Source organism: Cnephaeus nilssonii (genome assembly GCF_951640355.1).
Source record: "Cnephaeus nilssonii genome assembly, chromosome: 2".
In the NCBI taxonomy this organism is placed as follows: domain Eukaryota; kingdom Metazoa; phylum Chordata; class Mammalia; order Chiroptera; family Vespertilionidae; genus Cnephaeus; species Cnephaeus nilssonii.
This window is the reverse complement of record NC_137073.1, coordinates 44,953,773-45,097,951: the sequence shown is the minus strand read 5'-3', so window position 1 is coordinate 45,097,951 and position 144,179 is coordinate 44,953,773. Positions and strand designations below refer to the sequence as shown.

General features: G+C 40.3%; 1 protein-coding gene and 2 pseudogenes across 5 annotated transcripts; 1 reads left to right on the top strand and 2 right to left on the bottom strand.

The window, feature by feature from the left end:
- Positions 1–41,198: 41,198 nt before the first annotated feature.
- On the bottom strand, positions 41,199–134,231 carry DTWD2 (DTW domain containing 2). Of its 3 annotated transcripts, none has more exons than XM_079760084.1 (6): positions 134,148–134,231; positions 101,450–101,540; positions 91,064–91,158; positions 88,039–88,231; positions 49,837–49,965; positions 41,199–43,778 (listed from the first exon to the last, which is right to left on the bottom strand). In XM_079760084.1, exons 1-6 carry the CDS (start codon positions 134,150–134,152, stop codon positions 43,608–43,610), a joined length of 684 nt encoding a protein of 227 aa, XP_079616210.1. In that variant the 5' UTR covers positions 134,153–134,231; the 3' UTR covers positions 41,199–43,607. The 3 variants fall into 3 exon arrangements, with proteins under 3 accessions (XP_079616210.1, XP_079616208.1, XP_079616209.1); XM_079760082.1 differs by lacking the exon at positions 134,148–134,231 and adding an exon at positions 123,439–123,673; XM_079760083.1 differs by lacking the exons at positions 49,837–49,965; positions 134,148–134,231 and adding an exon at positions 123,439–123,673.
- LOC307109823 (neurofilament light polypeptide-like) lies at positions 62,515–66,012 on the bottom strand (annotated as a pseudogene). Its single transcript has 2 exons — positions 65,989–66,012; positions 62,515–63,812 (listed from the first exon to the last, which is right to left on the bottom strand). The product of its transcript is annotated as a neurofilament light polypeptide-like (transcript).
- Positions 92,438–93,314, top strand: LOC307092722 (large ribosomal subunit protein uL18-like; annotated as a pseudogene). The gene has a single exon. The product of its transcript is annotated as a large ribosomal subunit protein uL18-like (transcript).
- Positions 134,232–144,179: the final 9,948 nt, after the last annotated feature.

The window sequence follows — 144,179 nt, the reverse complement described above, 5'->3', positions numbered from 1 at the left end:
TAAGGAGCCTCTGGGACAACTTCAAGCATTCCAACATTCACATTATGGGGGTGCCAGAAGAAGAGAGAGAGTGAGATATTGAAAACCAATTTGAAGAAATAATGACAGAAAACTTCCCCCAGCTGGTGAAGGAAATAGAGTTAGAAGTCCAGGAAGCACAGAGAACTCCAAACAAAAGGAACTGAAAGAGGACCACAGCAAGACACATCATAATTTAAATGCCAAGGGCTAAAGACAAAGAGAGAATCTTAAAAGCAGCAAGAGAAAAGCAGTTTGTTACCTACAAGGGAGTGCCCATACAACTGTTAGCTGATTTCTCAAAAGAAATTATGCTGGCCAGAGGGATTGGCAAGAAAAAGTAAAAGTGATGAATAGCACAGACCTACAACCAAGATTACTCTACCCAACAAAGCTATCATTTAGAATTGAAGGTCAGATAAAGAGCTTCACAGACAAGAAAAAGCTAAAGGAATTCATCACCACTAAAGCAGTATTATATGAAATATTGAAGGTCATTCTTTAAGATGAGGAAGAAGAAAAAGATCAAAATATGAACAAAATGGCAACAAATACATATCTATCAACAATTGAATCTAAAAATCAAAGGAATAAGAAATGTAATGAACAGAATAAACTGGTGAATAAAATAGAATCAGGGGCATGGAAATGGAACAGACTGATGATTCTCAGAGGGAAGGTGAGTGGAGAGGCAGGAAGAGATTAAACTAATCTTATATGTATATATGCATTACCTATGGACACAGATAATAGGGTGGCCAAGGCTTGGGGCAGGGCGGGAACAAGGTGGAGAGGGGGTATGGTGAGCAAAAAAAAAAAGGGACATCTGTAATAATCTCAACAATAAAGATTAAAATATCCTATATAATAAAAGCCTAATATGCTAAGTGTACTGTCATCCAGTTGGCCGTTCAACCAATCAAAGCATAATATGCTAATGATATGCTAAGGCCTCTCAACTGCTTGCTATGATGTGCACTGACCACCAGGGGGCAGACAGTTGACCAGTCGACCAGTCGCTATGACGTGCATTGACCACCAGGGGGCAGGTGCTCCGACCGGTAGGTTAGCTTGCTGCTGGGGTCCAGCAGATCAAAACTGAGTGAGACAGGCCAGACACGTCCTGGAGCCTTCCCGCGGTCCCGCTCCAGCTGGCCAACCTCCCATGTCCCTCCCTGGCCTCGATTGTGCACCAGTGGGGTCCCTTGGCCTGGCCTGCGCCCTCTCGCAATCTGGGCTGAGGGACCCCCCTGAGTGCACAAATTTTGTGCACCAGGCCTCTAGTATATATAAAATAACAATAAAAATAAAAGCACATGAAATGTTTTGAGGTTATGAAACACTATATATTTTTACTAGATGCCCGGTGCACGAATTCATGCACCAGTAGGATTCCTCAGCCTGGCCTGTGTGATCGGGCTGAAACTGGCTCTCTGACATACCCCGAGGGGTCCCAGATTGCGAGAAGGTGCATGCCAGGCCGAGGGACCCCACTGGTTCATGATCGGAGCCAGGGAGGGACGCAGGAGGTTGGCCACCTGGGGAGGGAGGGCTCAAGGGCATGTCCGGCCCATCTGACTCAGTCCCACAGAAGGGCTCAAGGGCATGTCTGGCCCATCTGACTCAGTCCCGATTGGCCAGACCCCAACAGCAAGCTAACCTACAGGTCGGAGCGCCTGCCCCCTGGTGGTCAGTTTATGTCATAGTGACTGGTCAACCAGTCGACTGTCTGCCCCCTGGTGGTCAGTGCACATCATAGAGAGCAGTTGAGAGGCCTTAGCATATCATTAACATATTATGCTTTGATTGGTTGAACAGACAACTGGACGACCAGACACTGGGCATATTAGACTTTTATTATATAGGATTATATAGGATATATAGTTATATATAGACATATATGTATCTTGTCTTGTTATATATGTACTAGAGGTCTGGTGCATGAGATCCGTGCATAGGGAGTGGGGGGTCCCTCAGCCTGGCCTGTGCCCTCTTGCAGTCCAGGACCCCTTGGGGGGTATCTGCTTCCTGGCTTAGGCCCAATTCCCCCAGGGAGTGGGCCTAAGCCAGCAGTCGGACATCCTTAGTGCTGCTATGGAGGTTGGAGAGGCTGCCACCACTGCCACTGTGCTCACCAGCTGTGAGCCTGGCTTCTGGCTGAGCAGCGCTCCTCCTGTGGGAGTGCACTGACCACCAGGGGGCATCTCCTGCATTGAGCATCTGCACCCTGGTGGTCAGTGTGCGTCATAGTGACCAGTCGTTCCATCGTTTGCTCAATTTACATATTACACTTTCATTATATAGCATAGTTACAGTTATAATTGCTGCATATAAGTATGTATATGCACACACTATATAGTATCTATCTATATAAAACCCTAATATGCAAATCAACCTAACGGCGGAATGGCCTATGAAATGACCAGTCAGCAGGGGGTGGGACCAGTGAGCGGGCGGCACCAGGCCAGCCAAGGTGGGTGCCAGCAAGCAGAGGGAAGTGACCAGTGGCGACAGCAGGCGGTGCCAGCCCTTCACGCAAGGTGGGTGCCAGAGGGGGCCCCCCAATTGCCCCGCCAGTCACCCTAATGATCAGTCCTGATCACCAGTCAGGCCTAGGGACCCTACCCTATATATTGAGAACAGTCTCTTAGGTTTAAACATTAAAACCTGGCAAGGCTACTCTAACACTGAAAAAAAGGATGATGCAGTGATGACATGCATGGACTCTGGCTTGCACATTTTGTGGTCAGCCCCGATTCTGACACTTACAACTGTGTGACAAAGCCAATTACTTAACTTCTCTCTGCTTCAGTTTTTCCACCCATAAGATGGGGAAAATGGTATTACTGCCTCAGAAGGATTATGTTATGTACTACTTTTTATAATCAGGGCAAAAAAATGTAGCTGCCCATACAACAGCAAGATGCCTTTCACCTGTATGAAAAGTATTGTCACTGGTACATGCAGCGTCCCAGATTGCGAGAGGGATGTCCGACTGCCAGTTTAGGCCCAACATCCCCCGAGGAGTCCCAGATTGCGAGAGGGCGCAGGCCAGGCTGAGGGACCCCTCCAGGCACAAGTTTCATGCACCGGGCCTCTAGTATAGTTATACAAACACACATACATACACACAATGTGACAAAAACAAAATCTGTAGGTTCTAATTGAATTTTGCATATATTATGCCAAGAGAAAACATCCTGATTTCTCAGGGGAAGACAAAATAACCAAAAAATGAGGGAGCTGTTTGCTGTAGCTTTGAGTCAATGGCTACGTTGAATCCAAAATTCTGGAAACATTTTGAACGCCTACTCTGTGCAATCAGTCTATGTCAGATCATTTATATCCGGAGATACCCACATCCAGGGTAAACTCAACACCTCTCTTTAGAACAGCAGTGCCACAGACGAACATGTCACATGCTTTAGCAGCTAATTTTTTTTACTGTCCAGGCATAGACTAAAATGCCCTTTTATGGCAATGTGCAGAGTCAGCCTGTAAACCTTAGACTCTCCTACATATTGTTAGTCCTCAAACTCAGCTCTTAGTCCCAAGGCAAAACGCCTTAACCCAGAGTCACCTCCTCCCAACCAATGGGAGATCCTCATTTCTAGCCTTTCTTGCTCCACAAATTCCTTGAACACTCTCCCTGACTTGGCCCTGTTCACCTCTGGACATATTAAATAATGGCTTCCCAGATCTCCCCTTTTTCAGCCCTAATTTCCTATTTTCCATTATCCAAAATGGCCAGGGACCCTAAACCTTGCCCTACATCTTAACACTTTTTGGTGATTTTATGTTTTATTATAACACCTAATTGTCTACTCCTCAGGCCCCTCCCCTCAGAGCCACCTGCTGACACCAACACTCCAAATCCACCGATCCATCTCCACAGGAGCTGCCAAGTCATCCTCCCTCTGAACAGTCACTGACCTACATTAAAGCCAATACACAGATAATCCCTCTCAGCCTACCAGCGGAAAGTGTCCTCAGTCTGCACACATTTCAGGAAGTGTTCTGCAACAGGAAAAATTTCAAAGGCCAACAGAAATGAATCTCTCTCCTTGGAGACTGTCACCAACCCCACGTTCACCATGGTCCTTAGCCTCAGGAAAGTAAAAAATTCATTCACATGTTGCTATTTTAATGTCTTTACCTTTTGTCAGTGTGCTGCTCTGTTTATAAGCTGCTAAATGTTTAGGATCAGATATCCGCTCCTCAAATCTGCTACTTTTGGCACAGTTTTCAGTAATACCTATGGGTACTGTTTTAGACAATTGCAGGAATTCTCTATGTAAGCTTACAAAGGGCCATTCTCTTAAAAGGCCCTGGATTGCACTCTCTCATTTGGTACATTGTCACAAGTACAGACAGATTCGCCTCTCTCTATGTTTAATGTAGCCATGAAACAAAAGTATGTTGTGTCCCTTCATGCTGAGACTCCTACTAAATCACTCTCTAGTATATTATACTTATTAATGGATTGTGTTTATTGTCTGTCCACCAGCTAGAAGGTAAGCATCAATGAGCACAAGGATTTGTCTTTGCTCTCTGACTAATCCCAGTAGCCTGCAACAGTTCCTGGCACAAAGTATAAGTTCAACTTATTTATTAAATGTATTAATTAATTACTATCCTGCTATAAAAGTTTAAATGCTTTGGCAGTTGGCATGCTGAAACAAGATATACATTTTCAGTGGAGGAATACCTTTTGGGCTTTGAGTGAAAATGAAAAGGAAATCGTGAACATTCCATCCATTCATAATGGTATGAACTACCCCATGAGGGGTAAGAAACATAATATTTCTTTGTGTTCCAAAATGAATCAAATCTGGCTCAATAATCCCCAAAAACAAGTTTTTGAGAAATCCAATAAAAGTCATCTTCTTGGATTACCTCTCCCTTCCACTCTTTCAAACAAGAAATACAGAACCATGAGCTTCAGAAAAATGGGACAAGGGGCTACTCTTCTATTTTGGTCACCCATGTTTTTAATCTATGTTAAAGAAAATGGCTCCACCCATAGATCTCTCTCCATCTCATGTTCAGCCATGGGGAACCTCACTAAAGCTCCCAAGACTTGAGCATCTAGTGCCCCATCTACATGGGCACCCACACAACCATCTCCATGGCGGATTCCTGCATCCACAAAGGCATTGCTTGTCGGTGAGATCAGATCTCCACTACTAAATGAAACTATAAATCCCAGTTTATTTTCCAGCCCTCAAGTATCCATCTAATACCCCAGAATTCCTTTCATTTTACCTTAAATCCTTCCCCTTCTCATCTATCTCTCATAATGTTGTTTCGTGGTTTGTCCTTATAGATGGATAGACCCCAGGCCTTAGGAACACAGGAAAACCTGGTCTGTTGTTTTCAGGGAAGAAATAAAATTCAGGCTTTGGGACATTCCTATAGTGGTGGAGTGACGGGTGGGGGGGGGGGCGGTTCAGCTAGGATTGTGACATAAACCCAAACAACAATGACCTTAAAAAGACAAAATTTTATTTTACCTCCCTTAAAAGAAGTTCTGAGATAGTCCCCATAGATATGAAGGCTTCTACCCTAATGCTTCACCAGCGATGGCATGCCATCCATGACCTAAGGTGACTGCCCATATTTAACCATGTGGGAGAGGGTAAATGGTGCATGTCAGATGTCTTTTAAGATTCCCCAGAGCTGCCATAATCTTTCATTGCATCTCATTGGCCAGTACATAGTCATACAGTCAGACTCATTATGCAAGAAGCTGGAAAATGTAGCCTTTATCCCATATGGCCAGATTGGATACAGAGAGGACAACCAGCAGTTTATGCTGCAGAGGGCGAGCATTCATTCTGCTCTTTCATGATGAACTGGCAGCAGTGAAAAACAGAGCTCAGAGTTTTCTCAATAGATCACCAAGCTTATTGAAATATTAATAAATAATTCCTTTATTCTTCAGGTTTAAGAGCCACTAAAGTCTCAACTGCCACTTGCCCCTCACTTTGAATCAAGGTTAAAGGGAAAGAGACAAAGTCATTTGTCATCAGAACCTTCTTCTCAGAACTTCTTTTGTGATTTGACTTGGTCTCAGATAAATGAATAGATAGTCACAAGATATGCAATACTGAAAGAAAGGGGTGCAAGACAAGCAAAATCTAAAATCAAGGCTAATTTCAATTCTATTAAGGTTAGAAATGAGGCATTAAAGTAATAAAGTAGGTGCTATTATCCAGTCCCCACCTCCAATCCCACCAAATTATAAATGTGAAGATTTAGCATTATTATTTTATAGTCCCAGAATCTTCTGTATAGCCAGCACTCAATGGATCTCTATTGCACTGAGTCGGAAATGGATACTGAACAACACATGCATCAGACCTTAGTGAAAAGAATCCCTGGCCATTTTGGCTCAGTGGTTAGAGTGACAGAAAAGAGCACAGCACCTAAGGTCGGCAGGCCTAGGTTCTATAACCGTCTTCACTAGTTATTACTTATTTGACCTCTATCTCCCCATGTACAAAATGGGGAGTATAACTCTGCCCCTTCCCTCCTGCTCTGGGTTATAATAACAAATGAATATTAATTGCAAAATGCTGTCCATACTATCATTTTTATATTGTTCTTACTACCAGTAAGTAATTCAGATCAAGAAATATCTGCAACTTGAGGAATAATAAAAACAAAAAGACATAAAGGATGAAGAGCCATATTCTAAGGCATTGGATGACCTCTCAGTAAAGCTTCCCATAGTAATAAAGATGACAACCAGAAGCAGAAACCACAAATCACCCAGGAAATGACCTTCGAGGAAGCATCTAGACTCCCTCTGCCTTCGCTCAGGGCCTCTGACTGGGGTCATGTCCTTCTCCTGCAACTCCAGTGATCTTGATAAAGACAATGAGCGGAAATGTGCTCAGACATCCTTGAAAGGCCCAGGAGTCATCAGGAAATAAGCACTCTGTCTTAAGAGGATGTTCCAACCACTGTTCAAATTGACCACACACATCCCCATGTTGAATGTTCTTTGGAATCTCAGTGTGGTTGGAATTAAAATTCAGATCCTATCACCTATTTCTTACCTTAGGAACTCAGTAAGTTCTATAACTTTTAAATCAATTGTTAGAAATGTTGTACTCAGTTTGTAGCACACTTATGACCAAGTATCTAGGTATATATTTGGGTAAAGCATTACCTTGATTTTATCTTCTTAATTTATTTTTCTCTTTTTTCCAATTTTCTCCTTTATTGTCATATATTACTGGGTAATATATTTTAGCCACTTTATTCTTGTGGAGTGAGGAAAGATACAAATAATAAGTCAACAATAAAACCAAAGTATCATTGGGAGTTACTTTAATTTATTTACTTTTTCTAATTTGTTGTTGTTATTGTTGTTGTTAATCCTCACCTGAGGATATTTTTCCATTGATTTTTAGAGATGGTGGAAGGAAGGGAGAGAGACAGAAAGAGAGAATCATGAGAGAGAAACATCAATTGGTTGCCTCCCACAAGTCAAGGCCAGGTATTGAGCCTGACCGGAATCTAACCTGGGACCCTTCAGTCCACAGGCTGAAGCTCTATCCACTGAGCCAAACCAGTTAGGGAAGAAGTTACTTTAATTTAAAAATATAGCTTTCCATCTGGCCACAGCCATAGGTAAACTAAGATGGGCACTTACAGGTACATCCAGAACCTATGAAGGAAGAAGCAGTCAGATGTAATGCGCTTCCTTCTCAGGGTGCACTGCTGGGATACAAGGCCAAGCAATGTTATGTCATATATTGGGTCTGTGTGTTGTTGAAGAGTAAGCTGGACACCATGATGGGGCTCTGACAGTCCTGAATTCTTACTGGGTTGGTGAAGATTCCACGTATAAATTCTTTGAGATTATACTCATTGATCCTTTCCATAAAGCTATCACACAAAATCCTGAAACCCAATAGATCACCAAACCAGTCTACAAGCACAGGGAGATGTGAGGGCTGACATCTGCAGGCCACAAGAGCCGTGGCCCTGGGAAGGGCCACAAGTTCCACCACACTATTGGTGGTTCTTGCCGTGCAGCTTGGAGAAGGCGCAATACTCTTCAGCTCCACCGTTAACCACTAATATAAGAAATGTTTGTAAAATTCTTACCTAATAAACAATCTAGGACAGTAAAAATAAAATAAATAAATAAAAATATAATGACTATTATAGATGTAGCTATGTTAGTCTTGTATAGAAATAGATATAGATACATACATACATAGATATAGATAGATAGATAGATAGATAGATAGATAGATAGATAGCAATGTTTGCAGACTATTATGAAGGAAACAAGGAATGTAAAACCTAGTTGAGTTTGTACTCTGATAAATAGGTAGTAAGAATTTAGCATTTGTAGAAAAGAAAGACATATTTACCTACTTATTGGTTTAAAGTTTTTCATAAAACTAAAATATTTTTATTCATTTCCTTTAAACTATAAGCAAGAAAAATTATATTCCAAGGTAATTTTGTAAAATGGTGAATTTGAGGAAATAGAAAGAATTTTCATTTCTTACAGTAAGTTTGTCACTATTATTAAAACTAGGGGAAATATTTAAAATAGTCTCAAAACAACTACTTTTAGGAAAACAAGTACTTTTTTTAAGTTTATACTTTCCATCACCATTTATCCCCTCTATACCATTAGGAAAACAAGTACTTTAACTTAAGCTTCTTAAATGGCAAAAAGTATTTATTTTCCGTGTACTTCACACTAAATAATATCAGTGCTTTCTTGACTTTGATTTTAAAATACCTAAAAGAGTATAAAGATGGCATAATGATTAAAACTATAGACACAAATCTCTACTTAACCTTCTTCTTCCTGTGTGACCACATGAAAGACCCTAATCATGCTTTACCTCTAGGTTGTATGAGGATTCAATGAGTTACCATGTGGGAAATGCTTAGAACAGTGCATGGTATACAGAAAGCAGTAGTTGCTGCTTGCTATTATTATTGTTATTGTCATCCTCATTATTGTCATTTGTCATCATCTCCATCATCTGAAATATGTATAAACTGTCTTTGCTGGTATTTCTCCCAAGTGCCACCAGAAACTCAACATGCCCCAGGTAAATTATTTAGTTTAAGTGATAATGACTGAAGTGGAATAAAATAAAATAAAAATAAAATAAATAAAAATATAATGACTATTATAGATGTAGCTGTTAGTGAGTATAGAAATCAACATCCTATCTGCATTATCAAAGAGGCAAGGCATGCCTTCTTTTGTATTCAAAAGACTGAAGGACATATGTAAAACTTTAGGCAATAAAAAAAAATAATAGTAAATAAATAAAACAAAAGGCTGAAGGAAAGAACTAATGATCCCAAGTTCATATGAAGGAGTCTGACTGGCCTATGAGCCAGGGTGCCCTTAGAAGCGGGAGAGAAACCCACTTCCTAACCTGTTTCACACTCTCAGCACCAGTGACACAAAAAGGCTTTTTGGCTAAGCCTTCCCTGAGTACAGCTCAAGTCTCTGCGCACTAAGGTGGTTTTCAGGAACCTTCCATCCAACTTCTAAATGCCAAAGTGTTCTCTGCAATGAAGCCCTGTCCAGTCCCTCGGGAATCATCCATCAGTCTTCACTCCTTCTGGGCCTGTTGGCAATTCAAAAGCAAAAAACAAACGAAAATCAGCATTAGACAAACCACAGTCCTTGACTCCTCAGTTCTGCCACTCGATAACCAACGGCTTTTTCGAGTTCCTCACACTTTCTTAGCCCATTTCCTTAGCTGAAAAGTGGAGGAGATTAATTGGAGACTTGTTCACACCTGTGCAGTGACAAAGCACCTGGGTTACCTTGCTCTGATGGTCCTGAGCAGAAATCTCCCACTTCACACTCTCTTCTGCTACAGGACCCCAATCGAACTGAAAATCCTCGTATATCACCCAGAATCCACATTTCACAATGACAGCCATGAATATATTCCCAGTATTATCAAGAGTCAAATGTTTCTGATATCAATTCTCTTGCTGTTCCTTCCAGGAGTCTGAATTCCTTCAGCTTATAGCAGAGGGCTGTAGAGGAATATAAGGGAAAAGCAGGTAATTTCCCCAACCTTAATTGTTGAGCATGAGTACTTTTTGAACTTGAATGGTACACCCTGCTGAAACACAGGCTAACACATTTTATCTGTATATAGTTAACTTAGGAAGGCTAATTAGAAGCAGGCCATTATAAAGGATATAATTTATATATGAAAAAAATCTATTCACATAATGTCCTGGGAAAGGAAAGGGTGGACATCAGTAACAGAGGCAAAGATTACTAACTGTGCCATCAGCTTCCTTTCATCTCCATGGGTAATGTTACAATGGCTTGCTTTTCTGTTTCCTCTGCTGAATGTAAATGCAGTTTAATAAGCACATTGAGTGTCTACTCTATGAAAGGCCATGGAAATTCAAAAACGGGTACGTTATGCTCTCAGCCTTCAAGGGGCTTCTGGTCCAGGTTAACAGATGTAATAAAAGGAATTTGATTTAGGATGACAGGAAAGTTCTTGAGTTGGATAGTGGTAGTGGCTGCACAACAGTGTGAATATAATTAATGTCACTGAACTGTACACTTAAAAATAGCTAAGATAGTTAATTTTATGGTATGTATATTTTACCACACACACACACACACACACACACACACACACACAAAAGAAAAGAAATAGAGATTCTCTCCTCCCCTTCTGGCAGAGGTAGAATAAATCAAAATAAATCCACTGGCACCAACATGATTGCTTGAGCAAGAGCAGAGCATGAAGTCGGTGTGCGGGGCTTTCCTCTTAAAAAGCTGTCAGGCCCAGGCAGTTGGCAAAGACTCAGATGTGTCGCAGCACCATCGTGGGTCCTGTGTTGTTCCTGGAGGGCAAAGTCAAAGTCATACCAGCAGGGAAATGTCCTTTCTGGGAGATGTACATGACTACATTATCTCAGGGAAAATTAGTGATTTTAAAAACTATGTTCCCTTTATAGGTGACCCAGCAAAGCAGCAGCTGGGCTCCTGCTCACTAGAGAAACAGGGCCCCATCAAACAAGGCCCCCACGTGTGGTTGACTGGTCTGTTATCACAATTTTGAAATTCTTTTTTTTTTTAATATTTATTGTTGAAAGTATTACAGATGTCCCCTTTTTCCTCAGTTGACCCCTTCTAGTCCACCCCCACCCCCACCCCAGGCCTTCACCACCCTATTGTCTGTGTCCATGGGTTATGCATATATGCATACAAGTTCCAAGAGGTATCACCTTATTCTAGGCTCAGGAAATGAGGCAGGTCACCAGTCATCCAGAGCCCGTGTGAAAGGCAGTAAAGAAGGGCAATGCTCAAGAACACAGAGTCTAAGACATTTCTCATATTGTACCGAACTGTACAAAAGAAACCCAGGGAGAGAATTCAATTATGGAAAGGAGTAGAGTCATCCTATCAGACTAAGAGACCCAACAATGGGGTTTCATGAGAATGTGTGTGTCTGTGCGTGTGTGTATGTGGCACAGGTCATAAGCTTGAAATGCCTTCCCTTGAGGATTACAAGACAACTTCTGAGTTCACTAGAACTTTGACCTCTATAAAATCTTTCTTACACTACTCAAATAGAACTAGAGTCATAGAAGCATCAAACAGACTGTCCAACCTATGAGGGAAGGCGGGGGAGAGTGGAGTGGGTAGAGACCCACCAAAGGACTTGTATGCATGCATATGAGCATAACCAATGGACACAGACAGTAGGGGGGTGAGGGCATGTGTTGGGGGGTGGGGGCAGCCAGGAGAGGTCAATGGGGGGAAAAAGAGACTTATGTAATACTTTAAACAAAAAAAATTTTTTTAAAAAAGCTTTATCTATTGATATTAGAGTGAGTCATGAGGGTCTAGTGGCAGCTGATGGGACAAGGACTGGAACAGACAGCTTGGCTTTGTCCCTTTCATTCTGAGCGCCAGTGGAGAAAAGCATTGGTACCAAGCTCTCTATCACCTCTCACCCTGGGCTTGCAGGAGGCTTTCTGAAGTAACAGTCTCCCACAATGTAGGAAGCACCCAAGAAGCCCCAAACTTGACCCATAAGAAAACCAAAGGGCCCAAAGACGCCCAGTGTTGTGTTGCAAAATAGATTACCGTATTTTGTATGTCATTATGAGATAAATATTATCTCCTTCTCTACTGTTTGAAATTTTTATCATGGATATATAAAACTGACTTATTGAGGACTGTCAACTCATTAAAATATAAACCTGATATTTTTTGCCAGTAACTATTCCTAGATGTTTTATATAAGTAATGCTTTCCTTAATATCATCTTGACCCAATTCCATAAGCTTTCAGACATTCTGACTTATATAAACAATATCCTTTCATTTTCCAAGACTCAGCACCATTTATTTTAAAAACTTCAGTATTATATTTGATTCAAATCTCTTCTCTCTACCCTTCCCCACCCCAAGCACAGGTTACAGTTTGACTGGACTGACCTGAAATGGAGGGGATGGGGACATATGGTCTGATTTTTTGCTTCTCTCCTCTACCCTTCCTCTACCCACTGCTGCTTCCTTCCCTGTCAGGGTAGAACTAAATACCAGATACAAACAAAAAATACCAGTCACAGTCCTGCTTGTGGTAGATGGTAATTGCTGTTCTTACACTCTGTATGGCTAGAGTGTACAGATGGTGGCTCCAACACAATCCACTGGTAAAAAGTTCACTCCTGCCCTGGCCAGTGTGGCTCAGTTGATTGGAATGTCATCCCATACACCAAAAGGCCAGTCAGGGGATATTATCTAAGTTGCAGGTTTGATCCCTGGTTGGGGTGTGTGTGGGAGGCAACCGATTGATGTTTCTCTCTCACATCAATGTTTCTCTCTTCTCTTCTTTTTCTCCCTCTCTCTCTCTTCCCCCCCACTCCTCTCTCCCTCTCCCTTCCTCTCTCTCTAAAATCAATGAAAACATATCTTTGGGTGAGGATTTTAAAAATAAAAATAAAACAATTTTAAAAAGCTCACTTCCCCCATCTGATTATCCCCAGTTCTCTGGCAAAGCAACCAAAAATAAAAATGAAAATTACAGTAACCTGCCCTGGCCAGTGTGGCTCAGTTGGTTGAAATGTTGTCTCATGCACCAAAAGGTCACAAGTTCAATTCAATTCCCAGTCAGATCACATGCCCAGGTTGTGGGTTCGATCCTCAGTTAGATACAACTAATCAATGTTTCTCTCTCCTCTCTCTCTCTCTCTCTCTCTCTCTCTCTCTCTCTCTCTCTCTCTCTCTCCCTATCTATCTCTCTCTCTCTCTCCTTCCCTCTCCCTTCCTCTTCCTCCAAAATATCAATAAAAACATCTTTTTAAAAAGTTTTTAAAATGACAGTCACCCTTTTCATAGGTTTACCTTTTTTTTCTAAACAGGAATTCTTTTGGGATCTCCACTTGGCCTTCAGCAAAGAAAGCATGTCCTCCACAGACACGTGATTGGGGGGGGAAGCCTTTCTTCTTGTGTTGACTGTGTGGAGGGAAGGTGGTTGGTGTAGAGCTTGTTTCAGAATTTGTTTCTATATTTCACCTGAGGGGAGATAGCTGAACCACCTGTTGGCTTTGCTCTCAACCAATAATGTGGGATTTAGCATCCTCCTGAGACAATTTGGAGCTTGTGTCACTGCCTATTGTATTACCTTTATTATAAATAAACTAATAATAATATATGACCTGTGCAGTAATATCAGAGTTATACATAGATGACATTTTCTAACACGGGGGAGGGGCACTTCACCGAGCCCATAAGAGGAAGGGTCAAGGACAGTATGCTAGAGGAGAGAAGGTCTTACCTGGGTCATAACTGGAAAGCAGAAGTAATCCTGCTGGAAATGCAGAGATGGATCAAGATTTCTCAACCTTAGCAGGCCTGACATTTAGGCCAGATAATTCCTTGTTGTGGGAGGCTGTTCATGCATCCCTGGCCTCTACCAACTAGATAAAAGTAGCACCCCTCCCCAAAGTATGACAACCAAAAATATCTTTAGACATTGGAAACCATCTCTCCGAGAGGCACAATCACTTCTGGTTGAAAATCACTGAAGCAGACTCTTATAGGTAGAGGGGAAATCATGACCAAAAGTTCAAGGTATGAAAGAGCATGACATTTCTAAAAACTACAAGTAGTTCTATGTTACCGAAGTATAAAGAGCAATGCAGGGAGTGGTGGGCGGTGGGAATGGAGAAGCGTGGGAGCGGGAATGAGAACTGTTACAGCATGCAGAGGTAAAGGAATGTCACCCCTCTGGTAATGATGAATCTCAGAATGAGAATGACATATGGGATTTCAGTTCCAGACAGATGGTAAAAGGACAGAAGAAGAAGAAGACTTTAGGCAGTCGGATCACACAGGAGCTATGTCAGAAGTCAAGACATCAGATGATGAAAAGCACCTGTAGGAGGAGCAGCAGGGGGTTCAGGAACAGGTTGGAATGTATGCAGGAAGCCTGGATGGGTGGCAGTGCAGCAGATGATAAGAGCATACAGAAGGATAGGCGATCACATTCCATGACTGAGAAGAACAAAGAAATTTTGCATGTGTTGAATTGTGGATGTCTTCTTTCTGCTCTTGTTGGTTAATTTAAGATCTTAGCCTATACCAGTGGTCGGCAAACTGCGGCTCTGTTGACTAATGAGTTTGCCGACCACTGGGATAGGGGCTTAATCACAAGGAACAACAACAGCCTGTAATTATTGGAATTGAGAGTCTAGGTCAGTGGTCGGCAAACTCATTAGCCAACAGAGCGGCAAACCTCGGCTCACGAGCTGCAGTTTGCCGACCACTGGCCTACACAAATCTATTTCATCTTGACAGTTTCCTGGTTTTTCCAAAGAGGAAATGTTTGAGATGACAAGTAACTAGAATGCTTGTATTTTGATCCTTACATCTTAGGTAACTTGTCTAACACACAAAGCATCACAAACAACACAGTCATGCTTTGTCCATATGTTAGACTACCTCATTTCAAATACCACTCTGACATGACTCCAACATTGAACCAATTAGCAGTGAAAAGTTGTCATAGTTTTGATATTATCTCTGGCAAACTACTAGAAAGAAAACATGAGAGAGGCCAAGGTACTATAAAGAGAAGAAGAGAGCTCCTAACAAAGAATTTGATACAAATGACTTTGTCCCAGGTTGGTACTTTACCTTAGAAGTGACTATGCCTACAACTTTGAACTCCAATGAAAACACTTCTAAAAAGAGAAAACTACATAGTAATAGTATGTATGCAAAACCAAAGCAATGTTTGTTGTAGAATTGATGAACAAACATCATAAGCATCAGCATTGTTAATGTAATATATGGAGTGAATTTTTAAAATATATTTTTATTGACTTCAGAGGGGAAGGGAGAGAGAAAGAGAGATAGAAACATAAATGGTGAGAGAGAATCATTGATAGGCTGCCTTCTGTACACCCCTTACTGGGAATTGAGCCCAAAACGCAGGCATGTGCCCTGACCGGGATTCGAACCTTGACCTCCTGATTCATAGGTCAATGCTCAACCACTGAGCCATGCCGGCCAGGCCTGAAGTCAATTTTTTAAAAAGATTTGGCTCCTAAATCAATTTTTCATGGTAAGCAACCTAGGAAGTTAAGATCCCCTTATTAGCCTCTTTTTTTGTTCTTCTCAGTGGCCCAGATCATTTAAACAGAAAAGCAGCAGCTGAACTACACAAAAAGCTCCTGAGAAGCAGTAGCTAAGGGAGGGCAGGAAACCAGGAAAATTCAGCTCTAGTGACATAAATCTTAATGCAAATTCAAAGTCTGGCGTATGTGACTACAACAGTGCCCCCAAATGACACAGAAAGGCATTTGCCTGATCTCTTAAGTATATATTTTGCACATTATTGTTACAAGAATGTAAAAAGGATTCTATTTCCTGCTTGATATATTCTTTCCTAATGTCTTGCAGATTTGGAGCATCTCCAAAAAATACATAATAATGTGAGAGGAGGAAGGAGGAGGGGTGAAAGGGGAAGAAAGGTTAAGAGCAGTTTGCACCTCTCTATGCCCCACACTTGTTTAATGGGCTATAATCAGTACCACTACTGATTTGGTTTTAGCAATGGTGTCAATACTAGGACAGCTGATTTCCTGAATGAATGTTATGAAGGGGAAGGAGAAGGGTGTAATCTACTAGGAATCCCTTGGTTAATGGCATCTGCATTTCTTTCTTGGTTGCCCAATGCAGACTGCTTCACTTCTCTAAGTAGCATCATAGTCGTCATCAGTCCAGTGCGAATAACGCAGCCAGCACTATTCTGTGAGTAGAGGCTATAGCTGATGCCTACTTTGACTGCTTTAGAAATACCTCGAGCAGTGCCACTCAAAGATAGCCCACAGACCAGTAGCATCAACATCATCCAGAAGTCTGTAAAATGTTCTGAATGACAAACTCCACCCTAGATTTGCTGAATGAGTCAAAATCTGCATTTTAACAACGTATTCAAGTGAAGTGCATGGCTTCATGCCCTCTAAGTAGCACTGCCCTAAAACCATGCTGCTGATTTAACAACCTGCTAGTCCTAGTCAACTACTAGGTAAGTACAGACTTTGGCCATAAGCACTTAAAACTTTCATAGTCATTTGACATTGTACTCAAATCTAAGCATATGAACAGTGAACATATGTCTTTCAAGAGCAGTGGACAAATGTGGGGGTTCAGCACTTGTGTGGGGAATGACATGTGGCACAAGCTTCTACCAGTCATGGGCAAGCGAGTCCCACATCATCCTCATGGGTTTTAAAAAAGAAAAGAAAGACTAGTACTTCGTCACAGAGTCTGAAAATCACTACCCTAGAACAAGGGCCAGGAAACCTTTTCTGTTAAGATAGCTAATATCTGAAGCTATATAGGTCATAAAGTCTCTGTAGCAACTACCTGACTGTCATTATAAAGCAAAAGCAGCAAAGGTGATGTGTAAGCAAATGAGCATGCTGTGTTCCAATAAAACTTTGTTTACTTACAAAAACAGGGGATGGCCAGATTCGGCCCGCAGGCTGTCCTGTGCCAGCTCCTATTTTAAAGGATGACTATTGGCCAAATATGATGCCACCAAGAGATTATGCTGAATCCACTTGACCCAATACAACCCTCACTTCTGAAAATTGAAGAGGACAAGGAACAAATGGCCTCTGTCTCCTACTTTTGTCAGTGATTTCCCTACTTGCAGTGGCCACAGAAACAGAAACTGCTCCTGCCCTTTTGTTCTAATAACAGTGTGAAATCTGTGAGGGCAAGGCCAAACACATCTGGACAATCCTCAGCTACCTCCCTAGCAAAACAAGACATTCAAAAGGGAATGTCCACATCAGAAAGGGAAAAGCTAAGTCTCCTTCCTATAGTTCAGGGATCTCCAAACAGTGGCCCATTGGTGAATGGCATCTCCCAAATCCAGCCTGCCACCTGTTTTTGTAAATAAAGTTTTATTGGAATAAAGCCATGCCCACTCAATTACATATTGTCTATGCTGCTTTAAGCTACAACGGCAGAGTGGAGCAGCTGCAGCTGAGACCTTACAACCCACAAAGCCTAAAATATTTCCTATTTGGATCTTTACAGGAAAATCTGCAGCCTCTGCTGGAGTTGTTCCCATGACTGGCAGCCCCTTGCTGCAGGGATAAGAGGACAGGCTTCTATGTCGCCAGCAATAGGACTGATGTCAACTACTTTGTCTGGAAAAATCTTCCTCCGCTGAGCAAGTGCTCACAGTCAAGGAGGCTTCTTCCTGAGTTTCTCCCAAGTTTCTTGGTGGCTTTCAAGTTCCTTTTAAGTTAGTTCTTATACCATTAAAATATACAGACAGAGTTACTTATTCATGAGGCTGTCTATTGGTCATGTAAAGGCCGCATTAACTTGGTGCCTTTACTAAAGAGAATATTATGAGCAAAAATTTGACAGGATGGACAATAACAACCTTGCATCTAGATCCCCGGAACACTCCCTAAATGGGAAAACAGTTGCTAAACAAATGGGTTCTCTTAGTTCCCAGAGAATTGGGGACTGTTTTTGTCAAAACTTCAAAGAACAGAAAGCATCATAAATACATGGAGCAAACTTCAACAAACAAAACCTTCCGGCCTTTGAATTCACTGCAAGTAACTCCCCTAACACGGCAGGAAAGTGGGCTGCGGTGGTGTGGGTAAAAGCAGAAATGCACACAAAAGCCTCTGTGTAACTCGGTGTTAACAAAACACAGTTGTTTCACTTTTGGCCAGTTGGAAAGAGGCAAGTGCTGCAGCAGTTACCAAATGGTCTGCAGCCGCACTTTATAAATACTGCTAGTGCCACCCTCTGGTCATCTGTTTCCATTGCATGCCACTAGTCACATGCTGGCCTCATTTTTCCCAGGCAAGTGAATAATGCCTATTGTAGAATCTTGGACTCCTAAGAAAAGAGATCTGCAGGAGTCTCTACATGTCTTTACATATTACAAGATCCCCGACCAAGTTGCCTTTGGATTGACTTTTAATGCTGCAAATGCATCTTTGAGACTATAGTTTAGCCACATTGCAAAGACCAGGATCACCTCTAATACTACTTTTTGGCTCCAAAAGCTTGGGAATTATCTGTCAGCAAGAGGAATATGACTGTACTACTAAGCTTCCACTCACAGCTCCCTCCATGCCCCCAAAATAGCCAGGCAAAGGGCTGTCGTTGGAGAAGGCAAGAGGTACATTACTATTTTGAGTCACTCCCCCTGATAAAGAGGAAAGGAACTCTTAGGTTTGGGACCAGGCTTCTTTAGCCAGGCTGCCATGCTCCCCATGAGAGTATTTTAGGGGTCAAAAACTGGTTGGAAAAGTAGTTGCTCTTCTGTTTTGTAAGTCTTGCTGCAGAAATTAAATTAAGTAAATAGGGAAAGCACACAGAACCTGCTGGGAAAAGCCCACCTACACAACCACGAGAATAGAACCGGCCCTGCTCCGCACAGACGGGAGCGCTCTGCCTTTCCGGCCTTCTTCCCCGTCACACTCTGGATACGGAACAGGGCAGGATCCGGCTTAGAGGCTTCTCGGAGGAGGATCAGGAAAGGAAGGCTTAAAGCGTGACAGAGGGTGAGGCCCAGTGGGACAGGCACAAGGGCCTGCAGGGAAAGTCAGAGTTTTGCTGTCTCTCCCTTGACAGAGATATGGGCCTTGGCCTGCCTGTGCTAAATCCTTTGGCTTCTGATTTGAAAAACATTTGGCTTCCTGCAAAGTAAAAACTATTAGAGGCTTTTTCTTAATCCATCTTGCACATCCTCAGAGTTGACGTCAATAAGCCACAGAGGGAGTTTCCACCAGTCCTCCGTGGGCCGAGGACTGATGGCAAAGACACGGGGCCCATGCGCCCCAGCATCCTCAGGGGGGCGGGGGAGGAAGGATGTTCACAGGGATCTTCTGGGCACTGTCAGGAAGAGAGAGAAACACATCCCTCTGAGTAAAAAAGGCATTTGTCTCCAAGAAAAATGGTCCTGCTGGGGGGAAATGTCAAACTTAATGAAGCTAACCAATAGTAAAGGAAACAAGCTATCTCTTCAGAATGTTAGAAAAACAGTGTATTTAGAAGATGTTATGATTTACAATTACAGCTGCCATTTATTGATGGACATTGTTCTTTAACCAGGCATTTATGCCCCTGTTTTACAGATGATGAAACCAAGGTTCAAGAAAGTTCAGTCACGTTACCAAGGTCAACAGGGTGTAGGTAGAAATAAACCCAGCTCTGTCTCCAAGCCTGTGTTCTGTGTACTCTGCCCCTGCTTCCATGATTACAGATGTTGGTTTGCTCTCACGAAATACAGCCTGCACATGAGCACATATTTCTGAAAACGAAGACCTGAGACATGGATTTCCACAATGGGGTCGACAATCTGCAAAAGCTTTCCTATGGAAAACTCAGCTGAAATGGACCAGGGGTTCTGGGCTGGCTTCCGCCATAGCTCTTCTGCAGCCAGAGCCACGGCAGCTGTTCCAACTCTTGCCAAGTCAGCAGCCTAAATGTACTGCCCATCTCAGTCCCACACAGTTCATTGCACTTATCATCTTTTGTCCCCTTTGAGGGTGAGAAATGGGGCTATGATTTATAGCAGGTAGATGTTTTATACTGAGCCCTGACTGGGAGTTTCACCAGCTACAGGCTCCTACAGCCAATACCAACAGGACACCAAAGGACCAGGAAAGATAAGAAACATCTCCACGGTAACCAGAGAAGAACCAGACAAGGACAGCTTCTCTACACCGACTTCCTGGAGGCCCCCTCGCTGATACCCACATGGCACCTTAGAGAGCAGGAAGTGGAAGGCAAATCTTTGAAAGAGCAGAATTATCTCCTTTTGGGTAAGAAGTTCAAATCTTGAATTTGAATAAATATTTTGTCTGAAAGACACTGAGCTAACCTAGCAGAGACTATTTAAAAACAAAAGAGACCAATTTACCAAGAACTCTTGTAGATTTGGTTTTCTTGCTCCCAAGTGGAATATGGGATTGAGGACAAGATGAGATCACTTATGGAAAATAAAGCATACCATTTCTTTTTCACATTTAAGGTGTAATGTATAAATATTGCTCCATGTGTGCTGTGTGTGTAAACTTTATATCAAATAGGCTGATTTTTTTTTGACATGGTGAAGATGTGCGAGGATTTCAGGAAGGCATTTTTCACAAAGGTTCCACAGTATCCTTGCAGACAAGATGGAGAAATGTGGGCTGGATGATAAAACACTTATGTGAACTCTCATGCCGCCTATATTTTGTTCCTTTTGGGACACCAAATTTCCAAGGAGATATTGACAAAGTGAATTTTCCTTTAAGAAAATGACTAGGCCCTAACCAGTTTGGCTCAGTGGATAGAGCATCGGCCTTCGGACTGAAAGGTCCCAGGTTCGATTCTGGTCAAGGGGCATGTACCTGGTTGCGGGCACTTCCCCAGTAGGGGGCGTGCAGGAGGCAGCTGATCGATGTTTCTCTCTCATCGATGTTTCTAACTCTCTCTCCCTCTCCCTTCCTCTCTGTAAAAAATTAATAAAATATTTTTAAAAAGAAAAAAGAAAGAAAATGAGTAGAATGACAAATAATTTGGTAATCCTATCCTAGCAGGGATGGAATATTTTATTTTAGAAAAATGAAGACTCCAGGTGAAGCGGGGATGGGGGTCAGCATCTGTGATTGAGTAGAGTGAGTACTCTTTTGGTGGCAACCAAAGTTCAAATCATGAATCTTCCTTTACTACAAAATGCCTTGTGTCACCCCCATGCACTTGCCATGCTCTGTACCATAACTCCATTGTTTGCAACAGTATCTACAGGGCAGGCGGGCAATGCAGGGCACCAGGAGACAGAGCCAGAGCTAGAGAGAAAGGGAGAGCAAAACTAGGAAGCCTGGGAGAATAATCAGCAGCCCCAGGGAGGTGTTTACATTTACAAAGTAAGTCCATATTCTAGATATGGCATTTCTGGAGCAATTGCAGATGCAAGGCAACAGGGTTCTGTCACAAAGAAGCAGAGGGAATGTGGCTTCAGAATAGTCAAATGCGGTGGAGGTGGCAGGAGGACCAAATCTCGGGTAGGGCTGTAGCCAAGGAAAGTCCTTCCAATACTGGTGGGGAGCTTTGCAAATAGGGTGGAACCCTGGATGTGGACCTGGCATGAACACAGCTGGAAAGCAATCCCCTGCCAGCCTGGGTATGAAGGAGAGTTTCTTACAAGCTCTACTGAAGGAGCAAGACATGGAGAAAACCCAGAAAGAAAGGAATTTGTCTGCCCCAGAGGAGGTACTGAAAGTCACCCCTTCTTAGACCTACTGGACCACAGCCTGAAATTCTACTTTAGGATGATCATTCCTTTGACTTAAATGTAAGTGGTCCTTAAGTGTTTCTTACCAAAATGCCAGCATCCTTGGGAGAAATAATATACTAAGCATTACATTACATCAATACTTTAATGAGGCTTAATTCCAGTAGCGGTACTCATTTCCAGTAGTGGCAGCTAACTGGGACCCAGACTCCAAGATTAGGAATCTACTTTGTTTAGTTTAGATGATTGGTTGCGAGCCCTAAAGCAGGGCTGATGCACTGCCTGGGGCTGGAGGGCCTTGCCAGGCAGAGCAGGGAGGAACCCGACTGCCTGCCCATGGCCTGAGGGCCCTGCATATCTGGAGGTACAGCAGGTGGAGAATGAGGCTCAGAAATCAGGAGAAGGGCAACAAAGCGCCCCTGAGGCAAACCTCATCCACATCATAGTTCAGCTGAGGGCCAGGCCAACCTATGGCTGCTTTATTTCACATCTCTGCCAACAGCAAAGTAAGCATATGTTCATTCCATAAGTTTCTCCAATCATTTGAAAAAATTATTCTGAAAAGAAGAGCTGAACAAAAACCACTTGTTCAAAAAGGATGACATCATCAAGATTAGATTGTCTGATCTAAGGTCCTTCAAACTAAAAATGAGACATTTGCCTTGTGAAATGCAAAGACCTCATCGCTCCTCACCTTTTCCTTGATGCCCAGAACCCAGAAAATAAGAGGGAGAGGAGAGACACCCAAGAAGTCAAACGGAACCCTCCACAGTCTGTGCTTTAAACACATTCATGTGGATGGTGTGTGAGCCATCTCAGTTGTCCTCATCTTAGAAACAGAAAGTAAGAGGGAAGGTGGGAAAACTCCTAAAAGCAGGTACACTGATTGTTGAAGAAGTGACAGTTATTAGAAATAGAGAAATAACATAAAACTAAGAAAGCTTAACAACCTGGGTCATCTGCACAGAGGGAAAGACTACTAGTTGCCTTAAAATTTTGAGGACATTGGAATGTTAAACTTCACAATTAAGGCAGAGTTATTTAAAATAGGGGGAGGAGGAATGGAATTAAATGACTTTAGGAATGCTTACCTCCAATTAAGCTTCACAACCTTATTAGCTACATTCTACATTGGTGTCCTTCTAGTAACTAAAATTATTTAACACCTTAAGTGCATCCCTAGGCATAACAGAGTTAATTAACATTGAAAAGGCACTAAATTCTCAAGTCTTGGACTGATGAGAGGCACGTAATTATTGGTAAGATGCTGTACTAGGGGGGGAAATGTAGAAAAGATTAGTATGTCACAAAAATTCAGATGTGAGTGGGACTCCAGTCTCTCTCAAAAACCTTGAAGACAGATAATTTATTATAGAAATAACATAATTTGTATTAGATTCCACATGGATTAGAGATTCACCAAGCTGACCTATCCCCACAGTCCCTCACTTCTGAAACCAGAGGTGGGGGTGAGAGTATGGAGGCTCCTAACTAAATCAGGTGGTCAGACCATCAGGTAAGAATCTTCTCATCCCAATTCACTTGCTTAACTCTCACTCTGACTTGGGTACATACCTATTGGTACTACTCCTATAGAGAGTAATCTACCATCCATTTAAAAAGAGCTCACCCACCCCACCCACTATGTTCACATCAAAAAGACACACTAGCTGATGGAGCGCCATTGTGAGAGGTTCACTGAGAATCCAAGATCTGAAAGGGGAGGAGGCAGAATATAAAGTGCATTTCCCACCTAGTCCACTCCATCTCAGCAAACCTTTTTAGAAAAGCTTATATGCAAAGAACATGAAATATTAGTTTCATATGAGTCAGCAGGGAAATTTGACAATCAAGTACTGAGAGCAGTACATTTTATGGACCCAGGTAGGGCTTTTACAAAATATTATTTCTTTTTCTAATAAACTATTTAAGAAGACAAGAAAACTATGTTTTTAAGTAAGATAAATTTTGGTACGTGTGGTAGACATTTATCATTGCCTTTCCAGCTTCCAGTAAGCCTCCTTATGCCCTTAATCTTCATTTGAGACCTTGTCCCTTGCTCTCTCTCAATCCACTGGACGTTCAGGGTTCCACAGGCCCCAGGGGACGTCAATGACCCAGGCCTAAGTCAACCAGTGCATAGTATTTCCCTACCTCACAGTCAAGGTTCAGAGCAAGCATGGGGTCCAAATCAGTTCAATCAGAGTGAATCCCATAAGCTGTGTAGGACCAACTGGAAACGATGCTGAGGGTAAAGCTGACCATGGAGGGAAGACAATCTAGAGGAGCAGAAACGAGAGACGGAAAGAAATGGAGTCTTGGTGATATCATCCTCAAACAGCCCTACTTACACCTTTCACTTTTGATATGCATTAAATTCTTTTCCTCTTGCATCTGTGTTGGTTTTCTGTTAGCTACCACTAAAATCAATGATTGTAATGATTTCAGATGAGATGCTACTATATGGAAACAAATATTTATACAGCCAATATAATTATGCATCAGTTACTTTCCACTTTTATCTCTAGATCCTTTATGCTAAACCTCAGGAATTATGAATTCTTTCTGAACATATTGATACTGTTAATAACCTGGTTATTATTTAACAGGAAAGGAGTAAGGGAAAACTAGATAATACACGCATGCCATTTATAGAGCTTTGCAAGGAAGCTGCAGTTTAACACTCTCCAAGTCTATTATTCCCCACAAATCAATGGGGTTAAGGTCTGGACAAAGGCAGTTTAGACACATGCCCAGTAACATCTGGGTAACGTGGAAAGGAGAGTACCTTTCAGTCACACTTGGAAGCAAGTCAGTGGCCAGAATAGGTGTGGCCACTGCAAGCTCGGGAAGATTTGATATTTCAGCTCCTGAACGTGAGAGTTTCCTCTCTTGTGCCCTTGCCCTCTTGGCCCTCTTGCTCTCTTGGGACCCAGGACCCACACAATGGACTGATGGACTGAATTTAGCCTGATGCTCCATGGGACTCAACTCCACCATGGAAAGGAAACTCTGGACACTGGCCCGTACTACTTTGGGTTCTGCTGGAGCCCCAGCTACATATTTTCCAGGACTGGTTTAAGGACAATAGTAAAACTTTGCAACCCAAGGAATATAATTCCATGCCAATAAAAACCATTCATTCTCCTGTTCAAGTCTTAGAAAATTCCTTCTCTGAAGATATTGCAAGAGCCACCCCACTCCCACTAGCAACGGAGGAATCCCCCAACCCAACCCTCCAGCAACAAAATAACTCCTAGTTTTTGCAGCTATGATCTAAAGCATGTAGGAATATGTCTCCTTGACTTCTTATAACCCTAAAATCAGGATTCTTTTTTTCTCACTGAATTTTTCTTAAGTTTTTTTTCAGTAACATTTTTCTTAAATTTTCCTTAACTTTTTTTCACTGAGCTCTACTATAAAACATTCCTTCTAGAATAAAAAACTTTCCCTGAAAATTGCAATAACTAAAAACAGTGGGTTTTAAATAGTAGATTCATAAATTATTCTTAGGGATGTATCACAAGGGGAGTTGGCCTATATAACATTAAGTTGTGTATAAAATATATAAAGATAATTGAAAATGTGAGTAGGGCCCCAATTCAAAACAAGGAAAAAAAACCAAAAACCCAATTGAAACAGTCAAGTGAATTTCAGACATGTGAGTCTGAAAACAAAGGGTTACTCTAAATTGATCACGTATTAAGTTGCCAGCTTCAAACCCAAGTCATGCCGCATCAACCTCAGAGCCCGTGTGGACAATGGGCAAGGTTAGCCTAATTCCCCTTGGTTCAGCCCACGTTGGCTCTGTCTCTCAATACAGCAGTGTTTTGTTTTGTATGGTTCCTTATTGAGGTGCTGACCTCACACTCTGCTCCCCAGAGGTATGGACAGTAGCTGGAGCTGAGGAAATGTCATGCAGCAGTTTTGTGCAAAAGAAAATTAAGAAATGTGCACGATACATGTGGAGCCATTGTTCCTATCTAAGCTTATTAGCTGTTTTCCTGGGAGAGCACAAAAGAGTTCCCATCACGTGAGGGGAAACCTGAGGGGCCTCCTGGACGACCCGTCACTGCAGGCCTCATTTCATTCCAAGGGAGTTCAGTGGAGGCCTATTGAAAGGAGGTCACAGGTATTTACCTTTCTTCCCTGTCTCTCAATTTGTTTTATAAAGAAGAGAACATGCCAATGCTCTCCTCATTCTTGAGCCCTCAATGCATTCATCCTGCAGATTTTTTTTATGGAAGGGTAGACTTTTATTTAAAACAACAAAAGAAAATGTTATTGGAATAGACTTAAGCTTTAGCCACAGATAAACTGATTTCTTACTTTAGGTACACTGGGTTACATCCACCCAGTCTTGTCATTTTAAAAAAATTTATTGGGGTGACACTGGTTAATAAAATGATATAGGTTTCAGGTGTATAATTCTAATACATCATCTGAATATTGTATTGTGTGCTCACCACCCAAAGGCAAGTCTCCGTCCATCACCATTTATCCCTAGTCTTATCATTTCTTACAAGTCAGAACAGAGTGGTGGTGGCATTTGTGGCCTAACATGTCCTTAAATATCACCCACGTCTAATAATACTGCAACAACATTCACATAAAGAATTGTACAAGGGGATACAATTTCCTCAGCTCCAGCTACTGTCCATACCTCTGGGGAGCAGAGTGTGAGGTCAGCACTTCAATGAGGAACCATACAAAACGAAACACTGCAGTATTGAGAGACAGAGAAGATGGAATAATAGTTTACAAATGCCATTATTTGGTTATTAGGCTAATGTATGTAAAAGTAAGGTCTGAATAACCCAAAAGAGTAGATGTCTCAAAATTTATCTTGAAAATATGGTTAAATATGTATGGTAATTAACCTCAAATCATGTGTATGTTTTCATTCATAAATATTAATTAAATGCATATTTTATGCCAGGCACTGTGCTGGGTGCTAAGAGTACACATAAATGAAAAGGAATATCTGCCTTCAAAGGTTTCTCCCTATAGTAAGGAAAACAAGAAGATACACATGGTTCTATAAAGTTTAAATTATATAGAATATGAAGGAAAATAAACATATATTAAAGTGCAAGTGTGAACAGAATGGGTCACATGGCTAACTTCCAAGATGCTTCTCAGAACAGCCTGCCTTGGTAAATTTCCACTTACCTGGCCTGGTCTGCTCACTGAAGAACTAAGAAATCTGACTGTCAGCGTGTTGAGCATAAATCTGTCTCTGGGACATTAACATATATTAACTGAATTTACCAACACAAATGCATAATCAGGAATTTTAATTCTAATTAACTAGTTTAGAATGAAATTTTTATTATCTGCCTCCCAAAAAAAGTTTATAAAAACAAACTCCTCCCTTGCTTCAGCTGTTAAAACCTACTTTGAAAAAGAAAAGAAACTTACATTTCCTTGAGAATTATGGACAGAGGGCTTAAGATGACACAGCCAGCTCATTCTGCTTCCAAAAACAGATCTACATACACATTCTCAGTTATTCTCACAAGAATGTTTAGATGAGTATAGAGAACTTAGTTGAATGCAACACATTTGATGACTGCAGGCTGTGAAAGCACAAAGAATCTATCTCCACACTACTGAAACCGGCTGGGGATACCTGAATAGTTAAGGTAACAGTCACCCTACTCCTGGCCAAGCAATGGCATGCTTTCCCAGTGACCAACCTACACTCATATTAACTTATCTTTTTAAAGTTTTAATGTATCTAATTTTAATGATGCACATATTTTTCTGACTGCAGACAAGTTAAGGACAAAATTAAAATTACCTGTAATCATCTCCTAGCTTTTAGAATGCATTTTCTCTCCACTCTTTACTACAGTTTCATAGATGGATAGATGGATGGATGGATGGATGGATGGATGGATGGATGGATGGATGGATGGATGGATAATCATATACATATGTGTATATGTATCCTATGGTAAGCTGACATGTTTCATATCAGCATGGTGTCATACTCAAAGATATTTCAGTGCAGCATCTAGAATAATTGAAAAGTAATTTAACGTCTTCAATAGTCTTTTGCAAAAAAAAAAAAAAAAGACAAAGCAGAAATATATTTAACAATAATTCTTTTAAACCCTTTTATTTTATTTCGTCTCTCAATGCTGCAAGTCTATAATTCTCTCCCACCTCCAAAAATTATTTACCTCCTTCAAAACTCACTCATTCTTTTGAAATGAGCAAGCTTTCTTGCTCTTTCCATTTTCTTCTTGGTCCTTTCCCAGTGTAAATCTGACTCTCACCCCATCAGCATCAGCACTGTTCAGCTTCTATTTCCCCATTTATCTGTAAGCAGAATGAGCCCAGTGCCAAGCACACTGTGATATCTGAACACACAAACATATCCACACTCATGAACATCTGTACATATAGGGTTTTATAAAATTGAATTAATGCTCAGCATAACTTTGGGTCACATTTTACATTGTAAACAATTTCCCAAGTCAATAATTTCTTCCTATAGACTACTTCTTTTCTCTCTCTCTCTCTCTCTTAAGGTATTACATACATGTCCTCATCCCCCCATTGCCCTCCCACCCTCCACTCATGACCTCACCTCTCTGGTGTCTGTGTCCCTTGGTTAGGCTTATATGCATGCATACAAGTCCTTTGGTTGATCTCTCCCCCTTACCCCCACCCTCCCCTACCTTCCCTCTGAGGTCTGATTGATGCTTCTCTGTATAGACTACTTCTTATTGGTTGCATAATATTCCGTTACACAACTGTTCCATAATTTCATCATTTCCCAATTTGGATTTTTCCCTTTTCTCTACATAAATGAGGCATCCATAAACAACTTTGCACAAAATCATCTTTGATTATTCCCTTAGAATGATTTTCTAGAGGTGAAGTCACTGGAATTGACTGAATATGAACTTTTTAAAGTCTCAATACAGACTGCCGAATTGCTTTACAGAAAAATTACAATTTCAATGTCAATCCCACAGCATGTAAAAGCGGCCTTCTCCCTGAACCCTACTAGCACAGAGTATTGGGGATTTAGGACATTTATCTTTTCAAATTGGTATTTGAAAAAATTAATACCTTTAGTAAGGACTGACTTATGTATTAAATCTTACAGGTTATACAGTTAGTGTTTCCAAGGTGATCCTATGTCCTCTATTTCAAAATCGATGCCTTATTTTTGGAACAAGGTGAAGTATAAATGAATACATTCTCCAAGTTCTGCCTGAGCATCTCACTGTTGATTCCAAGAGGGATAATTTGAGACTATCCCATGCGCAATAGAAATGCATAAGAAAGCTCTGGGGAGGACACTAAAGGCCTTTTAAATGGAGAAAAATGATCAAAAGGAGTTCTGAACAAAAGTTATTTACAGTTAGACAATGGAGGTAAGTATACATGCTAGATTATTACATTAGTGGCCCCCAAAGAAGCATGGATCCTGGCATCCAGGCCCTCATATAGTCCTTTCCCACACTAACTCTGAGCTTGACATGACTTGCTTTGGCCAAGGGAATATTAGCAAATACGACACCATGGAGGCTTATAGCACCTGTCCATTAGGACTTGCCCACCAACATGTGAAGAAGCCCAGATGAAAGAGGACAAAGAGAGAATCGTCAATAATCCCTACGGTTCCAGTTGAGGCAACAAATACATGAGTAAGGCCAAATTTGACCCTTTATCTCAGTCAAACTGCAAGTCAGGAACAACCGTATGAGTGAGCTCAAGTGAGAACAAGGGGGAAAATGTGCAAATTTATGGTGCCTTCATCCATAAATCTAGAGTTTATGTAGCAATTGATAACTGATCCAACACATTCTAGGCATAAGAAATAACACTCATTCAACATTTATTGAGCATTCACAGTCCTGAAGGAATGACGCATGAGTGAATAAAAAAATAACTATATAGTGTGACAAGGGCTGTAATATTTGATAGGTAGTGGCACAAAGGAAGGAGTTCTCTACTTTGCTTTTCACATATAAGTGAAATCATATGGTACATATTTTTCTTTCACAGGAAAGAAAAACACATGAACTTTGTCTTGAAAAATGTCCAGGCAGACTAAGAAGAAAGATTCTAATAGGTAGAAGAAACAATGAGATGCAGAGATGAGAAATAAAACAAGATGTTCAGGGACCTGCATATGGCTTTATCCAGTAGGAGTACAAGTAGTTGGTAGAGAGAAGCAAAAGATGTTCTTCAGACTCAGGTGAGTTTTTTGTTGTTGTTCTTTTTCTAGTTCTATGTAATGCAAAGTTAGAGTGTTTATTTTAGATTTTTCTTGTTTCTTGAGGTAGGCCTGTAATGCTATTAATTTTAGGACTACTTTCACTGTGTCCCATAGATTTTTGGTTGTTGTGTTCTCATTTTCACCTGTTTCAAGGAATATTTTTTCTTCCTTGATCTCATTGTTAACCCACTCATTGTTTGGTAACATGTTATTTAGCTTCCATGTCTTTGTTTTTCAGTGTCTTTTTTTCTTGTAATTGATTTCTAGTTTCATACCATTATAATCATGCTTGATATGATTTCATTTTTCTTAAGTTTATTGAGACTTGTCTTGTAACCTAACATATGTTTTATCCTAGAAAAATGTTCTATGTGCATTTGAAAAGAATGTATATTTTGCCCCAGCTGGTTTGGCTCAGTGGATAGAGAGTTGGTCTGGGGACTGAAGGGTCCCGGATTCGATTCTGGTCAAGGGCACATGCCTGGGTTGCAGGCTCCATCCCCAGTAGGGGGCATGCAAGAGGCAGCCAATCAATGATTCTCTCTCATCATTGATGTTTCTCTCTATTCCTCTTCCTTCCTCTTTGAAATCAATAAAAATATATTTTTTTAAAAATGTATACTCTGCTTCTTTGGGGTGAAATGCTCTGAAAATATCAATTAAATCCATCTAATCTAGTTTGTCATTTAAGACTGTCAACAAAATCCCCACTGATATTCACAGCCAGAGGTTATGTGGATACCTCTTCCCAGCTCTGGTGCTCTGTACTAGGGAGCCTGGTTTTTCAGGGGGAAGCTTTACAGCTGAGATATTTCTCCAGAATCTCAGTCATTGCCTGTGGGAGCCAGGCTAGTCCTTTTCCATCTTCCTACCAGTCTTGATGTGGCTTCTTCTGTAAATCCTTGGTTGTAAGACTTCTCTTCAGCTAGTCTTCAGTTGGTTATTCAGGTTGACTGCTCTATGTTTTAGTTGTAATTCCAGTTTTGTCCTGGGAGGAGGTGCATATAACATCCACCTATTCTGCCACCATCTTGGATCTCAGTCACTAAGATTTTTGGTACAAAGAAACTGAGAGTAAAATAAAAGAGCATCAGTTAATCTTTGGCTGACAAAAGTAATTTATTTATTGAGTCTCAAACATGAAGGCAAATTTTTATACTAATAAGAATATGATGCAAAAAAAATTTTTAAATAGCCCTGGCCAGTGTTCTCAGTGGTTAGTGTCAGCCTATGCACTGAAGGGTTGCAAGTTTGCTTCCTGCACCCTGGTGGGGGGGAGTTTGGGAGGCAGCCAATCTATGTGTCTCTCTCACCTCTCTCTCTCTCTCTCTCTCTCTCTCTCTCTCTCTCTCTCTCTCTCTCTCTCTCTCTTTCTCTCTATCTCCCTCCTCCTCCTCCCCTCCCTTTCACTTTCTAAAAATCAATGGAAAAAAATAACCTCTGGTGAGGATTAACACCAAAAGAAAATTAAAGAGCCCTAGACGGTTTTAGGCCTGCGGACTAAAGGGTCCCAGGTTCGATTCCGGTCAAGAGCATATGCCAGAGTTGCAGGCTTGATCTCCAGTAGGGGGCATGCAGGAGGCAGCCGATCAATGATTCTCTCTCATTGATGTTTCTATCTCTCTCTCCCCCTCCTTTCCTCTCTGAAATCAATAAAAATATATTTAAAAATAAATAAAAGGACTTAGAAAAAGTCCTTTATTCTCTTTAAAAAATTAGAGAATAAAGTAAAGAAAAAATAAAATTTTAATTTGTAAATATCTACACTGGTGTTGGCTGTTCAACAATTTACTGTATGTGTAAAAGCTATAACTTATTTGTTCTTGGAAAATGTGTTAGGCACCAAGCTTTGCACATGGTCCTCCACACATACACACCCTAAGAACAATGGGCTCAGAATAGATGGAGCCCTTTTTAACCTCATCTGTTGTTGATATTTATAGAGGAGTCTCCCTCTTGCTCCAGATAAGGAATGACATACCATGCAACAAAATTAGCGAGGGTCAATAGAACAAGAGTCAGCAGTTAATTGATTGCAAAAGGAAAGCTTCAGTGAAAGGAGCCAGACCCCCTGTTTTCTCAGGATAATCAAATGCCTGACTCATGTAGACTCATAAAATTGACTTGTTTTTTTAAATTGATCTAGTTGACTGATGTTTGGATATTACATAAACCTTATGTGTCCTCAAGATAAGACTATACTGCACTATACTATTAAAGCCAGACATCTAATTATTTCATCCCACATGAAAACAGCTCAGGATGGATATCTTTCCCACTAAGACAAGGCCTTGTTTTGAAAGGGTCAAGGAGCTGTGTAAGCCTACTGAGAAACACCTTCTGTAAGTCATGCCAGTGAGACAATTCTTCTGCTATAAAAAGTAAAGAAGAAGTTATAACTACAAACGCATGATATATGTAACTATTACTCTGAATTCTGTTTTGCTTATTCAAAACTGACTCTAGTGTAGTATTTTATAACTTTATATCACATTTTAAATCTATAGAATATTAGCTAGAGGCAGGACTTTAGAATTTTAGTAGCCTAATTAATCACCCAAAAGAGAAACCTCATGTACAATATCGCTAGAGATTAGACATAAATGTGTATAATGAAAGGAAAGGAGAAAAATAATTATTCAAGTAAAAATAAAATCTCAAAGTAGCACAATTCATTTTTGAGCAATTCTAAGAAAACGCTCCTATAAATTGGAGCTAAATAGGATTCTTGAAATTTCCACCCAATGTCACCTTCTGGAAATGCATGTGATTAATCTAGTACATTTTGCTTTTGTGTGCATACAAAGCTATATAACTGAACTTTGTTAGATTTTGCTTTTGCAAAATTTTTAGTATTTATTATTTAATGAAACCTCAGTTTAACTTCCATATTTATATACAAATACTTTTCAAGATTTTAACTGTACATATGTAAAATGCCTAGTTGCTAAATGTATTTTATCCAGTATCTCTATCAGTAAATATTTTAGTGCAACTTCAAATATATATGTATAAATTATATGCATGTTTTCTTTACTATTATGTAAGTATAAGATATATCAATATAAATTTAATAAGATCATCTGCAAAAATAAAGAGTTCTATTCCACCCATTAAACATAGTGGATTATATATACACATTTACTACTACTCTCTTCGCAACCTGAAAAAAAAACTGACAGTAAAAGATTTACAGATGACAAAACTGACATCTTGCAAGTAATAGGGGTGAGGGTAGGGGACTGAGAGAAGTAAAGTGACTAGAAAGGTCCAACTCACAAATTCCTATCAGATTTCAGAAGGACTTGGAAACTAGAAACACTGCGTAGAAGTCTTAGTGGAAACATGAGGATTGATTGAAAAAACCCATCTGCACTCTATTTGGTTAAATGACTCCCCTCACTCCAACCTATACATTCTAGCAGAAGACAGTAAGCTTACTTTAGAAAGCTTTATATGGTAGAGCAAAGCACTTTACTGAAGGTGAGACATCCAGACCCCTTCCTTTATTCAGCAACCAGAATACTAGAAGTCAAGTTTACTCCATCCATGCATGAGACTGGAAATTCCTCTGAGGAAATGAAACTGCTAAAAGAATAGCTACACTATTTGGCTATTCCAGAGTTCAAAAGCATGTTCATTGCCTTACTACCCTATTCTGAAGCTCACCAACAGATAAGCCTCAAACCTACACATGCTAATTTCATTAAGCTTTTTAGTGTCTCATTCTTTAACATAAACAAAGAGCTAAGGATAAACAGAAATTTGCAGCAGGGCTACATAAGAAAAAACAAACAAACAAACAAACAAAAATAGAAACTAAAACTACCAGAGTAGAAATGGCACTCAGAAAAAAAAAAGAGCACAAATTTCAAAAATTAAAAAGGCAAACGAACTAAAAGAGCAATCTATAATCAGAGCTCTAAGAGAAGATATTATAACCATGAAACAAGAATAATGGGTTATAATCAAAGAAGAGTCGTAGAAAAAGGAAAACATGTTGGAAATAAAAATGTCAGCCAAAATTAAAATAATTCAACACAAAGACTGGAAGATAAAGATAACAAAATACAACAGAAAGTAGAACTAAAAAATAATGATATAGAAAATAGGAAAGAAATCAGAAAACAAAAATTAATGTGGACGTTCACATATATAATTAATGGGAGTTCCATAAAAAGAGAACAGAGAAAAGAAAGGGAACTAAAACAAATACAAGAAAAAAGTTTTCAAAACTGAAGGGGTATCCAGATTATAAGGAACCACCAAGTGTTCTGCACAATAAATGAAGACAGAGTAACAATAAGGCATAACAATAAGGCACATCATCCTAAAAGTTAGGATCACTGGAGGAAAAACGAGCATTTATCCAAGTTTCCAGAGAGAAACAAAGAAATAGGAATCAACATGGCATTAGATTTCTTGATAGCATCTCTGAAAGTTTAAAGTAGATGAAACAATGCATTATAAAGAAAAAAAATTGCCCTGGTTGGTTTGGCTCAGTGGATAGAGCATTGGCCTATGGACTGAAGGGTCCCGTGTTCCATTCAGGTCATGGACACACACCTTGGTTGCAGGCTCCTCCCTGGCCCTGGTTGGAGCGTGTGCAGGAGGCAACCAGTCAATGTGTCTCTCTCACATCGATGTTTCTCTCTGTCTCTCCCTCTCTCTTTTCCATTCTCTCTAAAAAGCAATAGAAAAATATCCTTGGGTGAGGATTTAAAAACTAATAATAATGAATATTTAAAAAAGAGAATAAATCTCATTTAAAAAAAGAAAAAAATTAACTATAATACTATCCTCATCAAAACTATCAATCAAGGCATTTTCAGACATGCAAGTTCTTCCACAGCTTCTCTCCCACATGTCTTTTTTTTTTTTTTTTACAGAGAGGAAAGGAGAGGGATAGAGAGTTAGAAACATCGATGAGAGAGAAACATCGATCAGCTGCCTCCTGCACACTCCCCACTGGGGATGTGCCCACAACCAAGGTACATGCCCTTGACTGGAATCAAACCCGGGACCCTTCAGTCTGCAGGCCGATGCTCTATCCGCTGAGCCAAACCGGTCAGGGCCCACATGCCTTTTATCAGAAGCCATTGAGAATGGGATCCACCAAAGTGAGGGAGAAAAGCAAGAAAAAGGAAGACATTAAATACAACAAAGTAGGAAACGAACAAAGAAAAGAGGCAAAGAGAATTCTAAAATGGTGAAGAAAAGCCAGAGGGAAATAGCTACACCTCATATCTAGAAGGCAACCAGTCCACTGCCTTAATAATGGAAACACTGAATATTAAACAAAATCTTTATGTAATCATACTGAGACAATGGTATTAAGGCAAGAGTATGAGTATAAGTAGAATATAGAACACAATCCTTATCTTTCATAATAGAAGTAAACAGATAATGTCTACAATAGAATAATCAAATAGAAATATAGGGGTAAATGGCAAAGGCAGTAGCCTTTGGGGAAAAGAAATGAGGGTAGTAATGGGTATAACTGAAAAATACTATTTTTCTGTTATAAACTTTTTTTAATTTTTAAGCTTTGTAAATGTATTTCATTCTTATAGAGAAAAATTAATAGTTGTAATTTTTTCTTTCTGGAAGTGAGAAGATTGTGGATTCTGAGGATGCACATTCCATTTTGGAAACCATTTTATACAACAAAATCTTACTTCAATAGCAAGGCTTCCTAGAAACTACGTAAGTGAGGAGGGAGTCACAGAAAAAAATGTAGAATTCAAAGAGAATGCTCTAGCCTTCTCAAATAATCCTTTAATGACATTTCATGTAGAACCCAGTAGTCTGCCCAGACTGTTAGTTCTAGGGATCCGGAAGCCCGGTTTCCTTTCCCTGTGCAAAGCAGAGATTCTGGTTTCACAATATTCATAAATACTCCACCTGGAGCACTAGTTAAAAATGTTGACTCTGTAGTCTGCACGACTATGGGTTTCTTTTTAGTGGAAAGTGTGGCATTGACACCCAGGAATCTGTATTTTCACAATTGCTACAGGTGATTTAATGTCATTGATGCCCAGATCTTTAGAAAGATCATCGGGCTGGCCAGTTGGCTCAGTGGTTGAGCGTCGACCTGTGAACCAGGAGGTCGCAGTTAGATTCCCAGTCAGGGCACTTGCCTGGATTTTGGGCTCAGTCCCCAGTGTGGGGCATGCAGGAGGCTACTGATCAATGATTCTCTGTCATCATTGATGTTTCTATCTCTCTACTCTCCCTCCCCCTTCCTTTCTAAAATCAGTAAAAATATATTAAAAAAAAAAAAAAAAAAGATCACCAGTGTGTTCTTCTTAAGGGTAGGGTTTGGCAAACTTTTTTTGTAAAGAGCCAAAGAGTTAATATTTTAGGCTCCACGAACCATACAGTCTCTATTGCAAATACTCATTTCCATTATTGTATGTAGTGTGAAAGCAGCAATAGACAATCTTACCTAATAATAGACAAACATGTAAAGTGACTGTACCTCCGCTATGCCACCAGCCAATCAGGAGTGATATGCAAATTAACCCAACAAAGATGGCGGTTAATTTGCATACACAGGCACCGAGTGACGGGGGCGGGTGGGACACTTGCGTCATCGCCATGGTGACAACGCAGGCACTCTGTCCCACCCCTGGTTTCTCAGGGCCTCTGGGCAGCGTGGGAAGGCAGGGCTGGAGCAGAAAGAGGTGGCTCCCGGAGCAGAAAGAGGCGGCTCTGGGGCCTGAGCGGAAAGGGGCTGGGCCGTAGTGGAAAGGCGGTGCCGGCAGCCAGGGAGAGGAAAGCCCATTCTAGCACGAATCTTCATGCATCAGGCTTCTAGTATGTAAATAAATGAATGTGGCTATATGCCAGTAAAAATGTAATTGTGGAAACTGAAATTTTGATTTTATACAATTTTTATGTTACTACTCCTCTTTTGATTACTTCCACTTAAAAATGTAAAAATCGCCCTAACCGGTTTGGCTCAGTGGATAGAGCATTGGCCTGCAGACTGAAAGCTCCCAGGTTCGATTCCAGTCAAGGGCATGTACCTTGGTTGCGGGCACATCCCCAGTAGGAGGTGTGCAGGAGGCAGCTGATCGATGTTTCTCTCTCATCGATGTTTCTAACTCTCTATCCCTCTCCCTTCCTCTTTGTAAAAAATCAATAAAATGTATTTTTTTAAAATGTAAAAATCATTCTTAATTGCAGGGTCTTGCAAAAATAAGTGGGAGGCCTGATTTGGCCCTCGACAGTAGTTTGCTGACCCTTGCTTCAGGGCATTGCACAACTACTGAGTAAGCAGCAACCCCAAGAGGAGTGCATGGGGAGAAGGACGCTCCAGAAACCAGACTTAGAAGATATCTGTGATTTGACATAAATCAGCCAAAGAAACTGAGCAAAATTGGTGCAGCAATTTAGGAGACTTGAACTCTTCCTCCTTTGAACTATCTTTTTGCCCCTCTTCTCTCCTGCTCCCTCCAGTTTGTAAACCAGTGAACACTTTTGTTTTTTTCTCAGTTATGTATGTTTGGTCTGTGTATTTTATCAGGAGCTCCAAAGATACAGTAAGGAAAACCCCCACACCTAGAAAGGTGATCCTAATATAGATCACAGGATATAGGATCCAGAGCACCCATTCTGCACAGAGAAAATCAGCATGAGTCAGCCTGCTCCAGGCTCCATCCATAGGATTTCCTTTGTATGATAGAATTGCTAATGTAACTGTCAACCTTAGGAGCTCCTCTTTGGCTAGTCCTGAGAGTTTCACCCTCTAACAAAAGTTCAGATGGAGCTGACCGCACTACTCTAATGCAATGACTAACCATTAGCTATTCCATCTCCAGCACTCAGCTGGAGACAGTCACAATACAAAGTCAAGGGGAGTAGTTGAGGAGTGAACAGTAAGGCTTAAATTTAGGCATAAAACCCTTCACCAATAAATTTAGCCTTTCCTTCAAAAGGCAACATTTTAAAATTCCACATATTGCAGGGACCAACGTTTCTCTTTGATCTTCCTGATTTTTGAGCAAATCAGTCTGAGAGCAGAATACTTGGTATTATGGTATAGATTTTTCATTATTTTCCTACTTAAAAGGAGTGGGAAGATCATAACTGACATGTTTGAGTTGCTGCCACAGAATCTGTTGCAGAATTCCTATCAGAATTTTTAAATCTGGCAATCAGGAGCCTGGCTTCTAATAAAATTTTCCAGATTATTTTTTCAAATGCAAGGGCAAGTAAGTTGAAGGAGGAGCAAGAAGTTGATGCAAGAACCATATCTTGTAAAATATTGCGATTTTGCATGGCTGATTGTGGGATCCTAGCAATAATGCATAATGAGAATTTGATTTGTGAATTAAGAAACTCAGATTTCAGATTTTGATCATCTGAGAAAATGTTTTGCAGAAAGAAGAGATTAGAGACCTATGAGCCATTTCTTACTTCACTTACTCTATGCAATCCTAAAATTTGGGGGTGGGGGGGATAGGTGGGAGGAGAGATTAACCAAAGAACTTATACGTATATATACATAACCCATGGACACAGACAATAGTGCAATGAAGGCCTGGGGAGAAGATGCAGGGTGGAGTGGGTCAATGGAGAACAAAAATAGGACATCTGTAATACATTCAACAATACATTTTTTTAAAAGAATATCTAAAAAAAAGTAGTTGTCAAATATATGATGTTCATTAATAAACCATTATTTTAGGATTCTTCATACATCACTCAATTTTCTTTTCCATATTAAAAGGATATATCTGAGGCCTCTTTATTCTATAAATTAATTTCAGAAACGTTTATCTATGTGTTTCTTCATAGATTTTTTGGCTATGTCTGCTTATTCACAAATATCTAGATAATTAGTGAAAAAGATCTTACCATTAGCCTTGAAAAGTATGTTCACTTCCATTGGTATATGTTATATATAGTTCTATACTTACAACCAGAAAGCAGTTTTTTCTTCCCTCATGTTTTGAGGAAACTCTGTATTCACCTCAAGTAATGCTGGTACAACTCCAGACAACAAGCACTCAAGCTCCTTCTGGCTCTATTTTAAAAGAGTTCATTTTGACAGTTCTAATTGTGACACACAGAAATGCCAGTCATGCAGCTGAACTTGCATTTCAAAGACTATCCTTCAGGACAGGATTTATTAAATATTAAATATGAGCATTAAGAATATCATACATTTTACATAGAATACTTTGGTCCCAACATTATTTCCTCACTGAAATCACTACTCAGTCCAATCCCTGGCCACTGTCTTACCTGAATTGTGGACTAGGCAAGGCATTTTCCTATAAAAATCAGCAAGTTAACTGGAGCAACCTCTCGGCAGGAAGGCGCTGTCAACATATATTACAATCCTTTTTTCTGAGTTATATTCAGATGATGATAAAGTGAAGTAAGTTAAGAAAGGAAAATTAATTTTCTTTATAAGAATCATCTAATGAAGCATTTATTCACTTCTGACAGGGATTCACCACATGTTGAGAGCAACATCCTGGGCTCAAGAGGAAAAATCAGATTCCATTCTTCATTCAAAAAAGAAGTGGATGTGACATGATTTCTAAAGTGGTAAATTAAGGAATTAGTGACTAGATCACAAGAATTGAGACAAATATTTTAATCAAACAAGTATATTTAAAATATTACTGTTGTATGCTTCCTTATAAAGATCCAGACAGGATTAAAGGATTTACTAAAGCCTACTGATGCCAACTCTGTGATTAAAAGTATCCTATTTTTTTTCTGGCAGACATTTAAACTACAAAAAGAGAATTAACTAAACAGTCAGGTTGTACAATTGGCTTTTTTTCCTTAAGAACATGATGTTTTTAGGAACAAGTATTTATTTGAAAATATCCTAACACTATCAAATTTTCCTATCTAGAATCCAAAATGTTGGAAAATCCAAGTAGCTAGATTTTTTCTTTTTTACTTACTAAAGACAATACCTGACCCCTACTAGGTGATAAACTTATATTTATTTAATGAATAATAAATAAAAAGGATTAGAATATGAAGAAAGTCAAGGTCTACATAGTATTTCTTTTTCCATCCTCTTCCTTTTAACCTTATCTTTATAGTATTTAAAATACCTGGTGCTGCCCTGGCTGGTGTGGCTCAGTTGGTTAGAGCATCATCCCATGCACCAAAAGGTTCAGTTCAATTCCTGGCCAGGACACATACCTAGAGTGTGAGTTCAATCCCCGGTGGGGTCACATATGGGAGGAAACGGATTGATGTTTTTATTATATATCGATGTTTCTCTCTCTCCTCATCCTCTCTCTAAAATCAGCAAAACATATCCTTGGATTAGCTTTTTTTTTAAAATGCCTGGTACTTCTTATAAAATGCAAGCAGTTGGGTCTTGCTTCACCCATCATCACTAATCATCAGGGAAATGCAGATCAAAACCACAAGATATTACCTCACACCTATCAGAATGGCTATCAAGAAGACAAGAGATTAAGTATTGTCAAGGTTGTTCAGAAAAGGGAACCCTTATACACTGTAGGTGGAATTGTAAAATGGGACAGCCATTAAGAAAAACAGCATAGCAGTTCCTCGAAAATCAATAAGGCATTATGTTAAGTCAGATAAAGACAAATTCCACATGACATCATTCATATTTGGAATCATAAAAACAAGTTAATAGATACAGAGAATGGTAGTTGCCACAGATGAAGTTTTTTTTTTTTTGGGGGGGGGGCGGTTAGGGGCAAAATGGGTGAAGAGAATCAAAAGGTAAAAACGTCCAGTTAGAACATAAATAAGTCATGGGGATATAATGTCCAGTTTGATGATTTTTCTATATATATAAAGAGCCAGGGTCCATAATGTCCAAAATGACCGAAGGCTCGACTGACCACCGGAAATCAATCCTGCAGTCAGTGGTGGACTGACTTCCGCCACGCCGACCCAGCACTGACTGCCATGGGGACTGTGATCAGACCCTGCTTTTCTCTCCGGGCCTGATTGCAGCACCCTCGACAGTCAGTGCTGGTTTGCTGAGGTCGCCAGGACTAACTTCCGCCACGCTGACCTAGCACTGATCAGACCCTGCTTTTCTCTACGGGCCTCTGTTCAGGCCTGATCGCAGCCCCCTCTGCCATGCTGCAGGTGCCTCAGTGACCCAGCACTGACTGCCGGGGCTGCAATCTGGCCCGGACAGAGGCTGGGAGAGAAAAGCAGGGTCTGATCACAGCCCCTGTGGCAGTCAGTGCTGGGTCGATGTGGCAGAAGTCAGTCCTGCAGTCAGTGAACATAAGGTCAATTAATATTAAGTGAACACAGGGTCAATTAATATCTCTTTGAGATGAGCTGAGAATATAAAGTACAGTGTAGAGCGATTACTTATATTATTTCACCTAAAACTCTTTTCAACTAAAATATTTTCCTTTATTTAAAATGTATCTTTATTGTTGAAAGTATTACAGATGTCCCTTTCTTTTAGTTTTTTTTTTTTTTCCTTTCCCATTGATCTCCTCCACCCTGCATCTGCCCCTTCCAGGCCTTCGCCAGACTATCGTCTGTGTCCAAGGGCTATTCCTATCTAATACATAGAAATCTAGAAAGATTTAGAGAAAATAAAATAAAAGATATGCCAGGTAAATATTAACAGAAGAGCTGAAGTTGCTGCATGAATACTGGATACGGGCTTGAAGCCAAAACACAACTCATGAGATAAAGTTAGTCATTGTAACATAACAAAAGGTTCTTTTCACTAAAGAGATAAGATGGTTCCCAATACTTATCCACATAATAGACAGTGTGGGGGTTCAGAATGAGCCTCATCAAGATGTGTCTCAGTGCTATGCAGAGTTTTGAGCTAAGGGCAATTTTAGCTTCAGGCTCAAGTAAAAATTCTGCCCCTCCCTTTAACTACCTAAAAAAAATTGAATTAGAGGCCTTGCCCATAATAAGACATTATCCTATATAATAAAAGGCTAATATGCAAATCGACCAAACAGCAGAACAACTGGTCGCTATGACACGCATTGACCACCAGGGGGCAGATGCTCAATGTAGGAGCTGTCCCCTGGTGGTCAGTGTGCTCCCACAGGGGGTGCACCGCTCAACCAGAAGCCAGGCTCATGGCTGGCTAGCGCAGCAGCAGTGGTGGGAGCCTCTCCCGCCTCCATGGCAGCACTAAGGATGTCCGACTGATGGCTCCTGGACTGCGAGAGGGTGCAGTCCAGGCTGAGGGACACCCCCCTCCGAGTGCACGAATTTCATGCACCAGGCCTCTAGTCTATATATATAAAAGCCTAATATGCAATGTGTCCCCTCGGGAATTTGATCACTTGCTATGATGTGCGCTAATCACCAGGGGGTGACACGGAACAAAGGAAGGCCCAGGCTGACAGCCCGCAGCTGCTAGGGACCCTACCCGTGCATGAATTTCATGCGCTGGGCCTCTAGTAGTTAATAATACTGTACTGAATATTTCAAAACTGCAAAGAAAGTAAACCTTAGGCCCAGCCAGCATGGCTCAATAGTTGAGCATCAACCTGTGAACCAGGTGGTCACAGTTCAATTCCCAGTCAGGGCACATGCCCAGATTGCAGGCTTGATCCCAGTGTGGGGCATACAGGAGGCAGCTGATCATTGATTCCCTCTCATCATTGATGTTTCTAACTTTCTCTCCCTCTCCCTTCCTCTCTTAAATCAATTAAAATATATATATTTTTTTAAAAAGTAAGTAAACCTTAAAAAACTTGTATGATGATGAACATTAACAAGATGTATTGTAGTGACCGTTTTACAATATACAAATATCAAATCATTATGTTATACACCTAAAACTAGTATTATGTCAATTATACCGTAATAAAAAAATTTATGGGCATTAATAGAACATTTAATCACATTAACTGAGTTCAAGTTTAATCCCTAAAAATACTTAGTTTCCTTATTCTTTATACTATTATATGAAATAAATAAGTTCAATCTAAACTACTTGATTATCATTATTTTTGTTCCTTATTTTAAACTATAAAGTCCATGTATACTATTGCAAATTGATGGGGGTGTCATCTATTACAGGTCTATACCTAATTATCTATAAAACAGTAATGGAAACATGACTGTCCCAGTCAGGCACAAGGATTTCCTTCCATTTTAAAAAAGTACTTCTAACCCAGCTTAACAACTAATCCCATTTCAATTATGGACTTGAAAAAATGTATTAGAGGCACATTTTTAAAAGCAAATACAGCATGGAATCTTGCTTTTTACTGAGTCAGTTTAATTTTGCTTCTTTATTTGCTTTCATGGCTATATGATTTATGTCCTTCTTCTGGACAACTTTAGTATGCAACCCTCATTCTTTAAACAACCAAAAAACCCCACAGACTTAATGTGTATGAAAACTTAAGATGGCACAGACAACAGGGGGATGGGGGCATGAATGGGAGGTGGGGGTAATAGGGGAATAAGGACACATATGTAATACCTTAATCAATAAAGAAATTAAAAAAAAAACTTAAGATGGTACTGTCAACTGAAGACACCATAAATAGCACCATAAGAACATTTGTGCTAAATTTTAACACTGTTCATTAACAGTTCCATCTTCCTGAGTTTGCGTTTGTTCTTTGGCATCGGCTTAGGATATAATCCATTTTTCAGAAGGTGTTCCTTGCTGAGGCGAATTTGAGCACCATGCTGAAGCTGGAAGGAGCATAAAGCTCGAAGAGGGCGAAGCAAAGTCTGTTAAGATAAAAAAAAAAATACTAAAAATGTGTCTGTGACAAGTTATGATATTCTATCTAGATTTTTCCTTCAGAAACAAGCATTATTATCTTAATTATCATTATTATTATTAGCTTTTAACTATGAAGAGCAACAAGTATTCTAATAAATATATGGGATTTCTAAACAAGTAATTTATTTAAATTCATACCTTACATACCACTAAGTAACTCCAGTAAAAAGACACAAATTGATTTTCCATATAGGTGATAAAGTTTGAATTTAGTTTTATACATTAAGATATTCAAACACCACAAAAGTGTTGCCATTATAATTTAATCTGTAACAAACAGACAACAAGAGACCTTTAGATAATAAAGATGAGTTGATTCATTTTCAATAACAGAAAGACACAAGCTTCCTGCTACCTAATAACAATTAGCTGATGGCAGTGATGGATAAGTGGTTGACTAAAGCACACTAATACATGGACCACATGCCAGTCAGACACCAGGTTTTGGTGCATTCCAAATAATCCTAACTGTATACATACCAGTCCAAATTTAAATACCTACAAGGCCAGCCATTTAACATATGCATGTGAATTGGGTGGATCCATAGGATAACAGAGAGTGGTGGAGGTTGTAAACAACTGGAGCATATACTTTTCCTAAAGTTATGCAAATTTTTAAAAATTTTAGGTAAAAACACTATACCAGTGCTTTATACCATCCAGAGATTTCAGTGTTTTAAACATATTTTGAGTCAGATTCTTTCCTTAAGCCTGAGATCCCTGATCTAATTCTTTTAAATAATAATAGCAACGCTTGATTTGAGCAGTTAAAAAAAAAAAGGAACAAAAAAAACTCACAGATTTAACTATAAAAATTTTAAAATGTCTGTGTGAAAAATTATTCCCTCACATATACAACACAAGTGGTAGAAAGGGCTTCTTAATAGCTTTAATGTACAAGGAACTCTTATAAATTTTAGCAGTCACTAGTAGTTGCTTCTTCATATCCATTCTTTTCTTCCTTATTAATCCTCTGTACACCATAAGCATCTATAGATGCTTTAAAAAATCATTTTTCGTGAAAATTTTCAACTGAAAATATTCAAGAATACCTGAATTGTGAGTAATATATTTATTTTTATAATATTCATTGAAAATTGATTTTTTATTAAATTCAAAATATCGTGGATGCGTGGCAGTTAACTAGTTAAAAAATCAAAAATTGTATTGAAGGTGGCAATGTGTACAGCTAGTGATATGACACAGTCTATCCAATAAGATGTAAGTGGAAGTCTCTGGGTTGGGCTCCCAGGGATTCTCTTTAAAACGTAACAGACCTAGCAGACAGAGGCTTTTGCTCTTTCTTCTGGACTGGAATATGATTGTTAGAGATGGAATAACCACCTTGTGACTACAGGGCAAAAAACATGAAGATTGAACCATATATATATATATGATAATGAACAGAAAAGCAGAAAAAAAACCTGGGTCTCTGATGCATTGCCAGCCCTGGACTGCTCACCTCAGCATTTCTTATTTACAGGAGAAAAGAAATTGCTATGTTGTTCAACCACTGCAGTAAGTGCTCCATAAGACAAACATCCTGGAAAAGCTCTGCATGACACTGTTGTAAATAGTCCCTTAGATTTGTATATGTATAAAACCCTAATATGCAAATAGACCAAACGGCAGAACAATTGACCAAGCGGTTGGTATAACATGCACTGACCACCAGCGGGTGCAAGCGAACCATGGCGGGTGTTGGCAGCAGGCAGTAGAGCAGGGAACATGGCGGGCGTCGGCCACGGCGGGATGGTGGAGCAGCTGAGCAGGGGCACCAGACCAAGGTGGAGTGCCAGTAACTCATCAGGGCGAGCCTCTGAAAATTCTTTGCTCCTGTGCGCCATGGGTGCGCCATGGTTTCGCCCTGCACTCGCACCCGCTGCCGGTGCCTGGCACCAGCCCCAATCACTTGGTGCCATCAGCGGGTGTGAATGGCGGCTGCTGGCCCCGATCGCCCCTCAGGCCTTCTCCACCTCCCCTTGCTCCTGAGGGGCGATCAGGGCCAGCAGCCACCTCTTGCACCCGCTGCCAGTATCAGCCCCGCTAGCACCCACTGTCCGAGTCGGAGCTGCTGCTTGCACCCACTGCTGGCTCAGGCCCTGATTGTACCCACAGCCAGCGCTGGAGCCGCGACTTACACCCGCTGCTGGCACCCGGTGCCAGTCCCAATTGCTCGGCGCTGTCAGCAGGTGTGAGTGGTGGCTGCCGACCCTGATTGCCCCTGAGGGCTTCTCCACCTCCCCCTGCTCCTGAGGGGTGATCAGGGAAGCAGCCACTACTCGCATCTGCTGCTGGCGCCGGCCCCAATCGCTCTGTGCTGTCAGTGGGTGAGAGCGGGGCTGGTGCCGTCAGCAAGTGGGAACGGCAGTGGTGGAAGCGGGGCTGCTGGTAGAGAGGGGATCAGAGGCCGCAGCGGGAGGGGCCAGGCAGGGGCACGGAGGATGGGCCAAGACCCACCCCTGTGCCTTTCAAGGTGCACAAATTCATGCACTGGGCCCCTAGTGTTCTTATAATTTCTTTTAACATCTTCATTTCTTCAAACAAGACAGGAAATTTGGAGATGACTATATATTACTTTACAGAGTCAACAAAGTGGACTGATTGGATTTTGCATCACTGTACTTAGGAAACATATCTAGGACTATGTACAGACTGAGACAATTGAAGGTTCTATTGCAATTTTATGGAATTTATTAAATTCTGCATAGACAGGAGAATACTATATTCCTCTGGTTAAGAGACTAACTTTTACCTCCTGAACATAAGCGTCTATTAATTTTCTGAGGTGATTAAGAGAATGAATTTTGGAGATAGAGAGACCTGAATTAGATCCCCACTCCATCTCTGTGCCAGTCACTAGAACTAGTCACAAATGTTCCAGTCTTCCCTGGTACATGATCAAACTGCATTTTCTACTCCCCTTTGAAGTTAGGTGGCGACATAAGTTGCTTTGGTTAACAGAATGTGAGCACAAATAATGCATGCCACCTCTGGGCAAAAGCTTTAAAGGCAGTATATGATTGACCACCTCCTTTTATTCCTTCCTTGAAGAAAATAGAATGACATGTCTAGATAGTGCCTTCATCAGCCTGGTTCCCTAAGTGACTGCAATGAGCAGAGATCCCCTGGCAATCACAATGGATAGGCAGTGTGAGAGAGACATACACCGTTGTTGTATTATGCCATTCTAATATTGGGTTTTTAAGTTACTGGAGCCTAATTCAACCTATTTTTTAATTGAATTTATTGGGGTGACATTAAATAATAAAATTATATGTTTCAGGTATAAAATTCTATAGTACATCATCTACATAATTTATTGTGTGTTCACCATCCCAAGTTAAGTCTCTTTCCATCACCATTTATCCCCTTTATCTTCTTTTACCTCTCCCCCTACTACCCTTCCCTTTTGGTAATCACTATGTTTTTGTCTGTGTTTATGAGGTGTTGTTATTTTGTGGGGGCTTTTTGCTTAATCCCTTTTCCTTTTTCACCCAACCCTGCAACCTCGCTCCCCTCTAACAATTAACAGTCTGTTCTCTATCTATGAGTCTGTTTTTATTTTGTTAGTTTATTTTGTTCATTAGATTCCATATATGAGAGAAATCATATGATACTTATCTTTATCTGATTAGCTTACTTCACTTAGCACAATGCTCTCCAGGTCCACCAATGCTGTCGGAAAGGTAAGATTTCCTTCGTTTTTACAGCTGCATAGTATTCCATTGTGTAAATGTGTCACAGCTTTTTTATCCACTCATCTACTGATGGACACTTGGGCTGCTTTCAAATGTTGGCTATTGTAAATAATGTTGCAATAGACATAGGGGTGCATATACTCTTTCGAATCAGTGTTTCAGATTTCTTCAGATATACATTATATGCATTATATCTGAGGCACTCAGATATCAGGAACAAAGAAAATCTACTTATAAAATAAACAAGATAGTTTCTAAAAGGTTACTTGGGGTAAAATCAGTGTTTTGTAAATCCTTTTGTCTATAGGTACAAAGTGAGTTTTCAAGGGGCCATTATTACCAACTGCTGCTGCTGAGTGTAGCTAAGGCACTTAGGCTACAGCACAAAGCTTGGCCACATCTGGTTATAAAAGTTCATAAGGTCAAACTTCACAAGCAGAGGGAGTTCTATAATAAAAAAGATTCCCAAGCTCAAGATTTCCAATGTATGAAACCCTGGTAAATACTATTGCAGCTGATGAAAATCACTAACTTTTAGTTCAAATTTTTTGTCAATCCTATCAGAGGGACAAGGAAGGGCAAAAGATTAATTATTTTGAGTGCCTGATGTCAGGCAATTACACTTTATCCCATTTAATTCTCACAACACTATGAGGTAACTAATGTTCTTATATTACAGATAAGAAAATAAGCATTAAGAGATTACATGAATTGCCCACTGGCGAAAAATGATGATAAATGATGAAGTTTTAATTCAAACCTGCTTCAAAGCTCCTATCATGCTAGACTTCCAAGTGTTTGTCAAACCTGCTTCAAAGCTCCTATCATGCTAGACTTCCAAGTGTTTGAAAAACTACTCAAAGAGTAAAGGATACGGATAAATCAACAGACTAAGAAAGCTATTATTTTGAGGAGCCCTACCTCTACAGAATGAAGCAGGCTGAAAAATTACTACTCTCCCCCATCATGTTAAGGTTCTATAACGATGCCATTAATTAAAGGTTATGAGTGGGGGGAAGGGTTGGCAAAGGAAAAAGAGAAAACACCTTTATGTTTCTCAGAAGAATGTACCAATTTTTTTTTATTATAGCTAGATCTGAACAGGCTGGACTTGGGGTGCCCCCACTAAGAAAGCTACATTTTTGCCATCTGCAGTAATAAGCAACTTGGGATGTTTCATTTTGCATTTCTTCTGCTCATACTTTAACCAACCATCTTATTAATACCTCCCAGATCACACGTCTGATTGTCAAACATCCTTTTCCTACTACTGCTGACAAAAGCAAAGAGAATGAGACTATTACTTTGGGATTTTATTTTCAATTTTATTCATAGATAACAATAACAAAAACTGAAGGATCATGTCATCATTCTATATCTTAAACTTTGTCTGTTGTTAAGATATTATACTCAGAACATAAGATAGGTTTCCTGCTATCATGGTACATTAATTAATACCAGAATAATCTACCTTATAAAACCAGGAAAGGGGGCAGCAGTAGCAGCATTAGTAGTAGTACTAATATAAACCCCATCCTGAACCCCAGCCCTATTATTTTACAACTATTATTATTAAACCACCACCACTACCAACATTAAAGCTTCTGTTTGGGATTGCAGTGAAGATCAAATTCCAATTGTGAGAGTAAGAGATATACCTCCATAAAGGATTCTTTTTAGAACCCAAAAGAAGGAAAGGAAAGTAAGTTTTATTGTTTTTCATAATCCTCAGCCAAGGATATGTTTCTAATGATTTTAGAGAAAGGGAAGAGGTAGAGAGAAAGAGAAGGAGAGAGAGAGGGAGAGAGAGAGGAAGGAAGAGAGAGAGAGAGAGAGAGAGAGAGAGAGAGAGAGAGAGAGAGAGAGAGAGAGAGAGAGGAAGAAAGACAAAGGGAAAGACAGAAACATCAATGTGAGAGAGAAACATCATCAGTTGACTGGGGATCAAACCAACCTATGTGCCCTGACCTGGAATCAAATCAACACTCTTTTGGTATACAAGAAGATGCTCTGACCAACTGAGCCAGCTGGTCAGGGCAAGGAAAGAAAGTTTTAAATCTATACACAAAGAATATTATATTTTCCCTTCAAGATTTGAACTTTTAATGGGTCCTTGGTCTAATGGTGACTGATCCAACCAACTAAGCCACACTGGCCAGGGCCACAAACTTCTATCACAGATACATTCTACTTGTCACTTGAGCTACAAACTTAACAAGCTATGTATTTCTAACTTTTCTAGAAAAAATCTAATCAAACTCCTATTTTCAAAAACTATATAATCTTTTAAAGACATACCTACCTCTTGTATGTAATTATTTTTCTCTAAGATGGAAAGAGCAACAGCTGCACACTCCAGTGTAGACAGGCACCTATTAGTTGGCTGTGCCCGAATTACGTACTGACTAGAAATGCTAGTTTTTAACTGCACCTGAAACCAAAAACAGAATAGAATGTAATTTGTTTTAAATTTAAAACTATAAAGTCTGTGTTTTAAATATTAATTAATTTCCTTCTGAAATTGCCAGTTTAGAAAAATTAAATGTATCAGTATTATATATCCTATTTAATAAAAGAGCAATATGCAAATTAACCATCACTCCGCTACACCCACAAGCCACACCCACCAGCCAATCAGAGCAAGTATGCAAATTAACCCCAACCAAGATGGCTGCAGCCACAGAGAGCAGGAGGGAGGCTTGGGTTTCCCTGGCAATGGAGGAAGCCAAGCTTTTCACACACCCTGGCAGGCCCAGGCCTCTACTCAAGGGTACAAAGTTTCATTACAGAAGGTAAATAAATTCCAACAGAAATGGCGGCAGCCACGGAGCTGGAAGAGCAGGAGGCTAGGGTTGCCCCCGGTGATGGAGGAAGCCAAGCTTCTGCAGCCCTGGCCGGCCTAGGCCTCCACTCCAGGCTACAAAGTTTCAATTATAGAAGATACATAAATTCCAATGGAAATGGCTGCCGCCATGGAGCGAACAGGAGGCTTGGCTCTGCTCCAGGCTACAAAGTTTCAATTGTAGAAGATAAATAAATTCCAGATACCAGGGCCTCCGCTTGGGTCACCAGGGGGCATGGCTGGCCTGCAAGCCACCACAGGCCCCTCGCCCAGGCTGCCCCATGCCCCAAGGGAACCCTCACCCTGATCTGGGACACCCTTAAGGGAAAACCAGCTGGCCCCCACCCATGCACCAGGCCTCTATCCTGTCTAATAAAAGAGTAATATGCAGATTGACCATCACTCCAACACACAAGATGGCTGCCCCCATGTGGTCAAAGATCCTGCCCCCATGTGGACACAAGATGGTCACCCCAAGATGGCCAGCAGGGAAGGGCAGTTGGGAGGCACCAGGCCTGCAAGGGAGGGCAGTTGAGAGGGACCAGGCCTGCAAGGGAGGGCAGTTGGAGGTGATCAACCCTGCAGGGGAGGGCAGTTAGGGGTGACCAGGCCGGCAGAGGAGGGAAGTTGGGGGCAAACAGGCTGGCAGGGGAGCAGTTAGACATCAATCAGGCTGGCATGGGAGTGGTTAGGGGGTGATCAGTCTGGCAGGGAAGTTGGGGGCAAACAGGATGGCAGGGGAGCAGTTAGACATCAATCAGGCTGGCATGGGAGTGGTTAGGGGGTGATCAGTCTGGCAGGCAGAAGTGGTTAGGGACAATCAGGAAGGCAGGCAGGCAAGCAATTGGGAGCCAGCAGTCCTGGATTGTGAGAGGGATGTCCGACTGCCCGTTTAGGGGATCGGGCCTAAACAGGCAGTTGGACATCCCTCGAGGAATCACAGATTGGAGATAGTGCAGGCTGGGCTGAGGGACACCCCTCCCCCCCCCGTGCATGAATTTCATGCACCGGGCCTCTAGTGTGTGTGTGTGTGTGTAAGTGTGTGTGTGTGTGTATGTGTGTGTGTGTGTGTGTGTGTGTGTGTGTGTGTGTATATATATATATATATATATATATATATTACCTAATAATAGACAAATATGCAAATTGACCGTACCTTCGCTATGCCCACGATTGGCCAGGAGGCGCGGGGTGGCCGATTGGGCCAGCGGGACGCTGAGCTTGCGTCGCCAGCGGCAGCGCAAGCTCAACGTCTGCGCCATGGCTGTGCTGCGGCACAGAAGGGGCCTCTGGGGCAGCGAGCTCACGTCCCACCACAGACCATCAAAAGCGGGGGAGCTGGGTGCCTGTCCGCTCCGGCACCAGGCCTTTCAGAAGCCTTCGCCGCGCCGGAGGCTTCTGAAAGGCCTGGTGCACCAGCAGACAGGCACCCAGCTCCCCCGTGATCGAAAGCAAAAGCGTGTAGGAGACCCTACACGTGCATGATTTAATCATGCACTGGGCCTCTAGTATATATATATATATATACATATATATATATACACATATACACATATATACATATGTATGTATGTATGTGTGTGTATATACATATATATATATATATACACACACACATACATACATACATATATATATATATATATATATACACACACATACATACATACATATGTATATATGTGTATATGTGTATATATATATCCTTATGTTAGTTATTTTCAAATAGTATAAGAGGATACCAGAATACATATATACAAATTCCTACAAATCAAAAATAAGTAGACTAATAACCCCCTCTCAATGTGCAAAAAGTGCATAGATACTTCACAAAGAAGAAATAAGAATGGCAAATAGGTATGTGTAAAAGGGCTCAGAATTATTTAATGTAAATTAAGATCACAATGATATAACATTTCATACTTACCAGAACAGTTAAAATAAAAAAGACTAACAGCACCAGGGGAGGATATGGAGCAAATGAAACTCTCTAACACTGTAGTGGCACTGAAAATGGTGTAATCACTTTGGAGAATTTATTTCATGATTTATCCTCCCATTATTTCTTAATATAAACTGATAGATGTATGTCCATATGGGTGTGAAATGTGTATAAATATAGACATATACATATGTATGTATGTGTCCTCTCTTTTTAGATAAAAGGTGACATACTATACATATTTTATCCATGAACATAATATTTTAACTGAGACCTAATGACTGAGATAGAATTAGATATAAAAAGGCAATAAAAATTTGAATGTCAACACATTTAGCCTTTAGATTCCTATTTTAATTAAATGAACAAATAATTTTACACTCACAAAGCCATATTCCTAGCCCACACTCTGATCAGAATCACATTTAAAATGTGTGGATAGATGAGAATTTCAGCTTTTACTCTTAAACTACGTAAGCATGGGGACTGAAGGTAGTGGTGTCTAAGTATTAATACAAAGCAACTTATTAAAATTAGGTGTTCTCTCTTTTTTTTTAAATATATTTTTATTGATTTCAGAGAGGAAGGGAGAGGGAGAGAGAGATAGAAACATTAATGAGAGAGAATAATTGATCAGCTGCCTCCTGCATGTCCCACACTACAGATTGAGCCTGCAACTTGGACATATGCCCTGACCGGGAATGAAACCGTGACCTCCTGGTTCATAGGCTGACGCTCAAACCACTGAGCCATGCCAGCTGGGCTCTCTTATTTTCTAATATCTCTAAAGTCCTATGAGTCTCTCATTACTTTACACCATTAAAACCCATCCATGGCATCTTGTCCCTCAATCCTTTTCCTCCTTTGTTTCTCATGCAGTCCCCCCATAATATAGTTCTATTAGAATTGCTTTTTGTTCAAAGAATTCTCTTTTACAACTTGTTTCCTTTCTTTCCTCAGAAAGAGGAAGAGAGGAGAAGAGGGGGAAAGAAGAAAGGAAGAGGGGAAGGGGAGGAGAGGGGGAGAGAAAGGAAGGGAAGGAGGGAGGAAAGCACAGTGGGTATCATCAAGATTCACTACATAATGTATTTGGTTTTGGGATACATCTTTTAAAGCATATTTGTTTTAAAGCAATAATGTTTTAGATATGATCATAGTAAGATTATTTTACATTTCTACCAATAGACAAAATGAAAATTAGATGCAGGGAAGGAAAGAGATGGAGGAAAAAATTGAAAAACATATACAGTGATGAAAGAAAACCTATGATTAAATAACTGTAAGAATAATTCATGATGTTGATTAACTGTAATTACTAATGGCTTTAATATTTCATCAGGTCAACTAGTAGAACAGAGTACAGACAACTACTATTTCAATACTCAATTTCAAGTCATCACTGAAGGAATTATAATAGACAGCTGATTATAACAAAATCTTTATGAAACATGCAAAATTCACAGTAAGTTTTGTTTATTGGAATGAATTTGATTTTTAAAAGGCATTTCTCATTTCAGGGAAGTGTTTTAATTTTTACTGTGACCCACATAGCTATATGAAAACTCAGACTTTGACATTTATCATGTGTTACACTTCAGAATATCCTACACTAATCATCTCTCCGGGAATTATCCAGTAACTGGATATATTAAAAGAGTATATAACTCAGATCTGTCATATTAATATGCACTAGATCTGTCATATTATTAGTATACACTAGAGGCCCAATGCATGAAATTTGTGCAAGGGGCTCAGCCTTCGCAGCCCCGCCTGCCTCGGCTGGCCCTCACAGCCCTGACTGCCTCAGCTGGCCCTTGCAGCCCTGGCTTCATCCGGAAGGTCATCGGAAGGTCGTCCGGACGGTTGTTCTGCTGTTTGGTCTAATTAGCATATTAACTCTTTATTATATAGGATGTTATTAGAGTATACTAATATGACATTCTCCAAGCTCCTCTTTTTTGTGCTATTTCACCTACATCACATATTTGATTCAATGAGTAAATAAGCAAGTGCAAAAAGAAACAATGTGGATCTATATTTTTGAGAAGTCACAGGCATCATAACAAATAATTTGTCAAAGATTGTTTTATCTTCTTAAGTAAATGTACAAGAAAATTCAAGGCAAAATTATTCAAAGAAAAAAATTAACATATGATAACATCTTGGAATATAGAAAGAGGATTTATTGAAAGACCAGGATTATTATATCAAACCTGACAATAATTAATCAATCTCAGTCAAGTCATCCAGTTTCTCAGTTCCTCCTCACCTATAAAAATCAGACCACTGGCCTCCACTGTAGTCACAGCTGGTCCTTGCAGCAGAATCAGCGTGTGGGTCAATCCCTCCCAGGGACCTGCCAACAGCAATCAAGGTTCAACTACAAGGGCAGCACACCTAGAGCACCCAGCTCAAGTGACTGGGTAGACTGTGATCCTACAGGACACCTACTACAGGAGGCTACTCTACCAAGTCCAGGAGACATAGCATCTCACCTAATACATAGAAACAAACACAGGGAAGCAGCCAGAATGAAGAGACCAAAAATGGGTCCCAAATGAAAGAACAGGACAAATTTCCAGAAAAGGAACTAAATGAAATGGAGACCCTGACTGAATTACATGTATATTCTTTCCATCTTTGTTGTGCAGCAAAGTGAAAAAAAAAACTGCATATAGACATACATGCAAACATAGTATTTGTCTATTATTTAAGGAACAATAATCAGCCAATATTTGACCCTGAATTTACTATCTTATCAGCCTAACAAAATGGCAGGGATATAAATAGCTGCTGATTGAAGAATACATCTTTAAACTCAAATATATAATAACCATTCTGTGTGAGAGCTGAAAAGGTAGTAAAGAGAAATATAACATGCATTATATTTTGTGGTGTTGTGGAATTTAATTTTATTGACAACTGTCCATTTAAGTGTAAGTCAACATATTGAGATGTTAGATAATACTTATATTTGTTCTGTTAATTACTTTCTTAGACTATTTAAGAGAGCTAGTGAAATCCAAAAAAGTGAACTGGTATTTTTTAAATGAATCCATTCAAGCACAACATAAAGTCCTATGTAATCGCCATTAATGATACAATATGTTCCACTCAGAAAGATAGTAAAATTCTGTCAACTTTTTAGACTGGAAACATGCATAAGTGTTTTTTGACAAATGAATGTTTTTAATGACACATTTAAAGCTGAATAATTATCACTCCCCAAAATGATGATGCACTAATAACTGCAATGAAGAATAAAAAGAATATGGGAAAAGAATATGAAATGGAGAATTCTTATCAAATGGCAGGGATTTATTTTCTATTCAGGAGGAAAAATATTCTGATTTCAAATTAAAAGTGAATTTTCCCAAAGCTTATTCATCTTTGCAAGTGATTTAAATGAAAATTCTATTAAATTGTTAATCAAAACCAGTGACATGTTAATACCACACTTCTTTGTGGAAAGGCATTAATTATAATAAAAGTATCGCTATTATAATATAAAATATTTAACAATTTGTGGTTTATTATTATATTGTTTTCACAAGCTGCTTAATGAAAGCTCCTCCTGTAGTTTTTAACTTACTATTATCTTATTAAGACTCTCATCACTTCTTTAACCCATGAAAAGCTGTTTGTGTGTATTTAATTTATTGGCAATATCTAGAACCTAATTTCATCTATATTAATTAGTTCTCTTTCTACTAAACAAGGCCAACATTCTAAGCCAGAGACACAACCAACCACACAAAATCTTTGCAACTACTATCATGAATTTTATCAATTTTTTTAATTGATTTTTCAGTTACAGTTGATATAGCATAGCATTTATTTTTAAATAACTTTCTCTCCAATGACAGTACTCAATTTCAAGTCACCATCATTTCTAGCCTGAATGTTTGCAAAGGCCTATCTGAATAATCTTGCTTCTGCTTAAGTCTTCTTATATCATTCTCGTTGTGTCACCCAAGTAATCTTTTAAAAAACAAACCAGTGTAACTATGAAATCTAACAAATAAATAATAAATAGGCAGTGTTTGGAACAAGAGGCATAAAACGATGGTCTTCACTCAGAGGAAATATACAGGGCTTTGCAAGGATGGATTACAGGTTTCTAAATGTTGAAGGAAGCACTGTTTTATCAAGAAAGTAACCTGATATTTCCTCCTAATGTTCAATGGAATATATGGAATTAAAGGTTTTATAGGGCTGCATCATTATATTTGATCATAAAGGAAAAACTAAAGTCATAATAAAATATTTTAAAACACAAACTCTCTCTACTTTCCTGTCAATTTTGCTGTGAACCTAAAATTGCTCTTTAAAACAACAACAAAAACTGATCACATTATCACTCAGATTAAAATCCTTAGCTTGCCACTAAGCTAAATCCTGAACGTGGTCTATAAATCTTCCACCTCATCAATACTACTCTCTCCAAACTTCCATCACTATATATCAGCCAGACTATGTATGAAATTTTCTCTACCCTTCTCTTTTTGCTAACTACTACTTATCCTTTAGTTTTCAAATACTAGAGAGGTCTTTGTGAACCCCAACTTCAATCAAATCCCCATTTTAAGCACCCTTATAAAATTTACTTTAATTTATAATTATATACTGATCTAACTGGCTGTGTATTTCCCACGATGTAAGCACCATTAGGACATGGACTGTCTGCCTGTTTTACTCACCACTGTATTCTGGTGTCAAGAACAGTGCCCAACACCCCGTGGCTGGTGTTCAATAAATATTGGTTAAGTTAATGAACAATGATCACAGCCATTAGAAAACAAGCTACAGTAGGTCCTTGGGTTACGTCGGAGATCCGTTCCTACTGCGCGACTTCACCGTAAGTTGGAACCCACCTACATCACTCACGTGGAGCACATACACAGCAGTAATGAAGTGAAACAGTAAAAAAAATTTAAAAGAAAGATAACAATTCCTGACCTTTACTTGTAGTAAATAAATAATAAAAAACATAAAGCACATATGTACATGTTGAAATGACGGAACTTTTTTTTTTATAAATAAATGGGAGATGGCGACGTAACCACGTAACCACGAAACGACGTATGTCGAGTCCGACGTAACCCGAGGACTGCCTATTTATCTATGAATTCAAACCCAGCAGTTAACACTTAAATTGAGGAGGGGGGGTGACTTTACTGGGGAAGCAGATGTAAAAATGAGAAGTGGACAAAGGATCTGTATAAAGAGGTTAGGGATTAGTGTCTGAATTTAAGCTTATGAAGCTGATAAAATACTACTTTAGTTGATTATCAGTTTTACATTAAAAGGCTGGAATTGAGAAATATATACTAGTCATAATTTACCTCTTTTGAGGGATGTTAGTAAGTTTATATAGCAGGGAGAGCCCACTGATGGCACACAAATCCTACAAGAACTAGAAATTCAGCCAAAAATAGTACATCTGCATTTAAGCTGAGGCATCTATAAAAAGTACGTAGACTTTATGAATCAAATACGAACTCCGCTTAATTATAAAGTATGTAGTGTTTATCCTATCCTTTTCTAAGAATATTAAAAGGATTACTTTATTTTATTCTATGCAATTCTAACCTTGTTCTCTATGATGCAAAATCTGAAAATCTTCTATCTAAATATTTTCAGCAATTTCTCTAGGGATACAAGAAAAAATCAACTAGAGCAAAACTCAGCATGTTATTGAAATCTACATCAAGAACATAAATAAGTTATCTTTTCCAGACATTATGCTTTAATTCAAAGTGACATTTTCAGAGCACTCATTTGGAGAAAAAAATTATAAAGGAATAAGTATCATGCAATGTTTTAAACTGTACAGTCATATAAAGAAATTAAATGTCACAAAAACTTTTTCATCAACTGGTATATATATATACACATTTTTATTTTACCATAAAAATGGAGATGCCAGAAAGTTTCTAAATCGTCAACCCAAGAAATATATATAAAGTTAGTATCATGGAAGGTAGTGTTTCATGATCAATTATATCATTCATGTTTCTAAAACATTTAATGTTCTATATAAAGTTAGAGTTTTTTAAAAGATTTTAAAATAATCAGAGACTGTTTTAATAACCACAGAATTTATATTTTGTTCTTTAAAATTAAAATATTTATCATTTTTACTCTTACTTTTCATAATATATTAATATTTAGCTATAGGTTCTAAAAAATATCTAAAGATGTGAAGTATCATGAAGACAGAGGACATTGCTGCACAACTTATAAAATAAACTTTTACTTAAAGTGTGTGGTTTTGGAATTAATAATACCGCATAGGAGAGGATAATTAAGTACTATTGCTGTAACAATATAGTATATATTAGTTACCTTTTGATCATTCAAAGGTCAACTTTGGTTTTAAATTTACCTATATATTATACCAGTGGAGAATTTGCTGACCCAAATTTGGACTTACTAAAATTCTGATGAAAGATAAAGAGGCTTATCTGGAAGTCTGAAATGAAAATAAATACTGGGCCTAGTGATTTACAAAAAAAATATCTTTAGCATTAAGTTTGACATGACAACTTAATAAGATAGTGTATAACGCAAGGTTACCATCTTTGTTAGCAAAATAATTGAAAAATTTTACATTTGTGCTTTTACTTCCTATATTCGCCAGTGTCTTTTCTAGATATAAAGAATTTCATGTTAATTATAAAATACCTAAAAAATACAGAAATGAATAATATAAAAAGTAAAGTGACCTGTAATGTCACCACCCAGAGATAAGACTATTTACTAATGGTATTTATTCTTCTAATACTTTAGTTTTTAATATGTAATTATAAAAATATTTATATCTACAAAATAAAATATGTAATATTTGAGTTATGAAGTATAAGACTAAAACTGACATCCCTGAATCTTCTAACTATTTAAGAAACAGAATATAACCAAAATGACTGACATCTCAGGCTACTCCCCACCCCCCCAATGGCTCTCTACACACACAAATATAAATAGATAGAGATAAGTATATAGATAGATCCATACATCCAATTTCACTTAAGAATGTCCTTAGTAAAACAGTAAAAGTTCTCCTAATAAACTTGACCTCCTCTAAAATAACCACTTAATATGTTCCATTTTAGAACAATCAGGCACACAAGTTATGAATCTAAAAACTATTCAATTGTCACTTGCCTTTTAAAAAAACCCTCCCACTTAAAATTAATTATTTGTGTAACATCAGACAAGTTATTTAAACTTCCTGAGACTTAGTCTCCTTATATGAAAATATGAGACAGAACCAGCACCCTTAGTTATAAAATTTTACTATTCTTTAAAAAATAATAATCATCAAAAGCACCCAAGCCAAACTGTTTCTACAATGACAGCATAATAGTGATAACAAAAATTATATATAAACTAGAGGCCCAATGCAAGAATTCGTGCACGGGTGGGGTCCGGCTGGTCAGTCTAATTTGCAGGGCCCCAGTCAGAAAAGTAAAAAGGGTTAAAGACAATATTATTTCAGCTATATTACAGTTGTATTGAAATTATAAGGTTTAAAAAGCTGAATGTTTCTCTGAAGTATTTCTTACAACTGTATGTGGATCTACAATTATTCTAAAATCAAAAGAAATGTACCCTTGAAACTTATGTGATTTTATTAACCAATATTACCCCAATAAATAATAAATAAAATGTGTAATAACATTCAATCTTCTAAATATCTGTGTCAGAATATAAGGATGGAGCCTAATAAAGTTGATCCAAGGGCATATTAAAGTGAGTCACAGAGATTTCCAGTTAATTTGAGTCTTATTAACTGACACTCAGTTTAGCCATGTGCTTGGATCAGGTTTTGACAGTCTAGGAAGCCTAAGGGTGATCAATTAAGACTGTGTTCACATCTAATTGTACAGATCTATACTTTCACAGCTCAGATTGTTTAATGTGTTTACCCAGCCACAGGAGATGGTTTCCTGCACATATCCAGATCAATATACTACTTTAGCCTTATGTATATAAAAGATTGGGCCCGAGAGGAATGGCTAAACCTCTAGACATTTTAATGTGACTCTTACTGACTTGACATTACCATCTGCAACTGTGCACATCCTAGCAATAATTTTTGAAGTCTGGATTTCATTGCAAATTACTCTAGCTATGTGGACTTTTGTCTGCTTCACTTAGATTATTTTTTAGTACTTTACTGAGGTAAAACTGATATAGAATAAACTGCACAGAATTAAAGCACATGTCATATGTATACATGTGTATATATCTGTGAAACCAACACCACAATCAAGATAAATATAACCATCACCCTGTAATCCTGTAATCTCTTCTCATCCCTCCCTTTCTCCCCACCCAATCCCATCCAGGCAAGCAAAAATCTTGTTTATGACAGTATAGATTAATCTGAATTTCCTAGAATTTTATGTAAATGGAATCATACAGTTATCTGGCTTCTCTCACTCAGTATAATTATTTTTGGATTCATCCGTGTTGTAGTGTGTATCAAGAGTTCATTGCTTTTTACTGCTCAGTAGTTTTCCATTATATGGATATACCACACATTTTTTTAACTATACCCCTATTTATAGACATTTTGGTTGTTCCTAGTTTGGTGCTATTACAAGTTTAACTGCTATAAACATTCACGTATAAGTTTTTGTATGGACATTAACTTTCATTTCCCTTCGGTAAATACCTAGTTGTGGAATGGCTGGATCCCATGTTAGATGTATGCTTAACTTCTTAAGAAACTGACAAACTATTTTCCAAGGTGGCTATCTCATTGTACATTGCCACTAGGAGTGTACTAGCATTTTCAGTCACTCTAGAGCAGGCGTCCTCAAACTACGGCCCGCGGGCCACATGCGGGTGTTTTTGCCGTTTTGTTTTTTTGCTTCAAAATAAGATATGTGCAGTGTGCATAGGAATTTGTTCAGTTTTTTTTAAACTATAGTCCGGCCCTCCAACGGTCTGAGGGACAGTGAACTGGCCCCCTGTTTAAAAAGTTTAAGGACCCCTGCTCTAGAGCTTTGTCAATACATGTGTAGATAGTCTTTTTTAATTTTATCCATTCTAATAGGTGTGTAACAATATCACACTGTGCTTTTACTTTCATCTCTCTAATAATTTTAAGCATCTTTTCATATGCATATTTACCATTCACTTATCTTTGACAAAGTGTTCAAAACTTTTGACCATTTTAAAATTGAGATGGTTTTCTTATTTTTTTAATTCATTTTTTTATTGATTAAGGTATTACATATGTGTCCTTATCCCCCCTTTTCCCCCATCCCATTCCCGTTCATGCCCTCACCCCCCTGGTGTCTATGTCCATTGGTTATGCTTATACTAGAGGCCCGGTGCATGAAATTCGTGTGTGTGGGGGGGTGTCCCTCAGCCAGGCCTGCATCCTCTCCAATCTGGGACCCCTCGAGGCATGTCCGACTGCCGGTTTAGGCCCGATCCCACCCTTCGCAATCCGGGACTGCTGGCTCCTAACCGCTCACCTGCCTGCCTGCTTGATCACCCCTAACCATTCTGCCTGCCGGCCTGATTGCCCCCAACTGCCCTCTCCACTGGCCTGCTCGCCCCCAACTGCTCCCCCCCGCTGCCGGCCTGCTTGCCCCCAACTGCCCTCCTGCCCCCCACCAGCCTCATCACCCCTAACTGCCTCTGCCTCGGCCCTGCCACCATGGCTCTGTCCAGAAGGATGTCCGGAAGGTCTCATGGTCTAATTAGCATATTACACTTTTATTAGTATAGATAGGATATGACATACCGCTATAACTATAACATATCTACCAGTATTACTCTATGAGAATACGTACTTCATGCGATAGGAAGGCATCTAATATATTACATTGTATATGTTGTAAATAGTAGGAAATACTGTATTCATAGCAATAATATACACCCTGTGACTTCCCTTCCTGATTTGGGAATGCTTCCCCAGTTCTTTGAACGTTTCCTGGCCCCTAATGTATATTTTTTTTTTTTGTCATTCAGTGTAACTTTATTTACTATTTATTGCACATGATTTGAGGTCTTTAATTTATAACCACCAAAGATTCAAAGGACTATTTTTTCCATGAAGTTTAACATTAACATTAGTAAATTCATGTATTCATGTGTTTTTATTGTAAACATCTTAATTATTCACATTGTCATAGATATTGAACTCATAAGTGTGGACCATGCACAGGCTGGCAGCAAGCCAGGAAGCCACTCTGCAAGCAAACAGATACTCTGCATAAGGAGAAAAGTCATAACACAACATTTTGTGTCCAACCTGAGTCACCTCAGAATGTTACATATATTGACTTCTTAATTCATATAGTATCAGGAACTCAACTGCTTGGTTGGTGACGGGGTTGACCTAGTTTCGAGAGGATTATTCCTAAAATAATTAAGGAAAGGGGGGCTCAATCTTTCTTCTTGGCTGCTTGCTCCTCCCCAGCACCTTCATCTTTCTTCTTGTCCTCAGTTTCTTGGGCATCTTCTCCTTCACCTTTACTTCCTTCTTCCTCCTTTGCATCCTCAAATTCTTCCTTGGCACCTTCTTCCTCTTCCTCTCCTTCCTCTTCTTCCTCTTCCTTCTCCTTTTCCTCCTCTTCAGCTTCTCCTTCAGAGGGGGGTTCATCCTTAGCTTCCTCAGCTTTTGCAGCCTCAATGGTCTCCTCCACCTCTATCTGCTCCTCCTGGACGTGGCTGGTATATTAAGAAGGGAAGGAGCGAGTGGACATCAAGTAGGAGCTGGTCTGTAAACCACCGTAGGCAGATCGGCCAAAGACCTGGGAACTCTGGGAGTAGCCACTGGCTATGCTTCCCACGCTGGTGAAACTGAGCCGGGTCTCCTCACCTTCCAAGAGTTTCCTGTAATCTGAAATGTCAATGACCAAAGCCATCTTCACATTGAGGAGGTCCTGGAATTCTTTCAAATATCATGCCATTTCACTCTTTGTAGTTCTCAACTCATTTTCTAAATTGTTGATTGTGTCCTGTATAGCACTAATGTTGGCGTTCTGCTTATCCTCCAGCTCTTGCAGCTGCTTTTCCAGTGCTTCGTTCATGCCCCGGCATTCTTTGATCTCCAGGGTCTTGGCCTTGAGCAGGCGGCGGCTCTCGGACACCTCGTCCTTGGCGGCGCACACCGCATAGGTATTCTTGGCAGCGCTCTCAGTCAGCACGGTGAAGCGGCTCTTGAACCATCCTTCGGCATTCTGCATGTTCTTGGCAGCCAGCTTCTCGTACTGGGCGCGGATGTCCTTGAGCACGGCAGAGAGGTCAGACTTGGAGAACACGTCCATCTCCACGGAGATCTGAGTGTACTGGATCTGCACCTTCAGCTCCGTGATCTCCTCTTTGTGCACCTTCTTCAGAAAGGCGATTTCCTCCATCAGGCTGTTGATGCACTTTTCAAGCTCAGTGCCTCGTCTGCACCTTTGCGCACCTCCAGCAGCCAGCCCTCGGCATCCTGGCGGTTCAGCACCTCTTCCTTGTAGCACGCCTACAGGTTGTTACCAGCCCCTTCTGAGCCCCAATGCCTCCTAACGGGGTCTCAAGGCTGCACCCCCGATCCCACTGCCCTCTTCTCACCAAGGACAGGGCGCGGTGGGGCGGGGCACAGGCATCCCATTTTCATTAAAATGTTCAACCCGGACCTGCTCCAGCGGTGTCTGCAGGCGGCCCGGAGGCAGACAGTGATCCCGGAGGTGCTGGCCGCCCCTGCCAGAGCTCAGCCACGATGGATGGTCCGGGGTGAGACAGCCCCGCCAGGCCTCGTGGCTGCGACTTAGACCCGCTTAACCAGGAGCCTGGTGCTGGGCCAGCAGCAGCAATGCTTCCTCCCCAGCCTGCGCTGGAGCGGGTCCCTGCAGTTTCAGCACCGAACTCCGAGGGCCGGCCTCCAGGCAGCAGAGGCCCTGAGCCCACTGACTCTCCCTCGATCCCACCAAGGCTTGCTTCTCACACTTGCTGAAAACCTTCTCTGTCCACTTGCCATAGTAATCAGTTTGGGCTGAAAGTACTGGGGACTCCAGCAGGCCTGAGGGGACTGGGCGCCGCCATCTTCTGGCTATGGGCACCGCCATTTTGTGTCGGAGTGATGGTTAATTTGCATATTACCCTTTTATTAGATAGGATGCATGCATACAAGTCCTTGGTTGACCTCTACACCTAACCCCCACCCTCCCCTAACTTTTTGAAAAATTTTTATATATTCCAAACACAAGTCCTTTCTCAAATCTATTCTTTGCAAATATTTTCTCTCAGTCTGTGGCTTGCCTTTTCATTCTCTCAACAGTGTCTTTGAAGAGCAGAAGCTTCTAATTTTAATGAGAGTCCAAGTCAATTTATTCTTTTATGAATGATGCTCTTGGTAAAATCTAGACAAACCCAAGATTTAAAAAAAAAAATTCCTCCCAGGGCTCTGATCCTTCCCTCACAAGTACCACCTACAAATAACAAAAAAAAAAAAAAAAAAAAAAAAAAAAACCTCAAAGAAAGATGCGTAAACAAAAAAGGAAACCAGCACAGGATCCTACATAGCTATTACCAGAAAATTAAGGTGAAAAATGAACAGGAAAAACAAATGTGAAGGGAAGAATAATTTAACATCAAGCAATAAATTACAGTATATCCCGAAACCAAATAAAAGGCAGCTAAAAATGAATGAGGGAGCTGTGTATATACAGATATGAACAGGCCCTAAAAGGCATTGTTAAATGAAATGCCAAGTGTCTATGCTATCTGCAAGGACTAAAGCAGGGCTGGCTCATTGTTTCACAAATTTTACATGGTGGAAGTACACTCCAATCTGGTAAAGAGACAAGGATGAGAGTAAAAAGATCAGAGATAGGGGTTTGTATTCATTACCACTCAGAGATTTAATCTCTAGATTTTAAAAATGGTGGGAAGATAGCATAGATACTTGTTAAATGAAATGAGCACAGTATCTACCATATATTTAAGGGAGAATATATATACGTATTTAGTTGCATATAAATAAAATAAATCTGAAAAAATACAGAAAAATCTTGATACATTGGTCACCTCTTTTACATGGGCATATAGGTAGTAGGAAAACTTTCCACTGTATACTCTTGTATCTTTTGAATTTTCAGCCACATGAACATATTACTTTTATAAAGTATTACATCCCAAACAATAAATGTTAATTATAGTCTTTTCAACAATTATTTAATTATTGTGATGCAAGAAAGTGATTAAATCATTGCTTTCTGAGATGCACCCTTTAAAAAAAATAATTCAGGAAAATATGAAGAACTTCACTCAACTTTCTATTAAAATTTAAAATACCCTAGCTTCAGAAATATATACTTCATTCTGTTACTCTTTGGTAATAATGTGATGCAAAGTATAATCTATTAACAAAGAAAAAGCTAAAGTAAATAGCCAAGTCCCAGTTCAGTTACCCAACAAAAATAATTAAATACTGTTATACACATTATCAATAAATAATACTTGGTAGATACTCACTATAAGCCAGGATCTATGCTAAATGCTTTGCGATATATTATCTCATTTAAACCTCACAAGCACCTATTAAGTAAATGCTGTCATTATTTCCATGTTCCCAATGAGGAATCTAACAGCAGAAAGGTAACTTGCCATGTCAAATAGCCAGAAAGTTGTAGAGACAGATATAAAGCCAGCAGTCTCACCTCAGGACCTGAGCTAAGACACATTTTGCCATACACCCTATCATGCACATTTCATTACACCAAGTACACTAAAGTTCTAAGCAGACAATCTTCTATATACTCCTCAGTAATTCACATTTATAAACTTACAGTTTTTAAACTTTTAATTATTTCATTTAAATTTCTATTTAGCATTGAAAACTGGTGGACCTTACTTTTAGACAGAATGCTATCCTAAGAATACAAATTAAAGCAAGTCACCCAAGTGTAAAATCCTGATTTCACAAGCTTTCAATTTCAAAAGCTAATTATATGAATTACTCTTTAATTCAGAAATCAAATAAATACATAGGTAAAAAAATATTTTAAAAATGCATACAGCTCATTATTAAGCAGATAAAAATAGAGCAAAATGTGTAAAGGGCTAAATGTGAAATTTTGCAGGGTGAAAAACTCTTACATATTTATATAACAACTAGAGACCTGGTGCATGAAATTCGTGCAGGGGCCGAGGGGGGGGGTGTCGCTCAGCCTAGCCTGAACCCTCTCGTAATCCAGGATCCCTCAGGTAGGGTCCCTAGGCCTGGCCGGCAATCTGGGCCTATCGGGGCTTTCCTCCCCCCAGCTGCCGGCAGCTGGCCCCGCCCCCGCCGCTGCCACTGCTTGCCATCTGTGTGGCGCTGCCCCCTCTCCACCGCCACTGGTCGCCTCCCTCTGTAGGTGACAGTCATAGGGTGCGATCGCTTGGCTGGCCTGGGTCTTCCTCTGCAGAGCGATCGCTGGCTGGTCCCACACACCTGCCACAGCATTGCTGGTCAGTGGCCTGGACCTCCCTCTGGGGGACAATTGATCGTAGAGTCCCCCCACCCACATCGATCACCAATTGTGGGGCCATGGCTGGGCCCCCCGACCAATTGCATCACATCCGCCTCGACTGGCCTGGCACCAGGGCGTGTCATAGCGTGGTCGTCCGGAAGGTCCTCCGGCTGTTTGGTCATTTGGTCGATTTGCATATTACGCTTTTATTATTATAGACTAGAGGCCCGGTGCACGAAATTCGTGCACGGGGTGGGGTGTCCCTCAGCCCAGCCTGCACCCTTTCCAATCTGGGACCCCTCAAGGGATGTCCGACTGCCCGTTTAGGCCCGATCCTACTGGTCGGACATCCCTCTCACAATCCAGGATTGCTGGCTCTGAACTGCTTGCCTGCCTGCCTTCCTGATTGCCCCTAACCACTTCTGCCTGCCAGCCTGATCACCCCCTAACCACTCTCCTGCCAGCCTGATCAATGCCTAACTGTTCCCCTGCCGGCCCAGTCATCCCCAACTGCCTTCCCCTGACAGCCCGGTCACCCCCAAATGCTCTCCCCTCCATATTAACTCTTTAGTAGATAGGGTTTTTTTCTTTAACATATTGGACGTGTACCTGCCGTGGTCTTCACAAACCAGTAAAAATGTAAACCCAAACTAAAAGTGTCATAAAATAAACTTAAACAGGAATTTCATGAGACCTTAGAAAGGTGATATGATGTGGTTGTTTCTTTCTTTCTTTTTCTTGATGTTTCAACTTTTGTCCTTTCTTTCTTTTTTCCTTTTATTCCTTTTCTGTCCTCTCTTTCTATTAACTTTTCCATTGGTAGAATTGTCAGTACTTGAATCTGCCTTGCTTCCAGAAGACAAAGAAGAGGGAAACACACAGTCATCTGAAGAAAAAGATGATCTATGATGGGATTGGTGGTGTTTCTGGTTTTGCTCTTTTCCCGGTTTGTCATTTCTGCCGGCCCCGGCATCTTCAGGACTTGTGCATGGGCACTTCTTATTCATGTCTACAAAACCTCCCTGCCTTGGTGAAAACTGTAGGGGAAAAGGCCTTCCTGGGTGGGCTCAAGCCCTGCCCAAGGTGCTGAGGAACCAGGGTGGGTAGCACTCTGCACTGCCACTGCAAGAGCCAACCTCCGGACCTCGGGGTACTCTCCAGTACTGTAACTGCAATGTCCAGGTTTGCCTTCAGAAATTAGTTATAAGTTACTTCCCATGTGAAACCCTACCTCAGACATTTCCATGTGGTTCCTAAAGATTTTAAACAAAACCCATTTACCTCCCTAACCTGGTCAGAACTTTCTACCCAATGGGAGAGGTTTGCTGGGCAGCATCGCCCAGATATCACCGCCCATCTCGAATCACTCGGCTGGCAGCAAGGGAAGTTCAAGGCTATAGTGTGTGTGGGGGATCACTCCATGGGGGTGCAGCCTGACACCCCAGGCTGCCTCTTGGAGGGAATAGCTCTGGGGGCCACGGCTGCCTCCCAGGCCTACACCCCCAGCTGCAGATGGGAGCTGATCTCAGAGGGGGCGGGGTGGGGGGGTAGGGAGGGAGGTGTATAGGCAGCTCCTGGGTCTCCCAGGCCCACAGCCCAGGCTGGGACAGGCAGCAGATGGCTCCTGCCCTGCACGGGCACCTCACAGGCCCAATGCCCAGGCCGCTGTGGGCAGCTGATTGCGCCGGCCTTGCGCAGTCGCCTCCCAGACCCACAGCCCGGGCCTCGACAGAAGGCCAGGGTCAGGGCAGGCAGCTGATGGAGGCGGCCGTGCGCGGGCGCCTCCCAGACCCACGGCCCGGGTCGCGGAGGGCAGCTGATGGAGGCTGCTGTGTGCGGGCGCCTCCCAGACCCACGGCCCGGGTTGCGCAGGGCAGCTGATGGAGGCGGCCGTGCGTGGGTGCCTCCCAGACCCACGGCCCGGGTTGCGCAGGGCAGCTGATGGAGGCGGCCTTGCGAGGGCGCCTCCCAGACCCACGGCCCGGGTCGCGGAGGGCAGCTGATCAAGGCGGCCGGTCTCGGGGGAGCCTCCCAGACCCACGGCCCGGGTTGGGGCAGGCAGCTGATCATGGCGGCCATGTGCAAGCGCCTCCCAAACCCATGTCCCGGGTTGGGCGGGCAGCTGATCATGGCGGCTGTGCAAGGGCGCCTCCCAGACCCACGGCCAGGTTCAGGGCTAGGAGAGGATCTGGCCGGAGGGCAAAGCTGCCTCCTAGGCCAACAGGCTGGGCTGCTTTCTGCCTTCTCTCAGCGGCAGCCTTCCCTGGGACTGGGGGACTCCTGCGGGCCTGAGAGGACTGGGCGCCGCCATCTTGTGTCTATGGGTGCCGCCATTTTTGTCACGGAGTGATGGTTAATTTGCATATTACTCTATTATTAGATAGGATTTTTATCAATAATGAGATTTCATCAGTAACCTCTAGATGAAATAAAATGTTTTTAAATATGGCTTCTTTATTCTGACTTTTCCATTTTTATTCAAGCTGAGGCTCTACAGCAGCAGTGCTCAACCTGTGGGTTGCGACCCACAGGTTGAGAACCGCTAGCAGGGTTGCCTAAGACCATCAGAAAACACAGATACTTACATTACGGTTCATTAACAGTAGCAAAATTACATTTATGAAGTAGCAACGAAAATAATTTTATAGTTGGGGGTCACCACAACATGAGGAACTGTATTAAAGGGTCGCGGCATTAGAAAGGTTGAGAACCACTGTTATAGAGTATATACTGCCACTCACAGTATGTATGTACTCCCAATTGTGGCAATGCCAAATAGTTCTGAATAATGTACTCCTCTGAAAGAATGCAAGCAATTAGAGACAAAGACCATCAGTATCATAATACAGCTTACTAGAAGTTACAGTAATTAATATATACAAACACAAATTCATTTCATGTTAGTAGATGCTTGCACATATGACTACAACCCAGTAGGATTCATTGGATCAGGTATTAATATTTAATAAATAGTATGCATTATAAACCTGCCCTACCAGGTGGCTCAGTTGGTTGGAACATCGTCCTGTACACCAAAAGGTGGCTGGTTCGATTCCAGTCAGGGCCTGTACCTAGGTTGCTGGTTCGATCTGGGCATATATGGGAGGCAACTGATCAATGTGTCTCTCTCTCTCTCTTGCTCTCACTTCCTCTCTCTCTAAAAATCAATTTTAAAAAACATATCCTCAGTTGAAGATTTTTAAAAAATGTATTATAAGCCTTTCTCACGGAGTTGTTGAAGTGACCAGGATAACCAAGAAATTACTAGTGATTGAATTAAAGACCAAACTACCCTTAACTCAAACTTCTCTTAACCTCAAGCATCCAGAAAATGCCCACAAACTTTTATGCAAGATAATACAATAATCTAGCTCAATACTGTCTAGTGAGAATATATTTCAACCTATATATGTAACAGTAAATTTTCTAATAGATACATTTTAAAAGTAAAACAAAAAAGGTGAAATTAATTTTAATATATCTTATTTAACCCAAAAGAGCCAAAATAAAAAATTATTTTATAACTATTACTATTAAAATAATAACTATTATTATAAAATCTATAATAATAAAAGCATAATATGATAATTATACCAGACAACCTTCCGGACAAAGCCAGGGCTGAGAGGGAAGCCCGGGCCCCAGAGGGAAGCCAGTGCCAGCAGCCGGGGGAAGGAAAGCCTACGCTTGCACGATTTTTGTGCGTTGGGACTCTAGTTATTTTATAATAGTATAAAAATTATTGAGATTTTATATTCTTTTCTTAAAACTAAGTGTTTGAAAGCCATTGTGTATTTTATATATACAGAACATATATAAAATTTAGTTGGCTACATTTTAATCATAAATACTTAATCGGTATTTAGATTTTATCAATAAGAGTTTAAAACGTACTTCACACATCTAAGTTGTTCCAACATACTTCAAAGTTTTCCAATAATACATTCATATATCACATAAATACATTCCTTCAATATTTACATTCACATTGACTAAATTGGTTCATCTTTTTAAAATCACTGCTTTAACTCAGAAGCAAAAGCATATCACTTTAAAATCCATGACTGTGTAGTAAGTAAATTCACTAAATCTTATGTCAACTCAGTTTTACTAATGTCAAATTCAAAGGGTTACTTCATAAATTGAAAAGTAATTTCAAATTTATCAATGTCAACAAAGCAATCCTCAAGTTTTTCTTGCAATTTCCTTTCCTGGAGCTTCAAATTCGCCTGCATAAACTACAATAATGGTGAAAAAATTTTAATCACAATGCCATTTTTTGTTGTTGTTTTTGTTTGTTGAACATTTGGTAAACATTTTAACTTGGAGTTAACAATACATATATTTTTTTGTAAAATTCTTCTACTATGCAACCAACAAGAATTAGCATATAACAATTGATTAAGTTCACTGTCCTCTATTTCTTTCAATTGTTCCACCATTAGCCAGTGGTAAGTCATAGCATTTGTACATACTATATACATAATTATTTTTTACAACTGAATACATGATACTTTTCAGAGATACTACTTTAGAAAACTAAGGTACAAATATATTCAATATATAGTATATGCTTAAATGGAGCAATAAATAAAAATATTTCTTATGTGAAAATTTTAAAATTTCTGAATTTTTGTCTTACCATAGCTGGGATACTATCCACATGAAATAAATGAATTTTTTCATATTTAGCTGAAATTCTTTGAAGGATTTGAAAGAATCAAAAAATATCTATACCTTGAGTTTAATTTTTTAGGTTACAAATTGACAACTTTTCTTTCTACATTTGAGCTTACCCAAAATATTTTTTCCCAAATTATTAATTGGGCTGTATCTCTTTTATCACATGACATATAAAGCTAAATAAAAGTATCTGCAATTTTTCTTAATTTGAATTAGCTGATCGTTGATATCGTAGGAAAGATTTTATAGTCTATGAGCAATTATAAGGTAGCTAAATTGAAAATCTTTCAACTTTTGTAAAATATCTTTTTCTAACAAAATTTCCACAACAGAAATAAATTCTTTTACCATATCACCATTTAAAAATGACTTACATATGCCCATGTAGGTTTTTAAAAACTTAAAGAAATATATTTAATCCACAGGCAGCAAAATCTCAGACATATGCCAAAGCAATATCTTCACTGGTACAGCTTCTAGGGCAATGGAAACTAAAGAGAAAATAAACAAATGGGACTACAACAAAATAAAAAGCTTCTGCACAGCAAAAGAAACCATCAACAAAACAACAAGAAAGCCCACTGCATGGAAGAACATATTTGCCAATGTTATCAGCGATAAGGGTTTAATCTCCAAAATTTACAGGGAACTCATACAACTTAACAAAAGGAAGATAAACAGCCCAATCAAAAAACGGGCAGGGGACCTAAATAGATACTTTTTGAAAGAGGACATAAGGAAGGCCAAGAGACATGAAAACATGCTCAAAGTCACTAATCATCCAAGAGATGCAAATCAAAATGACAATGCAGTACCATCTCACACATGTCAGAATGGCGATCATCAACAAATCAACAAATGACAAGTGCTGGCGAGGATGCAGAGAAAAAGGAACCCTCGTGCACTGCTGCTGGGAATGCAGACTGGTGCAGCCACTGTGGAGAACAGTATGGTGTTTCCTCAAAAAACTAAAAATGGAACTCCCATTTGACCCAGTAATCCCACTTCTGGGAATATATCCCAAGAAATTAGAAGCACCAATCAGAAAGGATATATGCACCCCTATGTTCATAGCAGCACAATTTACCATAGCTAAGATTTGGAACAGCCTAAGTTCCCATCAGCAGATGAGTGGATTAAAAAATGTGGTACATCTATACTCTGGTTTCTCTTCAGATCGCATAGATCTTTCGCCTTTTACTAAAAAATGTGGTACATCTACACAATGGAATACTACGCTGCTGTTAAAAAGAAAGAATTCTTACCATTTGCAACAGCATGGACAGAACTTGGAGAGCATTATGCTAAATGAAATAAGCCAGTCAGAGAAAGATAAATATCACATGAGCTCACTCATCTGTGGAATATAATGAACAACATAAACTGATGAACAAAAATAGATCCAGAGACAGAGAAGCATCCATCAGACCATCAAACCTCAGAGGGAAGGTAGGGGAGGGTTGGGGTAAGGGGGAAGAGATCAACCAAAGGACTTGTATGCATGCATATAAGCCTAACCAATGGACACAGACACCAGGGGGGTGAGGGCATGAATGGAGGGGTGGGGGGCATGGGGGGATAAGGACACATATGTAATACCTTAATCAATAAAGAAAAAAAGAAAATGTACTGCAAATAATAAGTTAAGTTAGAAACGTCTCTGGTCAATATACAAAATTGAATTGTATTTCTATATATTAGCCACAAACAATTAGAAATTTAAATCAACAAAATATGAATCATTATAATAGCATCAAAAATATTAAATACTCAGAGATAGATTTAACAACTTTGTTGAAAAAGCTGTTAAGAAAAAGCCACTCTCATACAGCACTGCCCCTTAAGCCATGCTGCTTGATTTCCAACATAGCACTCCACTAAAACACTATTACTAAAACCATCAATGAACATCATGTCACTAAAACTAATAGATGTTTCCCTGTCCTCGTTTTAATTGATCTCACCGGAGCATTCAACTCTAGTAACACTCTCTTCTTCCTTTGTTCCCAAGATACCAGACTCCCCTAGTTATCCTTCTACCTAGCTAGCTTCATGTTCTCTGTCTCCTTTGTGGTTCTCCCCTGGCTATTAAATACTCAAGTTCTTCAAGGCCCAAACTTAAATACCCTTTTCTTTTTACTCTATATTTTCCTACTAGATAACATCATCCATAGCCTCATTTAACTTACCACCTACCTAGAAATGACCCACAAATGTATACCTTAGGCTCTGAACCATTCATGAAAATTGTTACTTTAAAAACATTCTGAATTCTTTTTTTTTTTTTTTTAATCCTCACCCGAGGATATTTTTCCATTGATTTTTAGAAAGAGTGGAAGTGAGAGGGATAGACAAAGATAAATATCAATGTGAGAGAAACACATCGATTGGTTGCCTCCTGCACGAGCCCCAACCACATCCCCAGCCTGGGAGGAGCCTGCAACCAAGGTACATGACCTTGACAGGATCAATCCCGGGACCTTTCGGTACTCAGGCAGACGAGCCAAACTGGCCAGGGCACAGTCTGAATTCTTAATTTCATTTTCATTTCAAAGACATATATGAAAAAATGGTAAGTGAAAAGAATCTAAATCTAATTAACAGTTTAGGATTATTCTAAGGAAGAATGGAAGTCCTTACTATGGTTTCAATTTCAATATATGCTAATGAGGAAGGTGAGTATAAGTAAGCCCATACTGTAGGACTGTCCAAAAAAGAAGGTGACCAACAACCAAACTACCATGTTGTTAGTGGTACTGAAAAGGTGATAAATAGCCAGAAGAACTCCAACTAGTAAGTGAGACAAGGTCAGAAGAGTCAGGTGGGTGGTACCATCATGATCCTGTCTTTGGGACAAGATTCCAGCCAGTAGGTGGAGCTTTTGTGATCCAATTTCTAAGAGCAAGAACTAGAAAAGTGTAGGTTTAAGGCAGAGTTTAGTCCTACTGGGGGAAACAAAATGTTAAATCAAAAATCAAGACTGAAATTCTAGGGCACTCTAAATTCCTCCCTAAACTGGGCACTCTAAATGAGGAAAAGCAGAGGGGAGGCTCACGGTGACCATTAATGTTCAGGATTCACACTGAGTATCCAAACATCTAGCTTAGAACATCAAATTTCCAAAACCTGAGGCAAGTGGAGTGGCCAATATCCTGCCTGCCATATATATAATACATACTAAATTATTTTCTACCATGCAATATCCCATAGAGAAGTCATTTATTGTTAATACTGAAAAATAATTATTGAATATAAATAAATTAGGATTGAATAACATTCACATGGGAGTTCTGAAGGAACTCAAATATGAAAATATCAAACTACAAGCTAAAAGATGTAACAGCCACTGAGAGAATTCAATAATTTTTCAGTTATTCCTAAAAGAAAGCTCCAGGGGATCTCTAGGAACTATAAACCAGTGAGTAAACAGAAAACATTTCTCATCACAGGTTGAAAAATTTTCCATATTAAAAAATAATTTCTAGTCATAAAATTTTATGCAAAGGGAATTCATGCTTCCATAGTTCTTCTGGAGAACAAACGTTATGGTGCATCTGAGCCTATCATACTGCATGTAGATCAGATTTTTTTCATTTTCAAAATGAAAATCTGGAAATGATTAAAGATAAAGACAACCAGAATAATCACTCTCTAAAAAGGATACAATAAAAACAATTATCTTCTTAGAAAAATAAAACCAAGAGAAGATGTTACATGTTAATAAAATCATACAGGGTATGGATAACATGAACATAGAATTCTTCAGTAAAACAAAAAGAAATTCCTTAATACTCGGAGAAGGTGGTCTGAGAAAAAACAAGAGGAAATAACAAATTTATAAAGTATGTGGTAATATAGGGAATTCATTACTCCAATTATTCCAGCTAAGAATGAAAATATAAGCTTATTTCAGAAGTAAGAAGGTAAGTGAATGAACAATCTATCTATCCAGGGTGGTCTGACTCTTCACTGGCATTTCAGACCTCTAAAACAGGAGAGGCTACATTCTAAGCTACCATACAAGCTGAGCACAACCCTCCATCCCTTGCTGCCAACATGCCATATATGTGCATACAGCTCTTGGACTCTCCAGTCCAGAACAACTATTAAATGAAAACCACGCAGAGACCTCTGTCAACACCAAATCAAACTGTGTTTGACCAACAAAATCATGAAATACAATAAATTGGTTGTTGTTTTGATACCAAGTTTTGTGTGTCAGAAGTCCCCAAGAACACCCACAAGCTCAGAGATTCACTAGGCCTCACAAAACTCAGCAACTAGTCAAATTTATGGCTAAAGTTTCTTACAGCAAAATAATACAAAGTGGAATAAGCAAAAGGAACAGACATATGGCAGAGTCCAGAGGAAAACAATGTCAACTTCTAAGAGTCCTCTCCCAGTGAAGTTGCTCAAGATGCACTTGAATCCTAAAATGGCACTGAACTGTGACAACCTACATGAAGTGCTATCTACTGGAGAAGCTCATTGAAGACAGTGCCCAAGGGCTTGAATGGAGGCTAGTCACTTAGGCACCCTCTGCCTGGCACATACCAAATTCCAGACTCCCAGAGAAAAGCAGGTGCTCATTATATATCACTAGAGGCCTGGTGCATGAAATTCATGCATGGGTGCGGTCCCTAGGCCTGGCCTGCAATTGAAGCGCAAGTGTCTGGCATGGAAGGGTAGGTTCCAGCTGACCTCTGGGCCCTGGGCCCAGGACCCCACGCGCCCCCTTCCGCCTGAGTCACGGCCCCCGAGTCCCCATGTGGAGATGTGGTGAGCGGAGCAGACGCCGTGGGCTGGGGTGCAGCGTGGGCCTCTGGGCTGCCCAATGGCGCCGCATAGAAGCCGGGAGGGCAGCACACTCTCTCCCAGCCGGCCTCTCAGACCGGCTCCTGCATAAACCCCTGCGGTCCCAGCAGCTGCGGCCCGGCTCATCCCGAAGAGCCATGGGGGTGTGGGGCAGGCTCCTCACAGGTGCCCAGCATCTGAGTGCGGGGGCTTCCATGGCACACAAGCCCTGGTGTCCTGGGAGAGGGTAGCACATAAAGCGAGAACAAGCTCAGTGGACACACCACATTCTCACCGCACTTCTATCCCCGTTCCCCCCTCCCCCCACTCCATCTCCAGGTAGCCTGTGAGAGGTCGCAGCCCCTCCCCCTCCCCAGGGCGCCAACAGAGGTTGGCCGCTGCCCCCTGGTGGTCAGCACACATCATAGCGAGCGATTAAACTCCCGGTCTCCCAGTTGAACTCCCGGTCGAACGACTGCCCAAGGGACAATTTGCATATTAGGCTTTTTTTATATACGATTGTTTGCACAAATAATTTAAGCACAATGAGCCACTCTTACCATTTAGGAAAAGTTTTATATCTGTGTAGGAAACTGTTTACCATTCACACTCACAGATGCCAGCCAAAGGCCATGTTTGTAAGCATTTTTGTATCTAAGGAGAGCCAACTCAAACCTATATTAATTGCATTTTGCACATACAGCAAGAGGTAATTGAAACAACAGCCACACGTCACTGTCAAAAACAATGTATTGGGCTATACAAACGACTGGCTAGGCCTGACCTAAATGGCATATTTTCTGTTCCTTGGGGAAAAATTAAATTAAAGGTAGTTAAAAGGAATCAGTGTGTAAAACAAATCATACTAAATAGTATTTATTTTTGAGATATGCATAATTGCAAATAACCACCGAGTAAACTTAATATCTGAAAATTAATTCTTAATCCCAGTCTTTTGTAATGGTACATCTGAAGTCTCCTAAAGGTTGGCCCTGATAAGAATTACAGCACTTGAAAAGTAATAACCTAATGGTAAGTTGTTACCAGGCAAAAGCAAACTAATGTGCAATGTTATAATGAATCTGTAAAGAATCAGAAGATATAATTTTAAATCTAATAAAGCTTGTCACCAAAAATTATGGTTATCATGAAAACCTGTAGTCTGGGAAAAAATATTAACAAAATTAGTACTCTAGAATTTACCTAATTTTAATCACAAATTGGTATTAAAAACATTTAGTATAATAAGAAAAAGTCCACTTACATACTTGATCTAGAAATATTTATTTAAGTACTAACAGGAATTATATACTAGTATATACAGTCAATCCTCATTATTTATAGATTCTGTATTTGTTAATTCACCTACTCACTAAAATTAAATTTTAATTCCAAGATCAATACTCTAGGTTTTACGGTCAGTGGTAAACATGCTCACACACAGAAAAGTGGAAAATTTACATTGCCCAAAGAACACATTTCCACCTGGTGTAGAATACAGTGACACTGTGCCTTCTCATTTCAGCTCTCATATTGTAAACAAGTATCCTTTCCTCTGTGTATTTAGTACCACGTTTTGCATAGTTTTGTGCTTTTTGTTGATGATTTCACTATTAAAATGGCCCCCAGCACAGTGTTCAAGTGCTATCTAGTGTTCCTAAGCACAAGGAGGCTGAGATGTGCTCTTACAGAGAAAATATGTATGAAATAAGCTTCACTCAGGCATGAGTTCAGTTAATGAATCAATGTTATGTATTAAATAATTTTTGTAAACAGAAACACACATAAAACAAGGTTATGTATTGATTGACTGGCAAAACTGTTATAACAAAAGGCTATAGAAAACTAACCCTTTATTTCCCCTAAGGGCAATGGCTCAATATTCACTAATTCAGTGTAAGCAGCAACTTTATATGTACAGTCTAGTTATCATAAATAACAAGAGTCAACTGTATACATACTTCTTCTTAAAGCTATATATGTACTAGAGGCCCAGTGTGTGAAATCGTGCGCAATAGCCCGCCACTGCTCGCAGCGCCCCACCGCAAGAGCTGCCTTGCCCCACCCCGCTGCCACGAGCTGCTGCTCGCAGGCCGGGGGGAGGGACCGAGAAGTGTTCAATGCACCTCATGGTGATTGGTTGTTTGGTCATCCTGGACATCACGGACACTGGCTTTTTAGATAGATAGATAGATAGATAGATAGATAGATAGATAGATAGATAGATAGATAGATAGATATGTAGATATATAGATATACACTGAGTGGCCAGATTATTATGACCACCCCATCAGTACTTCATTGGGCCACCTTTTGCCTTCAATACTGCGGCAATTCTTCTTGGCATTGACTCCACGAGACATTGAAAGGTGATGCGAGGAATCTGTCATATGCCTGATGAAAAGCACTGTCCAGTTCTGTGAGATTTGATGGTTGTGGAACCAGCTGCCTGATGGCTCTTTTAACTTCGTCCCACAAATGCTCAATTGGATTCAGATCTGGTGATTATGGGGGCCACCTAAGCAAGGTAAAGTCTCCCTCATGTTCTTGAAACCACTCCTGCACAATACGAGCACCATGGCATGGTGCATTGTCTTGTTGGAAGAAACCATTTCCATTGGGATACGTCATCAACATGATAGGATGAACTTGATCAGCAACGATACTTAGGTATGTTGTGCTATTCAGACGTTGTTCCACATGAATTAAAGGGCCCAAATAATGCCAGGAAAACATGCCCCAAACCATAACACTGCCCCCATCAGATTGAAGGGTTGTACTCATGCATATGGGGTGCATGCTTTCATGCTGTTTCTGCGAAATTCTCACTCTGCCATCTACATGATGCAACTGGAAACGTGATTCATCGGACCACATGACTTTTTTCCAATGCTCGACTGTCCAATCCTTGTGTTCCTGTGCAAATTGGAGACGTTTTATCTTGGTAACTGCAGACAGCAAAGTTGTTCGAACAGGCCTTCGACTTCCATATCCCATACAATGCAGTGTATGGCTAATTTGCCTACAAACGTCAGGTGGTCATAATAATCTGGCCACTCAGTGTATAGATATATAGATATAGATGTATAGGCCCAAGTCATAAGTAATGCAGCCCTATGAATCTTTACAAAGTGAACATATCTGTGTAACCAGTACCCAAGTCAAGAAACAGAATATAACCAGAATCCAGACCCCTTCCATGCCGCTCCCATCCCCACAAAAGAAACTGACCTTTATCCTGTCTTCTAAAACCATAGTTTTGGCAGTCTTAAACTTTATATAAATGGAATCATATAGGCGTATTTATTTATGTCTGGGTTCTTTCATCAAAATTATGTTTATGAAATTCATTCATGTTGTTAGTTGAAGTTTCCTTTTATTAGTATTATAAAGCCAATTTATTCTATGAGAATTGAGGCTATCATAATAAGTGTTAATATAAACATTCTTCTATTTGTTAGCTTAATATCTTTTAAAATGATTCCAATTAAATTACTTAAAATAGAAATGTAAGAAGCTACTTATTGTCATATGAACATCTATAAATAACTGTAAACAAAATAATGCTGTAAAGCTTCCCACAAGTTTAGCAGACATGGTATTAACTATGAAGATAATGAGGGCAAAATTGTAGCCATGAACTGAAGTGATAGCTCAGTTTGCAGAAGAGAATAACTTTGTCCATCTAGAAACTATAGTCCAGATCTTAATATTAAAAAAGATAAAATATTTTAAGATAGACTAACAGTTAATAGATTAAACAAAAGTCAATGATGGATGTACTTACTAGCAGAGGTTCTCAAAATCATTACCACTACTCAAATATATAGATTCACATATATTTTACAGTCTCTCAGGATTTAACTATATTGTGAAATATAATATGCAAATATAATTAAATTTATAATAAAGACTGTTAAAACTTCTAGTGCCAACAGTTTATATATTTTCTCCAGGACATTTTTCCTGTATTTTTTGGGTAGCCACAAACAATCAACAACTTAAGATCTCCCTTTAAAATGCAAAATCAAAACACTGACAAAAGATGGGAGGATTCCAAATATGTAAGTACATACCTTACACCATACGTATGCTTGAAAACTTAATACTATCACATGTTAAAGTATGTTAAAAATAATCTATATATATAAAGAGGTAATATGCTAATTAGTCCTAATGGTGTCCCAGTCACGACCAGTCAACAGGCAGGAGCTGGTGGGTGGGGACGGGGGCGGAAACTTCCACCCCCAGCATAGGCGCGCACAGGCCTGCCCAAAGCTAACTTCATGCTAACTCAGAAGCGGAGGCCATTCCCCGATGGAGGCAAGCACAGTCAGGAGCTGCTGGGCGGGGACAGGGGCGGGGACTTGCGCCACCAGGACATGAGGCTGCTGCCAGGGGTGGGCCCGCTGGTGCTGGCGGAGCATGCACAGGCACACAGCACCGCCTGGCCCGGAGGGGGGCATCAGGACTGGCTGAGGAGGACACCCCCACCAGGAATCGCTTGCAGGCCCTCGGTGCCTCCGGGCCCGGAGGGGGGCATCAGGACGGGGGCAGGGCCTCGGCAGAGAGCTCTCAGCACTCCTGCACCAGGCTCTGAAGGCGCAGAGAGGAAGGGAGAGCACATAGGCAGTTAGGGGGTTTAGGTCAAGAGGGGAGAGCAGTTAGGGCCATCAGGCTGGCAGGGGAGCAGTTAGGGGCCTCAGGCAGGCAGGTGACCGCTTAGGAGCCAGTGGTTCTGGATTGCAAGAGGGATCCCAGATTGGAGAGGGTGCAGGCCAGGCTGAGGGACCCCCCTCCGCACCTCTCATGCACAAATTTCATGCACTGGGCCACTAATAAAACAATAAAAATAATGAAGCAGCATTAAAACAATCAATTTGGGAAAAACAATTTCACAATCCTAAACAGTTCTGTTTTTAATAATTTGATTTTTACTGAGAATCAAATTAAAACACAGAGTACAGAATGCCTCTGTTGATATTTTTTCTAAAGCTTACTATCTGGCCTAAATTACACTTTAATGTAGTTGAAGAAAATGCTATATATTGGTGTACAAAATATTGGGGTATACCATGTAAATTTTAACAAGGGAGATCTGTTGTATCTAGTTAAGTATTAAATAGGCTATAGGTGGTGTCTAAAACCTGTCAACATAATTTAGATAAGTTCTTTAAGTGTGTCCTAACTGTGCAAAAAGTAGATTATCAAACTTATGTCTATATATCACATAATAACATCTTTTCTCACTTTATACTGTATCAATATATTATCACTCTGTCTAGTGATCCTCTGAGAAACAAAATAATTTATAAAAATATAATTATTTAACTTGATGAAGTACTGAATGATGGAGAGCTTCAAATGTGCTATTTGAAATATCAGTTATCAAATGTTTAAAGGCAAAAAAATACATATGTCCTTTGTGTTGAATAGTACCTAAAACATGTAGAAACCCAATAAATACTTACAGAATGAGTGAAATGTAGGCATGAACATCTGTGAGAATGTATAGCTAAAATTATAAAGCACATAAATATATAACAACTATAATCCATTATACTTAAAAATAGATCAAATACTATATCATACACTGGTAAGAGTACCCAGATTTCTATAAAACAAAAAATAGCATTTTGAGGTGGAACTGAGTATTTACAGTTAAATTTATAATTATATCCAAACATTTTTCATAATTTTTCCTTAACATAATTGTCTCAATGAATCGTATTCACACTTGAATATACAGTTTTAAAATGTTTCTGATCAAGGCAGAGGGTAAAAACAAGAATTACATTTTTGCAATCATAATCACCTTTGCAAGCACCCATTTGGGAAGAGTAGATTTAATACCTACTATAACTCATAAATCTATAATATTTTTGAGCTATTTTCTATCGTGTTTACACAAATGACTGCCATATGGATCTTAAGATTAGAACTGAATGCAAAGTCATTAATGATATCAAAGGACCAGATGCTCTAAACTTATAAATCATTAAAAAGTTGACATCCTTTTATTCTATATAGATTTTTTTATTACTGTATGACCTTTCTATATATCTGAGATATCCTTTGGGTGTGTCTATACATTAAATCATATCATAAAACCAACCTAGGAGAAATCTTGAGGGCTTTATGCAAAGTGAAATAAATCAGACAAAGAAAGACAAATGCAATAAAATATCACTTATATTGGGAATCTAAAATCAAAACAAAACAAAAAAATGAGCTCACTGATACAGAAAACAGTTTGGTGGTTAAAAGAGGTGGGGAGTAGGAGGTAGGCAAAATGGATGAAGGTGGTAAAGGGACAAACTTTGCTTTAAGATAATTAAGTCCTAGGGATCTAAGAATGGTGATTATCAATATCCTATATAATAAAAGAGTAATATGCAAATTGATCCTAACAGCGAAACTATCAGGAACCACTGGTCACTATGACACGCACTGACCACCAAGGGGAAGATGTTCAACACAGAAGCTGCCCCCTGGTGGTAAGTGCGCTTCCACAGTGGGAGCAGAGCTCAGCCAGAAGCCGGCTCATGGCTGGCAAGCATAGCGGTGGTGGCGGGGAGCGAGCCTAAGCCGTTCGAACATCCACTGAGGGCTCCCGGGCTGCCAGAGGGATGTCTGACTGCCAGCTTAGGCCTGGTGCCCAGGAGAGCAGGCCTATGCCAGCAGGTGACATCCCCTGAGAGGTCCCAGACTGCGAGAGAGTGCAGGCCAGACTGAGGGACCCCTTTGAGTGCATGAATTTTCGTGCACCGGGCCTCTAGTATATATATATATATATATAAAAGCCTACGCGGGCCCCTGGAGCCGGGTGAGCCTGGGCCCCGGGTCCGGGTGAGGCCGCGGGCCCCTGGATCCGGGTGAGCCTGGGCCCCGGGTCCGGGTGGGGCCGCGGGCCCCTGGAGCCAGGTGAGCCTGGGCCCCGGGTCCGGGTGGGGCCGCGGGCCCCTGGATCCGGGTGAGCCTGGGCCCCGGGTCCGGGTGAGGCCGCGGGCCCCTGGATCCGGGTGAGCCTGGGCCCCGGGTCCGGGTGGGGCCGCGGGCCCCTGGAGCCGGGTGAGCCTGGGCCCCGGGTCCGGGTGGGGCCGCGGGCCCCTGGATCCGGGTGAGCCTGGGTCCCGGGTCCGGGTAGGGCCGCGGGCCCCTGGATCCGGGTGAGCCTGGGTCCCGGGTCCGGGTGGGGCCGCGGGCCCCTGGATCCGGGTGGGCCTGGCCCCGGGTCCGGGTGAGGCCGCGGGCCCCTGGATCCGGGTGGGCCTGGCCCCGGGTCCGGGTGAGGCCGCGGGCCCCTGGATCCGGGTTGGCCTGGCCCCGGGTCCGGGTGAGGCCGCGGGCCCCTGGATCCGGGTGGGCCTGGCCCCGGGTCCGGGGGGGGCCGCGGGCCCCTGGATCCGGGTGGGCCTGGCCCCGGGTCCGGGGGGGGCCGCGGGCCCCTGGATCCGGGTGGGCCTGGCCCCGGGTCCGGGTGAGGCCGCGGGCCCCTGGATCCGGGTGAGCCTGTCCCCGGGTCCGGGTGAGGCCGCGGGCCCCTGGATCCGGGTGAGCCTGGCCCCGGGTCCGGGTGAGGCCGCGGGTCCCTGGATCCGGGTGAGCCTGGCCCCGGGTCCGGGTGAGGCCGTGGGCCCCTGGATCCGGGTGAGCCTGGCCCCGGGTCCGGGTGAGGCCGTGGGCCCCTGGATCCGGGTGAATCAGTGCCCCTGGGTCCGGCCGAGACCAAACCAGAGGGAGTCGGACCTGCATTACCACCATTTGTCCACCATCCAGAGCTGAGGGGTCAGTGCCGACATGTACTCATAAGGAACTGGTGGACACTGATATTGGGTCTCAAAAGAACGGTTGGTCCAGAAAGAAACTCACTACAGACTGATTCATTTGCCTGTCAGCATAACTATTATTGCTCGTCGCACATTCAATTCTTATATCTCTAGTGACACATGATTTCGCTCATCTAGGGGAAATGATGAACAACATAGACTGATGAACAAGAACAGAACCAGAAACAAGGAGGCATCGATCGGACTATCGGGCCTCAGAGGGAGGATAGGGGAGGGTGGGGGGAGGGGGGAGAGATCAACCAAAGGTCTTGTGTGCATGCATATGAGCCTAACCAATGCTTAAGTTCAACAGAGGGTTGGGGCATCCAAGGGGAGGGGTGTGGGATGGGAATGGGGGGATGAGGACAAATATGTGACACCTTAATCAATAAAGAAATTAAAAAAAAAAAAAAAAAAGCCTAAGTGACCGTTCGAACAGTAGCTATGATGTACACTGACCACTGACCACTAAGGGGCAGACGCTCAACGAATAGGCATGGAAACATGAAACAGACGGATGAATCTCAGAGGAAAGGGAGGAGAGTGGGAAGACAATAAACCAAGATCTTATATGCATACTAGAGGACTGGTGCATGAATCCAGTGGTCCCTTGGCCTGGCCTGCACGGATCAGGCTGAAACTGGCCCAGTGCATGGATTCATGCACCGGTGGGGTCCCTTGGCCTGGCCTGGGGGAACAGGCCGAAACTGGCAATCTGACATATCCCAAGGGGACCCGGGTTGCAAAAGGGCACAGGCCAGGACAAGGGACCCTACTGGTGCACAAATCCATGCACCAGGCCTCTAGTAAATAATAATACTTCATTACATGTTTTTTTTTAAGTGCCTGGTACAATTTTTTTTTCCAGTTTTTTTTTTAATTTCAAGAAAAATGATTTTAAATATAATGTTACATGCAATAAACATTAATATCTCAAGAAAAACAATTTTAAATATGATAGTATTACATGCAATAAACACCAATTATTCAAGAAAAATTATCTTACATATAATAACATTACATGCAATAAACATTAATATTTCAAGAATAAAAGGATTTTAAGTTTAATAATATTACCAAAACTATACTAACATAGTGTGATATCACAAAAGTTGTAGGAAATACTAAAAATCTGCAAATAACAGGATTATTGCTATTATATTCTAGAATATTTCCCCGCCCTCTGGCTCTATTTTTGTTCATCAGTTTATGTTGTTCATTATATTCCACAGATAAGTGAGATCATATGATATTTATCTTTCTATGATTGGCTTATTTCACTTAGCATGATGCTCTCTAGGTCCATCCATGCTCATGAAAATGGTAAGAGTTCCTTCTTTTTACTGCAGCGTAGTATTCCATTGTGTAGATATACCACATTTTTAATTGACTCATCTGCTGATGGGCACTTAGGCTGTTTCCAAATCTTAGCTATGGTAAATTGTGCTGCTATGAGCATAGGGGTGCATATATCCTTTCTGATTGGTGTTTTTAGTTTCTTCTAGGATATATTCCTAGAAGTGGAATCACTGGGTCAAATGGGAATTCCATTTTTAGTTTTTTGAGGAAACGCCATACTGTTTTCCACAGTGGCTGCACCAGTCTGCATTCCCACTAGCAGTGCACAAGGGTTCCTTTTTCTCTGCATCCTCGCCAGCACTTGTCATTTGTTGATTTGTTGATGATCACCATTCTGACATGTGTGAGATGATGATAATACTTAACCTCATAGGGTTTGGAGAAAGTTAAAACAAGCTAATACAGGTAAAGTACTTGGAAGTGGGACTGGCCCATTCAAAGCACTCACCACATTAACTATTCTTGAGACTTAAAACTTATTGATACTCCATGGGTAGAAAGCAAAACAAATTACAAATTATATCAATGCTCTAAATATAAGAACACGTAAACCCAAAGTTGTAGGCTACAATGAAAGTTATACTAAGAAGAAATAGTGCAGCCTCCTTTCCCTTTATTATAAAGAAGAAACACAAACCTTAACAAAGAAATGTAGTACTCTTAGTACAAATCTTAAAAATCAGAAAAAATAAGCTGAAAAGGGCAAAAGAAACTGACCAAGATACAAGCCCAAATTAATGAAATGAGAATAAAGTGTAACAGCTATTAAAACAATCTAAAGTCTAATACTTTTTAAAGTGCAATAAAACAGATAAACCTCTTTTGAGTCTGATCATGGAAAAAAATATGTGTATGTTGGTTTACATATGATTAGAAGGAAGAAAGGAATATTTTAAGTTAATATAAGTAATAAAGAATATATAAAAAGCCCTAGCCAGTTTGGCTCCAATGGATAGAGCATCGGCCTGTGGAACGATGGGTCCTGGATTTGATTCTGGCCAAGGGCATATACCTCTCTTGCAGGCTCCTCCCCAGCTCAGGCCCTGGTCAGCGCTTGTGTGAGAGGCAACCAATCGATGTGTTTCTCTCACATCGATATTTCTCTCTGTCCTTCCTTCTCTCTTCCACTCTCCCTAAAATCAATGGAAAAATATCCTTGGGTAAGGATTTTTTTTTAAAAAGTCATGATAAGCAATTATCAACATAAAAAAATAAAATAAAGACTACATAAAGGCATATGGCAACCAATTTAACTCAAGGGGAAAAAATAATTCCCTAGAAAAGATAAAAGTGATTAAAAACTAACCAAATAGAATTATAAAGCTTGAATAATACCTATAAAAGAGTTTGAAAGAATTTAAAACAGGACAAAGTTTTGTCAATGAGTTCTATCTAATTTTTATAGAGCAAGGAATTCTAATATTATTTAAACTATCCCAGACCACAGAAAAATACTAAAATCTCTCCTATTTATTTGGTGACGTTAACATCATCTTAGTATCCTTCATAATAAAAAGGCAATATGCAAATAACCATCACTCTGCTACGCCCACGATTGGGCGGTGGGAGGCTGGGGGGCGGGACTCGGGGTGGCATATCCGGCCATTGAGAGGCGCGGGACTCCCGCCCCTCCCTCCCCCCCGCCTCTCAACGGCTGGATTGGCGGCCGCTGAGGGGGGCTGCCTCGGACACCCTGGACACCCAGCTCCGCTGCCATCGGAGGCGGGGAGCCGGTTGTCCGCACCCGGATCCCCTGCCGTGCTCCCCTTTGTCAGCGCCTCAAGCCCCAGCAGCAGCGGCAGCGGCTGGGGATGAGCTGGGGATCCCAACAGCCTGGCAGCTCAGTGGCGGCGGCGGAGGCAGCATTGGGCCTGGGGACTGGCGAACAGGCAGAAGATGGCCCTGATCGCAGGAGGCTAGGCCTAGGGACCCTACCCGCACGATTGAATCGTGCGCTGGGCCTCTAGTACTGACAATAAAAGTACAAAAAACATATAAATAATAATTCAATGTCATAAAATAAAACATAAGCTTCAGCAATATGTAAAAAAGATTACATAATATGACCAAGTAGAGTTCATTCCTGAAACACGACAATGGTTCAATAGTAGGATATGTATCATCATCATTAATTACATCAACAAATTGAAGGAAAAATCATATGCTTATAATAAATACAAAAAAGTCTTTCATAAAAATTCAGTCATTCCTAATAAGAACACAGTAACTTAGGTACCAAATGAAAGTATTTAAACATAATAATTCTTAATAAAAACATTAATACATACAGAAATAATCCTTAGACTTCTCTAATTAAATGTCTGAGAAACGCTTAATATAGCAAAATGCCTAAACTATGATAGTTAGGCAGTGAGAATTGAGAAAGAAGGACAAATTTGAAATTTTCTACACATATATCTCAAACCTATGCCCCTCCACACACACAACACACACACACACACACACATAGAAGCATGCACATATTTATGTATACATTCACCTATACAAAAACCATAAAATTATATGTATCCCCTTACAAATAACATATATAACATACATAATAAAACATTTGTCCTTATTTTATGTTTACCTGTTTGGGCAGTCGGAACAAGGAATTCTTATAGAAAATGTCCTTAGCCTGGCTCCATGTACCATCGATGATGATGATTGTGGAAGGATAAGTAGGAGAATCTAATATAAACTCTTCCAAATTAGCAGCTTCAGCACCTGGATATAATATTAATGTACCAGACTTCCGACAAACAGTTGAAAGTTCAGGATCTCTAAAAAAAATGTTTTTTAATCTTTATTACCTTGTGGGGTAACAAAAAGTTTTATTATTCTTATTAAACTTAATTCCAAAATATATATCAAAGCATTTTGGGACTGAAGATGTATAATAAGATAGCCTCCATCTACTCTACAGGAAACAAAACAAGCTTGAGGGGAAAGGAGACAAATTAAAGAGTCAATTAAAGACAATAAATGGCATCTTCTTCAAGCCAGTAAAAGGCATCTACAAAAATGTATGGCCAATTTCATATTTGACAATATTCTTTGAGATTGGGATCAAGGTAAAGATGTTGGCTTTCACCACTCCTAATAATGTTGTATTGAAGGTCCCAATTATTGCAATAAGGAAAGAAAAAAAAAGGCATAAAAAATTTGAAAGGGGTATAAACAACCTTATTTGCATATGCTAATGCAACTTACACAGAAAGTCCTAGAGAATCTACAAAACAATTTCTACAACTAACAAATGAACTTACAAAGTCACTGGATATAGGGTTGATACGCAAAACCCAATTGTTTAAAAAAAACACACAAAAGAAACCCCAAAAGTTTTCTTATATAATAGAGGCAAAAAGTTAAAAATACGTATTTTTAACTTCCATTTATAAAGGATACCAAATTAATGCCTCATAATCATTCCCCTATGCTTATATCACATACTCTAGGAAAAGTTTAAATTAATATTACCAGAGTAATATTAAATCAATAATCTTAATGAGCTTTAAAATCCATCAGTGAATAATAATTTACTGAGTAAGCACTATATTAGGCACCATGGAAAAAACTGAACTACTTAATATAATGGGCTCAAAATGGGATAAGCTATTTGTGAAAGTGTCAAGATTCTCATCCCCAGCACATTCATAGAGGGGGTTATATAGCCAAAATGTCAAAGATGGCCCAAGTAGTTTCTATTTCTACCACCATAGGTGCTCATCACTTTTGCAATAAAATAACCTAGATCCAAGCTGAGAGATTATGTAGGACCCTATTCCACCTATATATCCACCCAAGAATTATAGAGGAACTATCATAAAGAACCACTGTGTGAAAGAAGTGTCACAGTGTAAATGATGTTGCTGCTCCCCATGTGATAAGCTCTGGATCTTGCTTCCCTTCCCAGCAAAACGGCAAAATTCCCAATAGCAGCACCACGCACAGAGCAAATTTCTCTTCTGTGTGCAAGGCTATGCAAAAAATACAATAACTTCTATATGAGAAAAGTGTGCCTAACCAACAGTTTCAGAGAAAAGAAAAATATTATTATATAAAGTTCTATTATGATGTTATTTTCATTAAATGAAGCTAAATTATAAAGGAAGCTAAAATAATAAAGGAAAAAGCTTGGCCAATTCCCTGGGCTTCATGCTAGCACAAGTCTTACTTAGCATTTTTCTAAGTGACCTGAAAATGAAATCTCCATATTTTCATGAGAAATTAAATTTTCCACCAAAAGATATATTTAATTGTGTAGACAGGATCAAAGTAATTTGAAGGCTTTGTGAATGGGCAGAAAAGCAACACAGATGATTCAAAGGTATAAAAAGACTTGTAGAAAATTTAAATATACTGTATATAGCATATCCTACCTAATAATAGACAAATATGCAAATTGACCGCACCTTTGCTATGCCCAAGCCACGCCCACCAGCCAAGCCATGCCCACCAACCAATCAGGACGAGTATGCAAATTAACCCAACAAAGATGGTGGCTAATTTGCATATCAACACAGCGTAGAAAGAAGCCAAGAGCTGCAGAAGGGAGCAAAGCTGCGGAGAAGCAAGCAAGCCGGGGGGGGGGGGGGGAGGAGAAGGAAGGAGCGGAGGCGGGTCCGGGGGAGAAGGGAAAAGGAGGCGGGCTGGCGGAGAAGGCGGGCCGGAGGACAAGGGAGGAGAGCAGGCAGGGTGGGGTAGAGTGCAGCAGGAAACCCTATTGCAGGATTTTTCCTGCAACGGGAACGCTAGTAACATATATTTATAATGGTTTATGTAATACAAAGTAAAATAAGATCCAAGAACATTATAGATCTGTTAATAAGATATCAACTAATGGTAGCTGCACATAAAAATATTGGGCCCATCAAAAAGAACATTTTTTAAAAAATTTTTTTTTAATTTCAGAGAGGAAGGGAGAGGGATAAAGAGATAGAAAACATCAATGAGAGAGAAACATCATCGATCAGCTATCTCCTGCACACCCTCTACTGGGGACTGAGCCCTCAACCCAAGCATGTGCCCTGACCAGGAATTGAACCATGATACCCTGGTTCATAGGTCGATGCTCAATCACTGAGCAATATCTGCCAGGCAAAAAATAACAGTTTAAATATGACAGGAGATTGTGTTTTATACTTAAAAAAAATAGATGATGTGCCTATAACTAGGATACTAAATATAGTTCTAGTCACTGTATGTTAGAAAAGCCTTAATGAGCTAGAAATGGATAAATATGTGTTTACTTATATAAATGTATCTCATATATAATGTAAAAAAATAAAAATATGGAACTAAATACAACTACCTTACCATCTAAACAAAAATGAAATAAACAGTAAATATATGTCTTTTGGCTCAATATATATTAGTATGCAATTTGGATAATGCTATCATTCCTTTGTTTATTCCACTTTGGTCTGTTTTAGGGAAGTGTTTTTGTTTATGTTTTGCTTTATCTTGTATTATTTTGAGAGAAAAGGCAGAATTTAAATTTTTTTACCACTTCCAATGTACCACATTCTGGGTCTAAAGGGTAAGTTTAAAGAAATCATTCTTAAAGATCTATGGAGAAAAATCATTTTAAGTTGCCCTAAAAGTTAATTTACCTTTCTTCACTAAAACGACGACCAATCTTGACTTTACACTTGTCCTGGGGGAGGCATGCTGCTAGTAGAGGAACTGTCCGCAACACTTTGCTTTCCTTTAATTAAAAAATTAATTAAACTGTAGATTTTTACTTAGACAAACACACTTTTAAAACTTTATAATGAACATTTGATTCATAACATTATACAGAATTTTCACAAGTCTTTTACTGCAGACCACAGTTTAATAAAAAGAACTACCATTTTTCTGTTTTATCAGTAGAAAATCTACTACAAGTATACATTTTTATTCTACTTGGGTATATTTAAAGGTTTATTGATCAAAACAAGATAATATTAAATCATAGTTAAAATTATGAAAAATATAAATTTGTGTTTAACTAAATTGAATAATTTATTCTGACAAACTTTTTATTCCATTAGTAATTACCTAAAGATAACTGCCTATGCTCAGAAAGCAAGGAAGATTTCAAAAAACAAAACCATGGAGGATATCAATGACACATAGAAGCCAATCTTAAGAGCTCCCAATGGTCAAAATGAAACAGTATGAGCAAAATAAGTTAACATAGTATTTTCATTATAACCCAAAGTATAAAATAAGAGTCGAGATTTATATAAGTAAATAAATGGGAGAAAAGAAACAGGAGAATTCCAACTAATAATGTAAATACTTGTCACTGCAGGAGGTGGACCTTAATCTCTCCCTCCCACTTGAGTATGGGCTGAATTTATGGCCTTATTTCCGAAGAATAATGAGTATAGAAATGGAAGAAAAATATCTTTTAAAGTGGAAAAATCTGGTGACCATATTTGTAAATCCCATTAACTATCACAAGTGGTTTTTTTAATGTTCTAGCATCTCACACTAAAAAACCATTCTTGTTGTCACAGGAATTCTATCCTTAATCCCAGTAGAGCCAGGTGATTAGCTGTTCTGCATTAGCCTGCATTTATCTTGGTGATTTTGATCTATAGTGCTCAGTCATTCTCTGGCTCCTCGGGTCCAACTGGGACTGTCATGTTTGATCGAATATATAACAGAGCCCCTCTCTAATCAGTGTACCTACATACAACCCAATATTATCTTTATCAATTTACATAATCCTGCTTATATAAATTCTTGCAGTGAATAATTTGATTATTTTTGTGTATGTGAAATAATGAAATATTATTTATTTTACTTTGGGGATATCATTTACCTAGCAAATTAATACACAAAACAGTAATGTTACATATGAATTTACTAAAATAATTAAAAATAAATAAATTTATAATTATTTGTTAACACAAATAAAAAGTATTGTATTTCCCCTCACCCCCACTAGAGCTATGCTGGACCAGAGCTGCAGACACAAGCCTCTCTTCCGCAGGATGGGGTTTGTTAAAGTTGTCAAAAATAAGGCCTACTTCAAGAGATACCAAGTAATATTTAGAAGATGATGAGAGAGTAAAACTGATTCCTGGAAATACTCTAGGATAAAAATAAATACAACACACCCAAATACAGGATGACAGTTCGGGTAACGAACAGACATCATTTGTCAGACTGCTTATGCCCATCTGTAAGAAGATATGATAGTTGTGTAGCTTATGCTCATAAACTCCCAAAGTATGGGGTGCAGGATGGCCTGACAAATTATGCTGCAGCACATTGTACAGGCCTGCTGCTGGCCCGCAGGCTTCCCAGAGGTTTTGCCTGGACAGGATCTGTGAGGGCTAAATGCAGGTGTCAGAGACGAATACAATGTGGAAAGCACTGATGGTAAACCTGGTGCCTTCTCCTGCTATTTGAGTGCAGGGCTTGCCAGAACTACTACTAGAAATGAAGTTTTTGGGTCCCTAAAGGGAGCTGTGGAAGGAGACTGGTCTAGCCCTCACAGTTCCAAATGATTCCCTGGTTATGATTCAGAAAGCACGGAATTCAATGCAGAAATACATCAGGAGCACATCATGGGTCAGAACATTGCAGAATATATGCATTACCTAATGGAAGAAGATGAAGATGCTTACAAGAAACAATTCTCTCAGTACATAAAAAAACAACATAACTCCAGACATGATGGAGGAGAAATATCAGAAAGTTCATGCTGCTATACGAGAGAAACCAGTCTATGAGAAGAAGCCTAAGAAAGAAGTTAAAAATAAGGGGTGGAACCGTCTCAAAATGTCTCTTGCCCAGAAGAAAGATCAGGTAGCTCAGAAGAAGGCAAGCTTCCTCAGAGCTCAGGAACGGGTTGCTGAGAGCTAATAAACCAAGTCATAATTTTCTATAAAGATTTTTCAGATACAGACAATAATATACTTATTGATTAAACAGCAAAACAAAAGTACTGTCGTAACAGTATTCACCATTCTTCACCACCACACACACACACACACACACACACACACACACACACACACACACATATACCCGTTAGGGACATTTTTATGTGTACTTTCTCTCCTGGGTTCCAGAATTATTAAAATAATAATGAATTATTATTGAAAAATAAATTTAGAGATGCTGAGAGTAGCTAAATTCATCTACCTAATAAAAGGTAGGAAAAGAAAATAGGAGATTAAGTATTTTCTGGGATTTTTTCAAGAGCATGTAGCAAGCTGGAGTTCTAAGGAAACATGAAAACAGCAATTTGGAGCAGTTAATAATATAAATGCAACTAAGAGGAGACAGGTGAGAGAGGGCATTTTAGGACATTTTACAGTGTTTCATACTGTTTTCTTACCTCTAGTCTAGACCATCACTAGGAGACTCTGACACACACTAAAATCACTTTTCAAACTTTTGACATATATGTCAAATTAAAAAGTGCCAAAAATTTATAATGTTCTCCAATTACTTCCCTATACCACTTCCAGAGGTAATCACTTTGTTTTAGTTATATCTTTTAGTATTGATCTCCATATTTCTAAATAATGCGTGTTTTGCTATGTTTTGCTTTGTCATATTAATAATTTATCAATTATCTACAAACTACCATTATCATCATAGTAGCTAACTTTAATGTACATAATTCAAAATGCATTTTATAAATATATTACTATTCACAATAAACCAGTAAAGAAGTATATCTTTTAACAAAAGACCATTTTACTAATGACAAATGTGAAAACAGGGAGGTTAATTAACTTGCCCAGGGTTACAGAGTTTATAGTTATGGATTTAAACTCAAACAATCTGGCTTCTGAGCCCTTACTCTTAACTACTTGCCCTTTATAACTACAGCATCTCATAACAAATGAGGATTCAGCTTTCTGACATCACCCCTTACCCTCACGTCTAATTTTTTTTTTAATCTTCACCCGAGGACATGTTTTGTTTTGTCTTGTGCTCTTAATTGATTTTAGGAAAAGGAAGGGAAAGAGAAAGAGAGAAACATTGATGCAAGAGAGAAACATCCATCGGCTACTTCCCATATGTGCCCTCCCATATGTGCCCCGACAGGGGATTGAACCTGCAACCTGAGTATGTGCCCTGACCAATAATCGAGCCTGCCACCTTTCGGTGTAAGGATGACACTTCAACCAACTGAGCCACACTTTCCAGAGTTTCTAATATTTTTAGTTAAGTCAATAAACAGTGTTTATATCATTATGGCTACATATCCATTGTTCACAAATGGCCAAGCAGTTTAACATTTCTTTCTTGTAAAGCTTTTTTGAGAGACTGTCTTGTTTTCATTCTTAAGTAATTTTCTACAATATATATACCTACTCTTTGAAATGCTCCATCATATCTCCTCCATATCATCCATGCCACTAAGTCTCCTTTTCCCAAAGCCACCTCCTAGCACGTATCCAAATGGTTTTCAATCACTTTTTAGAGGGAGTCATCAAATTGGTATATTCTTTTATTGAAAATAGTGTACTGAGATTGAGCACAAGCAGCTTAGTGTTATTGAGATAAATTAAGATTGGAAAATACCTCGGGCAATAAGGAAAACAATATGGATGTACTTATATACACATAAAATACATCTGGAGCACACAATTATGGACTGATTACCTAAATTGTGAATTAACAGTGAAAAGAAGAAAGGAAGGTAGGAAGAAGGGAGGAAAGGAGGGAGGATTTGAAAACATTAAAGTTGCCACAAATCAATGAAAACACCTACATTTTAAAAGCCATCTATGTCTGGAAGCACATAATGATAAAAAGATACCATACTGTGTATACTGTAAAATGATAATAGCATTCACCATCTAAAGTTAAGCTTTAGTCAAAAATGTTATGGCCAGTGAGCTATCATTTTATGTAAATTTGAGCTGCACACTGTTGTAAGTTTAAATGTAACAAAATAATGCTAGTGACCAAACTGTCACAGTCCTGAGCAAAATATGCTATTGCTAACACTGAAAAAAAAGGTTGCCCAATAAATGGAATATTTAACAATTTGTAATTAAAGAATAAATGTTTCATCATTTGGAAAAGAAAAAAGACAGATTAATATCTTTTATATCGTTGTTAAAGTCTTCAATTGGTATAGGCTTAGGAAATTTTTTAAAAAATTAGTCCTTCAAAAGCCTGGTTCAATCTATGTTGTCCTGAGTTCCTAAATGCTGTAACAGTTTACACTGAACCCATTCGTTAACTTACAATGACTAGTTTTGTTTTAATATAATTTTTGGTTGTCTAGTACCGCCTTCCCTTCCCTCTTTGTTACTACAGTTAATCAAGAGTTACAAAAAAAAAAGTTACAAACACATAAACATGCGTACACTTCCTAATATAGGAGAGTATTAATTAGAAACTCTTTTGTTTTGAAACATTGCAGAATATATGTATTACCTAATGGAATTACCTCTGAAACTCTTTTTGTTACATAAAATATACATATTTGTTCTATTCATTGAAAAACAAAAAAATTATTTTATACATTCATTTTGTGACACTAAAATGCAGAAAGTGGTCTCCAGTCAGGATGACAGAGTAGGTAAAGGCAGTACTCACCTCCTTTCACAACCACATCAAACTTACAACTACACTACAAAACAACTGACAAGAACCACCTGAAATCTAGCTGAACAGAAGTTCAATTACTAAGGATACACAGAAGAATCCACATTGAGACTAGTAGGAGGGGCAGACGCAACCATGTGTAGTGGTTAAATATCAAGAGGCATATCTCAGCTGCAGAGGTCCCCTTGAGGAGTGAGGGGTCCCAGCCCCATATCAGCCCCAGCCCAGGGTGCCATTGCCAGGAAGAGAAGTCCCTATAACTTCTGTCTGTGAAAAAAAGCAGAGATTGTAGCTGAGTGAGATGGGGAGCTACAGAAGTCTCAGATGTTCCTCTTAAAGCACCCTCATGGGAACTTACTGGCTAACAGATTCACCCTGAGCTCCAGTGCTGGGGCAGCATCTTGAAAGGTACCAGGGACATAGGAAAAGGAAATGAATTGTCTGAATTCAGGGTGAGGGCTGGAGGGGCAGCTTTCTCACAGACAGAAATGCTGCCAGAAGCCATTGTTCCTTTGTTGAGCCCTACACCCACTCAGCCTGCAGATGCAGGTGGGCACCATATCTGAATCTCCTAACATAGTTCACCCCATCTCATCCAACCTGTGGGCCCAACCAAACCTCTTCCAGTGGTTTTTCCATACAGACAGCCTCTCCTGGCTCATGCTGTAGACTTTCCTAAAATATTTCAAAGGTTCACAAACCCAAAACAAGCAGCATGTGGCCACCCAGCCTCAGTTCACAGCTTAGCCTCTCCCAGGCACCTCCAAACCCAACACAAGTGGTAACCATCTGCATATCATTTTGTATTTCATACCAGGTGGCCCTAGGCAGGGCACAGGCAGTAGCTAACCTTGGACCACATGTCCCAAGAAAGCCCAGAACCAACACACTCAGTGGCCAGTTTCAGACTACACCAGAGCACCATCACAAATGACACACACAAGTGGCAGACTCAGCAGGCACCAGAGCCTGGGTAAAGTGAATCCTGCTCTGTAGGGTCAGACCCTAAAGAACAGCTCCTCCACTATAGTTACAGCCAATCCTCACAGTCAATCAATCTGAGGATCAATCACTACCATTGACGTGCCAACAGCCATAAAGGCTCAATACAACAGAAGGGTACACACAACCCACACAAGGGACAAACCTAGAGCGCCTGGCTCAGGTAACCAGGGAGACTGTGCCACTGGGCTCCATGGGACATCTACTACATAAAGCCACTCTACCAAGACTGGAAGACATAGCAGCTGTAGCTAAAACCTAGAAACAAACACAGGGAGGCTGCCAAAAAGAGGAGACAAAGAAACATGTTCCAAGTGAAAGAACAGAACAAAACTCCAGAAAAGAAAAAAAAAACTAAACAAAATGAAGACAAACAATCTACCAAAGCAGAGTTTACAAAACTGGTTATAAAGATGCTCAATAATCTCAGTGAGAATTCAACAAAGACACAAGAACAAAAAAAATGGATAAAGAAAACATAAAAAAGAACCAATCATAAATGAAGAGTAACTGAAATGAAGAATAAATTATTGGGAATCAAAAATAGAATAAATGAAGCAAAGGATCAAATCAGCAATTTGGAAGATAAGCAGAAAACACCCAATCAGAAGAGCAAACAAACAAACAAACAAACCAATAATCCAAAAAAATAAGGATAGTTTAAGGGGTCTCTGGGACAACATCAAGCATACCAACATTAGCATCATAGGGGTACCAGAAGGAGAAGAGTGAGAGCAAGAAATTGAAAACCTATTGGAAGAGTTAATGACGAAAATCTTCCCTAACCTGGCAAAGAAAACAGACAGACAAGCCCAGGAAGTGCAGAGATTATCAAACAACATGAACCCAAAGAGGTCCACATCAAGACACATTCTAATTAAAATGCCAAAGGTAAAAGACAAAAAGAGGCTCTTAAAAGCAGCAAAACAAAAGCAGTTAGTTACCTACAAGAGATTTCCCATAAGACTATCAGCTGATTTCTCAACAGAAACTTTGCAGGCCAGAAGGGATTGGCAAGAAAAATAAAAGTGATAAAAAGCAAGAACCTACACCCAAGATTACTCTACCCAGCAAAGCTACCATTTAGAATCCAAGAACAGTTAAAGAGCTTCCCAGACAAGAAAAAGCTAAAGGAATTCATCACCACCAAACCAATATTACATGAAATGTTAAACCAGTGGTCGGCAAACTGCGGCTCGCGAGCCACATGCAGCTCTTTGGCCCCTTGAGTGTGGCTCTTCCACAAAATACCACGGCCTGGGCGAGTCTATTTTGAAGAAGTGGCGTTAGAAGAAGTTTAACCTTTTGCACTTGGATGTCGAGATTAAAATTACTCTGAATGTATCAATAATTTGAAATATAAAAAAATCCAAATAAATAAGTTTGTATGAAAAGAAACTCCAGTTTTTTATTCTACTGCCACGCTTTGTAAAATCTGGGGTATTTAAAAAATTAAATCCCGAGTAGAATAAAGGAATTGAAAAAAAAGCAAGCGAGTGCAAAGGGTTAAGTTTAAAATATTTGGCTCTCAAAAGAAATTTCAATCGTACTGCTGATATTTGGCTCTGTTGATTAATGAGTTTGCCGACCACTGTGTTAAACGGTCTTCTTTAAGAAGTAAAAATATACTTAAAATATCCTATATAATAAAAGTGTAATATGCAAATTGACCGAACGCTGAACAACGGAACGACCATCCAGACGACTATCTGGATGACCATCCGGGACCACACTATGACATCACTGGTGCCAGGCCAGCCAAGGCAGGTACGATGCGATTGGTTGGGGGCCCGGCCATCGTGGGGCCTCCCTCTGCGAGAAAAGCTCAGGTCCTGGGTGCCGGTGGCCGGAGGGAAGGAAGGCCTACTCTTGTATGAATTTCATGCATCGGGCCTCTAGTTGATAATAAAATGGCAATAACCACAACAATTACTTTAAATGTAAATGGATTAAATTCTTTAATCAAAGGCAATGGGCAGCTGAATGGATAAGAAAACAAAACCCCATATGGTGCCTCTAAGAGATTCACTTCAGATCAAATGACATACAAAGACTTAAAGTAAAGGGATGGAAAAAGATATTTCATGAAAATGGAAACAAACAAATAAAAAAAGCTGGGTAGCAATATTTATACCAGACAAATTAGACTTTAAAACAAAGACTAGCCCTGATCAGGTGGCTCAGTTGGTTGGAGTGTTGTACCATATACCAAAAAGGGTTGTAGGTTTTGCCAGAAGCTAATTCCAGCAGGTCATAAATGCAAGAAGTTCATCAAAAGGTTGGTGGACCTTGAGCCTTCAGCAAGGGCTGGAAAATACATATTATTGCCTGTTGGAAATGGCTAAGGGCATTTCCCCAAACCTGAAAAGGATGCATAAATGATTGCTTGCTGCCAGACAGCTGAGGACATTTTAATCTACATGTTATTGCCTCCTACTGGCCAAACACCTGAACAGCCGTAGGCAATTCCCCCAATCTGACAATGGATTCTGTATACCAAACCTTACCCTTTGATATGTATATCTACCTTGCTTTAGGACTATTTGTATTAATAAAAAGCAAGGGGTCCAGAGAGACAAGAGGACTTGGTTTCTTTAGCTAAGTCTCCTCTGGCCCCCAAAATGCCTTCAAATTTATGTTTCATCTCTAGACTCTTTAATAATTTACATGCAGCCCTTCTCCAGATTCCTGAACCCTTCTAGATGCTGGACAAGACCCCCGGCAGGGTTTGATCCCCAGTCAGGGCACATACAAGAGGCAACTGATCAATGTTTCTCTCTAACATTGATGTTTCTCTCTCTTTCTCTTTCCCCCTCCTCTCTCAAAAATTAATAAACATATAACCAGGTGAGGATAAATAAATTTTTTAAAAGGCTATATAATAAGAGACAAAGAAGGACCCAGAAATTCTACTTCTAGGTATTTATCTGAAAAAAAAAAAGCACTAAATTGAAAAGACATATACATCTATATGTTTATTGTGGCATTACTTACAACAGCCAAGATATGGAAGCAACCTAAATGTCCATCAATAGATGAATAGAAGAAGGAGATGTGGTTCATATACACAATGAATGGAATATGACTCAGCCATAAAAAAGGACTTCTTTCCCTGACTGGTTACTCAGTGGTTAGAGTAACAGCCCATGGACCAAAGGGTCAGGGGCTCAATACCCGGTAAAGGGCATATTGGTTGCAGGTTTGATCATACCCCAGGCATGTGGGAGGCAACCAATTATTATATCTCTCTCACTTCGATGTTTCTCTCTCTCTCCCTTTTTCTCTCCCTCTCTTTTGCTCCTTCCTCCCTTCCACTCTCTCTAAAAATCAACAGAAAAAATATCTTCGTGTGAGGGTTTAAAAAAAAAAAGAACATCTTGCCATCTGCAAAACACAGACGAACCTAGAGCAGGAGTAGGGAAGTCCAGCCGCAGGCTATATAAGGCCCGCAAAATCATTTGGTCTGGCCCTGCCAAGGCATTAAGGGTGAGCTAATTCAATGTTTGACCAAATATTTTTAAGTTGATAATTTTGTATGGCCCGCAAATGATATTATGAATATTCAAATGGAACTTGGCAGGAAAAAGGTTCCCCACCCCTGACCCAGAGGATATTGTGATGAGTGAAATTTCAGGCAGAGAAAAAAAAATGCCATATGATTTCACTTATATGTGGAATCTAAAAAACAAAATACACGAACAAACAAAACAAAAACAAATATAGATACAGAGAACATTTTGACGACTGCCAGATGGAGGGGGGTTAGGGAGATAGATGAAAAGGGGGAAGGGATTAAGAAGTACAAATTGGTAGTTACAAAATAGTCATGGGGATGTAAAGCATAGCATAGGGATTATGGCCAATAATATTGTAATAACTATGTATGGTGTCAGATGTTTACTAGGTTTATTGGGGTGATTACTTCATAAGTTAAATAAATGTCACTATATTGTATAAATGAAACTAATATAAAATTGTATGTCGACTTTAACTGAAAAATCAAAATTAAGAAATAAAAACAAAAAATAAAATAATATGCTGAGAGGTACTTCTATTTTAACAAGACATCAATGAATATAAGCTATGATCAAAATTTAAATAGCAATGATTTTCCTAACTCTTTACTCACAAAAATCTCATTTTTTCCTTCACACAATATTGTTGAAGTTCTAAATTTCTATACTATTCAATGACACAGTTTTTATGAAATAACATTATTTTCTCCATCTCCAAAGCATACAACATCATACTACCATATAATATATAAAAGAAACTATTTTTTCCCAAAGAGAAAGCATTTATCATCGATTTATTTCCAGAAATGCTAAGCAGCTGGGAAGAATGAATATGTTCATCTGTGTGTTTCCTCTTGTATATTAATATTCTATTTGAAATTGTGCATTTTATGAAGTCTTACTCACCTCTGCCGGATGCTGAATTATGTACAAGTAGGTAGAGATGTGCAGAGGATGCACTGGTAGAAATGGACATAAACACACTTTCTGAGGCCGGCTAAAGGGCATAAAGAAAAAGAAAGCCTGTAAATGTTTAAAATAAAATATGACAATAACCTAAAACTTGAACATAACCCAACTATTTTATTTTTTAATCCTCACTGGAGGATTTTTTTTTCATTGATTCTAGAGAGAGGGAGGGAAGGAAAGAGGGAAAGTGAGAGAGAGAGAGAGAAACATCAATGTGAGAGAGAAACACCCAACCAGGCATCAAACCCAAAACCTAGATATGTGCCCTGACTGGAAATCTAACCCATAACAACTTAAATATCTGTACACAGGATGAGGCTCCAACCACTGAGCAACACTGGCCAAGACTAAAGTTGCATTCTTTTAAAATGAAACACCAAGAATGAATTTAATCACTCAGACTTTACATATGAGAATTTGAAAAAAAGATTCTAGTAAATTCTTTACCATCTATATAGATCAAAGTTCCTCAAAAAAATCTTGTCTTAGATATCTGTAGTTGAACAATACTCATAAATCAGCAGCATAGTCTTTTTATTCATGAAGCAACACTTCTACTAACTTGCATTCCAAGTCAAGAACAGATCTCATATCAAAGAGAAACTTGGCAACTTTTCTATATCACCTGGAAGTTGGAGGGAACAATGTGATGATAAAGTATTAGAACAGAATTACCACCTAAAAGAGAGTTCTAATCAAATTTAGACATCAATCAACATAGAGAGCTTAATAAATGTGAGAAACCCAAACAGCAGCCACCAAATTATATTTGGCTAGAATTATATCCAAATATCATAGGCAGAGCGTCTGCCTATTTTCCCTTTTGTTGTTGTTTACTTTGTTTTTGTTTTTTTAGTCTTTACTACTGTCTCAGTAACACTTAAACTCATTACAAAATGCATAAGGAATAAAAAGGTACACTTCCAATCTGAGCCCTCTAACTTAGAGCGTTCTCTTCTCTAGGGGTAACCAATGACCAGTTACTAGTGTGTCCTTCCAAAGGAATTGTAGGAACATACATGGATATTTTACCATTAAACCCTACATTTGATATGTGTGTTTACCAGTATATCAGTGTATCATGGAAGTAAATTTTCACAACAGATCACTATTACAGGCAGGTGTTATATGACATAATAGTGTACAAGTGAATGTGATATTAAAGGGAATTCCAACAGCATACTCACTACTACAAAACTAACCACTATCAACTCCTTCAGTAATCTTGCTTATGCAGAGGTACAGCCTGAGGTAAGAAATGTTTATGCCAATAAACATAGAGTGTGAGTAAATTGGTTCAATTATATCTTCCATCTCTTTCGACAAGAAACTGTCAAACCTATGCTCCTGCAGAAGAAATTCTCTACATGATAATCTTAGGCAGAGGTATAAACATATTTTACAATTTATGACCCCACTCCCCTCTCCACCATCAAAACTAAAATGGATTATTAACCAAAGGAAAACCAATATACTTGCTTTCCAATGACATACAAAATGATTTGGTATGATTACTCTGCCCTACACTAGATTCTCTCCCAGGAATGTGAGATTTTAGGAATGGAGTCATTCTGTGGTCACAAGAAGAGTAAACAAAAGTAAACACAGAAAGGAACAGAGAATGATTGAATAAACTAGGTATAGTGACAAACATATCAAGGGCGACAATTAGAAAGAATTCTCCATTCAGGAGAATAAAAAATTATGCACATTTCACTTCTAAAACTTTAAGCTTCTGACTTAATTTATTATTTCTGTAATCCTCACCCAAGAATCTTATTGATTTTGGAGAGGAAGGGAGGTAGGGAGGGCACGGTGGGAAGGAAGGAAAGAGAGAGAGAGAAGCACCAATGTGAGAGAGAAACACCGATTAGTATGCTACCCAACCAGGGATGGAACCCACAACCTAGCAATATGACCTGATGGGAAATCAAACCCACAATCATTCAGTGAACAGGACAATGCTCCAACCAACTGAGCCACCCTGCCAGGGCTAAGTATCTAACTCTTTTATATGTAACTCTGTATATGACTGAAATGCACAGATGTCAGTAAAATAATTTTATAAAATGTAATTTCAGATCAGATGAAGCCATTTTAAAAATTCAGAATTTAATAACAATTTAAATATCTAAGAATACAAAAGAATGCTCCCCTCCCCCCCAAAAAATAAAAACAAAAACAAAAAGCACAACTGTCCTATGCAGGAAACATCCACATATCAACAGAGCCAAAGAAGTGCAAATTCCAATCAAGTAAACACGCTGGGAGGAAGCTGCAGATTTCTGTGAGAAGCAGAAAACTAGGTAAACATACCCTGAAAATAACATCTTTAGCTCATGATATATACAATGATTATAAAAGTCCTTAATATGACAGAATAGTGCAAAGACTGCCCTGATATTGGTAGCTCTGGGTTTCATGTCTGACCAAAAGCTCTGTTCAGAAGAGAGAAAAACAAAAACAAAAAACAACTCAGTTACTTGAGATGGTAATTTCCTTACTATTAGTCATTTTGAACTTTAGGAATATTTGGAATTAAGTAGTTTGGAGAGTTCCACTTCCAGGATGACAGGGAAAGTTGCTTCACAGACCCACTTGCCAAAAAAGCAAGCAAAAACTATTTTTAAAAACAACCATTTAAAGTCTAGAAATTGCCCTGAGGACATATTGGAATAAAGAAATATTATTCAAGAATATCTACTAAAATTTGGTATAGGAGAAACCAAACTCAAAAGGGTTCTAGTTGCCCACCACTACCAGAGATGAGGTTGAATCTTTGTGGTGCGTTTATTAATCAGATAGCTGGCAATCTGAGAGAGCAGCAGGTATCACACTCTGAAGAGACCGCTCTGACCCTTCATTTCAAACAAGCTCATAGAGGGTTAGTGGATGGGAAAAAATCTAAAGTTAGTGAGTTCCTACCCTAGGGTCTGCCTTCTTTCATTGTCCTTGCAGAGTAGCCCCTGGAAAGCTGTCTCCCTTCAGATAGATTCTGTCCTTGATCTGAGCTCCTGGCTGTCTTATCCCCAGGGTCTGTTCTTCTTATAATAAGTGCTCAGTTTCCCAGGGTCTGTAAGAAAATCTCTTCACAGTGAGTAGCTATTAAACAACTATGATTCTATTTCCATTTCATATCCCTCCCCTATCCCAGGGACAGTTTATAGCATCTGGGCCATAACCCATTTCCTACCTTGCCCCAGCTCAGGTTGGCAGAAGCTCCATTCCAAGAAGGTGTGGCCAAGAGAACAGAGCTCCCCCTCAGCTCTTAATCAAAGTTTACTGTATGTCACAGAAAAAGGCAGGTCATCGACTCCAAGTTACAGAGGCTAAATTCCAGGGGAGGGTGGCTAAGAGCACAGAGGCTGCCTTTCTCCTCCCAGTCTCCAGCTGTGAAACAGAAGCTTTACCACAGTGCAGCAGGCTGAGATTGCTGTGGCCCCACTCCCCTCACACCCCACTCCCCACTTTGCTCATCTGACACCTCAAGTAGCAAGCAGAGGCTACTGCCCAGCCCTGTGCCCAGAACAGTGGCTCAGAGAGTTTGCCCTGGAGGACAGGCAGAATATAAGAGCTCTGAAGTTCTCCCAAGAGTAACTAACTTTATTTGAAACAGTGTGAGGAAATTCAAGCCTAAGGGTACCTTAAAAACATTAACTCCTCTAAACTAAGAGCAACAAGCTAAGTCATAGGCCATCCAGCTCATCAGGGGAATAAAAAAGAAACAACAGGAAAAGAGATCGCTAAGAAGAGCACACCTGCAGTAGAACAAACCTCAAAGAGTAAGCACAAAAACTACCCCCTACCAGAATTTAATGTCAGACTGCTGAGCAATTTATGCCCTAGGGCAGTGGTCGGCAAACTGTGGCTCTCCAGCCACATGCGGCTCTTTGGCCCCTTGAGTGTGGCTCTTCCACAAAATACCACAGTCTGGGCGAGTCTATTTTGAAGAAGTGGTGTTAGAAGAAGTTTAAGTTTAAAAAATTTGGCTCTCAAAAGAAATTTCAATCATTGTACTGTTGATATTTGGCTCTGTTGACCAATGAGTTTGCCGACCACTGCCCGGACTACATCAAAATGCAGAACAGTCAGCTGGTAATTAGTGAAGTCTAATGGGCAGGATTAATAGCAAAAGAAGGCAGCTTTCCCAGAGAAAGATCTGGAAAAGAGACACTGAAAGAGAACCCTGGAATAGTGATTCGCACAATTCAGCTAATAAAACAAAAACCTCCAAATTGTACATTTTAAATGGATAAATATCATGGCATGTGAATCATCTATATATATAAAAAGCCAGTGTCCAGAGACCAGAACACCATGGCCCCTCGCCCATGCTGCCCCCACCCCCCAGGGAGCGGTTAGGGGTGCCCCTAGGCAACGTGATAGGTTGCGAGTTTGATGGGGGAAAGTCAAACAGGGGGGAAGGTCTTAAGGGTCTGCGTGTTGGGGTGGTCTGCCCGAGGTAGGTTTGGAGTGTGCTGGGGAAGGAAGAGGAAGATCCGATTGGAAAACGGCTCAGCACAGTACCTTTCTCATTGCGAACCAGGACGGGGCCAGCAGGGGACTGAATGGGCGGTTGTTTCATGAGTGCGCTTGGGACTGACGTGTTCATGGCAGCAGCAGTACTCCCAAAACTTCAATGATTCCAATGTCAAAGAACAGAAAAATCCTCTCCAACTAGAGGCCCTGGACGTTGCAATGCGACTGAAGGAAACACCACTTGAGGAGTTAGAAAAACTGGAAGTACGGGACCAAGGATTGTGGGATTGTGGAGGATGCCTGGGCGCCTACGACTAGAACGTGAGCCTGTTACTGCACATGTACATATTCAGCGCTATAGTCCTCAGTCTTGCAGTATTTGGACGTGACTTCTGGCGGGAAATTATTTGTTTGTTACCTTGGTTTGAAGTGGCGGACAAGAGCCACGAGTACGGCCAGCTCTACGAGGAGTACACACGCACCTCCTCCCAAGAACTGCAGATGAAGCGCACCACAATCGAAGCCTTCAATGAAACCAGCAAGATCTTTGAAGAGCAGGGCCAGACTCAAGAGAAGTGCAGCAAGGAGTACCTGGAGCGCTTCTGGTGTGAGGGCAATGAAAAAGAGATGCAGAGGATCCTGCTGAACTCAGAATGGCTCAAGTCTCGCATGGCTGAGATCCATGAGAGCCGCATGAAGCTGGAACAGGAGCTGCAGACACAGGCCTTGGACAACCGAGATAAGCACATGAATAGCCTGAAGCCAGACCTCATGCAGCTGCGCAAGATCCGAGACCAGTACCTGGTATGGCTCACCCAGAAAGGCGCCCGGCAGAAGAAAATCGATTGTTTGGGAATCAAAAATGAGCCTGAAGATCAGTATGCACTGATGGAGGATGAAGATGACCTCCCCCACCATGAGGAATAAACCTGGTATGTGGGCAAGATCAACCACACACAGGCTGAGGAAATGCTGAACGGCAAGCGGGATGGCTCTTCCTCATCTGTGAGAGCAACCAGCGGGGCTGCTACGGCTGCTCTGTGGTGGTGGACTGCGATACCAAGCACTGTGTCATCTACCGCACAGCTACTGGCTTGGGTTCCCTACAACCTGTACGGGTCTCTGAAGGAGCTGGTGCTGCATTACCAGCACACCTCCCTCATGCAACACAACAATGCACTTACCATCACACTGGCACATCCCGGCAAGCCGGGCCCCCCTTCCTCCCCGCCCCCCACAGCCAGCTGACTCATACAGAGCAGGACTCTGTCTGTCTGTCTCTCTTTGTGAATCTTTCTCTGTCTCAATCTCTCTTGCTTTCTCTGAGTCTCTCTCTTCCTGTCACTCTTTCTATCCCCATCTCTGTCCTCTCTGTCTCTCTTAGTCTCTGTACCGCTAAGTCTCTGTTAGAGGAACATACCTCCTCCACCCCATGCCCCCTTTGCCCATGGGTACTGCCCTCCCCTGGCTTTGGCTGCCCCCACCAGTTCCTACAGTTCTCCCAAACTCCCCCGGCCCCTGTATCCGCCATGTTTACAAAGGCCCCTGGGGTGCTCAGCCCCAGCCTGGTGCCCTGATTTTTAAGCCACAGACCTAAGGTCAGGGCAGGAAGAAAGCAGGAAGGAACTTCGCTGGGCCACTTCCAAGAACCTCAGCTGTGACATCTGGGGCCGGGCGGTCCCGCCCCACAGACCCAACTTCCCCTCCAAACCCTGAAGTGAAACCCGCACCGGTTACCCCCACATGGAGCTGCTGCCCAAAAGCCCTCCTCCCCCAAAAGCAAAATTATTAAAAATAACCTCAAGAGCTGAGCCCTATCTGACCCCAGGCTTCCCAGGAACCGAGGCTGCTGCAGGTCCTGCTGGGCCAGCCGAGATGCACTGCTGCCCACAGCACCTCCACTCGATGCAGTTTCAAGGCTTCTCCATGATCATGTTGGGTTCTGATTTTGTTTCCTTGACTGTAAACTCATTTTCTCCTCTTTTGGGACAAGAACCCTGGTTTTCTAATATATTTTATTGATTTTTTACAGAGAAGAAGGGAGAGGGATAGAGAGTTAGAAACATTGATGAGAGAGAAACATTGATCAGTTGCCTCCTGCACACCTTCTGCTGGGGATGTGCCCGCAACCAAGGTACATGCCCTTGACCGGAATTGAACCTGGGACCTTTCAGTCCACAGGCTGACGCTCTAAGCCACTGAGCCAAACCGGTTAGGGCAACCCCGGTTTTCTGTGCTGCCATGGACCCCCCTCCTGCCAGCCCAGCTAGGTTGGCAGGTGGGTTTTGTATGGTATGTTGATACTGATGTGGATGTAAAATATTGAACTCAAAAAAAAAAAAAAAAGAAAGTAAGAAAGGAAAATGGGATAGTGATGAATAAGAAACTTTGGGGACAGTGAAGGGCAGTTTGTCCAGACTATTGAGAGCTAAGAATTAGAGTTTAATTAGGATAGAAATCCTGCTGATAGCGCCTGATGCCTGAAATCTGAGCATTCTACTTTTAGGTTTTCCAATTCAAGTTTTTGGAGACTGCCTATTAAAACATTCCTGGTTGGAAAGTGTTTGTACAGAAGCCCATAAGTATTAAATATTTGCTGTGTTTACCATGCTTAGCTCTCTGTAAGGAATATGGAATAATGTTAAATGCCTCATGTTCTCAAGAAGCTTGACTTTTAAAATAAAAAATAAAGAAGAAATATAAATATTAAAAATAAAAAAAGAAGAAGCTTGAGTTTTAGGGGCGATCAGGCAGGCAGGTGAGTGGTTAGGAGCCAGCGGTCCCAGACTGCGAGAGGGATCTCCCAGATTGCGAGAGGGTGCAGGCCAGGTAGACGGACCCTCCACCCCCGTGCATGAATTTCGTGCACCGGGCCTTTAGTCTATATATATAAAAGCCAAGCAACTGAAACAATGGAATGACTAGAATGACTGATCACTATGACGTGCACTGCGGCAGCAAACCGGCACAATCAGGGCCCCGATAGCACCCCCCCAACCTCCTGCAGACCCTCCCCCTTGTTGGCCTGGTCCCCGATCAGGCTCCCCACTCCGACTTGGGGGATGGCCAGCCAGCCAACCTCCTGTGGCCCCTCCACCCAGCTGGCCCGGCCCCTTCCCCCAGCCAGCCCCCCACACCACAATCAGGGGCGGGGCTGAGCGGCCAATCTCCTGCACCCCTCCCAGGCTGGCTTCACCCTCAATCAGCCCCCTCATCCTGATCTGGGGCAGGGCTGGCCAACCTCCCATGTCCCCTCCCCCCCACCAGCCCGGCCCCAATGGGCCCCCATTGGGGGCGGGCCAGTAGGACCCCACCCATGCACGAATTTGTGCACTGGGCCTCTGATATCTTAATAAAGCTGTTATTTTAAAAAACAAAAAATGCAATGGAAAAAGAATATTAACACATTAAGCACCCAGTCAGTCACCGGTGACTGACATTATTCTTTCTGTCCGGAAGACAAAACAGGCTGGGCACTTAATGTGTTAAATGTACTTAGTAAGAAAGAGGCATTTTTATCACAATTTGGCATTATGTTATCTCAAGATGGGTTTCCTCCCTACATTGTAAGCTACATGAGAGCAAGAACTTGGTCTATTTTTTTCACTTTTATATCCCAGCCTCTAGCACAGTAAGCTATCATTAAATACATGCTGAATGCATGAAAGAATACCCGGATGCCTTTCTCCTCCTACATAATTTCTTCTCCTACCCCTTCATTTTCTTATCTATCAAATATTGATCTCTCCTTCACTTCTTCTCTAGTACTTACACAATTAGTTTCTATTATAAATGAAATTCAGAGACTCAGATCTTCCTTTGTTATAATTTGTGATCATTCTAGTAAGTGAGAGCATAAGAGGAAAAAATATTTACTGAACAAAATAGCCTATATAATAAAAGCCTAATATGCTAAGTGTCCGGTTGTCTGGTCAGCCGTTCACTAATCAAAGCGTAATATGCTAATGATGTGCTAAGGCCACTCAACCGCTCGTTATGATGTGCATTGACCACCAGGGGGCAGACAGTCAACTGGTCGACCACTCGCTATGACGTGCACTGACCAACAGGGGGCAGACGCTCTGACCAGGTTAGCTTGCTGCTGGGGTCCGGCCGATCAGAACTGAGCAAGACGGGCCAGACACGCCCTGGAGCCCTCCCGTGGTCCCTCCCCATCAGGGGGCAGACACAGTGAACTGAGCAGTAAGGAGCAGTGAGCAGGTGGGCGGTAAGGAGTGAGGGATCCTGGACTGTGAGAGGGTTCAGGCCAGACTGAGGGGACCCCCCCCATCTCCCCTGAGTGCACGGATTTCATGCACCAGGCCTCTAGTTTACTAATAAACAAACAGCTAAACACTTTATGTGTAGACACTGTAACTGTGATTTAGGTTAAAACTACTTGTTTTTGGCTTATGCTATGACATGCTCATAAAATATCATCACTTATTTATTTTAAAGCATGTCTCCTTTGTTAACCTAAGTCTTGTTACCTTTACCTCAAATTTAAAAAAACTATAGCTCTTTTGAACATTTTGCATTATAATTGATCAACTTTATATCTTAGCAAGTTACTTTACAATATGAATTTGTGCTTATTTGTTTATACTTTAACAGCAATTTTCCTCATACTTTTCTCCTCCACAATAGTCTGCATACACTGTGCTGGTGATTAGCTGTCCGAATGTTAAACCATCTCTTACCAAACTAGTGGATAAGTATATAGTAATTGCTCTCCTCATTCTAAAATCTTTTCCCAAAGAACAAGAATTCTTCCTATAATCCAAACTTAACTCTTAAAGATTTAAATATTTCAAATTGATACTAGATTAAAAAATTATAAATTCCAAAAAATTTTTATTCAAATATTTACTGTACACTTATGGGCCAGATATTAGGTACTTGGGGCAACAAAACAAAGATTCCTGCTCTCATGGAGCTGTTTTGTTTTCGATATGCCAGAAAATTCCTTCCTTCCTTTGAACTATTGTGGTTGACAGGAAAAAAAAATACCAGAAAACTACACATCAAAACATTATTTACACATAATGAACATTCATTTTAAAATAAAAATCAAACTACTTCTAGAATCTGTACAGATATAAGAAAGAAAAATTAATATGTGAGGAAATATCAACTAGTCAATTGGGTATAGGTTTGGGGAATAACTTATTAAGGTATGTCCCTGACAATGTCATTGTCTTGCTATGTGAGCTCGAGCATGTCACAGGTTTTCCAATTTCCTCCTTCATAAAGCTGGTAATAAAGTACCAGAAAAGTTCTGGGGAATAACTACTGAATGAATCATAAGCAAATGTTATAAAATTGTAATCATTTACAAATATTAATTTTCAGCTAATGTATAACAGAATGACCAAAGAGCTGAGGTTTTTCCCTCTTCCACATGTATTAATGCATTGCCAATGTACTATAAATACTGTTTTCCATCATTGTGGTTTATCTTCTTTAAAATATATACAACCCACTTAATGTTAATTATATTCTTAAAATATAAGTAAAATTTTTGAATAATTTCCCTGAGGAAACTTTATAAAATCTGTGGGGGTTTTTTCTTTTCTCATTAAGGATTATAGGAATAAATATGCAGGACTCCTGTCAGACTAAGATTGACTGGCTTCTGAAGTGAATGCTATAATACAAGGGTAATCTTCACTCTGGGCATGCTATCTCTGCCAGCCTGTAGGCAAATGAAATTGTAGCTGGCATATGACCAGAGATGCTAGAACCTATAAAAAACATTTTTCAAAAATTTAATTAAATGCCTTAGATAATATCTAACAAAACTACTTTTCTCATAATTTTAAACAAGAAAATCTCACAGAGGAAAACATGTAAAGATTAGTGAATAGATTTACAAGAATTAATATTTTAAAAGGATTTCTTTTACCCATTTTTTTTTAAAAAAAGCAAATGCAGAACACAGAAAAATAGTGCACCTCAGATTTCCCAATACTCAACAAGATTTTTATAGTCCCAACAGAGTGAAAAAGCAAAGAACAAAGAGTTTCATAGCCTTCAATAGACTACTTGAATAGACACTATTACACATAAAATTGCCAACAACTTGGTAATTTTAAAACAAGCTTTGAAAAACTAAATACCACAGTGCCCTCTACTGTCATTTTAAAGGAATATAATCTGTATAATAAACTAGTTTTTAAATTTGTAAAACCAATTAAAAAAGAAACAGCTCTGCCCTGGCCAGTCAAGGACGCCTACCTCGGTTACAGGATCTATCCCTGGTCCCAGCCCCAGTCTGGGGCACATTTGGGACACAATCAATTAATGTGTCTCTTTCATGTAGATGTTTCTTTCTTCCTCTCTCTCTCTCTCTCTCTCTCTCTCTCTCTCTCCCCTCCCCTCCTCTCCCTCCCTCACTCCTCCCTCCTTTTCACTCTCTCTAAAAATCAATGGGAAAAATATCCTCAGGTGAGGATTTAACAAAACAAAAAAAGAAAAAATAAGCCATTCTAAATAATAAAAAAAGAAACAGCTCTTCTTTATTAATATTATAGTAAACTTTTACCTCATAAAGAGAAAAAAAATAACTTGTATGTCGGATTGCTTCAAATATAAATAATAATATTCTCATACTCCCAAAAGTTGTTTTTATCACTATACTATTATTTTATAACTGCCTTCAGGAGTAGAGGAAGGATAAGCTTAAAAAATAAAATCATGTTATAGGAAAGGAAGCAACTCTATAAAGAGAATAAATATCTTTAAATGAGATTTCAGAGACCTGTGCTCCAGAGGTCTAAAGCACTCCCCAACCCCTCCCCTTTGACATATTTGCCTTTCTGACTGAAAAGTGAGATGCCACTAATACAAATGAGAAGATGACCATAGGCAGGTAAAGGATTCAAGAGATAAAAGCTCTATCTTTAAAAAAAAAAAAAAAAAAAAAAAGACAATTAAAATTGCTTCTCCCCCACCACCACCCCCAAAAATGTGCTCATCCCAAAGTAACTAAAAGTAGTCACAGACAAAGAAAAATTAAAAGAATTGATGGATTATAAGACAAACACTTCCCTCAAAGTATTTATTATATGCAACAGGGGAAAAAAGCAGCCATACTATTCATTTCCGTATAATTCATTATTATTTGGTATACTAATAAAAATATGAAAGCTAAAGCAGCTATACTTCTTAGTAGTCATCTGACCTTGAGAGTATATAAAAAGGAATAACTATTTAATTCACAAAGTTGTCTTAAATACTGAATAAAAATATAGATGTAAAAGCACTTATAACCTGTGAACTCTTTAAGTAATGACAATTTTTAGACTATACTATTTCTGAATATGTTTTCTCACTACATAAGCACTAACAGAACTATGAATTATTAATTTTGGGCAGATATACTTTAAAGAATTAATATGCTTTGATGTTTTTGAAGAAAACTTCTATCAGAGGTTAATAACTAACTCTTATTTTTCTTGGGGAATATAAATCAAACATTTAGAAAGCTCTAATGTGATTTTTAAAATTGGTCACTCCTCTTTGGAGACTTAATTAAGATTATGAAAAAAAATTCCCTTTTGACATATATCATCTTTGCTCAACTTTGAACATATGATTAGCTTACAAAGCAATCTGTAAATCAGTTAGCTTTCCACATATATTACTAATGAACTACTTCAAAGAGTAAACATATTTTCTATACTAACAGAAAAGAGAACATTACCTTAATAATTTTCTCTTAGGAATATGATACTTTTGAAATGCACAAAAAATTAAACTTGCAGATTATCTAAGTTTTTACCCTAAAAATTATCATTAATAACCTAGTTGATTTTAATTTTTTAATCCTCACCTGAGGATATGTTAGTTTCTTTATTGACTTTAGAGAGAGAGGGAGAGAAAGGGGGAGGGAGAGAGAGAAACATAGAGTGATCACTTGCCTTCCATATGTGCCCCTGAATTTGAAACCTGGCTTTGTGCCCTAACCAGGAATTAAAAACCATGACCTTCCAGTGTATGAGACAATGCTCCAAACAATTGTGCCCCACTGGCCAGAGCTAACCTAGTTGATTTTAAATTTACCAAAACAGTTTGTTTTCTAATTCTAATTAGATACCAATTCAACAATCTTTATTTCAAACTGCCTTGGGGGAGAGATTTAAAATGGTGGCAGAGTAAGTGGATGTTACACAGACATGCTCCCAGGACCAAACTGATATTACAACTAAAATATAGAAAAACTTCCTGAATAATCAACAAAAGACTTGCTAGAGAGAACCCTAATAACCAAGGACCGAAAGTGGAGACCACATAGAGATTGGCGGGTGGGGGGGGGGGGGGGGCGGCGGCAGAGGTACAAAAGGGCTGGCCGGGCTCCAGCAGACAACAACTGAAGTTCCAGAGAGATATCTCAGCTGTGGGGGGTTGCCACTGAGAACTCTGGAGTCTAATCCCCAAGCTTCCCCCCGCCACCCCCGCGGCAGAAAGCACTAGAACTGAGAAGGGTACCCACATAACATCTGCTGTGAAAAGCAGCAGGGTTGCTGTCTGCCAGGGAAGATACAGTTGAAAATTGAGGCACCCGCTTCAAGGGCCAACACACAAAATTCCTTCTTGAGCCACCACCTTGTGCTCTGGCAGAGGGAGGGCAGAGTGGACTGGAGCTGTGTGAGCAGAAGCCATGACTGGGGGCTCTGGGGTTAGAGCTCAGAAGACAGACACCCCGGTTTCCTATGCTGAGTCATTCCCTCATGCTGTGGAGGTCATCTTTCTCACACAGACATTTGCTATACAGGCAACCTTGCCTGGGGGGAAGACAGTTGATCCACCCTATCAGAATACATCTTGCCTCATGGTGTGGAGTTGCTCAGGCCCATTGAGAGACTGAGAATAACAATTAGCCTCCAAACAGAAGCAACTGTTCCACCCTGTTGAAAAAAAAACTCTTGAAAATCCTATCAGTCTGTAGACAGAGTCAGTCTCTGGAGACTTTGAGTCTTTGCCTAATCTAATTAGTCAGAAGCAGCATTTGACACTGTCCTGCACTAGAGATTGAGAGGCAAAGCAGATCTACCTAATACATAGTCACAAACCCAAACAGGCAGCCAAAATGAGGAGGCTAGGAAACAACCCCCAAATGAAAGAACAAGAGAATTCTCCAGAAGAAGAGATAAATGGATAAAATAAATTTATCTGATTCAGAGTTCAGAATAATGATGATAAAGATGCTCAACAACATGAGAAAAGATATGAAAACAGAAATAAAGAATGAAATAGCACAAATAAAGAACACATTGGAAGGAATACACAGCAGATTAGCAGAAGCTAAGGATCGAATCAGTGAATTAGAAGACAGGGCTGAAAAAAAATCACTCAACCAGAGAATCAAAAAGAAAAAAAAAAAAGAAAAAACAGGAGGGAACTGTGGGAAAATGTGAAACATAACAATATTCAAATATCAGGTGTGCCAGAAAGGGAGAAAGGGATAGAGAACATGTTTGAAGAAATAATGGCAGAAAACTTCCCTAACCTGGTAAAGGAAAAAGTCACACAAGTCCAGGAGGCACAGAGAACCCCAAGCAAGAAGAACCCAAATAGGCCCAGATCCAGACACGTCATTATTAAAATGCCAAAAATTAAAGACAAAGAGAGAATCTTAAAGGCAGCAAGAGAAAAGAAAACTGTTATCTACAAAGGAGCTCCAATAAATCTGACACCGGATTTCTCATCAGAAACTCTACAGGCCAGAAGATTTTCTGGCATAGCATGAAGTACACAAGGAATATCCATCAAGGTTATCATTCAGAACAGATGGTCAAATAAAGAGCTTCCCAGACAAAAAAGGCTAAATGAGTACATCACCACCAAGCCAGCATTACAAGAAATGCTAAAGGGACTGCTGTAAGGAGAAGAAGAAACAAAGAGAAAAACCTAGCCATACAGAATTAAAATGGCTATAAATAAGTACTATCAATAATAACCCTAAATGTAAACAGATTAAATGTTCCAATCAAAAGGCATGGGTATCTGAATGGATATAAAAATATGACCCAACTATATGCTGTCTACAAGAGACCCACCTCAAAACAAAAGACACACACTGGATGAAAGTGAAGGGATGGAAAAAAATTTTCTATGCAAATGGAAAAGAAAAAAAACCTGGAGTAGCAATACTCATATCCGACAAAATAGACTTCAAAATGAAGGCCATCACAAGGGACAACAAAGGTCACTACATAATACTAAAGGGACCGATCCAACAAGAGGATATAACCCTGGTAAACATATATGCACCCAATATAGAAGCATGTAAATATATTTTAAAAAACACAAACTTCTAGAGGACTTTAAGGGAGAGACAGATATAGTAGGAGACTTTAACACCCCACTGACTTCACTTAATAGATCTTCCAGACAAAAAAAAACTTAACAAGGAAACAGTGACTCTAAAGGACACACTGGATCAGATGGATTTAATTGACATTTATAGAACATTTCACCCCAAAGCTGCAGAATATACATTCTTCTCAAGCACACCTGGATCATTCACAAAGATAGACCACATGTTAGGTCACAAAACAAGTCTCTACAAGTTCAAGAAAATTGAAATCCTATCAGGCATCTTCTTAGATCACAGTGGAATGAAAGAAATCAACTACAGTAAAGACACCCAAAAACATTCAAATATATGGAGGCTAGTTACTGTTTAGAGAAATAAATACTATTTTAAATATATGGCCAAAAAATTGTGACTTAGTGATCACTCAAATCTAAAAATGATTTTTAGTTTTTAAAACTATTTTAAGCATAAATGTTCACACAGAAAACTAATAAAACCCTAACAGCCTAATAAAATAAAATATAAAGAGCCATCAATTAGTTTATATTGTATTGATAACACCTAATAGTCTTCATATTTCTAGAACTGTATTCTAAACAATTAAAACAAACAAAATGTATAGCATACCAACAGGGAGAAGAGCTTTTAAAAGGTAGAAAAATTTACTAGAAAAAGCTAAATGCAGAAATATTGGCATGAATCATGACCCAAAAATATTAACAAAATGTAACTGAAAACAAGCTAAAATACAGCAAGTCATTTTTATTTTTCAAAAGCAGATCAGATTAGGGAGTATGAAAGATGAAAATGGAGAGCAAAGAGGATTTTTAGGGTATGAAAAGTTTGGACATATTTTAAGTTTGGACAATTTTAATAATATATATCCACTATTATAGTATTGATACTATAATAGTGGATATATATTATTAAAATTGTCCAAACTTAAAATATGCACAAAACCAAGAATTAACCTAATGTAAACTATAAACTTTGAGTGATAATGATGTGTCAATGTAGTTCATGAACAGTAAAAATGTGCCACTCTGGTGGGGAATTCTGATAATGAAGGAAATTATGCATGGGTGGGTAGGAGCAAGGGTTATATGGGACATCTCCATACCTTCCACTTCAATTTCTAAAAGTACTCTTTAAAAAATAAAGTCTATTGCCCTGGATGATATGGCTAGGTTGGTTAGGCCAGTGATCGGCACATGTGGCTCACGAGCCGCGGTTTGCCGTTCTGTTGACTAATGAGTTTGCCGACCACTGGTAGACTAAATGTTACCATGTAGTTGGAAGCTATGAGGATTAGGCAATTGTGGTATATTGTGTGCAAAGAGGTAATGGGTAGTATATGACAGTGGTCGGCAAACTCATTAGTCAACAGAGCGTCAAACAGCGGCTCGCGAGCCGCAGTTTGCCGACCACTGGGGTAGGCCATCCCGTGCACCAAAAAGTTGCCTGTTCGATTCCCAGTCAGGGCACATGCCTGGATTGCAGACTTGATACCTGATAGGGAGCAGCAGGATGCAGCAAATCAATGTCTTGCTCTCACAAAGATGTTTCTCTCTCTCTCTCCCCCCCCCCTCCCTTGCTCGCTCATTCACTCTCTCTCTAAAAATCAATAAAAAATGTTTTTTTTTAAAGTAAAGTCTATTAAAGGGTAAGCAGATCAGAAAAGTTATAACCCTTTGCTAACAGAGACTATTTTTTTAAAGTATATACAGCACTTATAATTAGCAGTTTTAAATAGACTGAAAACTACATAATAAAGCTCACATGATACTTTAGCCCTGGATTTATATTTGAAACACTTTTCTTTTAGCATTTTTAAGTGTTATCACCTAACACCCTTAGACAGCTTGTTTAAATAAATTATATTCAAAACTTCTTCTAGACACAAATTATCCATCCTCCTCAAAAGTCTATTAAGGTTCTACTATACATAGTACACTTAGAAAATACAAAAAGTTCCTTACACTCAAGATCCCTTCTTCTGAGGTCTTTCAATCCAGTCCTGGTAAAAGAACAAAATGACCAAAGTAGGATACCCTAAGCATTCAATTGGTACAGATCTTCATCCAGTCTGTCCTATTCTCCTTCTAGGAATGCTTTTCTCCTGGCTGGATCCTTCTCATCTTTCAACTTTCAATATAAATGCTATCTCCTCAGAAATCTTAAGAGTGATGGGAAAGAAAGGCTTAATGGCAGTAATACTTATAATTGTTAACACCTTTATGCCTAAGTGACAGTCATCTCACAAATAAAAACAAAACAAAATGCATTAAAGGACAGAAACAACCATCCCCCCTTCTATTTTTATCATAGCAACCTATTCTTTTTCTTCATTGCTGGGTGTTTTTTTCAAAACTGTAATTATATATTTGGTTTCTTGTTTACTGGTTTATTATCGTATCCAATACCAGACTGAACACTCTATATGGACACAGACTCCACTGTATCACCAGTGACCAGCAGAGCACTCAATAAACAATGGTTAAAGGAATGCATAGGTCTAGTATCCAGGAGAAGGGTATGGGCTAGAGCTGTGGTCGGCAAACTGCGGCTCGCGAGCCACATGCGGCTCTTTGGCCCCTTGAGTGTGGCTCTTCCATAAAATACCACGGCCTGGGCAAGTCTATTTTGAAGAAGTGGCGTTAGAAGAAGTTTAAGTTTAAAAAATTTGGCTCTCAAAAGAAATTTCAATCGTTGTACTGTTGATATTTGGCTCTGTTGACTAATGCGTTTGCCGACCACTGGGCTAGAGCAACAATTTTCAACCGGTGTGCCACAAGAATTTTTAAAACATGCAATACCTGACTCTTTAGTCAGGGGCACTGAGCTCCTTTCCCTGAGATGTTAAATTTAAAAAATGACAACAGCCCGGAGCCCACACTTGGCTGTGCGGCAGGGCTGCTGACATCTCAGCGGTCTGAGGAGTTGGCTGCGGGCTAGCCGGACTCCTGGCCACGGTACAGGAGACAGCGGCCACCCTGAAGCTTTCGTCTTTCCGCAGCTCCGCTCGGTGCAGAGGAACGGGTCTAGGTTTTGAGAGAAGCCCAAGGATTCCACCCTGAATGAGAAACAGGAGCCTGGACATTCACTTCTGGACCATACTGAGTACTTACAGTAGATCATGGGTCTCAGAAGAAAAGTCCTATAGAAGGACAGAGGAGAAACCAAGATAGCGGCATAGGTAAACACCTGAACTTGCCGCCTCGCACAACAACTTCAAAACTACAACTAAAAGACAAAACGGACATCATCCAGAACCACAGGAAGGCTGGCTAAGTGGAAATTCTACAACTAGAAGGAAAGAGAAAAGCACACTGAGACTCAGAGGAGCTGTGGAGGTAAAGTGCAGAGGTACGGACACACGCGCGCAGAGAGGGCTGGCAACTGAGTACGCGGCTGGCTTTTTCATTCCGCAGGGAGACACAAGTTCCCGACTGCTCTGAACTCCAGTTCCGGGGGAGACTCTGGGGACCCAGACTCATACGGGGAGAAACTGGACTGTCTGGAAGCAGGTGGAACTCAAGGGTGGCTTTCTCTCAGAGGTGCTTGCAGCGATTACTGTGGGACACTGAGACCTGGGGGCCTCTTAGGGCAGGGCTGATGGGAAGCCATTGCTGTTTTCTCTGCCCTGAGACTCAGCCCCACCCAAGCTGTGCGCAGAGGATTTTGCATATGAATGGCCTGGTCCTTTGAAATCTAAACTTACCTATCAAACTGCAGCTGAGTCAGAGAAACCCAGACCATCCAAAAGAAGGCCCAAGGCCCCACAGCAGCTTGCATTGCTTCACAGCTGGGCCTCATCTGGGCACCTCCAAAACCCAAAAAAAGAAGAGGAATCTGCAGATCTCTCTGTAGCTTCTGCTGGGTGGCCTGAGGCAGAGGCTAAATTAGCACCTACTTGGAGATCCAAGAGCCAGTGTACCCAGGGGTCAGAGTGGGACCATCCAGATTACAATTCCTCAGATCCATAAGGGACACACTCAGGGGGCAGACTCAGTGAGCACCAAAGCCCCACTGAAGCAAGTCTTGCCTCATAAGGGTGTCTCTAGCACAGAAGTTCTCCCATCATAGACACAGCTGATCCTCACAACCAGTTGGCCTGGAAGTCAATTCCTCCCAGTGATACCAACAACAATAAAGGCTTAACTACAACAAGACTGTGCACACAGCCCACAAAGGGGTGCACCAAGATGTCCACCTCAGGTAGCTGGGGAGGCTGAGCCACTGAGCCCTATAGAACACCTTGCACACAAAGCCACTCTATCAACTCAGGGAAGCAGCCAAAATGCGGAGGCAAAGAAACAGGTCACAAATGAAAGAAATGGAGGAAAGCAAACAACTGGATATAGAGTTCAAAACCACGGTTATAAGGTTTTTCAAGAATTTTCTAGAAAAGGCCGATAAATTTAGTGAGATCCTCGAGGATATGAAAAAGGACCAACTAGATATTAAACATACACTGACTGAAATAAAAAATAATATACAGAGATCCAACAGCAGACTAGAGGATCACAAGAATCAAGTCAAAGATTTGAAATACAAAGAAGCAAAAACACCCAACTGGAAAAGCAAAAAGAAAAAAAGAATCCAAAAATATGAAGATAGTGTAAGGAGCCTCTGGGACAACGTCAAGCTTACCAACATCAGAATTATGGGGGTGCCAGAAAAAGGGAGAGAGCAAGATACTGAAAACCTATTTGAAGAAATAATGACAGAAAACTTCCCCACCTGGTGAAATAGACTTACAAGTCCAGGAAGCGCTCAGAACCCCAAACAAAAGGAATCCAAAGAGCACCATACCAAGACACATCATAATTAAAATGCCAAGGGCAAAAGACAAAGAGAGAATATTAAAAGCAGCAAGAGAAAAACAGTTAGTTACCTACAAGGGAGCACCCATACGACTGTCAGCTGATTTCTCAACAGAAACTATGCAGGCCAGACGGGAGTAGCAAGAAATATTCAAAGTGATGAATAGCAAGAACCTACAACTAAGATTACTCTACCCAGCAAAGCTATCATTCAGAATTGAAGGTCAGATAAAGAGCTTCACAGATAAGAAAAAGCTAAAGGAGTTCATCACCGCCAAACCAGTATTATATGAAATGCTAAAAGGTATTCTGTAAGAAGAGGAAGAAGAAGAAAAAGGTAAAGATAAAAATTATGAACAACAAATACATATCTATCAATAAGTGAGTCTAAAAATCAAGTGAATAAAAAATCTGATGAACAGAATAATCTGGTGAACATAATAGAATCAGGGGCATAGAAAGGGAGTGGACTGACAATCCTCGGGGGGAAATGGGTATGGGGGGTGCGGGAAGAGACTGGACAAAAATCATACACCTATGGATGAGGACAGTGGGGGGAGGGGGTAAGGGCATGGGATGGGAACCGGGTGGAGGGGAGCTATGGGGGGAAAAAAAGAGGAACAACTGTAATAATCTGAACAATAAAAATTTTAAAAAATAAAATAAAAAATAACAACAGCTAACACAATAGCTGCCCTGTGTGAATGAATCAAAATTATACCTATTTTTTTTTCAGATGAGCAAAATATATAAAATCTTTTTTGGTGTGCTGCAGAATTTTAGTAATTAGTTTATGTGTGCCATGAGATCAAAAAAGTTGAAAATTGCTGAGCTAGAGATATTGGAGTAGAGGTAATAACTTATCCATGAAAACTGGTCACATCACTTGTGGGAAGCGTGTGGTGTTTGAGAATCATGACCTGAAGTGCAACATTTAGAGTTAAAGCAGAACAGGCAAAGAAGACTAGGGCAGAGAAGTCAGATAAACCAAAGGGAAGCCACAGAAAAAGTGTTCCAAGAAGTGAGTAATGCCCTAGTTGGTTTGGCTCATTGGCCTGCGAACTAAAGGGTCCCAGGTTCTTTTATTCCAGTCAAGGGCATGTACCTTGGTTGCAGGCTCCTCCTGGGCCTGGGCCCTGGTGTGTGCAGGAGGCAACCAATCGATGTGTTTCTCTCACATCAATATTGCTCTCTGTCTTTTATTCTCTCTTCCACTCTCTCTAAAAATCAATGGAAAAATATCTTCAGGTGAGAATTTAAAATAAATAAAAATAAAGTGACTGTACCATTTGAAAAAATAAAAAGTGGTACATTATTATAAAAAAAAAGTGAGTATTCAACGGCAGAATGCTGCCAAAAAGTCTAGTAAAAAGTGAACATTAAAGGATCCATTGGATTTCACCTCATGGATATTACTGGTGACTTTAGTGAGAGCCAGTTCAGGACAGTATACATCTGGTGACTAAGTGAGCAAGCAGAGGCACTATCTAATAGTTAAATTGTGAAGGGCGACAGTGAGATAGGTGATAGATGGAGACCTTCAGCAACCAAGGAAAATGATCCAGAACCTCCAGGACGTAAAGAGAATCGTGTATCTCAATAGCAAAAAGTTCAAACAAGCAGGGAAAGCAGTCCTCACAACCCTCCCGTGTACCAGCACAATGGAGTACTCCTGAAAAGCACCTGAACAACTGCGCACAGTGTGAGCATTCAATCATGTTAGCTGGTGGTGCTGCTGCTTGTTTAGTCAATAATCTCGTCATTGGACTGTCAGAGACCACGTCTGTTTTATCCATGCCTGCATCCCCAGGACCTAGCACGGTGCCTGGCACACAGCGGGTGCTCAATAAATATTTCTGAGGGAATTTAGAAATGCTGAACATAAGCTTAACGCCTCTAATAGCCACTTGGGTTGTTTCTGTCCTCCAATGCATTCTGTTTTGTTTTTATGTGTGAGATGACTGTCACTTATGCATAAAGGTGTTCACGATTACAAGTATTACTGCCCTTAAGCCTTTCTTTCCCATCCCTCTTTAAGTTTCTGGACAGCAGAACTGAAGTCTGCTGATCACGTGACGCGCTCCGGGTCTTGCGGGGAGTAAGGCTCCAGAACACCGAACTAAAGAGCAGTGACAAGTAGGCACCCAGATTGCGAGGTCAGCCAGCGGGCCCGCACCCTGAGTGCTGCGGTGCCTGAGCCAGCGCTCCGCGCTCGTCCGGGAGCGCCCCGCAGCCTCCCGGGAGGCCGCCCCGCCCCGCCCCACGCCCTCCCCACTCCTCCCCGTCCCCCCGCCCGTCACCTGCACCGGCTGCACTCGGGCCTCCGCTCAGCCGGCTCCACCGGCAGCTCCCACAGCCCGTCCGCACTGGCGTCCGCCTCCTCGCCCAGGGCCGCCGCCGGCGCCTCGCCGCTCTCCCGCCGCTCCTCCTCCTTCGGCGTCTGGGACTGCGAGGCCGGCGGCTGCGCGACCGCGTCCCGGGCTGTTCGCGCCTCTTTCTGCGGGTCCATGGCCGGGACGCAGCTCCGGCTGTCGCACTGAGTCCCCGCTGCCGCCAGGGGGCGCCCCACGCTAGAGAACCCGGCTCGCGCCGCGCGCCGCCACGCACGCACGCCACGTCCGGGGGCGGGCCTCCGAAGTTTACGCCCCCATGGTCCCTCCCCCCAGCGGAGAAGGAACGAGCCCATTGGTCAATGTCCAGTGCGACCTTTCACCTAGAACCAGACTGGGAAGGGTGGGGTGGCCTGGGGAGCTGTGAAGTTAGGTTAGCAGGTAAAGGAATGCCCTCTGGAAACACCGCAGGTAGCAAACCCCAGTGAACCGTCCTTAATGTCACTTCTCTAAAAGTGAAAGTTAGATGGAATTCAGCCTTGTCCGCCTTAGCATGGCCCTTGAAGAATTTGCTGGGTGAGTGTTCACAGCAGTTGCAGCAGCTGATGCACGTGATAGCTAAAGGCCCACCCAGGAGATGTACTGACTGAAAATTGGATGCACTCTTGCCTGATTCATGCGAATTTCTTACTCCAGAAAGGCAGGGACCTGTGTCCTGTACCTTGTACTTGGTATTTCTCCCAGCATCAAGCGTACAGAGGACACCAAGTATTTGTTAAATGAGGTTTTAAATTTTCCAAGGCCCCTAAGATCAGGAGGCAATAGGAGGGTTGGGATTTTATGGATGAGAGAAGGGGGGAGGGAGAGGAGCCATAGAAAGAAAACTACCTTGCCCAAGTTTTTACACCTCCTGGGTAACAGCAGTAGAGCCCGCAGTTGTTTAAAAGCCAAAATGAAGTCCACCTTAGAATGGAAGCGGAAATTCTACTTGCCCCAAATGATACTGCTTCTTTTAATTTATTAATACTTTGTTACTTCCACCAATAAAGTAGATTTACCACTAACAGTAATAGAGCAATATTGTATTTCTTAAAGTGTTTATTTCACTATTCGGTTTTCAGTAATGCAAAGTCAAGTTTGTGAATAGAATTGAGGGCTGTTTTCGACTATCTTGTATTCTCTTCCCTTGCAAACAGCAGCCATCATTTCTTTTGGACTACGACTGTAAGGGAGGGATAAGAAAAGGCTGAAGCATGCACCGGTGATGGATGTAGGATAGGAGAAAGAACTGGCACTTATGCCAGCTGGAATTGGAAGATAATCAAAACCCAAAGACTGTAGAAAAGGAGATGAATCAAAAAAATAAATATTGGCTGTAGATTTAGGTTGGAGAACCAAGTCTTTAACTACTAAAATTAAATGCTCACGTGTGACATTACACTCTCATTTCCAGTTTCAAGATGTGAAATGTTCCCTTAAGTCATTTATGGTTCCTTTGGATTCCCAATTATGAGGTGTGTGAAGGCAGGTGAGTCCTGACAAACCTACTTATACTTGACTTAACAACCCATGTCAAATCACTGGTTCTACCCTTGAAAGTATTCAAAATGCAACCATTTATCACTTCTTCTGCGCTGGTTCAAGTCCCATCATCTCTTGCCTAGGATTTTACCATAGGATCATAAGTGCTCCCTTGCTCCATCCTTGTTTCTGAATAACCTCTTTCCCAGAGGTTGATCAGAATCAAAGAACCGAATTGGGAGAGAGAGAGAAAAAAGTTGTTTCCCCGTATGGAAAGCAAGAAATTCACCCAATATCCAGCTTTATGAAGCCTGACTGTAAAAGCCTAGGGAAATGTATTACCCACCCAGATGGTTGCTACTTTATGTGAGGTTACTAGTCTGAGACAGACCCTGGTATAAGAATAAAGACCATCAGTGACCCAACCTCTGGAAAATGCCAAGATACCAAGATGGGGAGCAAAAGTCCTTTAAGGGATACAACCAATTTGTCAGTGCAGGAATGTGATTGTTATTTACTTGCTGGCTATCAACAGAGGGCTGTTCCCATCTTCTAGACTCTAAATTATTTTCATTGCTACTTCATAACTGTAATTTTGCTACTGTTAATGAATCGTAATGTAAATATCTGTGTTTTCCGATGGTCTTAGGCAACCCTGCTAGCGGTTCTCAACCTGTGGGTCGCGACCCACAGGTTGAGAACCGCTGCTATAGAGCCTAAGACCATCGGAAAACACAGATATTTACATTACGATTCATTAACAGTAGCAAAATTACAGTTATGAAATAGCAACAAAATTAATTTTATGGTTGGGGGTCACCACAACATGAGGAAATGTATTAAAGGGTCATGGCATTAAAAAGGTTGAGAACCACTGTGAGGGCACCCACGTTCCTTGACTTGCAGGAAAGGCAAACAGTTATCTTTATTAAACCTCTTAGGGTTCCTTTTGGTTGGGTTTGAGATTTAAATTGACATAATACAAATCAACAGAAGAAAAGCATACACATTTACTTAACAAGCTTTTCATGACTTAGGACCTTTCATGAGGCACAAAGACCCAAAGAAATTGTAAACCAATTCACTTTTATATTAGAACAAAGAGAGGCAATTGTGAAAAAGTGACTCAGCTATGTGGGCAGGCTTAAGGAAGATAAGAATTATTTTAACAAGGTCTGTTTATATAGAATTTTCTTTATCTCAACTTCCTGCCCTTGATGATTAGAATGTATTTTTCTTACGGTATAGGGAGGGCATCTTTCATATAGGTATTTCATCCCCTGCTTTTAAAGAAAATCTAAGTATTTTTCTTATATTTGCTGTTTTTCAAGAGCCTTAAAGACAAAATAGTCAATATGCCAGAGCAACATATATTTGGGGTAGCATATTCTAAACTCCTTCTGGCTCAAGATCCCCATGTGACATCATCAAAGCCAGTAGGGGCAGGTTGAGTCCCTCTCATGATTCCAATCTCTTCTGCCTCTTGCTAATAGTCACATCTCTCTGACTTCCTTTTCTACTTCCATTTCCACCCAAGTAACCCAGCATAATCTCCCTATTTTGTTAACTGCCTAGCAACCTAATTCCATCTGCAACCTTAATTCCCTTTTGTTGTGTAAAGTAACGCAGACATAGACATAATACCAGGGCATGCAGATCATGAGGGCCCAAATCTTGCCTTCCACTTTTGCACATCTAAAGTTAAGGTTACAAATTCATATAAACTTCATATTTAAAAAATGTAAATATATATGCCAAAAATATTATTGATATTTATATTCAAGGTGCTGGTATTGGAGGTCTCTCAGGGAGTGTGTTTTCCTTTATCTTACAAATGTTCTGCACAATGGCCATGTGAACCTCATTTTTGGAAGAAGAATGTGGAACATTAACAACTAGACATCAAAACCTAAAATGTTCTAAAATGTCAAGTAATATAAGGGGAAGGTGGCTTCCGTGGGCTACCTTTTCTTAAAAATACATTTCTGATCTTTTTTTTAAACATTTAAAAAAATATTTTGTCTTAGTAAGAGATATTATCCTGTATGCTATTGGTTTGTGAAACACCTACTCTGAGCCTATTGATTTCAGAGAGGAAGGAAGAGGGAGAGAGACAGAAACATCAATGGTGAGAGAGAATCATTGATCGGCTGCCTCCTGCACGTCCCTTACTGGGGACTGAGCCTGCAATCAGGCATCTACCCTTGACCAGAATCGAACCTCGGACCCTTCAGTCCACAGGCCAACGCTCTATCCACTGAGCCAAACTGGCTAGGGATTTCTGATCTTTTTTTTTTAAATATATTTTATTGATATTTTACAGAGAGGAAGGGAGAGGGATAGAGAGTTAGAAACATCGATGAGAGAGAAACATCGATCAGCTGCCTCCTGCACACCCCCTACTGGGGATGTGCCCGCAACCAAGGTACATGCCCTTGACCGGAATCGAACCTGGGACCCTTCAGTCCACAGGTTGACGCTCTATCCACCGAGCCAAACCAGTCAGGGCTCTGATCTTTTTTTAATGTAAATTGGTAGTGAGTCCAGGGAGCCTCATATGTATTGCATGTTCCTTAAGTATATCTATAATGGTTATTTTGACATAAATTGTTCTTAAATGACCTAGTTGACGATGAAGATGTGATGGTCTCTTCCTCAACCCCTAAGGCCTGGACCATTTGCTGTTCCCTCTAACTCCAGTGAAGAGGATGAGATTCTTTTTCTCAGGGCAGGGCCTTCCTTCATAATTCATGCCTTTCACCCAGCTTCTCTCCCAGGTCACCTGCACCATCTCTTCATTTGTTATACCATTGGTTCAATGCCTTTTTTTTCCTTAAGTTTCCTGACACCAACTCTATATAAAAATGTCCTTAATTTTTCCTGCCTGGGTTTCCTCAGGGATCTATTCTAATTTTTGTATTTCCTGGCTGTGCAGTTTTGCTTTCATCTTTTCTTAAGTCTAGGTTTAATTAACTTGGAAATTTATTGTCCCTTATCTACACATAATTTTGAACTTCTGCTCACAGGCTTATTTTTTAAAGTTTCTTCTTTGCTTAGATTTGTTTGTTTTACAAATTAGTATTGCAACAGGAGACATTTTTACATTTTGACGTGAATATCCTTACTGAGAGTTAAATAATGAAAATATAAAACTACAATTCAAACAACTGGCAAATGTTTAAATTTAACTATTTGAATGAAACAAAAATGTAACTCTATTATTAGAAACAACTAATTTTGGAGCAGGAAGGGAGCTTAAAGATCATCTGACACAGTACTTCTCCACCCTGGTTTACATTGGAATCACCTGACGGGCCCCACAGGCAGCCAATGTAAATAAGAGAAAAATCTTTCAAGTAGTCTTGTAAAAAATAAATAAATAAATAATAATAATAATAGATGGAGCCACTTTAAAATGGAGCCAGAGCTGCCATTCCAGAGTCGCTGCCCTGCACGACTTATACCTCAAATCTTTGGAATGTTAAATTAGGGCAAAATCACCTTTGGACTGGGCCTGAAACAACATTGTGTTCCAAAGAAGTATTTGCAAAGATAATAAGAAAGCAGATGTTATGACTATAAGACTGATGACTCACAGACTGAAAATTGTTTAGAATTGTATCACTATGTTAGCTTTTCTGTACTCATAGAAAGGCCTTCCTCTGCTGATGTAATTGTCCTTCTTCCCTTTCTCATAAACACCCATCGCTTTTTTCTCTATATCAGAACATTTTGTGGGCTTCTATCTAAATCAGTGCTTCCTGAATAGATATTCTTTTTGATCTCAAACAAATGCTTGTTGCCCCTTACTTTGAAATACATTTTATTTTTAGGTTAACAATCTCCAACAAAGCAATTTCTTTTTTTGTGCCTCCCAGATAACTATTCTCTGTTATTTTTAAAACAATTTAATAATGTTTATAGGCTCTATTTACTGGCCATAAATACAACTGTAATTTTGGCATTTATATAACACTAGAGGCCCAGTGCACAACATTCGTGCACTGGGGGTAGCGGGGGTCCCTCAGCCAAGCCAGCACCCTCTCGCAGTCCGGGACCTTCAGGGGATGTCCAACTGCCAGCCTAGGCCCAATCCCGGCAGTTGGACATCGCCCGAGGGGTCCTTAGTGCTGCCACGGAGGCGAGAGTGGCTCCTGCCACCACCACTGCGCTTGCCAGCCATAAGCCTGGCTTCTGGCTGAGCAGCACTCCCCCTGTGGGAGTGCACTGACCACCACGGGACAGCTCCTGCATTGAGCATCTGCCCCCTGCTGGTCAGTACATGTCATAGTGACTGGTTGTCCCACCATTCAGTCAATTTGCATATTAGCCTTTTATTATATAGGAGAGGATGGATCAGTAACAGATATTACATTCCTGATTCCTATAGGCGCACACTACAATGAGAGATATTACTATTGAGAAGGAGAAAAAGCTTTATTTCCTCAAGTAGTATATAAATTTATGTTTTGTTTTGTTTTGGGCATCAAAATTATGCTCAGAGATTGATTAGTCCTTGCCAGCAATTTATTTAGCAAAGGCTCATAGTAGGCGTTTCACAAACCAATAGCATACAGGATAATATCTCTTAGTAAGACAAATTAAAAAACAACATTCTGCCCTGGCTGGTTTGGCTCAGTGGATAGAGCATCAGCCTGTGGACTGAAGGGTCCCAGGTTCTATTCCGGCCAAGGGCACATGCCCAGGGTTGCCAGCTCGATCCCCAATAGGGGGCATGCAGAAGGCAGCCCATCAATGATTCTCTTTCATCTATGATGTTTCTATCTCTCTCTCCCCTCTCCCTTCCTCTCTAAAATCAATAAAAATATATTTAAAAAAACAACAACAACAACATTCCAAGCAAATGGCAAATTAACAACACTATTGTTCCAGGCAAGGGTCCCTTGTTTCAGTACCCTGCCTCTCCATGGAGGGTTCCCTGTCCCCCTGCCTTGCCCCCTCCATGTAGGGCCTTCTATTTCTCTGCCCTGTCCCCTCATTCATAGGCTTCTGGGAGGCCTGTGCTCGCGTCTCCAGTCTTTATCTCTCCTTCCTCCAGGAAAGACAGGAGACCCTCCATGGAGAAGGAAGGGCAGGGAACACAGGATCCTCCATGGAAAAGGCAGGGTAGGGGATATGGGATCCTCCATGGAAGGGACAGGGTCCTCTCTCCCCCTGCCCTGCTCCCACCATGGATGGTCCCTTTTCCCCTCTGCCTTGCCCCTTCCATAGAGGGTCTTCTGCTCCTCTGCCATGTCCCCACCTCTCCTCCCCGCCAGGCCTCTGCAGGGTGTGTGCTAGGGTCTTCATCTCTCCTGCCTTCAGGCTGCGTGCCCACTCTCTGTACCTGAAGCACGTTCCTCACCCTCTTCATCTGTCTAAATCCTACCTGTGCTTTCAAGACCCATCTCAAGCCACAAGAAAAGATGAAATAAGGCAACATGCAACAACATGAGACTATTATGCTAAGAGAAATAAGTCAGTCATAAAAAAGCTTAAGAATCACATGATTTCACTCATGTGTGGGATATAAAATTGAAACTCATAGACACAGAAAACAGTATGATGGTTACCTGTGGGAAGGGGCATGGATGGTAGTAAAGGATAAAGGAGCCAAATATATAATAACAGAAAGATTATTTGACTTTGGGTGGTAGGCACACAATAAAATATACAAATTATATATCATAGAAATTTACACTTGAAACCTATATTAACCAATGCCACCCCAATAAATTTAAGAAAAAGAAAAATACACATCTCAAATATCATATCCAATGTAAAATTGCAGAGTCATCTTTAAAAAATGTAAATTCCCTTGCCGAAACCAGTTTGGCTCAGTGGATAGAGCGTCAACCTGTGGACTGAAGGGTCCCAGGTTCGATTCCGGTCAAGGGCATGTACCTTGGTTGCAGGCACATCCCCAATAGAGGGTGTGCAGGAAGCAGCTGATCGATGTTTCCCTCTCATCGATGTTTCTAACTCTCTATCCCTCTCTCTTCCTCTCTGTAAAAAATCAATAAAATATATTTAAAAATAAAACAAAAAACATTATTAAAAATAATAATAAATAAATAAAAATAAAAAATGTAAATTCCCATGTAATGTTACAGCAGGAAGACAGCTGTCTACAAGTAGAAAGCAGACCTTCACCAGACACTGGATCTGCCAGTGCTTTTATCCTGGACTTCTCAATCTCCAGGACTGTGAAAAAACAAATATAAATATATATATATATATATATATATATATATATATATATATATATATGTGTGTGTGTGTGTGTGTGTGTGTGTGTGTGTATCAGATCATGTCCTTCTCATGCCTAAAAGCCTTAATGGATCTAATAGCATTTTCAACCCACCCGAGGGCTCTTTATCTGCCCTCTGCCCTCCCCTGCACCCCAGCCAGCCTGGATCACCATGCCTTAGGGGAAAAAGGCTGAGGGAAGTGCTTCCTGGGAAGCCAATGAACATATATCTGATGGAACATCTGAATAGAACTACAGTTCTATTAGGAAAGAAATGGAGGGAGGCATCTGCTAGGGTCAGCCACACACAAAGGGACTAAACTTTCATGACACAGTGACAGGATGGCAGCTGCATGACCATGCTTTTGCTCCTCTGCCCCATTTGAGAAGACCCATGAATTGCCCACAGCAGGAAGCAGCTCCCAGGCCTCTGAGAACCCACGGACTCACTGTAGAGTCCTTGAGCTCACATGGCTGATCTCAGACTATGGGTTTCATGTACCTTAAGTCTAAAGATGTGGTCTGTTTCAACCATTTAATTCCACTCTTACAATGAAAGCCAGGTAGTGGGCATACAATGCAATATACAGATTATTGTACCCTGGAGTTAGAAATGTGAACAGGTGCAACTGCTATGGAAAGCAGGTTCCTCAAGAAAAAAAAACACAATAAAAACACAGAACTACCATGTGATCCAGCAATCCCATTTCTGGATATTTACTCAAAGAACTGAAGGCAGGGTCTTGAAGAGATATATGCACACCCATGTTCACATCAGTGTTATTCACAACAGCTAAACATTGAAGCAACTCAGGTATTCCAGTGATGGATGAATGGATAAACACAAGGTGGGTCCACCAATACAATATTATTCCTTTTTAAAAGGAAAGACATTGTTAAAGATCTAAGATGGTGGCCACCTTATCAAGAGTGGGAACCAAAGCAGATCTACCTAATAAATAAAAACAAAGAAACGGCCACAATGGGAAGACAAAGAAACATGCTCCAAATGAAAGAACAGAAGAAATCACCAGAAAAAAAAAAGTTAAATAAAGAAGAGGCAAGCAATCTGCCAGATGTAGAGATTAAAGCAGTGGATATATGGATGCTCAAGGAACTTAGAAAAAAAATGGATGAAATCAGTGAGAACGTAAACAAAGAAATGGCATGAAAAAGGATAGAAACTATAAAAAAGAACCAATCAGAAATTAACAATAAAATATCTGAAATGAAGAATACTCTAGAAGGAATAAACTGTTGATTGGATTAAGCAGAGGATCAAATAAGCAATTTCAAAGACAGAGTAGCAGAAAACACTCATTCAGTACAGAAAAAAAAATTAAAAAATGAGGATAGTTTAAGGGGCCTTTGGAACATGAAGCATAACAACATCCACATCATAGAGGTAACAGAAGAAGAACAAATAGAGCAAGGAATTGAGAACCTATTTGAAGAAATAATTGAAAATTTCCCTAACCTGGTGAAGGAAAAAGACACACCAGTCTGGGAAGCACAGAGTGTCCCAAAGCAGATGGACTCAAAGAGGCCCACACCAAGACACGTCATAATTAAAATGACAAAGGTTAAAAACAAAGAATCTTAAAATTAGCAAGAGAGAGTTACCTACAAGGGAGCACCTATAAGTCAAATAGCTGATTTCTCAACAGAAACATTTCAGGAGAGAAGGGTGTAGAATTATTCAAAGTGATAAAAAGCAATAAACTAAAACCAACACTACTCTACCCAGCAAGACCATCATTTAAAATTGAAAAAAAAAAAAAGCTTTCCAGTCAATAAAAGACTAAAAATATTTGTCACCACCAAATCAGTAATACAGTGCCTGTTAAAGGATCTTCTTGAAGAAGAAGAAAAAACAACACAAACACAGTTAAAAGAATAAAATGGCAATAAATACTAACCTATCAATAATCACTTTAAATGCTCCAATCAAAAGACATAGGGTAGCTGAATGGATAAGGAAATAAGACTGATATGTATGCTGTCTACAAGAAACCCACATCAAAATAATAGATTCAGACTAAAAGGAAAGGGATAAAAAAAAAGATATTTTATGCAAATGGAAATAAAGAAAATGGCTGAGATAGCAATATTATATCTGACACAACTCAAGGACATGTGATGATCAGAGGGAAGGTGGCACCATTGTAGGGAGGCTATACTTTTAAATGATCTGCAGATCACAACTGTAGAAATGATGCTTACGTTCTGTCAAAAGTAAGGGATGATTAATAATTTTTCTCTGTGCACTTGGCATAATGGTGCTCAAAATTTGGTGATAATTGTACCTTATCTCTACATGCTCTCTTCTTCCAGAGATAGCTCTATTCTGCAGGAGGTGAAACCAAGATGAGAGACGAAAAGTGACTCATCAAAAGTCCAACATTTACTCAGAGGTTAAGCCCGGAAGATTCTAATTGTCCATCAAAGACTGTGTCTGTTAAGGTAATAATGTCAAGCTGTCATAATGGACTTGGCAATGTCTGAACCCAGTGAAATCTATTTGTGTTCCATGTTGTGGGCCTGGGAACCACTGTGGCTCTTCCTCTCCACACAGTGACTCAGGGACCCTGGGCTTTCAGACAGGTGGCTTCACTAAGTGCCCCGGAGGCCTGTTGACCCTCCACATTCAGCTGACAATGAGCACAGAACAATGGCCCGCAGGACCAACAGACATATCAGGAAGGCAGAGGAGGAGCTATGCACGGCTGGTCCCACCTACTGCCAATCCTGAGCCACAGGGCGAGAGAGGCTCACAAATGCAGAACAGTGTGAACACCATGCCTCTGGAAACCCGAGACTGCACACTCACCTTCTGTTCCCGTATCTGTGCCGCCAACTCCGCCCACCTTTTTCAGGAAGAATACCCAGAGAGAAAAACAAAAAGTACCTCATACCAACCAACAGAGCACTTCAAAGGTCTATGAGAAAAGACACTGTTCATTTATTTCTGAAGAAAGTCTACTTGCTGTCCAGGCTCACTTTCTTCCTTCCCTTTCTTCTTAAAAAACAAAAAACATAACACATCATTCTGGAGCCACCAAGGTGGAGCAGGTCCACAGCCAGCCGTCCCCTCACTGATGATCACCACGACCTGGGGACAGAATAGAAAAGGCTGGAAACTGCGGACTCTGGAAAGGAAGCAGCCACAGGCAGACTGGGCAGGAAGTCAGAACCTGACGAATGCCCTAGCTGGTTGGGCTTAGCAGATAGAGCGTAGACCTGTGGGCTGGGGGGCGGGGGGGGGGGGTCCCCGATTCCATTCTGATCAGGGGCGCATGCCCAGGTTGCGGGCTCGATCCCCAGTGTGGGACGTGCAGGAGGTAGCCGATCCATGATTCTCTCTCATCATTGATGTTTCAATCTCTCCCTCTCCCTTCCTCTCTGAATTCAGTAAAAATATATAGAACCTGACAAATGAGCAGCATAGAGGTGAGCTGATTGGTTTTCCTTCCTGATCACGGCAGGACTGGAATGACACAGAGAAGACTGAACAAAGGGCTGTCCAGAGCCAGACTGGGGCACTGCCCGGGAACATTCCCTCTTCTCCTCTCCTGGCCCTGCTCCTACCATGAAGCTGCAACCAGGACAGGGATTAAGCTCCTAAAATGCCACGGAAAACTGGTTTCTGGCGGGGGCCTGGGAAAATGGGCCCCTGTGGTCCACAATTTTGGGGGAATCCTGATTATTTTTTCTCTTTTTTTATTTCCACTTTGCCCTGACAACCACCCAGTTATGTGAAGCTTTAGCACAGCGCATGGTGAGGAGAGGAATCTCAAATTCTGAGATAAACCAGAACTTCTAGCCGGAGGACCAGGGAAGGTGGCAGAGGCTCAGGAGAAGAGGCATCCATGGTGAGCTGGGCCTGCAGGGAGCACACCCCGGACTCCAGCGCAGGCTCTGTGCCACCTGGGCCGAAGTCACCCCCACAGACGCTGAGACAGAACTGCGGTCTGAACTTACTAGTAATGTTCTCACAGACTTAAACAGTGATCTCTCAACCTCTGCCTTTCAGTGCTGGGAAGACAGACTATGGAACCCGGTCCAGTAAAGGCAGCACATCTATCGCTAGCTTTATTCGAAGTTTGGAAGGATTTCTCCTTCCAAATTTGAACAGGCACAGAGGTCAAGTGGAAGAAGGCCAGAGATCCGGAGTGTCTGCAGACTGCCATGCTTTTAGTTCCAAGAACAAGTTTATTTCTGCAAATAAATCTATTATTCTTTTGCATTTTCAGTTTTTCCTATGTTTTCTATGTTAAAGACTAAATTTCTTGTCTCAAAGGTAAACATAAGCAAGTGAAGATCAGCTCTCAGCCCTGGGTGTGGATGGAGGAAGGAGGTGCTAATTCAGCATGAGTTCCAGCAAGAGCATAGGCCCAGCCAGACCTCTGCCCCGGGGAAACCATGATAAAAAACATTTCTAATAGTTATTATAATTGACTTGATTTCTCAAAATATGTTATTTGTTTCATTGAGAGATATAAATAAGCTAAATAATCACTAATTCTTCACCATTTATTAATTGTGTGGTACTAGGAAACTTATCTTAATTTCCCTGAACCTATTTTCTTCTGGTAAAGAGAGAATAATGATACATATAGGACTCACTTATTTTTAAGTATAACTATCAGTATTAATGACGGATATAGGTCGTGAGAAATTTCATCAATGTCTATGAACATCTAGTACAGTGTGATTCTTTGGGCTAGTCTTAAACTGCACTCATGCCTCTTCTAAAATAAAAATAAATCATCCATCATATACCCATATAACAGCATTTTCACTAAATAGGGGCTTTGTGTAAAACATGTCTCCAAAATGTAAAATGTAAGATTTCCCAAGTGTGACTGCCACAATGCATCCACTCAAGCATTCTAACATCTGATATTTTAACATTTTTATATTTAGTTTTGTTTAACTTCCTCATTTTTTTTTTTTTTTGGCAATAGTCACATTTGCTTCAGCAATTTTAAACTTCCTTCTGCAAAAGGTGTTTAAAAACATGCATGTTTCTTATACAATACAAACATTATCTCTTTGGAAACTTTAAAAAATGCAGTAAATATGGTAAGAAATTGAATTATAACCATTCATAAGAGAATTTATGTCAGGCATATTTTGCTCAGAGATTTTGGCTCAAGGTACTTATGTAGCAAAAACAGTGATTTACAGTGATAAACATCTCTAGCTGAATCATCAGTGGAAACAGCAACTCAGGAAATATAAATTCTGATCTTAGCTCTTTCTAATATATATGTAATTTTATAATTCATAATATCAAGGCATTCATTTCACTGTAAGTAAACTCAGTTTTGTACAATATGAAATTGGGGAAACAATAAACATCTACTTAACCATGTTGTAAAAAAAAAAAAAAAGGAAGAAGCTTTATGGTATCATAGGAAGAGAACTAGCCCCGGAGTTAGAAGATCTAGCTTTTAAGCATAGTCTTGTCACTTAAAATAGTCATTTTAAATTAAACAAGACACCTCATTTCCAAAGGCTGTCATTTTTCCTTATTCGTCAAATAGAGATGATAATATGTATCTTACTCTCCTTGCAAGGCTGTGGGGAAGAACAAAATGGAATAATGTTGGTAAAAAGACTTTATAAATTGTAAAGTGCTATATAAACGTGTTATAATTTTAGAAATAACACCAGGGCTTTGTTATATTTCTGGTACCAGAGGCTGCAGTTCTTCCACAGTGTCTTGGGAAAAGAATTTCAGGGACACTCATGTACGAAGAGATTTAAACGATAGTGGCAGATTTGTTAGAGCAAAGAGAGATAGAACACTCTTGGAGGGACAGAGAGTGGGCGGGCTTTATGGTACTGGCTGCATGGACTCAAGAAAGGGTGTTACAGAGGCAAAGGAGGAGTGCTCTGCCACTGCTGCTGCTCCTCTGGTTGCACGTCTTGCAGGGACCCTTAGAGTTCAGGAGAAAATAAGGCAAAAAGTACCTGGCCAAGAGAAAGAAGGGCACGGATGTGCCCCAAGGAGGACGTGAGCTGGGTTCCTGGCTTTTCCCAGGCTTCTGTTTGTGCCCTCCTCTCACCCACCTCATTTAATCTCTTTCCTAGCTTTCCCGAGGTCTTGTGCCATTCTCCATTCGGATCCTTTTCCCAGATTTTCCCAGGATAGTCTCTTCCCCCTTTATGGTCACCATTTTGGCTTCTGTGCATGCTTCATAGTTTTGTTTCATTATTTGGCTCCTACTGTATATGCACTTAGTAAAAAGAATCCCTCTGCTTCATCTTGGCTTCTACTATGCATGCACTTAGTGAAAGGAATTTCCCCTTGCCATTTTGTGACACCGCCCCCGCCCCCAAGCCTGTTACCCTTTGGGGTAGCTGTAAGGCTGTCTTTCCTGCCTTATTGACTAGAGGGGATGTTGTCCAAAATGATGCTGGTTACTCCCCAGGGTGACTGTGAAACTTTGTTTCCTGACTTAATCAGGCTTAACCAGATGTCTGCCTCCTTTCTCTTTTGTTAATAACTAACTGCCTACTCTGACAGTTCCATCTGGTTTGGCATGGAATCCAAATGTTGTTCTATTTTAAACTATTTGAAGGGTTATGTCAGTAACAAGGCTGCATATGTTTAGCTTTTTTTTAAATATATTTTATTGATTTTTTACAGAGGAAGAGAGAGGGTTAGAGAGTTAGAAACATCGATGAGAGAGAAATATCAATCAGCTGCCTCCTGCACACCCCCCACTGGGGATGTGCCCGCAACCAAGGTACATGCCCTTGACCAGAATCGAACCTGGGATCCTTGAGTCCGCAGGCTGACGCTCTATCCACTGAGCCAAACTGGTTTCAGCTGCATATGTTTATCTTTACAGGAATTTTGAGGTAGGAATTATAATAAAATTAAAAGAATATTTATTTTGGAATTCTATTGCTGTTAAGTCATATATACATGCTATTTTATTTTATTAATTTATCTTTATTTTTGAAAATATTACAGATGACCCCCTTATATATGCTATTTCAATGAATTACATTTGTTTTGAGAAATATCACTTTTCTCTGTTTATATGTTCTCCACTAGAGGTCTGGTGCATGAATTCGTCCCTCAACCTGGCCTGCGGAATCGAGCTGAAACCGGCTCTCTGTCATCCCCCAAGGGGTCCCAGATTGCAAGAGGGCACAGGCCAGGTCAAGGGACCCCACTGGTGCACGATCAGGGCCAGGGAGGGATGCAGGAGGTTGGCCAGCTGGGAAGGGACCACAGGAGGGCTCCAGGGCATGTCCAGCCTGTCTTGCTCAGTTCTGATTGGCCGGACCCCAACAGCAAGCTAACCTACCGGTCGGAGCGTCTGCCCCTGGTAGTCAGTGCACGTCATAGCGACTGGTCGACTGGTCGACTGTCTGTCCCCTGGTGGTCAGTGCACATCATAGCAAGCAGTTGAGTGGCCTTAGCATATCATTAGCATATTACACTTTGATTGGTTGAACGGCTGACCAGCCGACTGGACACTTAGCATATTAGGCTTTTATTATATAGGATTCCTTTCACCACCAGTCATGTCGCATGAACAATAAGCTAAAAACGGATATAGAAGCACCAATGGTCATCTTCATGTTCCAGACCTCTTGGAAGACTACAATACAATCAAATGAATTTGAAACGCATTCATGGAGCTAGCTGTAGTAAAAACTACACATAGCATAGTGATGGCGCATTTTATTTGCTGCCCCTTCTTAAATCAGGTAACCTCCAGGTATTTCTAGGGTACAATCAAATCTGTGTGTGTGTGTGTGTGTGTGTGTGTGTGTGTGTGTGTGTGTGTTTAATCAAAAGCACATCACCCTGGTCAATTTGGCTCAGTGGACAGAGCATCGGTGTGCAGAACTAAGGGTCCTGCGTTCAATTCTGGTTAAGGGCATGTATCTTGGTTGCAGGTTCCTCACCGGCCTGGGCCCTGGTAGGGGCTGGTGAAGGAGGCAACTAATTGATGTGTTCTCTCACATCAATATTTCTCTCTGTCTTTCCCTCGCTCTAAAAATCAATGGAAAGCCCTAGCTGGTTTGACTCAGTGAATAGAGCGTCGGCCTGTGGACTGAAGGGTCCCAGGTTCAATTTCGGTCAAGGGCACATTGCCTGGGTTGCGGGCTTGATCTCCAGTAAGGGGCATGCAGAAGGCAGCTGATCAATGATTCTCTCTCATCATTGATGTTTCTATCTCTCTCTCCCTCTCCCTTCCTCTCTGAAATTATATATATATATATATATATATATATATATATATATATATATATATATATATATATATATATCACCAATGGGAAAATATCCTCCAGTGATAATTAAAAAATAATAGTAATAAATAAAATTTTTTAAAAGCCACTTAATATCACATTAATTTTAAATCTATATTTCCATCCCTGTCTTCTCTTTCATATTTCAGATTCTTATATCCAACCACATACTTGATATCTCTACATAATTCCAATGTTGGTATTTGAAGTATGGCATGGACAATATAGAATTCTTGGCATGCTTTTGGTACTACTTTCTACCAAACATGTTCATCACCCCAATCTTCCCTATCTCAATTAATCACTCAGTTAGTCCAACTAAAAAAATATGTGCATGTCCCATGATTCTTTTTTGCATTAGCTATATGTCTAAGCCATCAACCAATCTTTTGACTACTTTAAAATACATCATTAATCTGGGGCATTTCTTTTCATCTTTTTGTTATCATTCTAATTCAAGCCACTTTCTCTCTCTCTCTCTCTCTTTCTCTCTCTCTCTCCTCCCCACACTTTTTGAACCATCTAAAAGTAAGCTACAGACATAATGTCTCATTACCCCTAAATACTTGTATATAATTCCCCAATACAGGGATATTTTCTTATACGACCACATACAACTTTTAACAGGGAAATGAACATAGATTTAATTCTATTATCTAAGCTGTAGAACTTATTTAGATCTCCTCAATTGTCTAAATAAAATATATCCACTTTTAACTGTTCTAAGTCTACAGAAGAAGCATGAGTAGTGTGCTCTGCCTAGCGTGGGATGATTGATCAATAGATAACACTATTATAGCCATACTTATCCTAATTATTTATAGTCTACCTTTAAGAAAAATAAATGAAAGGAAATAGGGACTTTGCTCTATCTAGCACTGCCTTGCTTTCAGATCTTTCTTTGGCAACTTAGTATGTCTGGTCCTCAGTTTCCTTAGCTATAAAATAAGAAGGTTATAGAAGATTGTTTCTGAGGAGCATAGTGGTTCTAGAATCCCATAATTTTATGACAATGGTTTCTGCTTCCATATTTTAGTATTAGGATGATTCTAGTGCCATTTTGAGGCTCCTTGTTAATAGATAAGTTCACTGTGTCAAGGATAGGCTACTGAAAGTCACCGTTTTTTTGAGCTCAAGGTCCTTGCAGGTTACTATAGGAGTTCACATGAAGGGTTGTTGCTTTGAGGGAAATAGATGAAAAAATCTGTCCTCTCTCTGTGTTCAAGGATTTTGACTCTGTATACTTATTATGTAACTTCAACTTTAAAAAATTGCTTAACATTTACTTTTGCAATATTTTCTCTCACCTATATATTTAAGGATTGAAGAGCAAAAGATAGATGCTAGGATGCTTTTTAGCAAAGTTCATATTTTCCCCTACATAGTACTTATATTCAAAACACAGATACATTTTAAAGGAGAGCCAGGGTAGGAGCATATGACTTTTCATTTTTAGATAAAGTGAGGAATTGGCAACAGATGTCATGTTAGACCAGCAATTTTCAAACAGTGTGCCAGCAAGAATTTTAAAAACATGCAAATATTTGACTATTTACCTCAGGGGCACTGACCTCTTTTTCCTGAGATTGTCAAATTAAAAAATGACTACAGCCAACACAACAATAGCTATCCAGTTTAAATGAATAAAAGTTATACTTATTTTTGGTCATATCAGCAAAAATATATATATTTTTTGGTGTGCCACAGAATTTTAGAAATTAGTTTATGGGTGCCATGAAATGAAAAAGGTTGACAATCACTATGTTAAACCAAAATGCTCTCTGGGGCTCAAAGCTGGGGAAGTGTTTGTTCCTCAAAGAATTTCAAGGTTGAGATTTTTATCCCCTTAGATAGTTTAACATATGGGATGAAATCCATAGCCTAGACTAGAAAGTGCACCCAGTTCTATGCCCATGTCAATTAAGGATTCACTTCAGCATTCCATGCAGCATATTAGGAATTTGTGGGATTTGGGAAAGCATTTCATATTAGTTTGAGAAATAATTGGAGGGGGTAAGTAAGAGTCAGGATAGGTGAAACAAGGAAGGAGAAGTCAGGAAGGAAGAAGAAACAAGCAAGCATCAGTGGATATAAGGAAGAAGGGAGAAAGGGCAGCAAAAATCAGGAAGGCAAATAAAAAATGTATTGAGCATGTACTAGGTACCAAAGGTACTCAATCTTGTTATAGACATAATCTTATTTAGTACTCACACACTCTCTTATTTTTTCTTTTAATCTTTATTGTTGAAAATACTCATAGGTCCTCCTTTTTCCCCCCTTACTCACACGCTTTCTTAAGTACAGAGAGTTAAGTTTTTACTAAAGGTCACAGGGGCACAAAGCAACAAAGTCACTATGTAAAGCCAGATCTGTGATTTAAAAGTCACTCTCAAAGGTGATTTTCTTTTACATATATATATATACTAGAGCCCCAGTGCATGAAATTTGTGCACAGTGGGGGGGGGGGTGTGTGGCCTCAGCCCAGCCTGCACCCTCTCCAATCCGGGACCCCTCGGGGGATGTCCGACTGCCCCGCCCCCCCGCTGGCCTGGCAGCCCCTTACTGCCCCCCCCCCCCCCCGCCAGCCTGGTCGCTCCTCACTGCCCCCCTTGCCAGCCTGGTCATCCCCAACTGCCTGCCCTGCCAGCCTGGTCACCCCATGCAGCCTGCTGTTTGGTCGTTACTGTTACTGTGACGGCATGCAGGACAATTTGCATATTCTTCTATTATTAGTATAGATATATATTTTATTGATTTCAGAGAGGAAGGGAGAGGGAGAGATAGAAACATCATTGATGAGAGGGAATCAAATCATTGATCGGCTGCCTCCTACTAGGGATTGAGCCTGCAACCCGAGCTTGTGCCCTTGACTGGAACCGAACCTGGGACCTTTCTGATGCTCTATTCACTGAGCCAAACTGGCTAGGGCTCAAAGGTGATTTTTAATCTGTGCAGCAAAAGTGTACACATGAGAGCTAACTCAGTAGTGTTTCCTGCATGGGTTGAATGATTAGATAAATTTAACTTTCAAAACAATCCTGTGAGATAATTATTGTTTTTTCCTTTTTTCACAGATAAGGAAACAAAAGGTCAAAGAAGTTAAATATCACACTGAAATCCAAGGGCTTTTGCAAACATCAGCAAGTCCCTTGAGTGTATGGCGCAGGCAAAAGGGCCCCCCATTCTCTGGGCATCTTGAAATGAGGTGAGCTCAGTAGGGTCAAGTGTGTGCACCTGGATGCATAACAGGGCAGTGCTTCAAGAGAGGGATCCTATGCCTTGTTGCTCTCTTTTTTATAGGTGAAGGACATAAAGTCTGGGCTTGGGCACTAAGTGGTCTGAGCATAGAGGCCAGTTATTTGTAAACAATAGTTGTTAGCTCCTGTGGGAAGTTGGTTTGGGGTGCAACTCTTCCCATTGGGGAGAAAGAAAATCAGTGGTGCCACACATTGTTTGAGACATAGCCTCTTCCACTGGTAAGGGGAGAGGGAGGAGTTCCCTGAAGCTAGTTCATCCAGGCAACCCAGAGAGAATTCCTAGAGTCATTCATTGAACAACTTTACTCATTCACTAAAAATAGTAGCAGAACCAGGAGTTGAATTCATGTCTTTTGATTTCAAAACCCAGGTGGAAATTGGAAAGCTTTCTCTAATGAGTGAATACAACAGCCAAATCTAATGGTTATGGTAAACTCAGGTTTGTTTCACATGACTCATTTGGGATTTCAGGTGTTCAAATGGCAGGTTATAGTCAAATAGGCAAATGCTACCATCCTGGTTCCAGGTGATGGATCTACTCAGCATCCCAGACATAGCTAAGGACTTGAGAGAGAAGATGTCTCCAACTAAAAGAGAAAAGGTACCTCAGAGACTGACAAAGAAAGTCATAGGAAACCTTTTCCATTAAACTCATTGGTTGAATTAAAGGACACCTTCATAAATAATTGTACTCTCTGTCCTTCACCAAAAAGACTCTTTATGAAGAAAATTTCTATACAAACAAATACAGAAGATCAAAGGGAATTTCTACTTTAAGAAGTTTGGATCTTTCCCACTAATTTATAGTATCATTTTTGTGCCTACAATGAAGTACATAGACTTTATATAAAGAGTCCTACTGTGAATACTTTTGTGAATGACTACCCCATGATTTAAAATTTTTTTCAGTTCATTTTTAAACTGTAACTAATTTTTAATACAGGTTTCCTTATGCTAGGTTTACCATTTTCTCCATTACGTTTTTGTGTTATCTTTATAGCAGATTTAAAGCAAAGACTTGCATTTTTCTTTATTCTCTAAAATGTTGAGAGATGTTTCCTTATGTGAAAAACCATTGTTATTAAACTGATTCTGATCTGAGAATGCTCCTGTTTTTATTTCTTTTGATCATAAAACTGAACCAGAGATGACAAGCAAACAAGAGGCTTCCTTTCCTGTATCCAACTTTTTTTTTTTTTTTTTTTTTTTTTTTTTTTTTTTTTTTTTACAAATCTCTCAGTTAATGAAATGATATTACCTCCTTTTTGCCTGAGATCAAAATCAGGACTGCATTGCTTATTTATTCCTATATTTGCTCCTTGGCAGCATGGAATTGTGGGTCAAATGACACATTGATAATGTACATGATTCATAAAGATCATTTACAGATAGAATATTCA

Coding starts and splice junctions, on each gene's coding strand:
- DTWD2 (XM_079760082.1), bottom strand. CDS start 123,647: ATGGACCCGCAGAAAGAGGCGCGAACAGCCCGGGACGCGGTCGCGCAG. Junction 49,966..88,038: donor TGTTCCGACTGCCCAAACAG/GTAAACATAAAA, acceptor TTTTGGTTTCAG/GTGCAGTTAAAAACTAGCAT. Junction 43,779..49,836: donor AAAATAATTACATACAAGAG/GTAGGTATGTCT, acceptor TTATCTTAACAG/ACTTTGCTTCGCCCTCTTCG.